At 38.3% G+C, this 144,179-nt stretch overlaps 1 pseudogene; it reads left to right on the forward strand.

The window, feature by feature from the left end:
- The first annotated feature begins 11,822 nt into the window (after positions 1 to 11,822).
- Positions 11,823 to 75,014, forward strand: LOC149202091 (uncharacterized; annotated as a pseudogene).
- The last annotated feature ends 69,165 nt before the right edge of the window (positions 75,015 to 144,179 follow it).

Below are 144,179 nucleotides of genomic sequence, written 5' to 3' on the forward strand. Positions count from 1 at the left end.
ATAAGCGAAGACTATCATAGTTTAAATGTCCAAATCTAGCATGCCATAATAAACTTGATGGAAGTGTACCTTCTTCATGATGAGAAATACATGAGAAATGTTGTGCATGAGCAGAGGTTCCTTGCAGTTTGAGAAGCCGTTCTTCTTCTATTCCCCTCATGACAAGTGAGTGGTCAGATGATTTTCTTACCTCAAGCTTGCCATCAAACATATGAATGGAGTGACCTTGCTGACGGATGTGGACCAAGGACAGCAAGTTTCTCTTGAGCTATGGGAGATATAGAACATGATCCAGAAGAAAGTCTGGAAGACCAGGCAGTTTAAGCCTGATTGTACCAAGCCCTGATGGCTTGATTTTTGACTGATATGCAAAGTATGCTGCTCCATCAACATTGTCAGTGAAATCTTCAAAAAAATCTTTCCTATGAGTCATATGACAGGTTGCTCCTGAATCAAGCAACCAATCATTTTTCGAAGAAGCAAGTGAAGCATTAAACAAATCTTCATTTACTCCAATGTTACATTGTGCCTCAATATAGTGAGCGGATTCAAGTGCTTTACCTTTGTCTGTATCATCAGTTTTAACTTTCTGCTGGTTTCTTTTCTGCTCAATTTTGTCCCATGGTAGCTTGCATGTAGAAGCATCATGTGATCCATTTCGTTTGCAGCGAATGCAATGCAGATCTTCTTTTTCTGCTTGAGAATGTCTGCCCCCCCTGCCTCTGAAGTATCTTCCTCTTCCTCTTCGTCCACCTCTTCCTCTTGTAGAATCTTGAGCAGGATGCTTTTCTTTATGAGCAAGGCAAACGGTCTCTTCAAAAGATTCAGGGACTGTCTTCTTTCCAAAGGCTTTCTCTCTTTCAAAAAACTTTTTCACAAGAGAGTCAAAGGTTATATATTTAAGATTTCCATTTGCTTGTAAAGACTCAAGATAATTGGAGTAAGTAGGATAGAGTGCCTTGAGAAAAGCAATAAGAGGGATATCCAGCTCAACCTTAGTGGATTTGATATCATGCATTATGGATTTTACTTTAGATGCAAGAGCAAGAGGATCATTATTTTTCAGTTCAAGAGTGAAGAGTTTAATCATGAGCTGAACAACTTCAAGTGCAGAATGTGAGTCATAGAGTTCTTTCAGTTTTTGTAAAGCTTCAAAGGCAGTTGAATATGATGAAATATGGCGACTTACTTCTTCTTTTACAGATGCTGCGATTAATGCATAGGCTTTGCGATTCTTGTTTTCCCAAATGACAAGCTCTTTGTCTGATGTAGGCTGCACTGGGTCATTGTCTCCTTCTCCGACACACACTCCTTTCCACAACTCATTGAAGATGAGGGTGTGTTTTATCATCCGGGACCATTCAGGATAGTTCTCTTTGCCAGTGAGAACTATTCCTACCATAGAGATGATTGAATGCATTCTGTAAAAAAAATACTTCTGCTGATAAAAAAAAATTCCTTACGTTACAGCCTTATGCACTATATTTTAAATCCCTCTAATATTTGATAGAAGTATCAGCATTACATATCACTGTAGACCTTTGTTACAAATAAACTATATCAATATACAAATTGTGTATTGAGAAAACAGAGTATTCCTCTATCTCAGTATATGAAAATTTTTAATGAAGCCTGCAGTTTATCACATTGAAGTATCTCCATTGCACTACATCAATCAGGTTTCATAAATGGATGATCATCTTAAAAATGCACATGTATGTGCCCAACACATATACGAATTCAAAAAATGCAACTTATGGAGAGCACCATGCAAGAACACATATATCACAATTAAAATTCACGGTCTTCATTCCACCAATGCGCATATAGAATCAATGCTTCAACCATTCACTGGTATATATTATGACATGCACCTTGCTTCATCTGCACCATGCTTTGAGAATATAGATCAATGCTTAATCAAAGGACCAATGCACATATTTGTATTCGTGGACTGGTATACATGCTCTCTCAAACCCAACGAATCAGATTCGATACCACGGTCTCACACCATGGTCCCGTCTTCGACTTTGGGGTGTTGGAGGAGCAGCCAGAAGAACCAGGAGAGTGCTACAGACGTTGTGTCAAGACCTGCAAAGATAAAATTTACGCAAACGTCTCGCAGGAATTTTTCAGAATACAAAACCCATGCTCGTCTCGAGATTTCATGAACACAAACAACAAGTCCTCCGACAACTTGTAATTGGCTCTAGCACTTATTAATACCACGGTTTCGGGATACCACGGTTCCGCTGCGCACCACGGTCCCACACCATAGTCTCGGGATACCACGGTTCCGCTGCGCACCACGGTCTCACACCACAGTCTCGACTTGACTTAACAAAAGATTCAAAAATTGCAGTTTTGATCAGGGTTTGCAACAGGATACGTATACCTCCAATGCTCCATAGATACCTCTAGAAATGATGATTTGATATGCTTAGAAATCAATGGAGAGTTTTCATGATCCAACAGGACTGTAGTAGATAACTGAATACAAAATCTCAATCAACAAAAATCACTTATGCGTAAACAATTTTTCGATCAATGCATAGTAAAAACGACCAATTCAAAGACACTGAGCACAGCAAACCAGTTGCAATGTTTACCATACGGCCTGACCCATCCATTCGGATTTTCTCAGGCTGAGAGGTGTCTTCAGAACGGCTCCAGTGGACAGAACGACAAAGGTGTTAACCAACGGATGCACAATAGTAGGCAGATGTGTTATGGCAGAATATGGGACAGAGGAGTTACAAGGCACGCCAAAAAAAGGAACCTGGGACCTGTGCTCTGATACCATGTCAGGCTAGGAGTAACTCCAGACTTGGCAGAAAAACTGATTCGTTTATTTCATTAGGTAGCTATTGTTTTATATACATGAATGTGACTGATCAGTTCATCTTCTTGATGACTGTTCACATTCCAAATTCACCCAATCACAGAGGATTAGGTGTCAACATCTACAAAGAAGCAGAAGAAGAAACAAAACTGGTTTACGTACTAAATCAGTGTCACCAGTGGCAGTCACGAAAAACAGGTATGCCCATTGATCCATCCTCTTCTTTTCAGCCTCCTCACTATAATGCTCAGCAATATAATGGAACGTGGTAGAATCAAACACCTTTCCCCAGTTGACCACAACAACCATTCTCTATGCCACCATGGCCAAATCAAACAAATCAAACCAATTGGCCAAAATTTCCTTACTATCCACCATTCTGGAAAAATAACACATATTCATCACAATGGTCACCCTCCACCTCATAGAGTCAAAACTGGTAGTCGAATTGGCAAAGACCCACAAATGAGCCAGCAGGAACAATCTCCCTGTCTCAACCCACACTGCTAACACCATACACATTGCAACAAAACCCCCAGACCAACTTAAGACCACAGCTCCTAGCCCAACCCAACCCGAACCCCAACAACATATCGATTTAATATGTGCAAATTATTGAAGGACCAGAACCAGAAACCGAGTTAAGGGACTGCAATGACCTTCGATTAATATCTGGGCATATAATAGAATCAGAGGGGGATAAAAACGTTCAAATTGAAAATCTATTACCTATAGAACAAACACCATAAGAAGAGAATATGGTTAGACAGAAAACTCATGAACAAGCAAACACCTCTCCTCCACCATTCGTAGAATGACTAATCATACATCACCCAATAGAACATCCTAATTTTGATCTTCTGAGAGAATTGAAAAATTTGTGTATAAAAATACCACTCCTCCAGGCTATTCAAGATATCCCAATTTATACAAAAACCATCAAGAAATTATGTATGAAAAAGCCAAAGAAGAAAATCACAACAAATCCAACTGTCCATGTAGTCGGTACCCTATCTGATTTACTATCAAGAAGAGAAACACCTGTAAAATATGAGGAACCAGGTAACCCTATAGTCACAATGAAAATAAATGGATGCTCCTTCCCCAATTCCTTAGTTGATTTAGGAGCAGTAATCAATATTCTTACAACCACCACTTGTCAAAAGCTTGGCATTACATCATTAGACCCAACCACAAACTTATTGGAGTTAGCTGACTGATCGGTAGTCAGACTAGAAGGCACATTGCATAATGTAATGGTGTTGTAGACTCTTGGGAATACCCTGCAGACTTTCTAATCATCAATCCTAGAAACCAATTGGATAGACACCCCTTAATTCTAGGTAGACCTTGGCTAGCAACTGCGGATGCTTACATTAGCTGTTGAACAGGCAACATGACTATAGCAAGAGGAAGCAATGTAAATAATTTAGCCTTATAACCTCCATCTCAGCCAAGTTTAACAATAATCAAAACTAGAAAACAACCTGTATTATACCTAACTGAAAGCATTAGATCACCACTAACCATAGAAGATGCTCTCGAATTTAAGGATCAAACAGAAGAAAACATTATTAATGCTTACACTAACCAACCAGAAGCTAGATCCCATCTAAAATGTCACATGATTGAAGCAGCATTCGAGAATGAAGTAGAAGAAGATCCCCTAAAAGATCAATCAAAACCAACCACCTTTGTTTATAACAGAAAAACCATAAAAATTGAGCTAGGAAAAACTTTGAATATTAACAAAAGCTTGATTGCTAACCAAGAGCAAAAGTTGGTTCAGCTCCTAAGAAAATATAAAGAAGCCTTTGCATGGGATTACCCAAACATGAAAGGAATTGATCCCCAGTTGTGTACGCACCACATCTATACAGAAAAGGATGCTAGACCCGTTTGCCAACCCCATCAGAGATTAAATCCTCATCTTAAGGATATTGTGAAAGTTGAATTGAAAAAACTTTTAGATGTAAACTTTATCTACCCAATATCTGACAGCAAGTGGGTCTCTCCATTAGTAGTGGTGCCGAAAAAGAATGGAAAGTGGCAGATATGTGTTGACTATAGAGAACTAAATAAAGCAACCCAGAAAGACCACTTTCCCCTTCCATTCATTGACCAGGTCTTGGACACATTGGCAGGGAAGAAATTATTTTCTTTCCTAGATGGCTTCAGTGGATACAATCAGATTCAAATTGCCCCTAAAGATTAGGATAAAAATACCTTTACCTGCCCTTGGGGAACATTTGCTTATAAGGTCTTACCCTTTGGGCTGTGCAATTCACCTGCCACATTTCAGAGGGCTGTACTCAACATTTTTTCAGATTTGATAAATGAAGGGCTCGAAGTGTATATGGATGACTTCACACCTTATGGGGATGAATTTGAGTTAGCATTACAAACATTAGAAAAAGTGCTGTAAAGATACATTGCCACCAGGCTCTGTTTAAGCCATGAAAAGTGTCATATGACGATGACAGAGGGACTCAACTTAGGTCATTATATCTCAACAGCTGGAATATAGTTAGATCCAACTAAAATTCAAATAATTTTGTGAATACCTACCCCTACCACACAAACAAAGGTACGCAGGTTTTTGGGATTTTCTGGTTATTATAGAAGATTTATAAAGAATTTTTCTCAGATTGCTGCACCATTATATGCACTAACAGGAAATATTGATTTCATTTGGACAGATAAATGTGACAGTGCTTTCAAGGATTTAAAAAGGCTTGTACCAATATCCCCAGTGCTAAGGGGCCCAAACTAGGATTTTCCATTCCAGATTTCATCTGATGCTTCAGACACAGCAATTGGAGCAGTTCTTCGACAAGAAGAAGACAAAAATCCATATGAAATATATTATATTAGCAAAAATATATCTCTTGCTGAATTAAACTATACTGTGATTGAAAAATAATTTTTAGCTGTAATATATGTTGTAAATAAATCTAGACATTATATAACTAGATATCCTATAGTTTTATATATAGATCACTCTGCCATTAAATATATAGCAAATAAACCTGTTACAAATGGAAGAGTGACAAGATGGTTGAATCTCCTACAGGAATTTGACATCACAATTAAGGATTGACCTGGAAAAGAGAACCCTGTAGCTGATTTTCTCTCACGAATGCCAAAGCCAGTTGACGCAGTAGCAGTTGAGGATCAATTTCCTGATGAACATTTATTTGTTGTTACTATCAGAACACAATGGTATGCGGATGTTGCAAATTACTTAGTAGTAGGCAAATTACCCAAGCACCTAATGCCTAATGAAAGAAAACAAATAGTGCAACGCAGTACCCGATTCTCTTGGATCGGAGGCTACTTATTCCACACAGGGGCAGATATGCACATTAGAAGATGCATCCCAGAAGATGAAGTGTTTGACATTATGAAAGCATGCCATGATGGTCCGTGCGACGGACAATTTGCAGACCATAGAACTGGTCACAAAGTCTTACAAACAGGCTATTACTGGCCCACTATCTTTAAAGATGCTAAAATTTTTGTTCAAGCCTGTGATAGATGTCAGAGGGCGGGATGCCCTAAACAATCTGATGAGATGCCTCTGAACATGAAATTAGTACTCAAGCCTTTTAAGCGGTGGGAACTAGATTTTATTGGTCCTATTAACCCATCATCGAATCAAAAAACATACATACTGGTTGCAACAGAATATGTTACTAAATGGGTTGAGGTAGAGGCGCTACCAAGAGCCACTGAGGATTCAATGATACATTTTCTTTTCCAATTATTTGTGCGATATGGCCTGCCGAGAGACATAATTACAAGTGGAGGACCGCAATTCGTAGGTAACAAGATTGCTGCAACATTGAGAAATTACCATGTTCTTCACAAAATTACAACTCCATACCACCAACAGGCAAATGGCCAAGTAGAAAGTACTAATAAGGTAATTGAGGCAATACTTACAAAAACAGTTGCATCACACAGACAAGATTAGGCTTCCAGATTTCCAAAAGCATTGTGGGCATACCGCACAACATGGAGAAATACCACGGGATATTCACCTTATCAATTAGTCTTTGGTAAATAATCCATCTTCCCAATCGAATTTGAGATTCAAACATTAAGAGCAACCCAGGAAGTGGGTTTGAATTTAAATCAATGAATTAGATGAAATAAAGCTATCTACTCTTCAACACACTGCACCAATCCAACAAAAGAGAGCGAAATGGCATGATGCCCTTATTAAAAATAAGATCTTCCACGAAGGAGATTGGGCACTCCTATACGATTCAAGGTTCTAGGATTTCCCCGGAAAACTCCAGACCAGATGGTTAGGACCGTATCAGATGCAAAAATTGCATGATAATGGCACCATTACATTGGCAACCATTGATGGATTTGGCTATTCTTTTAAAGTGAATGGTCATCGAGTGTGACTTTATCATAAACTACTTACCAGGTAGTCCTTTTGCCAACAATTATGAGAAGATTCCACCATGAAAATTCTCACTGAAGAGGATAACCCATCCTTAGCATCAATCCAATAAACAACTCTTTTGTTTTTTGAATTTTGTATATAGACTTTTCTTTCTATTTTGATTGTATAAACTGCACTTTTGAATAGATTTTTGTGTTGTTCCATTTAAGGAACAACTATTGTTCCTCTTAAGGAACAACAACCATTCCATTTAAGGAATAACAGTTTTCTCTTTATTTAATTTTTTTTCTATTCCATTTAAGGAACAGCTGTTGTTCCTTCTAAGGAACAACTTCCATTCCATATACAGAAAAAAATTCCCCTATATATATGATTTTCATGTTGTTCCATTTAAGGAACAGTTGTTGTCCCTCTTGAGGAACAACAGTTTTTCGTGTGTTTTCTTTTTTTTGTTCTTCTTAAGGAACAACTGTTATTCCTCTTAAAAAACAACCGCTGTTCCATTTAAGGAACAATAGTTTTGCATGTGTTTTATTTTTGCTGTTCCTCTTAAGGAACAACTATTGTTCCTCTTAAGGAACAATAGCCATTCCATTTAAGGAACAACAATTTTGCGTGTGTTTTCTTATTGCTATTCCATTTAAGGAGCAACTGTTGTGCCTCTTAAGGAACAACAACCATTCCATTTAAGGAACAACAGTTCCACGTGTGTTTTCTTTGTGTTGTTCCATTTAAGGAATAACTATTTTGTGGATTTTTTCTTTTTGCTATTCCATTTAAGGAATAGCTACTGTCCCTCTTAAGGAACAACAACCATTCCATTTAAGGAACAATAGATTTGCGTGTGCTGTTCCTCTTAAGGAACGACAGTCTCGCGTGTTTGTATTTTTGTTGTTCCATTTAAGCAACAACTGCTGCTCCTCTTAAGGAACAGTGGTCATTCCATTTAAGGAACAATAATCTCGCCTGTTTGTATTTTTTTGCTGTTCCATTTAAGGAACAGTAGTCTCGCGTGTATTTTCTTTTTGTTGTTCCATTTAAGGAACAATTGTTGTTCCTCTTAAGGAACAATTGTTGTTCCTCTTAAGGAACAACAATGGTTCCATTTAAAGAACAATAGTTTCGTGTGTTTCTTTATGATGTTCCATTTACATTTGTTTTCATTGTTCTGTTTAAGGAATAGTTGTTGTTCCATTTAAAGGAACAACAATTGTTCCATCTAAGGAACAACAGTTTGATAGGCGAGTGCTTTACGCTGTTCCATTTAAGGAACAATTGTTTTTCCTCCTAAGGAACAATTGCCATTCCTTCTAAGGAACAACAGTTTCATCATTATTTGTTGTTCCCCCGAAGGATCAGCACTTTCGCTTACGCCATTTGTTTTCCACTGTTCCTCTTAAGGAACAGTAGTTTCATGTGCAATTTTCTTATTTGTTTTTGTTTTTCCTCTTAAGGAATAGCAATTTTGTGTGTCGTTTGTCTTTCTGTTGTTCCTCTTAAGGAATAGCAGTGATTCCCTTTAAGGAACAAAACCATTTTTTGTGTGCATTTTTCTATTGTTCCTCCTAAAGAACAACACACTTTTTGACAAGTTTTTCTTGTGAATATTGTTTCACTCTTCATGATCCTTTGAAGGCAAGAATACAAACATATATGCAAGGATACAAAATTTAAAGGTTACTGGAATAAGCAAATCAAAGAGAAATTATCATCTTTAATGAGATTGCTTTAATTAGAAAAGGGAAGGACACAACTATCTCTATCACTTTGCTGTCCTTATTTTCACTATAATTCAAATTGATTGATTACTTGTACCATGCTGGTTCTTCCCTAATTCTCATAATTCTCTTTTCTTATTATCATTGAATAAGAATAAGGGCATATTTTCTTCTATTGATATGTTCAGACTTCTTCCACCATCCTTACTCTTAAGGAGTGTTGAGCCATCATCTATATATAAGTAGGAAGTACTATATAAAAGAAAAGAAAAAAGAAAGAAAGAAAAGTATATATATGTTTACTAACAATTCTATGATTTGTCAGATAGGGGACAGGGGGTCTCATTATGAGCCATCCTACCATGATCATAAGGAAGCAGTGAAGTGGCATTCCCACTATGGCCACCATACCAGGGATATGATCCAATGGACACATCAGAAAAATAAAAGTCCTTGGAATAGGAGGTCTCATCACAAGCCGGCTTGACCACCTTTCACTCCTTCCCAGTGAATGGCATTGTAATCCATTTGGTTACCAATCCAGCACAATGGCCTCCATTTTGACATCTCAAGGCACTTTCCTAAGTATACATAAAGGACCATGGTTCCAAAGGGTGAAAAAGCAAATCTGTCAAGGTTATAAACACCTGTGGGAAACAGAGCTATGCTGATGGTATTGGAGTCATATTTTTCAACATCAATAGTATTATAACCCTTGTCTTATTTCTTTATCTTTATTTCAAAAGAGATTATGTTCCCAATTCCTTTTGAACCTTTATGCATGAAATATCATGTAAAAAGTCAATCATGATGGTTTAAGTGGAATAGTGACTGCATAACATCTTACCTACGTCAGATGTCCTTTCCCCTTTTCAAATCACTCCATGGAATCTCTATATTTATTCATAATTCTCATGCTATACCTCGATTTTAGCAACTTGATATTTTTGTGATCTTGTCATCAATATGTACAGCTTGCCATTTTTACCACTATATGATTGTCATCAGTACGTCGTTCCTTCATTTAACCGGTTTAAAGCAACCTATCATTTTACAAGGGGGCACGGGTGACTTCTAAAGCACTTTTGCAAATGTGGTAGTCTTTTATTTGGTTGTACCGGGCTACATAATATCCCATAATAGCAAGTTTTTAACGGTATCTATGTTAAAAAAGTATTATCTGAATTTAACAATTTGTTGTTCCATTGCCGGCTCTGTGTATTGCTGTGTTACCTGTGAGAAAGCTAACAGTGTGTAGAATTCAGAAAAAAATGGGAGGACGATCAGTACGTAGTGAGCCACAAACATTAGTTATTTCCGATGCCACCCGAGAAATTATAGTACGAGCCGGATGGGTCGCATATTTTACACGACTGCAGCAACCCAATGAAACTGTGGCTATTGAATTTTTACAAAATTTGCAGGATGATCATTCTATAATAAGAGGAAGGCGAATGATAGTAACAGATGCATTAATAATGGATGTGTATGGATTACTAGTAGTCGGACCCATATGGATGCATAAAAAATTGAGGCTACAACGTGCCATTGCCACCTTTCAGGATGAGGGACAGAACTTGATTGTTAAAGGCAAAGGAGTTCAACCTTCATCTCTGGGAGAACCATGGATAGAGATGGCTAGAATCATTCAGAGCTATATCACATGCGACGGAAGAAAAGATGTGGTAAGACCACGCCACCTCAAATTATTAGCAGTTTTAAAACAATAATGTTTTGTAAACTTGCCTGCATATTTGAAATTCTTATTGCATGATGCTGCTCAAAGCATAAAGAAATCTCAGAATATAGAGATTGTTGTAAGTCATCATTGTTTAATTAGGTTGATAGTAAGCTACAACCTAGCCCAGCAACAAACCAATTGGGAAGAATTAGTGTTTACTATAGGGGGGGGTTAGCCTTACCTGCCCCAAAAAGGAAAAGGACTACCAACACAGTAAATAAACCACAAAAACATAGACGATATGCCGAGACAAGTCAAGGAACAACTGAAAACCTTCTGGGTAGCAGAAGCCAACCCTTAGAATTATCTAGCCTTAAAAATGAGCAACCCTTACAACACGTAGGAAGAGACATCCAAGAGTCAGAACTTGAGGAGGAAACAGAACATACTAGTGAAGAGGAGAGGAATGAAACAGAACTTCCCCTAACTCCCAACACAAGTCCACCACAAGATTTACTTCATGATGTTGAACTGGCCCAGATTTTGGCCAATATGAGTGTATATATACAGCCCGAAAGTCTGCTCAACCTCAATGTTGAAGCAGCACAATCAGAAGAAAAATCTACCCACAATAGGAGTATAGCAGAAGAAATAATTGGCGAAGTAGAAACAGGGGTAGAAGTCGCTAACGGGGAGGCAGACCAAATTAGGGATACCCCTCTATAAGAACCTAGTTAGGTCAATTTAAACACAAAAGATGTGGGCCAAACAGAGGAAATAGAAACCAGTCAGGGTAAAGACATAGCCCTTGAAGAACAAAACCCCAATGAGCAACCGAGCTCGGTAAGAGCAGAAACGATTAGTGAAATAGTTGTTCCTCCTAGAAAGAAGAAAATTGAAATTAAGAGGTTGAGAAAGGAACAAGAAAAGTTGCAGAACTTAGTGAAAAGACTCAGGCAAAAGATAAGGACATTAAAAAGAGGGAAAAATTCAAGTCGAACCCCTAAAACAGTGAATGCAACGATTCAAATTGAGTTTCATAGTACAAAGGTTACTGAGACTCAAACTGAGCACATATTCATTCAAATTGATAAGGAACAACGTGCGACTGTTACAGAAGCAACTTCCCAAACAGAGAATGTACATTTTTGTAATGTAGAAATGGAGGCAATACCCTCCAATAGCACAGACACCCAGATAGATATCCAAGCCAAAGATATTTTGATGTGCAATGACCCCTATATAACAAATCTTCAAGAAAATTTGGCACAGGCTCTGTTGACCATAGAAAGGCTTGAGGAAGAGACTGTTCCCCAACAAAGGTACCGGGAATTACAGAGGCAATTGCAGGATATCAATGCGTCAGAAAGCAAAGCCTTCAAGAAATGTCGAAGGGCAGAAGAAAGAACTGAGAAAATAATGATCAGACTGGAGGCAGTCATGCATCAAATGGATACTCTCTATTCCCTATACATGGATGTTTTAGCATGCAGGTCCCCTACCAAGAACTATGCTTTATTTTTGCTAGAAAGGTATTTACAGTTAAAAATTAAGGCTGTCAAGGCAAGGAAACCCATAGAATTGAAAATTGTTGAAGATTTCATAAATCGTTGTAAACACCATGGAGTGAAAGTTCAACGATTACTCTGTGAGTTTTATTTGCATCATTTTGTATTAGAAGAAGAAATGGAGAAGAATCCCAGCCCTTTTGTGGGGGATATACAATTTCAAGTTTTCATTTCATTTGCTGTCAACCAGTTGAAATGGTTCAAATCCCATAATACTTTCTAGAGGCAGGAAAATGGGTTGGACCTTTGGGTTAGGGGTGAACTGAAAAACCCACTACAAATGCTGGCCAAACACAAAGGTTTGATGCAAAAGGAAAGAGTAATCTAGGTATTGGGGCCCATTCACAAAGAAATTTTCCAACAGGGGGTAGAGTATTTTCTCTTTATCAAAGACAACTCCTTGGCAACAGCTAAATTCAGATGGACAGTTTCCAATCATAATGTGTAGGACAAAGAACTATTCAACTATAAAAAACTTTAAATTGGTTGCAGATCATTTTTTTACTTATAGCAACCTCATCTTGAGGGAAGGACCATATTAGCCAGGATGTCGATTTCGTATTCCTATTGTTTGGTATCCTGCAGAAGACTATAAAGCTATATATGAATTACCTGGAGGACAGACAGGACACATTTTTGAAACCTTGGCCAAGAATCATGGGTTTAGGCCACTTCATGACAATCCTTCTCTAGCCTATTCTTTGACTGCTTTGCACACAAACTAAATGGTTTTCATGAGGGCATGAAAAAGGGTAAGCAAGAGAGTATGTTGAATCATGGAAAAGGTATGCATATATTATTTATTTTATTATCCTTTTCTTTAGTTATATCCCTTCTACACCCTAAAGTGTTAATATATAAAAGGATTATGGCAAAAATAAGGAAATTATCTATCATCACGAGTTAGCTAACTGTTATCACGCCTTATGCAGGAAAAGGATGAAATGGAACAACTGTTGTTTCCTAGCCATGAAATAGCGTATAGGCAGCAAGCCAAGGATGGAGTGCGTAGTTATGGATAAGAACAAAGGAGATCACAACATCAGTACACAAACAGAAATTTAACTAAAGATGTAAGATTAGGGATCGTTGTTACTATTTTACCCTTCTTACTGCTTGGCCATTATAAAAGGTAGCAATTGTAAAGAGAATGGAAGGGGGAGGTTATTCAGAAATTACTATTGTATTTTTGCTTTGATCATCGACTCTCGTTGTTGAAACAGAGTGTGAACTGGCTGTAACTATTTTGCAAATGATCAATATATAATACAGTTGTTGTTCCTTCTCTCATACTGAAGTAATCCGGGGGTGTTCACTAGCGGCTAAGGGCCTGGCCCCAGTGGATTCACTTGTTGTTCCTATATCATTCTTTTACAACTTCTGTCATGTGATGGTTTGGTTTGATTTCCATTTATTGTAATCACATTGCTTTGCTATTTCGTATTCTCAGACTTTCTCTGTTTTACATGTTGCAGAAGTATTGATTCAAATTGTTATTCAATTACCTGTTTTAGTATTTCCTTGTTATTATTTCAGATTTAGTCATTTGAGTTTAGCATTCTATTTCCAATCTAGTAATTTAGTTCAGCGTGCTGTCTTGAGATTCTCCACTGTAAAGAGAATTGAATACTACTGTCTACGCTCTTAGACTGAGATCACTACTATTCAAATTAGAAAATACATTTTGAACATTAATCAGTTAAAAGAGAAATGAGTTATTGTTACTGTATTCTTGAATGATACTTGAATGAATGTTTTATTTGGTTTCATTAGCAAGTTAAGCTTTCTTTTAATTGTAATTCGAGTTCACTAAGTTGCATTCATTTACTCTTGTATTTGAAAGCACTGTATTGCAATTTAGAAACATTACTCTTATTTCGTAGCTAAAAGACAAAAACTTATTCAAATAGCAAACATAAAAGTATAACATGAAAATCACTAAAATGTTCTCCATAAGGCAATGTATAATGGTTATTGGTGATAGGAATGCATTTTCCATGGTAAAACAAAGGAGGGATGAGAAAAGTTTCTAAGGAAAGGGTAGTTTTGAGACTCAACATACGCCCATTGCAAGATTATTGCATGTCCCCATGCAATCCAAATTGTGAACTTCCTCCTCCTACTGCATTTGTTCTGATACTTTAGCCAAAACATCCAACTTCCTCTTCTTGCCTTTCTTTGCACCAAATGCCATCCTTGGCTTCCTCATGAGAAATCTGTACTTGAGGTTAATAAGTGCCCTATTTAGCTTCTTATTCTTCCTTTTTAGTTTTCTGTTCTTCTTGTGTCATAAACCTAAGTGTAGCATAGTGTTGTCATGGATAATCTTATCCAACTTATTCTGTTCCTTTAAGGCTTCATTTTCTCTTTGGATGTGCCTATTCAGAACTTCTAGCTCATAGATATCCTATTTAAGGGAGCTAGTTAAAGTTTCTTGTGAGGTGGCAGGCTGCTCTGGATTAGCTGAAGTCCCTAAGTCTAATGATGTACTCTTTTTCTCCAATGACTCTATGTAGTCATAGATTTGTTGTTGGACTGGATCAATGCCAGGAGAAACTCTTCTTGGGCTGCCCTCAAAGTTTTGTGGAGGAGAGTTCTATGGGCTTTGCTCATATGGAATATTATCAGGGGACTAAGATCAAGTTTCTTCCTCTAAATCTATAAATTGGGTATCTTTTGATTTCACTTTCTTCACTTTGCCCCAGAGTCTAGAACTCCTCCTTAAGTTTTGGGAGCCTATGATCTCTTCTTCTGTAACATATTTCCTCTTTCCTTTCTCCTTATCTTTCTTGATCCGTTCTCTGATTTTGGTTAGTCTTTCAAAAAACATTTGTTCATCCTCTTTAGATGATGAAGGTTTAGGAATATCCTTGTGGATTTCTTCAATCTTTTCTTTCATTTGTCTCCTCCGCTTAGTCTACTTTCTGATCTCTATTAATTTCTCAGAGATTGGTTCTTCTTCATCAATTCTTTGTGTTGAAGTTTCAGGGGTGTTTTGAATGGTGAGATTGGTCTTCCTTCTCCTACTTCTTTTAATAGGACTTCCCTCAGACAAATTTGGAGCATCTTGGAAGAAGTTCCTTACCAAAAAGTCCTCCTATGTATCCCCTACACTTCCTAAATGAAATTCAACTAAAATCTTCACTAGTCCATGGTGATATAGAGTGGTTTCTATTGATTCAACTTTCTTCTGAACATTAGTTACCATTCTTCTCAAACTATTCAACAGGAAAAATGGAAGATTGAGGGTTCCATTCTCTAGAAAATTCATTAACAGTCGTATATGATACACATACATAGAACCAAACCTCCCTTCGCATGTAATAAACTTTTTCAGAATTAACAACATGCTACTCCATTTGTTTTTAAGTGCAGAGATTGGAATCCCTTTTCTAAAAACTGAAGTGTCCATACCTAGATTTTTAAGAATGACCTTCCAGGATTCATCATGAAACTCTTTTTTCTTAAACCACCTTTCTCCTAGCCTTGGGAGTTCTGTTGCTTCAGCTATAAAGGATTCAGTAACTTCAAATTTGATGTCATCTATTTCCACTTCCATTCCATAAAATGACCTGGCAAAGGACTTAGTGATTTCCTTATGGTAACCATTGAATTTTTCAATAAAACACAACCAACCAGCCTTCTGTAACATTCCCTTCAGATGCAGATAACCTTCCATGTACTTCACCCACAATTTCTCTTGGAACACCAAAGCGAGTAAAGATGTCCTAAAAAAACTAACTACATATTTTTCGTTAGCAAAAAGTAACGCTTTGGCTTCTACCCATTTGGTGACATAACCAGTGCATACCAATATATACTTTTTTTGCTTAGATGGAGGATTAATTGGTCCAATAAATTCTAAAGCCCATTTTTCAAAGGGTTTGATAAGTACCTGAGTTTGTAATGGAATTTCATTTGAGGGAGGAGGTTTCCCTACCCTTTGGTAGCTGTCACTCCTTCTAACATATTCTTTGGCATCTTTGAAGATGGATGGTCAATAATATACCAAAGCAAGGATTTTATAGGTTGTCCTCTTGTCAGCAAAGTGTCCACCACATGTCTCATCATGACATGCTTTGAGAATATCAGGAATCTCATCTTCCCTGACACACTTTCTAACCATAAGATCTGGCCCTGTTTTATACAATTCGTTAGTGATCCATGAATATCTTGCACTTTCTTGAATAATCTTTCTTTTCTCTCTAGGAAACAAATGTGAAGGTAACTTCCCTGTAACCATGTAATTAGCAACATTTGAAAACCAAGGAGTTTGAGTAGTTACTGCAAAGAGATATTCATCAGGAAACTTATCTTCAACTAGAGAGTCTTCTTTGATATTTTGAATCCTGGACAAGAAATCAGCAATTGTGTTTTGTTTTCTAGGTCTATCTAGCACAGTAATGTCTAATTCTTGCAAAGTAAAAGCCATCTTGTAACTATAACATTAGTAATAGGTTTATTCATCAAATATCTAATTGCAGAGTGATCTGTATGAACAAAGGTTTCATAGCCTGTTATATAGTGTCTAAACTTGTTAATTGCATGAACAACAACTAAGAATTTTTTTTCAGTCACAATATAATTCAACTCAGTGGGAGTCAAATTCTTAATTTTATAGTAAATGGCATAAGGAATCAAATCTTTTTGTCCCAATACAACGCTCAGAGTTATATCTGAAGCATCTGTTGAAATATGGAAAGGAAGTTTCCAATTTGGACCTCTTAAAATAGGTGCTTTAGATATTTTTTCTTTCAAGGTTTCAAATGCTAGTTGGTAATCAGGATTCCACTTGAATTCACAATATTTTGTAAGCAATTTGAAGAGTGGAGATGCTATTTTAGTGAAGTTTTTTGTAAATCTTCTGTAGTATCCTGTAAATCCTAGAAAACTTCTAACATCCTTTTGGCAATTTGGAATTGATAACTTAGAGATGACTTCAACTTTAGATTTGTCAACTTTAATCCCATCTCCTGAAATGTGATGTCCTAAAACAATACCTTCTATAAACATCATAAAGAATTTTTCATGGCTTAGTGAAAGGTTTGTTTCTTTACATATTTTAAGGACTTTTTCCAAATTTTCCAAAGCTTCTTCAAATGAGTTTCCATAGTCTGTAAAATCATCGATATATACCTCTACACAATCATGTATTAGATCAGAAAAAATTCCTAATACTGCTCTTTGGAATGTTGCAGGTGCATTACGTAACCCAAAAGGATGTACTCGGTAGGAAAAAGTTCCCCATGGGCAAGTAAATGTGGTTTTATCCTAATCCTTAGGTGCTACCTGAATTTGATTATAACCACTAAAACCATCCAAGAATGAAAAATATTTCTTACTTGCTAATGTATCTAACACCTGATCTATAAAGGGCAAAGGAAAGTGATCTTTCACGATTTCTTTATTCAATTCTCAGTATTCAATGCACACCCTCCACTGACCATTCTTTTTAGGCACAATTACCAAAGGAGAAACCCATTGGCTATCTAAAATTGGGTAAATGTAGTTTACATTGAGTAATTTTTGGAGCTCTTCTTTCACAATTTCCCTAAGATTTGGATTCATCCTTCTATGAGGTTGTCTGATTGGTATACTATTTTACTCAATATAGATATGATGGATACAGGCCTTAGGATCAATGCCTTTCATGTCGGTGGACTCCCATGCAAATGCAACAGAATGTTTTTGTAATATTTTGGTTAGCTCTTCTCGTTGTAGTTTCTCCAAGTTTTTGTTTATGTTCAATGTCTTACCTAGAAAAATTTCAATTGTAGAGCTACCAAATTCTTCCATAGAATAGAGAGACATCTGCCTAGATGAAAAATATTCAACATTAGATTTTTCTTAGAATTGTGCATGATCATATTCTGAAGATGTTTCAAAATTTTACAGTGTATTCAAAATTTGACTATCTTCACTAATTTATGACATAGTAAAGAGTGGTTGAATATCATCAATCCATTCCTTGTCATCTATTTTTGTCATTGCTTTTGCTGGGGGATTCAAAGTAAATTTCTTTGTTGAATTACCATCATAAATATACATGTCACCAGATCTACAACTAATAAAAGCATTAACTTTGGCCAACCAAGGTCTTCCTAATATGAGTGGGTGTCCTCCTAGATTATTCTTGGGAGTTAAAATCATGAAATCAACAGGATATTCCCAAGAATCTAAGGAGACTGAAATATATTCTAGCACATCATTTGGTTTGATTATTGATCTATCTGTAAGTTGCATTAAGGTAGGTGTGTAAAGAAGGTTAGGAAGTTCAAGTTGCTTTGTAGTTTGTCTACTCATAATGTTTATTGCTGCCCCTAAGTCAATCAATGTATTTGGAATTTCAATCCCATTTATATGTGTCTTAACAAATGGACTTCCTGGATCCACATATTTCTGCATGGCAATCTTTCCCATCATGATGTCTGCTATCTTTCCTACCAGGTGAATTCTTTTTGTTTCTCTTGGTTTTCTTCCTAGACTTTTAATGCTCAACTCCTTTATTGTCTTGGCTAGAATTGGAATTTCTATAATGGCTTGTAACAAAAGAATTTTGACACAAACATTCTTCAATTCATCTAGAAAGTCATAATTGGGCAACAAGATTTGTTTTTCTACCCCTCTATCAATATGTAGTCTCTCAGGAAAAGGAGGTGTAGAAGTAGATGCTGCTTGCTCAATGATAGGAGTTTTGTTTATTGATTCTTTTTTTTTTCTTTTTCAATATTTTGGTTTTGGAGGGATGTTCACTTAAAAATTTTATTGACTTTTAGAGAATATTCTTCAGAAGTGTCTTGTTCTTGAATAACAATAGAAGGTTTTCCCTTTTCTAATATCCTTCTAGGTCTAAGTTGAACATCATTAAGATTTAGAGGAGTAATCATGTAAGTTGAAAATTGTTGTCCTACCATGTAAGCATTCTGAGGGTTTTTATTATTGGGGTTTGGTAATGGTTGGGTAGGTAGCTGATTTGGTTTCTGCTAAAATGGCAGTAAGAGTTGAGGATTTTGACTTTGTTGTGGAAATGGCAATGAAAGTTGAGGGTTTTGATTTGGAAGTTGTGGCTGCTGATTTTGTGGGGGAGGATAATTCTGATAGGATGAAGGGTATTGATAATATTGAGCAAATCTCCCATAAGGATTTTGTACCCCTTGTGTCCACAGTTGAGATTGATACTGAGATTGAGGTTTAGGCCAAGGTTGCTGCCAAGAATTCTAGTTTGGTGGGGGTTGAAGATACGTTAGATTGTTAAATCCTTGACTTTGTGGCCCTTGCCAAGGTCTTCTTGCTACAAAACAAATATATTTTGTAGAATTTGGGACTGTTTCCTCCTGAAAGACAGCCTTAAGACCTGGGATTGAAGGACAACCCTTGGTCTCATGACTTTCTGAACAAATCATACAAGTGTCTACAATTTTTGCATCTAAAGGGCATTCCCTTAGAGTGTGTTTCTTTCTGCATTTTGGACAAAAAATGGCTAAAGCATCCGCCTCTATTTTCTGCTTGTTTTGAATTTTAAAGGTGTCTAGTTGCTCACTAAGGATCCCTAAAATGTCAGTTTTAAACTCATCAAGCATATTGTCAATTTCTACCCTACTTACAAATCTAGTTACAAATTTGTTTGCTCTAACAAGAGAAGGATCTCTCGTCCCTTTTCCTGTTTTAGATTTCCCTCTTGAGAGATGAACACATAGTTCTGCTATGTCAATCAATGGAAGTTGAGAGATATCTCCATTCCCCATCATGTTAAGGATATCCATCCAATCATCTCTAATGACCTTTAACAAAGATCTTTCAAATTTTCTTCATCTAAATTGTTCATCTTTGCTCTTTTCAAATTATAGTTGAATCTCTCATGAAAATCCTCTAAGTTTTCATCCTCTTTTTGCATCATTTTGAACACCTCATCTTTATGATTGGTAGGCATACAATAATCCAAGTATCTATCCAAAAATGCCTGTTTCATGTTATTCCATGTTCTAATGGATTGAGTGACTAACCCCATGAACCATTTCAAAGCAGCCCCTTTTAGTGTTGAGGGAAACAATTTGAGTTTTTAAGAGTCTTCTAGATAATCATAAGTTTTGCACAAAACTTCAAACTCAGACAAGAATGTTTCAGGGTCCTCACTTCTCAACCCATAAAAGTTTGGGAGGACAGATGGTGAGATATTTTTCATTGTTGTATGTGTTTCCTCATCCAGTATAGGGAATCCAAATGAGTTATCTACTTTCCTATTTCCTTTGCCTCCTCCGTTATTACCTCTACCTCCTCCATTGTTTCCTCTACCTCTCCCTCTACCCTTTCCTCCAAACAATGAGAATTCTCCATCTTGTTCTTCTTCTGCCATTAAAGTTTCTTCATAGTTAGTATAGGGCTCAACCTACAAGGTTATTCCCTCCTCCTCTGGTTCTTCTCTTAATGGACCGTGAGAGGGAGTTTCTACTTTTTCTTCCTCACCAGGTATTCCTAGTTCTTCAACTACAATAGACTCTCCTGTGGAGATGAAAAAGGTTATCCCTGTTGTTGGAGTTTCAAATTTTTTCTCTCCTAGGACTATTTTGGTAGATGATGTAGGAGAATCTTCTGATTGAGTTTCTGCCCCTTGAATTCCAGGAATCCTATGGCTGGGAGTATGAGTTTGGGATGGAGGTGTGTCTTTTCTAACTCTTGGTGGAGTAGGTGGTGTTGTAGGAATCGAACTTCTACCCCTAGCTATAAATCTACCCCTAGAGTATCTTTCTCTATGCATGTCATTGTTTTGTTTTATTGTTTCCGTTTTTTTTTTATGAATGTAAGAGATAAGGCTACCTAGTTACACTTCCCTGGCAATGGCGACAAAATGTTTGGTAAATTTAGTGTCCTAAATTTTTCTACGTAAATTATCAATCCGGGTATCGTAAACTGATGAAGTGTAGTGCAATATATGTGCTAGATGACCCTTCTTACTTCAATTTTTTTGAGTTTTATGTTGTTTTGGGGTTTTGATCCTTTAATTCCTAATGATTAACAAAATCTTAAATCTACTTCTGCTAAGAATCCAAAGAAATGAAATGAGGACTAAAAGTGCTTTAAGCCAGATTTAGAAGTAAAGTTTAACCAAGAAAATGAAAATAGAGTTTCTATTTCTGCTCTTATTATTGTTCCAAATCATGAACTAAAAGAACTTAAAAATGAAATTACAACTACTATCTAATCAATTACAAAACCAAATCTAGATGAAACATTAAAACTAAAAGTGAGATTACAACTATCTATGATGGAAGCAAAACTAAAATGAAATACTCAAACTAAAAATGAGATTACAACTACTGTTTAGTCTATTGCAGAATCAAAACTTAATGAAAAACTGAAAATGAAATTGCAACAAAGCTAAATGAAACACTTAAGACTGAAAATGAAATTGCAACTAATCTACTGTGGAAACTAAATGAAGTGGTTAGTTACTTTGCTTCACAATTTTGGGAGAACAACATCCTTGTGATAACATTTTGAAGAATTCTTGTACTTCATTATTATAAGAGAAAATAAATACAAAAATGCAAAAAAAGAATAATTGTTGGGAATAATACTGAGAGGGAGGGGTGAATCAGTATTATCCAATCAGATACTTTTTCATTTTCATACTCAGATTCATATACGCTACTTTAGTTAAGGATATCCGTGTATATATGCAACTGTGTTAAATGCAATTAATGTACATCCAGTAAATTTTTGATTTAGTTAGTTCATCTTCAGTGAATGCATCAGAACATTATGAACAGTAAACAGGTGCAGTAAAATAGAACAGATCATCACACATAAGAAGCACACATGAACACCATGATATAAGGTGGAAACCCAATGTGGGTGAAAACCACCTGTTGCAATTCGTCTCTATCTTCCTTGAATAAGAAAATTCATTTTACAATAGTACTGGTGCAGTCTTATACCAGTACACAGGCTTCTACCTGCAGAAGGCTACAACCTTCTTAGTTCTTGTACTAGCCGATCCATTTACTAGTACGTAGGCACCGGCCTACTGAAGGCTCCAACCTTCACTCATTTTCCAGCTGCTCCTGGAAGGGAGCTACAACCCCCTGGCTCTTGTACTGGCCAATATGTTTACCAGTACGTAGGCGCTGGCCTAATGAACTCTACGATCATCCAGGGACCACGTTTCATACATTTTCATACTGGATCCATAAATACAAAACAATCATCACTGCAATACAATCATCAACTATACTTGCATCATCAATCTATGAATCACCCAATACTGAATCTCCGAAAACCCTGTCAAAAACACAGTCACTAGAACACATAACAGACAACAGAACTCTGCAACAATAACTAGATCCAACTGCCACTTCAAACATAATGCATACGCTACTATGATGAACCAAACCCGAATACATATGCTCTTTTACCAAAGCCAACCCGCGTACAGATCTCCAAATATTTACTCATATCTTTGGAGCTATTCCAGACATCAGTCATACCCAGATCATAACATTCATACAATAAACATGCGTCAATAGATCTAGTCTATCCATAATCAAACCATATAATCATAATCATTCCAAGCTTTAAGATCCCGTTCCATCATTCATCATCCTCCACATGAATGCAACCTTGGTCCAAGCCATAACCAACATTTGGATCTCACACTTCATCAGATATTCATCACTTGCCCACATCCCCTTCTTGGCCTAATGATCCTCTCCTTATATAGGTTTAGGCTTCTCTCAATACCATGGTCCAAAACCATGTTGAACTAATACCTTGGACCCACTACCTGGGGTTGACACTTCGGACCAAATACCATGGACTAATACCAAAATACCATGGACCAAATACCACAGACCAAAACCATGCTTTCCAACCTCTACACGCCTTTCCTTTTGTGAACCTGCATGTGTACATGTACGTGCCTTTTGTTCCACTAACTCGCATGTATACGCACTTTCATCAAGGTTAACCCACGTATACCTCTCTCTTTACCTTTTGCACTATGATCTGTCATCTAAGTGAGTTTCCATAAAGGAAAACACCTGTATCATACCTCTGAGTGAGTTGTCATCAAGGACAACACTTGTATCATAATGCCAACAATCTCCTCCTTTGGACTTGATGGCAACAACCACACCAAGTCACTCTCCCCCTTTGACATTAAGGGCAAAGGGCAGACCAAGATATTTTCTTCCTTGGTACACCTTCTGTTGTCCATACTCCCCTTGAGTACCTGCTGAAATCTCTAATTGAGCTCCCCCTTTGTACATGCCAAGATGTACCAATCCATTCATGCTTCCCCTGAGCACATGCAAGGTCTTTATAACAAAGACCAGCAATCCATTCAATACCAAGATAGTCATTAGCCACTATCATACATCATATATGATCCGCACCATAAGCATCAGCATCCAAACCTGCAATTACCATTCCTTTGATCAAACAGCAAGATGTATCATTTAGCCATATAAGCATCATCACCAAAGACTTCTCATCAAAATGCCAACAATGCATTATTTAAGTATATGCTCCCCCTAAACCTGTGCCATGCCATCATCAAAGAGTGACTGAACCATATCAGACTTTTGTACTACTGCTTTTCTTCAAAACATCATATACGCAACTGTGCAGCGTCTAACTCGCGTATATACGTGTCTTGTCTTCATGAAACAAGCATATGAGATTTAGAACACAAAGGTTCCACATTTTCAACTTCCTCTGAGTCTGTCATGTCTGTGTATACTACTATGCCACATATTTCTAGTTGTACTTCTTTTTTCTTCCATATCTTCAACTGTGATGATGTTTTCTTCTTTTGGTATGGTGCCCAAAATCTTCTCCTACATTCTTTTTCTACGTGTCCCAGCTTGTTACATGCATAACAACTTATATGTTTCATATTCCTTCTGTAGCAATCAATGGCTTTGTGACCAAACATATTGCAAGAAAAAAATATCCCTTGAAGTACTTGGAACATGATGATCTTTTTGTGTGATGGTCTTGAACCATTCTACTTCTGCATCTGGCTGCAACATGTCCAAGATTATGACATACATAACATTCAACATTATTCATCAGAGAAAATAATCGCCTATTACTTCCACTGTTAGGAGCTAAATATTTTATTTAAGGAATTTCTTTCATTTGATGGGGTTGTCTTCTCATCTCCTTATTGATCATTTTATATTTCTCATTAGAGTTCCTTATCTTACTTTGTGAACTAGATTCACCTTCAACAGATTCATGAAAACCAAGACCAGTTTTGATAGCAGGCGACCTTTGACTACTAATAATATCATCCAAGATCTTAGTACTATCTTGAAATCATAATATTTTATCTTTTTCTTCTAATTGAACTTTCAAGATATTTACCTCAACCTGATGTTGTTCTTCCTTTTCAGACATTGCTTCGTCAAAGTTTCTTCAAACTTTCTTCCTTCTTCCACTTGTTGCCTTAGTTTGAGAATCTCATTTTCTTGCTCTTCATTCAGCACCTGCAGCATTTGTCGTACTCTGGAGGCACATTCCAACTGAGATTTTAAGTTGATAATTTCTTCTTTGAGGGCACTCTCCCTTTTGCTAGGTAGATCTTGTTGATCTATGATTTTATCTGATGCTTCATTTGCGTGTCCATCTTCAATTTGAGGTGATTCGGGATATGAATACTTGCTTCCACTCAATAGTAGGCTGCCATTGTTCCTTTGAGTTATCTTCTTCTTTTGACGCACTTTCTTTCCCATTGTTCTACAGATCTCCTTCAAGTGATCAAGCTTCTACCAAAGGACCTGCTCTGAAACCAATTGTTGGGAATAATACTGGGGGGGGTGAATCAGTATTAGTCAATCAAATACTTTTTCATTTTCATACTCAGATTCGTATACGCTACTTTAGTTAAGGATATCCGCGTATATACGCAACTGTGTTTAATGCAACTAGCGTACATCCAGTGAACTTTTGATTTAGCTAGTTCATCTTCAGTGAATGCATCAGAACATTATGAACAGTAAACAGGTGCAGTAAAACAGAACAGATCATCACACATAAGAAGCACACATGAACACCATGATATAAGGTGGAAACCCAATGTGGGTGAAAACCACCTGCTGCAATTCGTCTCTATCTTCCTTGAATAAGAAACTTCTTTTTACAATAGTACTGGTGTAGTCTTATACCAGTACGCAGGCTTCTACCTGCAGAAGGCTACAACCTTCTTAGCTCTTGTACTAGCCGATCCATTTACTAGTACGTAGGCACCGACCTACTAAAGGCTCCAGCCTTCACTCATTTTCCAGCTGCTCCTGGAAGGGAGCTACAACCCCCTGGATCTTGTACTGGCTAATATGTTTACCAGTATGTAGGCGACGACCTACTGAACTCTACGATCATCCAAGGACCACGTTTCATACATTTTCATACTGGATCCATAAATACAAAACAATCATCACTGCAATACAATCATCAACTATACTTGCATCATCAATCTCTGAATCACCCAATACTAAATCTCTGAAAACCCTGTCAACAACACAGTCACCAGAACACATAACAGACAACAGAACTCTGCAACAATAACCAAATCCAACTGCCAATTCAAATATAATTCATATGCTACTATGATGAACGAAACCCGCGTACATACACTCTTTTACCAAAGCCAACCCGTGTACAGATCTGCAAATATTTACTCATAACTTTGGAGCTGTTCCAAACATCAGTCATACCCAGATCATAACATTCATACAATAAACATGCGTCAATAGATCTAGTCTGTCCAAAATCAAACCATATAATGATAATCATTCCAAGCCTTAAGATCCCGTTCCATCATTCATCATCCTCCACATGAATGCAACCTTGGTCCAAGCCATAACCAGCATCTCCATCTCACACTTCATCAGATATTCATCACTTGCCCACATCCCCTTCTTGGCCTAATGATCCTCTCCTTATATAGGTTTAGGCTTCTCTCAATACCATGGTCCAAAACCATGTTGAACCAATACCTTGAACCCACTACCTGGGTTTGACACTTCGGACCAAATACCATGGACTAATACCAAAATACCATGGACCAAAACCATGGTTTCCAACCTGTACGTGCCTTTCCTTCCGTGAACCTACGTGTGTACGTGTACGCGTCTTTTGTTCTGCTAACTCGCACTTATATGCACTTTCATCAAGGTTAACCCGCGTATACCTCTCTCTTTACCTGTTGCACTATGATCTATCATCTGAGTGAGTTGCCATCAAGGACAACACCTGTATCATACCTCTGAGTGAGTTGCCATCAAGGACAACACTTGTATCATAATGCCAACACTCATTACATAAATGAAGTATTCCACCACTTAGTTTAAGATGAACCATCAACTAGAAGGGATTTTTAGAAACATTCACTTACAATATGAGTCACTAAACTAATAAATAAAATGGCAAGACAGAAATGGCACTGATTGGTTTTAACTAAAAACTTAAATATTAATGAACGACAAATGAAATAAATTACTCTACACTACTAAACTCAACTTCAAACTACTGATAACAAACTAGAAAGAAATGAAACACAAGAACTATTTTGTACTGAAATAAGCTATTTTGTGTTAGTAAGAAGATGACAAAAATTGCATTATGAACAAGGTTAGAAAATGATTATAAACATTATCGAAGAAATGATGAATTCACAGTTTAACTATAAAAGACAAAACCAAATGAAATGTAACCTTTGCCAGCGCAGGGGCCCTCTGCAACTGCTCAAGTTATATGTACTTAATCAACACTCCAACAAATTCTTTCAAGTATCCATGAAACACACAGTCTTCATATTAAAAAAAGAGAATGAGTTCTCAAAATTACATAGCGGTAATCTGAACTTAACACATGAGAAAATTTGAACTAGTTCTTCGTTCTTCACACAGGTATTTATAGAGAAATTATACAACTATTTTATGGAGAAAAATAAGCTATAGCAAAAACACGTAGGTAGACAGGCACACAGAATTCTCTTCCTTGGTTGCTGGAGACATAAATCTAAGGTGATGGTTTTTGGTTTCAGTTTTCATAGATGGTTGTTGAAGTCCGTGGGTTCAGGAAACTGTTTCAGATCCCATCACTGAGAAACGTGTACAAAACAAATTCTTGTTTGCCTTAGGTCTCTACGTTTGACTTTTCCTTTGACCAGAGTCTTCCATGTCGACCCGAGCTAGATGAATAGGACATGATCCATGCCATGATTCTTTCCAAGCTTCACATGTAGTTATTTCCTCCTCCTGACACCTGGAACCTATAAAAGCATGGAAGTAGCTGCAGAATAACCGATTAGCTACAGAATAGGCTGTGTTCCATAGCTAAAAGACAAAAACTTATTCAAATAGAAAGTATAAAGGTATAACATGAAAATCACTAAAATGTTCTCCTTAAGGCAATGTATAATGGTTATTGGTGATAGGAATGCATTTTGTATGGAAAAACAAAGAAGGAGGGATGAGAAAAGTTGCTAAGGAAAGGGCAGTTTTGAGACTCAACATATAGTTGTAATCTCACTTTGAGTTTTAATATTTCATCTAGCTTTGGTTTTGTAATTGATTAGATAGTAGTTGCAATTTCATTTTTAAGTTCTTTTAGTTCATGATTTGGGACAATAATAAGAGTAGAAATAGAAACTCTGTTTTCATTTTCTTGATTAAACTTCCAAATCTGGCTTAAAGCACTTTTAGTCCTCATTTCATTTCTTTGGATTCCTAGTAGAAGTAGATTTAAGATTTTGTTAATCATTAGGAATTAAAGGATCAAAACCCTAAAACAACATAAAACTCAAAAACACTGAAGTAAGAAAGGTCATCTAGCACATATAGTGCACTACACTTCATCAATTTATGATACTCGGATTGATAATTTATGGTCAATTTAGTGTCCTAAATTGCTCTACATAAATTATCAATCCGGGTATCATAAAATAATGAAGTGTAGTGCACTATATGTGCTGGATGACCCTTCTTACTTCAGTGTTTTTGAGTTTTATGTTTCTTTGGGGTTTTGATCCTTTAATTTCTAATGATTAACAAAATCTTAAATCTACTTCTGCTAAGAATCCAAAGAAATGAAATGAGGACTAAAAGTGCTTTAAGCCAGATTTGGAAGTAAAGTTTAATTAAGAAAATGGAAACAAAGTTTCTATTTCTGCTCTTATTATTGTTCCAAATCATGAAATAAAAGAACTTAAAAATGAAATTGCAACTACTATCTAATCAATTACAAAACCAGAGCTAGATGAAAGACTTAAGACTGAAAATGAAATTGCAACTAATCTAGTGTAAACTAAATGAAGTTCTTAGTTACCTTGCTTCACAATTTTGGGAGAACAACCTCCTTGTGATAAAGTTTTGAGGAATTCTTTTACTTCATTATTCTAAGAGAAAATAAATACAAAAACGCAGAAAAAGAATCATTACATAAATGAAGTATTCTACCACTTAGTTTAAGATGAACCATCAACTAGAAGGGATTTTTAGAAACATTCACTTACAATATGAGTCACTAAACTAATAATAAAATGGCAAGACAGAAATGGCACTAATCAGTTTTAACTAAAAACTTAAATACTAATGAACAACAAATGAAATAAATTACTCTACACTACTGAACTCAACTTCAAACTACTGATAAGAAACTAGAAAGAAATGAAACAAAACAACTATTCTGTACTAAAAGAAGCTATTCTGAATTAGTAAGAAGATGAAAAAAACTGCATTATGAACAAGGTTAGAAAATGATTATAAACATTATGGAAGAAATGATGAATTCACAGTTTAACTATAAAAGACAAAACCAAATGAAATGTAACCTTTGCCAATGCAGGGGTCCTCTACAACTACTTAGGTTATATGTACTTAATCAACACTCCAACAAACGCTTTCAGGTATCCATGAAACACACAATCTTCATATTAAAAACAGAGAATGAGTTCTCAAAATTACAGAGCGTTAATATGAACTTAACACATGAACAAATTCGAATTGGTTCTGCGTTCTTCACACATGTATTTATAGAGAAATTATACAACTGTTTTATGGAGAAAAATAAGCTACAGCAAAAACACGTAGGCAGACAGGCACATAGAATTCTCTTCCTTGGTTGTTGGAGACATAAATCTAAGGTGATGGCTGTTGGATTCAGTTTGCACAGATGGTTGTTGATGTTCGTGGGTTCAAGAAACTATTTTGGATCCCATCACTGAGAAATGTGTACAAAACATAGTCCTGTTTGCCTTAGGTCTCTATGTTTCACTTTTCCTTTGACCAAAGTCTTCCTTTTCGACCTGGGCTAGATGAATAGGACATGATCCATACCATGATGTTTTCCAAGCTGTCCATGTAGTTATTTCCTCCTGCTAACACCTGCAACCTATAAAAGCATGGAAGTAGATGCGGAACAGCTGATTAGCTGCAGAATAGGCTACGTTCCGTAGCTAAAAGACAAAATCTTATTAAAATAGCAAACATAAAAGTATAACATGAAAACCACTAAAATGTTCTCCTTAAGGCAATGTATAATGGTTATTGGTGATAGGAATGCATTTTCCATGGAAAAATAAAGAAGGAGGGATGAGAAAAGTTGCTAAGGAAAGTGCAGTTTTGAGACTCAACATATAGTTGTATTCTCACTTTCAGTTTTAATATTTCATCTAGATTTTGTTTTGCAATTGGTTAGATAGCAGTTGCAATTTCATTTTTAAGTTCTTTTAGTTCATGATTTGGAACAATAATAAGAGCAAAAATAGAAACTCTGTTTTCATTTTCTTGATTAAACTTTACTTCCAAATCTGGCTTAAAGCATTTTTAGTCCTCATTTCATTTCTTTGGATTCTTAGCATAAGTAAATTTAATATTTTGTTAATCATTAGGAATTAAAGGATCAAAACCCCAAAACAACATAAAACTCAAAAACAATGAAGTAAGAAGGGTCATCTAGCACATATAGTGCACTACACTTCATCAGTTTACGATACCTGGATTGATAATTTATGGTCAATTTAGTGTCCTAAATTGCTCCACATAAATTATCAATCCGGCTAGTATAAACTGATGAAGTGTAGTGCACTATATGTGCTAGATGACCCTTCTTACTTCAGTTTTTTTGATTTTTAAGTTGTTTTGGAGTTATGATCCTTTAATTCCTAATGATTAACAAAATCTTAAATCTACTTCTGCTAAGAATCCAAAGAAATGAAATGAGGACTAAAGGTGCTTTAAGCCAGATTTGGAAGTAAAGTTTAATCAAGAAAATGAAAACAGAGTTTCTATTTTTGCTCTTATTATTGTTCCAAATCATGAACTAAAATAACTTAAAAATGAAATTGCAACTACTATCTAATCAATTACAAAACCAAAGCTAGATGAAAGACTTAAGACTGAAAATGAAATTGCAACTAATCTACTGTGGAAACTAAATGAAGTGCTTAGTTACTCTGCTTCACAATTTTCGGAGAAAAACCTCCCTGTGATAACTTTTTGAGGAATTATTGTACTTCATTATTCTAAGAGAAAATAAATAGAAAAATGTAGAAAAAGACTCATTACATAAATGAAGTATTCCACCACTTAGTTTAAGATGAACCATCAACTAGAAGGGATTTTTAGAAATATTCACTTACAATTTGAGTCACTAAACTAATAATAAAATGGCAAGACAGAAATGGCATTGATCAGTTTTAACTAAAAACTTAAACACTAATGAACAAAAAATGAAATAACTTACTCTACACTACTGAACTCAACTTCAAATTACTGATAAGAAACTAGAAAGAAATGAAAAAAGAGAACTATTATGTATTGTAATAAGCTATTTTGCGTTAGTAAGAATATGACAAAAACTGCCTTATGAAAAAGGTTAGAAAATGATTATAAACATTATGGAAGAAACAATGAATTCACAATTTAACTATAAAAGACAAACCCAAATGAAATGTAACCTTTGCCAGAGCAGGGGCCCTCTAACACTGCTCAGGTTATATGTACTTAATAAACACTCCAACAAACACTTTTAGATATCCATGAAACACACAGTCTTCATATTAAAAACAGAGAATGAGTTCTCAAAATTACAGAGCAGTAATCTGAACTTGACACATGAGCAAATTTGAACTGGTTCTGTGTTCTTCACACAGGTATTTATAGAGAAATTATACAATTGTTTTATGGAGAGAAATAAGATACAACAAAAACACGTAGGCAGACAGGCACATGGAATTCTCTTCCTCAGTTACTGGAAACATAAATCTAAGGTGATGGCTGTTGGATTCAGCTTGCACAGATGGTTGTTGAAATCTATGGGTTCAGGAAACTGTTTCAGATCCCATCACTGAGAAACATGTACAAAATAGGGTCCTGTTTGCCTTAGGTCTCTAGTTTTACTTTTCCTTTGACCAGAGTCTTCCTTGTCGACCTGGGCTAGATGAATAGGACACGATCCATGCCATGATGTTTTCCAAGCTACCCATGCAATTAATTCCTCCTCTTGACACCTGGAACCTGTAAAAGCATGTAAGTAGCTGCAGAATAGCCGATTAGCTGCAGAATAGGCTATGTTTCGTAGCTAAAAGACAATAACTTATTCAAATAGCAAACATAAAAGTATAACATGAAAATAACTAAAATGTTCTCCTTAAGGAAATGTATAATGGTTATTGGTGATAGGAATGCAATTTCCATGGAAAAACAAAGAAGGAGGGATGAGAAAAGTTGCTAAGGAAAGGGCAGTTTTGAGACTCAACACCTCCTTCCACAGTTTCCCAAACATCAACTCCAAGAGATTTAGATGGGCTTTGGTTCTTATTTTACAATATACCAAGTTTCTTCCATTAAACATTGGTGGTCTAATAGATCTCATGCCTTCGTGATTATTCATATTGAAAGGTCTTCCTTCAAGCAATCAAGATTCTTCTGAAGGAACTTCTCTAATACCAATTGTTGGAAATAATACTAGGGGGGGGGGGTGAATCAGTATTATCAGTTCAATAATTTTCATTTACCGAATAGATTTATATATGCTACTTCTATAAAGTGAACTAACGTGTACACAATACTGTGATTAGAGAAACTAGCGTATACCCAGAGAACTTATGATTTAGTCAATTTATCATGTGTTGATCTTTAATTAGTGCATCAGTAACTTATTAAATAGTGTAGTAAAAATAGAATAAACCATCACACATAAGCAACACATATGAACACCAAGATTTAAGGTGGAAACCCAATGCGGGGAAAAACAACCTACTGCTGTCATCTCTATCTTCTTTTAATAACAAGAAAATATGTTTACAATCTTGTAATGGTGCAGTCTCAGACCAGTACACAAACACCCACTTGCATAAGGCTACAACCTTCTCTCATTTTCCAGCTTCTACTGGAAGGGAGCTGCAACCCCCTATCTCTTGTACTATCCAATGTGTTTACTAGTACGTAGGTGCCAACCTACAGAAGGCTACGACCTTATCTCTTCTTCTAGGGACCATGTTTCATAAGTTTTGAGACTGGATGATTCTGGAACACAACAATACACATGAAGGCCTCATTTCATCAAATTTTCATATTAGACCCATCAAAAATTTCAAATTGCATCAACCAATAATCAGTTAATCTGAACAGTCAGATCATATCACCAAAACAATGTGTTGAACCCAGAAACCTGCATCATCATTCAGAACCAGTTGCAACCTCAAAAATCATACATTAGAATGTATACGCTACTTTACTAAACCCAACATGCGTGTATATGCTACTTCTTTAATCAAACCTATGTATACCTTCAAAACTACTGAAACATAAAACTTTTGAATCAAGTCTGTACCAACTAGCAATATATTGAACATCTACTGTCAATTTACAGAGATTTACATAGGCAGTAGAAGAGATCACCCTTCTCACTTATATAATCAATCAATCGGATATCAAACTCCTTATGCATTTAGTTTTACATTCAGATCTAAGAAGACTTCATTGAGAGACAACAATAAAATAATAGAACTAATAAGATAGATCAATCAGATTTGAAGAATAGGATTTTCTTTTGTATACACTACTACGAAAAGTAGAACCTGCGTGTACACAGGATTTTACTAAGATGAAACACCGTGTAGATCTGCAAATACTTACTTATAAATTCGTTGATATTCCAGACTTCATACAAACCCATATCATGATATTTAAAGAATAGAACAAGTATACATAATTAGATCTAGCCCAACCAATATCAGATCATTCAATGATAGTCATTTCAGGTCTCATGATCCTGATCCAACATTGAATTCAACGTGCACAAAATAGTTTAGATCAAATCACAAACATAGCCCTTGCAACATAAAATATACTTCAGATAGAAGTATTCCTTAGAAACCCTTTCACTTGCACAGACTGGCCTTATGATCTTCTCCTCCTTATATAGTTTTAGGCTTTTCTCAATACCTTGGACCAAAATCACTTAGGACCCATGCTATTCTTCGACGAGATCAAATAGTCATTACTCTGCTCAATATTGTGAGCTAATACCATGGTATTGACCCTTGGTATTGTCTCCTCTTGAGTTTCCTTAATTTTCCAACATGTACGCGCTTTTCTTCTTGTAAAAATGCGTGCATACGTATACGCGCTTTTTGTTCTGTGAACCAGTGTGTATATTCCGTTTTGACTAAGTGGACCTGCGTATATATCTTAAACTTATTTTCACCATTCTTTACCTTCAAATTCTTCATTCTAATTAGTAGACTTTAATTCCATCTTTCTGTTCTTCTGTACCAATGCCCTGTTACATTTGAATGGACCTGTTACACTATGGGTTGCCTTTCATCAAAACTGAATTGACCTGTAAGTGAGTTTCCATCAAGGAAAACACTTGTATCATAATGCCAACATTAGTGTCTTACTATCTCTTTGTTTCACTGCCTTCTGTGTCTTACTACCTAGTGTTCTTGCGCTCTGTTAATGACCATGCTACTGAACAAACATTGAGAAACACTCTTGTTGTCTCACGGAGTGGAATCAAAATAGATACTTTAACATTTGTTCATCTGGGCCATTGATCCGGGCCTTTTTTACATCACAATCGCAACACAGGAGAAGGTCTTCTTAACAATGATTCATAGTAATTTCCTAATTTTTTGAATGTGACGGTTTATAGAACACATCACATAAAACATTGCATCCAAGAAGGGTTCTCGCAAATCGCAATCACAAGTCGGAAAGGATTTCTGGGAGCAGGAGCTTTGACTGTGTGCTCGCCAATTGCGATATCGGAATCAGCGGGAGAAGGGTTATTACAATCAGTGGAGAGGAGGAATATCGCAATTGGAGGGTAGAACACTATCGCAATTGGAGGGGATGTGGTGATATGTGATATCGATGGAGGGTTTTGTGATATGAGATATCGACGGAGAACTTAATATTGCAATCGGTGAGTGGAGGACTTGGATACGATAATCGGTGGGAAGGGATATTGCGATATACAATATCGCAATTGCAATCAGGAAGGGGGATGGGTGGAGATATATGAAAAGGAAAAAGGGAAGGGTCGATAGCGATATGATTTTTGGGTCCAACCTTATAAAAGGGCTGTGTCATATATAAATTATTTCAAAGGGGAATGGGTCATAGCTAGAGTTCGAAGTGTGGCTAGAGTTGAAAATAGGAAACACGGCTAGAGTTGGAAATGGGTCTGAGGATGAAATGGGATGAGAATATGGGAATATGGGAATTTCTCCAAAATAAATAGAATAGATCTTTCCTTCCTTCTTAATCTTCAAATGTAAAACATAACAACCTCTTTCAGAAAAAGCAACAGATAAATGTGAAGATCAGTGGTGGAAAACCTTAACTAATAAAACTAAAATTTATTTTTAGTGGCTGTTATGGATAACATTGGATCCAATGGGGATGTTGTTCCCTTATGGTGTAGCAAAGAACCAACAAAATAGTTTCCTAACCATTGGGTTGATCCCATTATGAAGATTACATTTAAACCCACTTCACCAAACTAAAAAGAAAACTGCAAATTGTAACCTAAAGTTGAAGGAAATACTTGCCCAATAAGTTTATTTATGTCCTACTCTAACATCTGAAAATTCACCTGCTTAATTCAAGTAATATAAAATCTCTAGCATAACCAGTCTAACAACAGATTCAACTCTTGGGTTGCTTGAATGTGTTTGAACAAAATCAGTAGTGGATCATATATTGGCAACTCAGAAATAAAACTGAATCCATCACTTGAGCTGATAAATGGAAGATACTTCACCTTCACTGATGACTGGAATAGACTTGTGGTAGAACTCATATTGAAAATATTCAAGCTACTGATCTGCAAGCAGTGGAGTCACCATGAAACTTTGATCTTCAGAATTATTTAAGAGTGGAGTTGCCAGGGTAATATCACAACCTTCGGAACTTCTGATTTCCTGTTACCCTCAAGAATAAAAAAGAAGAGACTCAAAGAGAATCCTGGAAAAGGAGTTTTTTGGCTCCTGACAGACCCACCAAAATGTTATCACTGGGCTGGAGCAGGTTGGACTATGTCAACTATTTCAAAACAACTTTTGATTGGAAGTTTCCCCTTCCAATATGAGAGGAATCTCTCAATAATTTTTTTTAAATACAAATGACTAAATTTGGTTTTCTATGTGATTTTCTAGGTGAAAGAGTGTGAGGACTGTTGGGCATGGAATCCCCCCACAACATGTTTTAGGTCTCAAAGCCAAAATTTTGAGTAATATTATTGTAAAACCCAGTGAATTGCGGGCGTGGAATGTATCTTAGAGTCATAGGGCCAGTCTTCCTAAGTTTGAATGTAATGTTGGCCTACCCATGGTTCGCGGACCATGGGGTTGTATAAATAAGAGCGAGGCTCTAAGTTGTAAGAAGAATGAGATCATAATAGAATAGAATGAATAGAATGAGATAGAAGTACAAAGCAAGTGTCTAAGTGTATCTTGGGTCGTAGTAGTAGGAAGAGGCTCTACAATTGAGTGCACAGAGGCCTAGTAGAGTCCACAGCTGAGTGCGCGGACCCCTGCAGCTGAGTGCATAGGGTAGAGTCGAGTCTGTAACTGAGGAGGAATAATAATAAAGAGAAGTTTTATCTAAATCCCGTGTATGTGTTTTTGTGTTATTACATGGTTGATATCATTTGCAATTATACTGTTTATTTACTGTGCGCATTTGTATGAATGGTGAATATTGTTAAGTATAATGGAAAGAATATAGATAAGCTAAGTTAATCAAATAATATCGGGTTACTAATAAGGATTTGGGTAATAACACTATTCGGTCCCCGAGCAGTGTTGTGCGAAGACAACACCACAGGTTGCGAGGTAATGATAAGTTGTTAAATTGGAAACTAGGGCCAAACTTCATGTGGGTCATCTTATTCATGGCTAATAATATTTTTAATAGATTCCTCTCATCAAGAGGTGTAGAATTGATCTAAAGATCATCCGATTCCGATAAATATTTATGGAGATATGAATTTATTTTGACTATGGAATTATTATCAAGTCAACCTACAACTCATGTAGGCTCAGAAGACCAACAGTCGCATCTATTCAAACATCATCAGTTGTGTATAAATAAAAGAGGACTTTTCCTCATTTGCACTCACTCATCTCATCACATCTCTCTCTCTCCTGCGCTGAAAAGAGGGTCTTCTCTACTGCGCATAAAATAGTCTCTCTCTCACACATGTGGAAGGAAGCTACTGAAACTGAAGCTGCAACTGCAAATCCAAAGTTTGACCAGAATGGTAGGTTCATCTGAACCTCCTCTGAAGGCTACAACTTTTGATGGTGGAATCAAGTCGATCTGATGGTCGGTTTGCAAGATATCGATTGCCCTAGTTTGAAGGAAGCTATTGAAACTGAAGCTACAAATGTAGATCCAAAGTTTGACCAGCGTGGACCATCAAACCTTCTCTTCTGAACTGCGTTGTAGGTTCATCTGAACCTCCTCTAAAGGTTGCAACTTTTGGTGGTGGAATCAAGTGGATCTGACGGTTGATTTGTGAGATATCGACTGTTGGAAATAATACTGAGAGGGGGGGGGGTGAATCAGTATTATCAGATCAATAAAACTTTTTCAGTTCTCAGAAATATATACGCTACTTCAGTTAAGTGAACCAGTGTGTACACGCTACTGTGTCTAAAGAAAACAGCGTATAACCAGAAAACTTATAATTCAGTTAGTTTATCTTCAGTTAAGTGCATCAGGTCATTATTCACCATATTAAGAGTAAACAGATGCAGTATAACAGAACAGATCATCACACAAAAGCCACACACATGAACACCATGATATAAGGTGGAAACCCAATGTGGGTGAAAACCACCTGCTGCAAGTCGTCTCTATCTTTCTTTAATAAGAACTTCAGTTTACAATATTTTGTACTGGTGCAACCTTATACCAGTACGCAGGCTACAACCTGCAGAAGGCTTCAACCTTCTCTCGTTCTCCAAACTTCCTTGGAAGGGAGCTCCAACCCCCTTTGCTCTTGTACTAGCTAAGATACTAGTACGTAGGTGCTGGCCTACAATCTTCTTTCCTTCAGGTACCACTTTTCATCAATTTTCAGACTGGATACTCCTGAAGCACAACATTACAATCTGAAGACCATGATTCATTCATAAATCATTGAAGCATAAAACAACCAATACTAGCATCATCAATCTTTGAATCACTGAACCACTGAAACCCTGTCAAACCCAGTCACCAGAACACTAAGCAGACTACAAACTCTGCAATAACAGTCAGACCCAACTGCAACCCAAAAATCAAGCTCCAAAAGATATACGCTACTACAATGAAGGCAACCCGCGTATACACGCGATTTTACTGAAGACAACCTGCGTACAGATCTAAAAATAATTTTTCATAACTTGCAGTTGTACCAGACATCAGTTATACCCAGAACATAATATTGCGTCAGTCATGCGGATCTAGAAATACGCATAATCAACTATATAAAGATAGTTCATTTCAAACCATTTGATCCCGATCTCTCCTTAGATCTTGTTCTTCATCAACCGATGAGATCTCTCCTTAGCTCAGATCAAGAAATACATCATCAACCAATAACCTGCATACTGGATCTAATACTTCATCAGATATTCAAGACATTTCAGATACTATTGCCTAATGATTTCCTTCTCCTTATATAGCCTTAGGCCTTGTTCAATACCAAGAGCCAAAACCATAGAAATCCAATACCATCATCTTCAAAACTAGGGATCAACACGTCTGTCGAGACACCAAGGTCAAAAACCATAGGCACAACTTCCAAGGAATAACCGTCGTGGACCAAAGATAAGTTTTCCATATACACGCGCTTTTACTGAAGCCAACCAGTGTGTACACGCGACTTGGTATATAGCGAACCTGTGTATACGCGACTTGGTATATAGTGAACCTGCTTGTATACGCGACTTGGTATATAGTGAACCAGCGTGTATATATTTTTCTTCATACTTGTAGACTGATCATCAATTCCTTGCTGCTATCCTTCTGCACTATGATTTGTTATCAGTGTGATTTGCCATCAAGGACAACACTTGTCTCATAATGCCAACAATCTCCCCCTTTGGACTTGATGGCAACAATACCAAATCAAATCACTCTCCCCCTTTGTCATCAAGGGCAAAGGGCTGTGCTCCCCCTGAGTACATGCTGATATCTTTGCTTGGCCGTGCTGAAACATGCTTCCTCTGACTGTAGGCAAGATCTGCAAAAGATGTTCTTCAAAGGAACCAAGACTTATACACCGGGACCTTCCTATTACCAAAAGACTCAATACATACATCCATACTCCCAACCAAGAGGGGATACATCAGAAACAACCAATTATATTACATCATTCATCCCAGGCATAGTGGGGAAACCAACATAGGCCGTTACATGACCTTGACACCATAAAAGAGATATCACAGAAGAGATACATGACATAGAGACAACAAATCTAGACCAAGACTTATGAAAGTCACAAGCAGCATCTGATACACCTCTTTTAGATCAACATCCAAGATTTCCTTCTGAGCTCCTTCTCCTGAAACCAACAATAGTTGTGTACTAGAACCAAAAGCATCTAAATGCCAACAATGCTTTATGAGACTTTAATCTGCTCCCCCTGAACCTGTGCCTGAAGAATTCTGGCATACCCATCTCAGACCTTCTCTGACCAGAGTCTGCCCTTGCTGTTCAGAACTCCATATACACGACTTCTCCTGCAGAAAACGGCGTATACACGCGGATATGCTTTCTGCAACACGCGTACACCATACACGCGACTTTCCCAGTATAAATCGGCATATATACGCGGATATCCCTTACGTAACTTGCGTATACCAAATTTTCTGTAGAACAGACAAGCTTCAACAGCAGGATGAAGCATCAACTACTCCCAACTTTTGTCTGAGATATTCAAAAGTTTCCCTGGGTAGTGGTTTTGTGAGAATATCAGCAACTTGTTCCTTAGAAGGAACATACTCCAACTTGACCTTCTTCTCAAGCACTTGTTCCCGAAGAAAATGGTACTTGATTGGTATGTGCTTGGTCTTTGAGTGCATGACTGGATTCTTTGAAATGCTGATTGCACTTGTATTATCACATAAGATAGAGACTGGTGAAGTGCAAGTGATTTGAAAATCCTGCAAGGTCTGCATCATCCAAAGAAGTTGTGTGCAACAAGATGCCGCAGCCACATATTCTGCTTCAGCTGTAGATAAGGCAATCGAACTCTGTTTCTTGCTGAACCAAGATACTAATCTGGAGCCCATAAAGAATGCACCACCACTTGTGCTCTTCCTGTCATCCACGCTTCCGGCCCAATCTGCATCTGTATAAGCATGAAGTGTGAGATCTGTATCTCTAGGATACCATAATCCATAATTTTGTGTCCCTTGAAGATATTTGAAGATTGTCTTCACTGCCTGAAGATGAGTCTCCTTTGGATTTGCCTGAAATCTCCCAACTATTCCGACTGCATGCATGATGTCTGGTCGGGTACCTGTCAAATAAAGTAAACTCCCAATCATGGATCTATAAGTTGGTTGATGAACTGCTGCTGATTCATCATTTTCACTGAGGCTGCATCCTGTAACCATGGGTGTACATACTGGCTTTGAATCTTCCATGCCATACTTCTTCAAGATCTGCTTGAGGTACTTGGTTTGAGACAAGAAGATGCCTCCTTCATTTTGTTGGATTTGCAATCCAAGAAAGTATGTCAATTCTCCAAGTAGTGACATTTCGAATTCTTTCTGCATAACCAAGGCAAAGTTTTGACTCATAGTCTCTTCATTGCTTCCAAAGATAATATCATCTACATAAACAACAAGTATTAGCAATTTGTTATTTTCAATTTTTATATAGAGATTGCTATCTGTTGATCCTTTTGAAAAGCCTTGTTGGTGAAGATATTTGTCCAATCGATAGTACCAAGCCCTTGGAGCTTGTTTGAGACCATAGAGAGCCTTTTTTAATTTGCATACAAGGTTTGGATCATTCCCAAGAATGAAACCATCTGGCTGCTCAATATATACTTCTTCTTCTAAGTCTCCATTCAGAAAGGCTGATTTCACGTCCATTTGAAATACCTTGAAGTTTTGAAAGCTTGAGAGAGCAAGGAACATTCAGATGGCCTCAAGTCTTGCTACAGGAGCAAAGGTCTCTTCAAAATCTATCCCTTCTTGCTGCGCATACCCTTTACAAACAAGTCTGGCCTTGTTTCTAATTACTTCTCCATTTTCATTCAATTTATTCTTGAAGACCCATTTTGTCCCTATGACATTCTTATCTTTTGGTCTAGGAACCAGTTCCCAAGTGTTGTTCTTTTCGATCTGCTCAAGTTCTTCATCCATTGCTTTGACCCAACATTCATCTTTGCATGCCTCTTTCACATTTTGTGGTTCAGTGGAAGAGAGTAATGCCAAATAGCTTGAAGCTTCTGCAATTCTTCTTCTTGTTTGTATTCCTGCTTCTTTCTGCCCCACAATCTGAGATTCTGGATGATTCTTTTGAACATATCTGGATGGAGTCTTCTCTTCTATTCTTGCCTGCTCCTCTGGTTCTTCTTGAGGTTCTTCTTCTTCATCATTCTGCCTTTGAGTGTAGCCTTCATCTTCTTCAATGTCTTCATGATGAACTTGCCTAGGAATATATCCCTTCTCATCAACCACTACATCAATGTTGTCAACAATTCTGCCAAGTCTTTTATTGTAGCACTTGTATGCTTTTCTATATGGAGAATAACCAAGAAGAATGCCTTCATCTGCTCTTGGTTCAAGTTTTCCAAGTTGCTCATCAGTATTCTTAATATAACATTTGCTCCCAAATATTTTGAAGTGCTTCACCAAAGGAGTCTCACCACTCCAGAGCTCATGAGGTGTTTGAGTGCTGTTTACTCGGACATTTGTTTTGTTAAGAATAATAACCGCAGCATGTGTAGCTTCACCCCAGAAAGTTGCGGGAGTACCTGATTCATCAAGCATAGCACGAGCCATTTGTTGGATTGTTCTGTTCATTCTTTCCACCACCCCATTTTGCTGAGGAGTTCTAGCTATAGAGAATTCTCTTCTTATCCCATGTTCTTCACAGAAATCGAAAAATTCGTTTGAGGTAAACTCCCCACCTCTGTCAGATCTGAGGCACTTAATTTTGTGTCCTGATTCATTTTCAACCAAGGCTTTGAAGGATTTGAATTTTTCGAATGCTTCATCTTTGTGCTTCATAAGTCCTAACCAGACAAACCTGGAGAAATCGTCAATGAATAATATCAAGTATTCTTCTCCTCGAGGTGTTCTTTTTCTGAATGGACCACATGTATCTGTATGTACTAGTTCAAGAGGCATGCTAGCTGATCCTTCCTTCTCTGGAAAGTTAGTTCTGGTTTGCTTTCCAAACTGACAAGATTTGCATATAGTGTTGTCTGGAATTTTGATATCTGGAAGACCATGAACTGCCTGATATTTGCATGCTTTCCTTATTTGTGAAAAGCTTAGATGCCCCAACCTCCTATGCCATAGCCAGTGTTCATCATCCTTGCTCAAATAGCATTGTTGTGGTCTTTCTTCAAATATGTATAGATTATTTGGAGTCCTTCTTCCTTTGATCACTGTTTTACCTGTATCAAGATCACGAACACAACATCCATTTGATCTAAATATTACCTCTGTTCCTTGATCGCACATCTGACTGACACTCAGAAGATTATGCTTCAATCCATCAACATACAAAACATTTCCAGCTTTGACCTTCTCTTTCAATGGAGCAACACCTTTTCCTTTTATGGCTGCAGAGATATCGTTTCCAAAAGAAACTTTCTTCCCCTTTTCTAATGCGGTATATGACTCAAGATTTTCTTTGTCCCCTGTCATATGCTTCGAACATCCACTGTCAATGTACCATAGACTTTCTTGACCTTCTGCATAAAAGGCTATCCCACATCTTTCTGGTTGTGGTTCCTTTATTCTCCATGTTCTGACATTTGAGGTTTGTTCCTTCTGATTTGTCTTCCGAAACCTGCTCCTGCATTCAGAATCTTCATGACCAAAGTTATTAAAAATAGAGCATTCAACTTCATTTTCAAGAATTGAAAAGTTGTTATAAGTCCTTTTTATGGTTCCACTCATTCTCCCTTGCTTTTGAGCTTCTCTAGTCATGATTGTCTTGTAGGCAACACATTGAGCTGCTTTGTGACCGAAGTTATGGCAAGAAAAGCATTGGCCATTAAAGAAACTTCTGCGATAATCAGATCTATCATCCAACCGATTGTAGCTTCTATTCACATTCATTCTTGGAGCAAGTTGGGAAGATTTTACCTGTGGCTGATTGTAGCTTCTATTTGTCCTTAAGGCAGTTTGTCCCCGAATTTCTTGATGGTCTTTATTTGTTCTTGAGGTAAACTGTCCCTGATTCACCTGATGACTTTTATTTGGCCTTTGCTCGCTTCTCCTTGCTGCATCAAGATAACTTTTAGAGGTAGAGGCTTGAGATGTTTCTCCATTATATCCCAGACCTGTCTTGATCAGAGGAGATCGCTGCACATTGATAATCTCATCCAAGGTTTCAGATCCTTTGACAAATTTGAGATTAATCGCTTTTGTTTTCTCAATCTCCTTTCTAAGACAAACAATCTCACATTCCAATTTTTCAAGATGTTTTTCCTTTTCAGTCAGTTGACATTGTAGAGAATCAATAATAGCACTTTTCTCTTCTAAGCAAACTTTGAGATTATTCATTTCTTCATAAAATCCTTCTACATCTATAGCATCCATGTAATCATCATCTTCAAAAGCCATTAGAAGTTTATATCTATAACCTTGTTCATCTTCGTCACTATTTGAAAGACCATCACTATCTTCATGAGTGTAATAGCTTTTCTTCTGTTCATTCTGTTTCTTGTTCCATTTAACAGGTTCCTTTCCCTTGTCATTCTTATCTTTGTGAGGACATTTGGCAGCATAATGACCTACTCTTCCACAAGCAAAGCATTTAAAAGGTAACTTACCTCTGAATCTTCCAGAACCCCTTTGAAGATTTCTGACAAAATTTGATTCTTCTTCCTCTTCTTCTGGGACGTGGCTTGCTTCATAATAATCTTCTTTGCCTGATGCCTTGAAAGCAGCTTCTCTTCTGTCTGATGGAACTCCCTTTCTCATTTCATAAGCAGTTAGAATTCCATGTAGCTGAGACATAGTAAGAATTCGTAGATTTTCCTTTTCTTCTATTGCAGATACTTTAGATTCAAACTTGGGGGACAATGATCTTAGAACCTTTTCAACCACTATAGCCTCTTTTATTTCTTCACCCAAATTTTTCATACAATTAACGATCTCATCTACCCGAAGAAAATAGTTAGCCACACTTTCATCATTATACATGTTGAGAGTCTCATACTGAATCCTGAGAGTTTGAAGTTTAGCACGCTTTACCTGTTCATCTCCTTCATAGCTCGTGACAATTTTTTCCCATATCTCTTTTGCGGATTTGTAGTGCATTACCTTCATGAATTCCGTTTGGGATATACATCCTAATAGGGTACTGACTGCTTTCGCATTTGTTTCATACTTCTTTTTCTCAGCTGCATCTGTAGGAGTAGCTGAAGGAAAAGCGTAGCCTGTTTCTACGATGTCCCAAACTTCTGTACCAAGAGATTGAAGATAGGCAGTAACTCTTACCTTCCAATAATTGAAGTTTGTCCCATCAAAAACCGGTGGCCTGATTGATGCTTCTCTCTCGTAGTTGCTCATGATGAACGATCTACCTTCAAGCGATCAAGCTTCTCTGAAGGACCTGCTCTGATCCCAATTGTTGGAAATAATACTGAGAGGGGGGGGTGAATCAGTATGATCAGATCAATAAAACTTTTTCAGTGCTCAGAAACATATACGCTACTTCAGTTAAGTGAACCAGTGTGTACACGCTACTGTGTCTAAAGAAAACAACGTATAACCAGGAAACTTATAATTCAGTTAGTTTATCTTCAGTTAAGTGCATCAGGTCATTATTCACCATATTAAGAGTAAACAGATGCAGTATAACAGAACAGATCATCACACAAAAGCCACACACATGAACACCATGATATAAGGTGGAAACCCAATGTGGGTGAAAACCACCTGCTGCAAGTCGTCTCTATCTTTCTTTAATAAGAACTTCAGTTTACAATCTTTTGTACTGGTGCAGCCTTATACCAGTACGCAGGCTACAACCTGCAGAAGGCTTCAACCTTCTCTCGTTCTCCAAACTTCCTTGGAAGGGAGCTCCAACCCCCTTTGCTCTTGTACTAGCTAAGATACTAGTACGTAGGTGCTGGCCTACAATCTTCTTTCCTTCAGGTACCACTTTTCATCAATTTTCAGACTGGATACTCCTGAAGCACAACATTACAATCTGAAGACCATGATTCATTCACAAATCATTGAAGCATAAAACAACCAATACTAGCATCATCAATCTTTGAATCACTGAACCACTGAAACCCTGTCAAACCCAGTCACCAGAACACTAAGCAGACTACAGAACTCTGCAATAACAGTCAGACCCAGCTGCAACCCAAAAATCAAGCTCCAAAAGATATACGCTACTACAATGAAGGCAACCCGCGTATACACGCGATTTTACCGAAGACAACCTGCGTACAGATCTAAAAATAATTTTTCATAACTTGCAGCTGTACCAGACATCAGTTATACCCAGAACATAATATTGCGTCAGTCATGCGGATCTAGAAATATGCATAATCAACTATATAAAGATAGTTCATTTCAAACCATTTGATCCCGATCTCTCCTTAGATCTTGTTCTTCATCAACCGATGAGATCTCTCCTTAGCTCAGATCAAGCAATACATCATCAACCAATAACCTGCATACTGGATCTAATACTTCATCAGATATTCAAGACATTTCAGATACTATTGCCTAATGATTTCCTTCTCCTTATATAGCCTTAGGCCTTGTTCAATACCAAGAGCCAAAACCATAGAAATCCAATACCATCATCTTCAAAACTAGGGATCAACACGTCCGTCGAGACACCAAGGTCAAAAACCATAGGCACAACTTCCAAGGAATAACCGCCGTGGACCAAAGATAAGTTTTCCATATACACGCGCTTTTACTGAAGCCAACTAGCGTGTACACGCGACTTGGTATATAACGAACCTGCGTATACGCGACTTGGTATATAGTGAACTTGCTTGTATACGCGACTTGGTATATAGTGAACCAGTGTGTATATATTTTTCTTCATACTTGTAGACTGATCATCAATTCCTTGCTACTATCCTTCTGCACTATGATTTGTTATCAGTGTGATTTTCCATCAAGGACAACACTTGTCTCATAATGCCAACATCGACTACCCTAGTTTTGATGATGAAGCCGCTAATGCTGATGCTGCTGATCTAGGGTTTACTACTGCTGATATAAATCCGATTTATTGTACTATTTCTCTCTACTGAATTATTGAAGATAAAAGAAGATTTGATCAAAGGGTTTCCCCACACATTGTGGGGTTTGTCCCTAGCTAGCTGCCACATCTTGTGTCAATGTCCTGGCTTGTTTTCTGTCGATCGTTTAATGTTCTATCTGCACTTTACTTTATGTACATGTGATTTCTAATCTATGGAATATAATAAGAAAAAGAAGTAAATTGTTATAAGCATAGAAAATACCATAACTTAACATGGTATCAGAGCTAAGGTGAAGACAAAGCCTGAGCAAGAGCAATCACTGAAGAGAAGATTGGAAAGGCTATCCAAAAAGAACTATGGGGTCCTCAACACTCTTTCCTGTCGAAGACAAGCTCCATGAGAAATCTGACTATCACAGATGGAAGATGTCTATCGTTATAACCGTAGAAGATTAAGGAATGTTGGACCATGTAATAGGAAATATTGTTGAGCCTCCATCAAATGCACCTCCTGCTGCCAGGAACAAATGGAAGAACAGAGAAGTTAAAGTGAAGAATATGATCAGGGACTCTATTGAAAAATGCTTGGTAGCCTACATCTCCGATCTGAACACCTCCAAGGAGATATATGATAGACTGGCGAGTTTATTTAAAGTAAATGATGCAAATCAAATTTTGTTTCTTAGAAATAAGCTGAAGGAAATTAAGAAGGGTAAAGATGAGAGTATGCAAGCATACTTCTTAAGGATCACCGAAATCAGGAAAGATCTCCTATCTATTGGGGAGGCTATTACTGACAGTGAAATGGCACTCACGACTCTTGGAGGATTACCATCCGAATGACATGTGTTTAGGAATACTCTTTTGAACAATAATGTAATTCTTGGCTTCGAGGAATTAATGGCTAGATGCATTCAAGAAGAAACAAGGGTAGAAGAGTAAGAAGTGTCCTGATAGAAAGGACTCACACCAGGACGATGATCAAAATCCTTTTGATGGCAATCAAAGGAATGAAAAAATCAATAGCAAAGGTAAGAGGAGAGTTGGGAATCAAGGAAGAGAACAACCATTCAAGAAGGCTAGAAATTCTAGGATGTATTAAATGCACTTGACCTCAAAAAGAACCTGGTGTCCATCTCGACAATGGAAGACAAAGGTTACAAGGTAACCTTAAGCGATGGCAAGGTATGCATATGGAAAAATAATGTTAAAGATGCCTTTTCTCTTGGGTTTCATGTTGATTTGTTATATTAGGTCGATGGAAGTCCGCTAGGTGTCATGTATTATGACATATCTCTTTAGTCTGAACTTTGGCATCAGAGGTTTGCCCACCTTCATTATAATGCTCTACTCGGTGTAAGACAAATGGTGACAGGGATGCCCGAATTCCAAGTAGAGAAAGAAGGTGTATGTCCAGGATGTGCCAAAGGAAAGCTCAAAAGGAGAACATTCCCCTCAAGCCAAAGCAAGACCTCCGATATATTACAGTTGGTTCACTCAGGCATATCTGAGGCTGGCATTAAGAGGGAGACTACTACACCACATACTCTTGAGCAGAATGGTGTGGGAGAAAGGAAGAACTATATGATTGTGGAAGATGTCTCTATGGGTAGATGATGTAACAATTCCTGATGTGGAGGAACCCATGGATCCTATTTATCCACCTGAGCCTTCCTCTTCTAGGAATAGGCCTTCATGGCTTAGGGGGATACTTGATGATGCTAAATTACATGATGCACCCCGAGGAAACTTCCGCGAAAGTAAGAAACCTAATAGGTATCAGGGATACGTGACCATCATGAGCACGATCATACAAAATCAGCCTTCATCATTCTCATATGCCATCAAGCATCAGGTATGGAAGGATGCTATGACCAAAGAATATGAGTCTATTATGGAGAATGATGTCTGGGAAGTAGTTCCCAGACCCCAAGATAAGACAATTATCACTTCTAAATGGATTTACAAGAAAAGCATGCAGTAGATGGAAGTACAGAAAAGTATAAGGCTCATTTTGTTTCTTTTGGTTTCTCCCAGAAGGAAGGTATAGCTATGATGTAATATTTGCACCTGTTTCCAGATATACGACCATCCACTCGATCATGGCCCTTGCAGCTTCACCAGGATGGAACCTACATCAGATGGATTTCAAGATTGCATTCTTGCATGGTTCGATCAAAGAAGAGGTCTACATGGAGCAACCCGAAGGATTTGAGATTTATGATCGAAAATCTCATGTATGCAGGTTGAAGAAGGCTCTCTATGGGCTGAAGCAAGCACCCTAAGCATGGAATGAGAGGATCGATAACTACTTGATGAAGCTGGGATTCACTAGGAGTGAAGTCGATCCTAACCTTTACTTTAAGGTTGAAGATGACAAGCTTCTCATACTGGTGATGTATGTGGATGACCTCTTTCTAACAGGTGCAGACCCTCTCATTCACAAATGTATGAGGGAGTTGGCTTATGAATTTGAAATGAAGGACCTAGGACTTGAAGTGTGGCAGAAGCCAAGGGAAAATTTCCTATCTCAAGGCAAATGTGTGGTGAAGATTCTGAAAAGATTTGGTATGGTGGAATGCAAGCTTGTGACTACCTCGAGGATCTTAACTTTCAAAAGTTATATGGTAGTGATGTCAGACCAGATTTGGGAAATGCCTCTGAGTTTCAAAAACTCATTCGCATTGATGTTCTTGGTGAACCTCTGTCCAAACATATGTTTTTTAGTTAGCATTGTGAGCTCATATTTGGTTGAGCCTCACTAGATTGGTGCCAAGAATCTTATGAGTTGCCTTCAGGGCACACTCTCTCATGTATTAAGATACACTACCAGAGATGTGAGACTACTTGGATACACTGATGTTGATTGTAACAGGATTGATGTGTTCTCCTGTGAGGCCTGGATTGATGTGTTCTCCATGGCGATTGTAGCAGGATTGATGTGTTCTCTTGTGAGGCCTAGATTGATGTTTTCTCCATGGCGATTGTAGCAGGATTGATGTGTTCTCTTGTGAGGCCTGGATTGATGTGTTCTCTGTGGCGATTGTAGTAGGATTGATGTGTTCTCCTGTGAGGATGGGATTGATTAAGTTATCCTGTCAAGGCATCCTACCCATGCAATCTTGGACTCATGGGAAGTACCTCTCATCTGATTAATGAGCAGGGAAATGAAGTTAGGGACCATAGTAGTACCGATGGATGCATTGTTGTATCTACCGTACTCCCTACACTAGGATGACCTCCATTGATATGGGATTAATGATACTAGTCTGGGACCAGTGGTAGGAGTTGTACCATACTATGACGGTGACTTCGGGTCGGTTGAGACTGGTATGGGACTAGTGGTACATACTCTGAGACTGACTTTGTGGTACATAATATGGCGCTGACTTCAGGTCAGTTGAGACTGGTTTGGGACCAGTGGTACACTCTCTGAGACTGTGATACTGGTCTGCGACCAGTGGTAGGAGTGGTACCTACTATGAAGCTGACTTTGGGTCGGTTGAGACTGGTCTGGGACCAGTGGTACGCACTCTGAGACTGACTTTGAGTCAATGGAGGATGATACTAGTCTGGGACTAGTGGAGTTTTACTCACTATGACGCTGACTTCAGGTTGGTTGAGACTGGTCTTGGACCGGTGGTACATACTCTGAGACTGAATTTGAGTCAGTATGATACATCCTAGATCATTTCTTCTTCTTCATAATTCAGACAAAAGCAGAGCAGAACAAAACAAAGCAGAGCATAGTAGAATAGAGCAGAGCAGTACAGATCAGTACATGGTAGATCAAGACAAAGTAGAACAAGCACAATAGAGCAGAGTAGGGCAAGGTTCAGGCTGTACAGGGCAGTGCATTTTATGGATGAATAGTAGCGATCGACAGAAAGATTGCAAATGAAGTTCTCCCTAGTTGAGAGGGAGTGTTAAATTGGTAACTAGGGCCAAACTTCATGTGGGTCATCTTATTCATGGCTAATAATATTTTTATTAGATTCCTCTCATCGAGAGGTGTAGGATTGATCTAAAGATCATCCGATTCCGATAAATATTTATGGAGATACAAATTTATTTTGATTATGGAATTATTATCAAGCCGACCTACAACTCATGTAGGCTCAGAAGCTCAACAGTGGCATCTATTCAAACATCATCAATTGTGTATAAATACAAGAGGAATTTTCCTCATTTGCACTCACTCATCTGATCACATCTCTCTCTCTCTCCTGCGCAGAAAAGAAGGTCTTCTCTACTGCGCAGAAAAGAGTCTCTCTCTCAACAATGTAAACTTTGAAACGAGAACTCTGGCAAAAAAACCCCGAAAAAACATCAAAAACAGTGCTAAAAACGAAAAGTGTGTATACTGGAATGATGATTTTATTTTTTAGGGGTCAATTTCGAACATGTTTTAAAAATGGCAGTGACTACGAAATTTTCGTGCAAAATATAGCTTCAAAACGAAAAAGTGATGATACTGGAACGATGACTTTTTTTAGGGTCAATTTTCAAACTTTTTAAAAAATGCTAGTAAAACCAATTTTTTATGTGCCAAACAAAGTTGTTTATGAGGAAAAAAAACATTAATGTTTTTGGTAAAATATCATTTTTCTTTCCTAAGTATAAATTCAACATGTTCTAAACAATAACATGCTAGATACAAAAGAAATTGAATTTTTTTCAACTATAAAATTAAAAAACTATGAAATTATGAACAAATTACATCACTAAATGAATTCAAAGCCATTATTTGTATATTGAATAAAAAATGCATTATATCTCTAATTTAATATTGCATTGTAGATATTTTAAACAATAAAAATTATCATAATTAAGACATATAATCCAACAACATAAAAATGCCTCATAACTTCTCATTTAACACCATATGGAAATCATTAATTTTATTTCAAGATACAATGCATACATCAGTTATATAAACTGTCTTAAAGAATTATTCAAAATTACTCATATTTTCTTGCACACCATCAAAATTCACATCTTCAGATGAATGACTGGATGCTGACAAAGATGTTCCATATTCTTCTCTTTCGCATGTCAACAATTTCTTCCAACACATCAAAAGTAGGCTCTGGCATGTATGATTTCTTAATACATTCAATTGGTGATGGCAAGCTCCCAACTTCCTTCCTCCTTAGTGTGACTAAAAAACGATTGAACGTCTGATCAGTATGGTCATGAGTGTGCCCAACAAGAAGGAAACCAACCTTTACCTTTTGAAAAATTCTCAATTCAACAAGCATGTTTAGATATCCAAAAACAACTTGATTTTTGTTTTCATGGCAAGTGTTGTCCAATTGTAGATACAAAACTTCAAGAAGATTACCAGACCAATGAGAAATCACATCATGAATTATGGTTATGATCAGATTTTCATCATTATGAATATTTGGAGCTATGAAGTACACCCTTGGCAACATTTTCCCATTGAAGACCATACAACCGACCGAGTGAAATTGAATAAAATTTTCCTCCTGTAAATTTTTGGGTGTGCGAACAAAATGTTGTAAAAGTGTTTTCTTCTAGTCCATACCATCAATTATCAAACCCAAATATTTATTTGGAATATCATAACACTTCTTTAGATGCTTTTACAACTTATTCCTTTTGTTTGTTTGTTGTTCGCGATGCTCCTGAAGTTCTCTAACAATTAAATCTACACAACATAAAAGAAAGTCATTAAGAAATATTTTTTCATAGTTGATGACTATACAATTTTAAAAGTTAAAGTTATGAATGCTTACCTGTTTCTGACCCTTCGCATTTGTCCCTTTTTTATTTAAGAGAAGCACATGTACTACAACTCCCCATCCTTGTCTTCTTAGGAATACAGACATTGTTGAATTCTTTCTTCCATACCTTCAAAAAATATTGATATGTAATAAACTGGCCATGTCCCTCAGCACCTTCTGCATATTCTTTGTATATGTTGTAGATTTCTCATCTTGAAAAATTATCTGGAATATGTATTGTCTCTCTATTTGGCATACACTCTCCATGCTTTGAAAAAAATATTTCATCCATGACATTGCAGTATTTGATAATGGCCCAAACTGTCTTTTATGACGTACTTCTGAATAAAATGTGGGATCCTTTTCCAAATTTTCTTGAATTCTCGAGAGACGAAAATCCCGAATAAAATGAAACATTTTGAAAGATTTTCTACAGATCAATAAAGTCCTAATATGATAATCATAACCTGACAATGTAGATTGCATGCACCCAACTAAATATAAATTTTTCATGCTTTTATTCATTGACAAATATCTCTTCCTGCTCTCTAATGCAAATTTGAAATCCATATGTTTCAAGCAATCTTTTCGGAAACATTCACTTGAAATGAGAGCATTGATAGAACTTCTTCTCGTCAGATATTCTGCTCTACCCCTTGTATAACTAGAATAACTTGCATTGATATGAAAAGGTCTGCTCCTACTCCTTGATACAATATTTATTGGCAACATATCCATCATTGGATCATCATTTGTATAAGGATTTTCATCATCATTAAGAGGAATGTTATCCACACTATGATTAGCTGTGCTTTTCAAATATTGACTTGGAGGATATTCTTCATCTTCCCCTTCTTTACTGCTACTATCATATTCCTTAGAATTAGGACTAAGAGGACACTGTGACACTCCATTATTTTGAAATTCATCATCACGCTCTTCATGATTGTTGTTCTCATAGTCCATAGAATTAGGACTATGTCGAAAATGTGACTGTTTAATTATTGAAGATGCTACATCCTGTCCTTTGTCACTGCTACCTTTATACTAATTAGAATTAGAACTAAGTGGACACTGCGACACTCCATTCTTTTGAAATTCACCATCATGCTCTTCATCACTGTTGCTCTCATAGTCCTTAGAATTAGGACTAAGTGGACACCATGACACTCCAATCTTTTGACATTCATCATCCCGCTCTTCATCACTGTTGCTCTCATAGTCCTTAGAATTAGGACTAACTGGACACCGTGACACTCCATACTTTTGAAATTCATCATCATGCTCTTCATCACTACTGCTCTCATATTCCTTAGAATTAGGACTAAGTGGACAATGTGACACTCCATTCTTTTGAACTTCACCATCATGCTATTCAAAATTGATGCTCTCATAGTCCTCAGAATTGGGACTAAGTGGACACCATGACACTCCATTCTTTTGAACTTCACCATCATGCTCTTCAAAAATGCTGCTCTCATAGTCCTCAGAATTAGGACTAAGTGGAAACCATGACACTCCATTATTTTGAACTTCACCGTCATGCTCTTCAAAACGACTGCTCTCATAGTCCTCAAAATTAGGACTAAGTGGACACCGTGACACTCCATTCTTTTGAACTTCACCATCATGCTCTTCATCACTGTTGCTCTCATAGTCCTTAGAATTAGGACTAAGTGGACACTGTGACAATCCATTTTTTTGAAATTTGTCATCAAGCTCATCATCACTGTTGCTTTCATAGTCCTTAGAATTAGGACTAAGTGGAATCTGTGACTATTTATTTATTTGAAATTCTCCATCCCCTCTTTCATCAGTGCTGATCTCATAGTCCTTAGGATTAGGACTAAGTGGAAGAATTGACTTTCTATTCATAGTGGAAGAATTCCTGCTATATGCATCAATATGAATAAATTTGTTACACGATGAAGATGTTGATGGTGTATAAATAAAAAATTCACTATCAGAACAATCCATCCCTTTCAAATAGAAGATGTTGAATGATACAAATGGAGAGTCTCCTAAAGATATTATATAGCTTAGAGAATGAAATTTTCCCTCCAAAAAGTTTCGCGAAAATATTTCCCTCCAAAAGTTTTGCGAAAATATTTCCCTCCAAAACGTTTTGCGAAAATATTTTCCTCCAAAAACTTTTGCAAAAATATTTCTTTCCAAAAAGTTTCTTAGATTTATTTCCCTTCATTATTTTATCCTACAATTTATTGAAAAATGTAAACTAAATTTTTTTATGAAATAAATCATTAAAATTAAAATTGTAAACTACAACTTCTACATTAATTATTTTAATAGTTAAAGTATATAATATTTACTAAACAATTGAATGTTTTTTTTTTTAATTTTATAATATATTCTAAAACAAATTAATCCCACATTCACCCCGTCTACAATTTATTGAAAAATGTAAACTAAATTTTTTTATGAAATAAATCATTAAAATTAAAATTGTAAACTACAACTTCTACATTAATTATTTTAATAGTTAAAGTATATAATATTTATTAAACAATTGAATGTTTTTTAATTTATATAATATATTCTAAAACAAATTAATCCTACATTCACCCCGTTTTAAAACAATTCTACGATATTCGCTTTATCATATTTTAAAACAAATTATCCCACATTAATCGTATGGTAAAACATCTCCGTAATTTCACTTATATACTAAATTCCATTATCACTATTACTCACATCACATCAAGGTTTTCTGAAGTTCGTTGAAAGACTTGTGAATTTATGGAGTAGCTACATTGCTATCAACAACATATTCAACGAAGAATTCTCGCAATTGAAAGGCAAGTTAAATTTTTTTCCTTGAAATTTGTATGGTTAAATTAGTTTAATGAAGAAGAATTTTTTTTTTTTTTAAATTAATACTTTTTCTGAGCCAAAATAACAATTACATCCATCATGAGCATGGTGGGCCCAACAAAACTCAATTGCCAAACCGCCATGGGTGGGCCGTCATGGTGTCGCGGGGTGGGCGGGTGGGCAGGGTGTGAGGGTGGATGGGGCAGGTGTGGGGGGTGAGTGGGGTGGTAGGGGGTGTGGGGGCGGGTGGGGCTGCGGCGCCCACCCTGGCAACCCACCTACCCGCTGCGGGGATTGGGTGATTCTCAGAATCGCCCAACCCCTATGGCGGGTGGGTTGGCTGCTGGGGTGGGCGCTGCAGCCCCAGCCGCCCCCACACCCCCTATTACCTCAGCCACCCCCCACACCCTCACCCCCTCCCCTCACACTCCGCCCCCCCTTCACTCCTTCCCTCTCCCCCCACATCTCACCCTCTCAACGCCACCGCCACCCCCACCCACACGCACCCCCACTCGCCCACACCTCGCCTCCACCTCCAACCGCCCTCGCACCCGACCCCTCACCCACACCCTCACACCCATCCCTTTCCCCCCCCGCACACCCACCCTCCCCCCCTCCGCCGCCTTACACACCTCTGCCCCTACCACCCCCTCACACACCGCCCACACCCACTCTACCCCACTCCAACCCCGCCCACCCTTCCACGCACCCTCCCCCGCCCCCTCACCCGTCCTCGCCCACCTCGCCCACCCACCCTCCCCACGCATGCCTACCCCCTCACACGCCCTCCTTGCCCATGCCCTCCCATGCTCGCCCCTTCACCCGTCCTCGCCCACGCCGCCCGCCCTCCCCCATGCCCGCCCCCTCACCTCCCCTCGCCCACCCCCTCACCCGCCCTCGCCCACCCCCTCACCCACCCTCCCTGCCCACCCTCCCCGTCACCCATCCTCCCCCGCCCTTTCCCACCTTGCCCGCCCCACCTGCCCTCCCCCACCCACGCCCACCCCCTCACCCGCCCTCATAACCCAAACGCCCGCCCGCTTGCCCACCCTCCCCACTCGCCTGTCCCCTCACCCGCCCTCACCTGCACCCACCCGTGCCACCGACCCCACCCACCCTCACACCCATCTTGCTCGCCCACCCCCTCACTCGCCCTCATAACCAACATGCTCGCCCGCTCGCCCACCCTCCCCACTCACCTGCCCCCTCACCTGCCCTCACCTGCACCCACCCGTGCCATCGACCCCACCCACCCTCACACCCATCTTGCCCGCCCACCCTGACCTCGCCCTCCCTCACCTGCCCGCCCTGACCCCGCTCTCCCTTGCCCACCCACCCTCACTCGCCTACCCACCCTCCCTGCCTCGCCTACGCACCCTCCCTACCCTCATCCGCCATCCCTGCACTCACCCGCGGCAACCCGGCGGCCCGCCCACTCGCCCGTGCAGTGGTTGGGTGATTCCCACCCCTGCGCACCCCCTCCCCACTGACGCCCGACCTCCCCGCACCCGGCCTCCCCAACCTACCCCACCCTCTCAGCCGCCATCACCCACCTAGCCCGCCCCCTCACCCGTCCACACCCTCCCCCTCACTCCCCCTCCCCGCCCACGCTTGCTCCCTCACCTGCCCTCCCTCACCCTGCCCGCCCCACCTACCCTCCCCGCCCACGCCCACCCACGCCTACCCCCTCATCTGCCCTCACCCACCCTGGCCACCCCTGTCCACCCCATCCACTCCACCCGCCCGTGCTCACCCCGCCCCCTCACCCGCCCTCCCCGCCCATGCCCACCCTCTCACCCGCCCACGCCCGCCCCCTCACCCGCCCTCACACCCCACTCGTGCCCACCCTCCCCACTTGCCCGCGCCACCCACCCTTGCCTGCGCCCGCCTGTGCCACCGACCCCACCCGCCCACCCACCATGACCCTGCCCTCCCTCGCCCGGCTGCCTCGACCTCGCCCTCGCGCGCTTGCCCACCCTCCCTACCTCGCCTGCGCGCCCTCCCTACCCTCACCCGCCCTCCCTGCACTCACCCGCGGCACCCCGGTGGCCTGCCAATCCACCTGTGTGGTGGTTGGACGATTCAGGGAATCGCCCAACTACCGCGCGGGCGGGCGAGCCACTGGGGTGGTGCAGCCCCGCCCCGCCCAACCACCACACGGGCGAGCAGTGGGCCGTCGGGGTGGTGCGGCCCCACCCTGCCCACCCGCCCTCACCTGCCCCACCCTCACTCGCCTACCCACCCTCACCCGCCTGGCCCTGCCTACCCACCCGCACTAGGCCCACGGCTCGCCTGCCGACAGCCACCCCGCCCACACCCGCCCTGTCCACCTCACCAGCCCCGCCTACTTGCCCTGTTGTCACCTGCCCTGCTTGCCCTGCCGACCAGCCCGCCCCGCTCACCCCGCCCACGCCTGTCCTCACCCGCCCTTCCCCGCCCCACCCAGCCACCCTCGCCTGCTCACCCTCACCTGCCCTCACCCTCTCTCACCCGCTCTCACTCGCCCTGCTCTCGCCTGCCCTCACCCAGCTACCCTCGCCCGCCCTCCTTCACCCGGTAGCCCAACCTCACCCACTCTCACCCGCCTCGCTATGCTCGCCCGCCTTGACCCGCGCTACCCTGCCTGCCCACCCTGACCCAGCCTGGCCCGCCCGCCCATCCTCACCCAGCCCGGCCCGCCCGCCCATCCTCACCCGGCCCATGGCCCACCCCCCACAGCCACTCCACCCACACCCGCCCTATCCACCTCACCAGCCTAGCCCACCCGCCCACCCTTCCCTCCCTCGCCCACCCAGCCCAACTACCCACCAGCCCTCGCCCGCCTCACTGCGCCCTCACCCGCCTCGCCCTCGCCTACCCCGTCCTCGCCCACCCTCACCCGCCCCACCTTCGCCCACCCTCACCTAGCCCGCCCACCCTCACTTGGCGCGCGGCTCGCCAGCCCATAGCCACCCCGCCTGCCCCACCCGACCCGACCCGCCCACCCCACCTACCCTCACCTGGCCACCCTCACCCACTCACCCTACCCACACTTGCCCTCACCCGCCCCTACCCGCACCCCCCCCCCCCCCCCCCCCCCCACCCGTCACAGCCTGCGTGCGGGGTGGCGGACGATTTTTTTAGTGTTAATATTTTTTTAATTTCACTTATCTGATTATACAAATAAAAAAATTATGATATATTTTCGTTGTTAATTTAAGTTAATATGTTTTCGTTATTTACTGATTTATGTGTTTCTATTTTTCATGAAAATGGCATCAAAGAAGATTTCTGTGAATCTTTCTGGACCAAAGACTCTTAAAGGTGCATCTTCAAAAAACATTGGTGAACGAACTCCACCTAAGGTTATGGCTACAAATCTTTCAAGTGCTTCAAATGATAAGAAAATGATTTCAGACTGGAAGAATTCAAAAGAGGTGAAATTTCCATCAAGAGTGTGGTATGTGAAGGAAAGAGAAAGGAAAAATGTGAATATATATCTATATATTGATATACTGAATGATAATGGAATTTATGTGGTGATGGGAAGAGTCATAGATATGTGTTCGGTACCGGACACTGAAGTTGTTTACATAGTTACAAAAGCTTCCAAGTCACATGAAAAGATTAAATACCAACTATCATGTTCATTGTATGACACGAGAGAGGTATCTACAAAGTTGTGTAACCAAATCGTAAAAGAGATTAAACAAAACATTGTAAGTATTGTTGTTTATATTTGTATTTGCGTTCTTGAAAGTTCTTGCTATATTTTTTTAACTTTGTTTTTATTGACATATGATATTTTGTTTGGCAGAATTTTGTTGAAAGTTGTTCAATTATTTTGGGAGGCATTCATTTCATAGAGCATGATATCATGAAAGTTGTCAGCATTTTTTACTCAGTATTAGAAGAAGATATGGAAAATAAGCAAAATGTAGTAATTGATGATGCTACAAAACTACATCCAAAGAATAAAAAAAAGGCCTCTGGTGGATAAATATAGCAAGGGTAAACAAGTTACTTCCAAGGACGATGAAGTTGAAACTGACAATGAAACATATGTTGCCATTACTAAAGATAACATTGGAACTGAGAAGAGCCGTAAAAGACCAAAAGTAACAATACCCAAGAATAAATCTATTGAGAATGTTATGACGAAGAAAAGTAAAGTTGAAGATTTTGAAGTAGTCACTACCAGTAGTCAAGAAGCTAGTGAAACTTCAAAAGAAAGCACAAAAATCATTACATCAGGAGTTGATTTAGAGGATGGCATTATCAAAACAAAACAAAATTCCATTCGACAAAAATTGATAAAGAGAAATTTAATTGATGGTGGTCGTACATTTCAGCTTAATGTCAAACAAACCTATAAGGAAAGTGAAGGACAATGTCAATATCAAGTCAGAAAGCGACATCATCTGCATGTTCAAAACTTGAAGACATTGATGAGGTATAGTCCATATGCTCATGTGGTTAGTTATGTGCTTCTTGTTGATCCACTTCAAGTTCCCGACAAAGAAGCATTTGATAAGTCAAAATGTTTTGAATAAAATTATTATGTGCTTGGGGGGAACCATTATGTAGAAACTCAAAGACAATTGATGGAGGAATATCCTAATAACCCACATTTTGAAACAATTAAATGTCTCATTTATGCTGGTTTATCAGATACAGAAGCAAAGTTAGTGGCATGGGATCATAATTCAGATAATGAATATAGGATGTCTATAACTTTCATCCAAAGGGTTAGATTTATTCATAGTAAATTTGAAGAAAAATGTGGTGGAGATAGGATAAATGTTACTGCAGATTTCCGAAAGGAATGTTGTATGGAAATAGGCTTTCCAATTGAAGAGAAAACCAATTCAAAAGGTGGAAAAGGCAAAAACATTAGTGATTTATTTAGAGGTGTTGATAACATTTTCCAATTGGCATTTAGAACTGGAGATGTTTGGAAGTTGATTGATGAGATTTTTAGCATGTGGGAAGACATTGGCATTAAAATCCAGAGGGTCAAAAAGTCTAAGCCATTAATATGTAGCAGCAGTAAATCGTCTCCTGAAATGAAGCAGCTTCCAGACGATATGAGTATCACACCTTGGAGAGCAATGCAAGGAGTGAAAGATGAAAAAAATTTCAAAACAATATTATCTCGTGTGAGGTCAGGGGAATTATCATTGGAGGAAATGTCTGAAGAATTTTAAAAGTAAGTTGAATTATTTTTATTTATTTCTAGATTATAATTTTCTTTTAAATAAAACATGTTGTTCTTGGTAGTATTTGTTATACATATCATTATATTAACTTTTTGTTACTTTATCTATGCAGTCACAAAGTCTACATGAAAATTCAAGAACAAATGGTTAGATTGTTGAATGAAGATAGTTGGGATGATGTTGTACGCAACTATCCAGATTCAATTTCTACATCAACATTAAAAGATTTTTATCTTGCATTTAAAAAGGTATCTTGATTTATACATTCATTTTTATTCATCTGTGTACTATTTTTAATTTATAACTTACACATATATTTGTTTATTTCATAAAAGATGATGAAGGATGATAATGGAGCACCAGATAATTTCAAAACCTTTATTGAAAAAATAAAGATCAAAAGACTGAGGAAGGAACGTATTAAGAATGTTGAACTTGATCCAACTCTTAATCATTTCATTTGGAATGGGCTAGACACACTATTCAATATCAAGTAATACAAGGTGACTGTGAAGACATTTCTAAACTCATACCTAAAAGGGATTATGCCCTAGTTATTGTAAATATTCCCCATGGTTTCAATATTCGAAACATTGACTATGATAGTGACCCTTATACTTATCAAGCTCTTATTAAAGTGGTTGTGGGATTTGTAGAAGTCACGTCATCACCATTATGGAGATTTGTGACATTTCATTCAGACACACAATTGGCAATGATATTGTCAAGCTTCAAGGGGAAAACAAATTCAAGGATGCAGTTTACATGGTAAGACGTTTAAAATGTATATTTGATCAATGTTGAAAAATTCATTTATGTACAAGTGAATTGAACTTTTACTATTTCTTGTTACAAGCAAAAGTCAAATCTTCTTAACCATGCTGATCAACAATTTATAAATGATTGTGAGTTCATTCATATTGATAGTTGGGAAAAAGATGATAGCCATATGTCTATGATTTTTAATCGGGTAAACAGAAAGAGTCATAGCCAAATATTGACTTATGATGCTATTGTGAGAAAACTAACATATGAAGAAAAAGAAGCAAAAAGAGAAATAGTTAACATTTATCAAAAACCACAATTATTGATTAACTATCTTATAGACATATGTTCAAATGAAGGAGATTGGGTTCTGGATTTATTTTCTGGCTCAGGTAAGTTTTATTATATGGAATTGAATTTCAATATGTTATTTTTTAATTAATATGGCATTGTACTAATTTAGTTCATTATTTCTTTTGTGCTTGATAATTAGGTACAACACTAGCATGTTTCCTTCAAAAGGGAAGAAATTGCATTGCAATTGAAAAAAATCCAATACACTACAATTTCATTCAGCAAAGAATTAATGCTCTTCAATTTCTTCCAGATGTAATGCAAGAAATTGGGTTGAAGAAAGGGGACTTTAGTGAATCACGTGTGGCAAAAAAGGAAAATGAACCCCAACCACCATTACATGGAATGTTTGGAAAGACATACATTAGGAGATTCACAAACATCAAAGATCCATTAGAAGAGGAGAATGAGCAAAAGGAAGTAGAAAATACTGTGGAAGAAGACAATTATGAAGCTCTAGAGGACGAAGAGTTTGGATTACATGACATTATTGATTAAATTTAAGTTATGCTTGGAAATCAAGCTCATTTTTTGTAACTATTAAGTAGTTATACTTATAATGTTTTGACTTTGACATTTTTATGAGAAGAATAAACACTCAATTAAGGTTGTTATGCGTTCAATATTTGTAATATGTGATTTTCGCATTAATTTTTAAGTTAATCATTATTTTTTGAAAAACAAATGATTATTATTATTTTTTTGACATGAAATTCGTAAAAAAAAAAACTATTATTTAACCATTTTTAGTTAAAATTTTCGTATAAAAATTGTGATTTTGACATGTCAATTCTAGCAAAAATTATCAGAACGTGTAGTTTTTTAGTTATATTTATGTTAAAAATGGTTATTTTTATGTCCATTGTTAAAAAATATTATTTTTAGAAACAATTATTTCATGTGGATTGAAAAATTAATTAAGGATGTATAAATATGTAGAATTTCAAAAATTCAAAATATCGACCTTCTAATTTAAAAATGCAAAACAATAAAAATCTCACTACAAAAAAATTAAAATTAAAATAAAAAGAAGAAAATATGAAGAAAACGACCACTTCAAAAATTATTAAATTTACAAAATAATTATTTACATTTCATACATTAGAAAATTTAAAGTCAAAAAATAGGTCTTTTAAAAAAAGGGTCTGATGCAGAATTACCACTTTTTTAAATCAGCATGAAAATCACTACCATTCTAAAATGCAATGTACATAAAAAAAATTAAAGTGCCAAAACTATGCTCTAAAAAAACATGTGTGGTTTGCATCACCCCTTTTCAAAATCAGGTCACTTTTTTTCTATCTCTATGAAACGGGTAACAGTATCAGTTCCCGTTTGAAGGTTTACATTGTTTCTCACACATGTGGAAGGAAGCTGTTGAAACTGAAGTTGCAATTGCAGATCCAAATTTTGACCAGCATGGACCATCAAACCTCATATTTCGAACTACATTGTAGGTTCATCTGAACCTTCTCTGAAGGCTGCAACTTTTGGTGGTGGAATCAAGTCGATCCGATGGTCGGTTTGCAAGATATCGATTGCCCTAGTTTGAAGGAAGCTGTTGAAACTGAAGCCGTGACTGTAGATCCAAAGTTTGACCAACGTGGACCATAAAACCTCCTCTTCTGAACTGCACTGTAGATTCATTTGAACCTCCTTTGAAGGCTGCAACTTTTGGTGGTGGAATCAAGCCGATCTGACGATCAGTTTGTGAGATATCGACTGCCCTAGTTTTGATGATGAAGCCACTAATGCTGATATTGTTGATCTAGGGTTTGCTACTGCTGATATAAATTAGATTTATTGTACTATTTCTCTCTGCTGAATTATTGAAGATAAAATAAGATTTGATCAAAGGGTTTCCCCACACATTGTGGGGTTTGTCCCTGGCTAGCCACCACATCTTGTGTCTCTTGTCTTGGCTTGTTTTCTGTCGATCGTTTAATGTTCTATCTGCACTTTACTTGATGTACATGTGATTGCTAATCTATGGAATATAGTAAGAAAAAGAAGTGAATTTTTATAAGCATAGAACATACCATAACTTAACATAAGTGTGCGTAGTGACGTGCACGCAGGTTCAAAACCACGAACCACTTGGAACCCATCAGACATCCCTAGGGTGCATAAACTTGGTTCTAGCACCTTCCCATACTACTTTGGGTGAAACCTCAGTCCACGTTCCACAGACCATTGCCGAAAGGGCCAGTATTACTGGGATTTTTTTGGCAAATTCACCTCTGAACCTAGGTCAGGCCCCAACAAGCCAAAAAATGGTTCTATTGCCGAGACCAGGATCTGCATAAGGGATGTCTGATGTCATGTCAATGGAATCCAATAAAGAAAGAAATTGAAGGGTGGTTAGACAGAAATATTCACAAGTTCGCGGTGCGGGAAAATAGGAATCCACGAGTATCAAAGAAATAGTGGGTGGAGCACTAATTATATATGAAAATCCATGAAATTTTCTTTGCATCCTTTCCCTCTGAGTTGTATGAGTGGATTGCGAAGCTAGCAGACAGTTAGGAAAGGTGTAGGCTTAACAAACCAATTGTGTGGACTCCAGAATTAGTGCACAGACTAGAAGCATCGGAAGATAAGATTGTGCACGCTATAGAACATTGGCTTGATCAAATTATAGGAGGATTTATCACTGAGTTCGCGGTATACATGACAGTCAGTTACAACGAGGAAGAATGACACTTCCTCAAAGGACCGCAAGGTAAGTACATTAAATCCTTGAACATTTGGATTAAGATGCTATTGTTTGAAAAGAGTGTTATGTGAATAAATTGATGTTTCGTGCTACGTGAAGTGGGAAGATTTATAGAAACGAAGGTAGCGCAGGGATAGAAAATAGCCCCTTGATTTCGCCATGGCGAGAAAGTGAGGAAGAGCTCTCAAATGTTTCTCCAAGAAGTGTGATCAGTCTGATAAGGTAGTGAATTCCATGCATACCACCTCCACCTACACCACCACCAGCTTCACCAGCTTCACCTCCATCTCCGCCCACACCACCTCCGCCACCACCACAGTTCAATATGTCGAGCGCGATAAAATTACCGGTATTCAGAGGAGTAGGGAACAAAGATCCAGACCACTTTTGGTTCGTGGTAAGGGCCGTATGGGAAGCACAAGGAGTCATGGATGACAATATAAAGAAGGCAATGTTGGTAAGCGCGTTTCAGGATCACGCATTAACATGGTACATTAAGCATTCTAATGACCATCTAAACGCGGGAATTGCAGATATCTAGGCTGCGTTGAATAGGGAATTTAGCAGGCTAAAGTCGAAGACACAATTGATTATTGGGTTTAAGGAAATCGCGATGCTTCCAGGTTATTATCACTCAGATGTCTTCCCTAGAATTTATCAAAGAAGGAATAGTCCGAGTTAACCACAAACCTAATCATTTAGACTCGGGTTCTAGATAACCTAAGTCTAGAGAGGGCTCTCTCTTTATAATTTAACTTTGTTTTGAGTAGGATTTCAGGTTAGTTATTAGTGCTCATGATGTTTTGTTTTGATTGGGTGGTAGAATTAAGAAAACAGATGGGTAGAACAGGTACTTAGGCCATTGGGCTATGGAGTCAATCAAAGAGTGGCTTAACTGGATTAGATCAATCACTAAAGTAAGAGTTCATAGGGCAGGCTAGCATAACAAAAAGCAAATCTGCAGGTTCAAATGGATGAGGTAGTCCTAACCAGGGAAAAGGGCAATGAAGAATCCTTAACCGGGATTAAGATGAAGAAAAGAAGGATGATCAGTAGCAAAGGGCAACTAAGAATCCTTTACTATGGACCAAAGGGGGGGGGGGACTATGGAAGTAAGGGAGCAATTAAGAATTCCCAGACCAAGATAGTTTAGCAGAAAACATATAGAAAGTAAATAGTTAAAACAGAGAGCATTTAAGCTAATTCTGAGATATCATTCCTTGTTTACTTTTTAGATTTCATAAGAGAAACATGTGAATATTTATAACATGAAAAGAAAACAATATTTAAACATGAAGAGATAATACTTATTTGGTTCCAACTGTGCACAAGAATCTAGTGAAATGTCCTTAGCTTTATTTCATGATCCAGCAAAACCAGTCCAGTCTTGAATACAATAGCTCCTTAGCTCAATATAAAATGTCTACAGAAATGTATTTTAATCCACCCTAATTACTTCAAAATATGAATTATTTATACAAAAAATGTTACAAAATATCTCATAACAATATGAGAATTATTCTAGGAAACCAAAAATATCTTTAGCATGAAGATAGAGACTGATGTAGAATTGCCTTCTTGCCTTCCCTTTTATTGTGACTGTGCTGGCTATTGTAATCCGGATTTGGCTCTTTCAGTTGCTTTATAGTCATGTGCTAGAATCACTTTTTGTCTTCAATCTACTGATACTCTTTACATTCTATACTTTGACTTTGTTTAATCTATTTTACCTAGCTACCATATAGATTTATTGCAGTATCTTTATAGTAAATCTGTTAGTTTCATCGACCATTCACTTTCAGGCAATTTCATCCTTATCATCTTTCTATATATTTCGTCAGCTTTGGTGTATTTGGCAAAGTTTTGTCTATTGGCGAACAAGTGATTTACCTCATGCTCTATGAAAAACAAATTTTCCAAACTATCATATAGTACCTTTCCAGTGGGCAGAGCTTTTACCCCTGAAGTACTAACTTGGTTGCTGGACAACTTGTTTAGTCTTTTAATGTAATCCTTCTAAGTCATCAGCTTGTCATGGATTACCATAGGACTGGGGAGTCTTTTTTCCCTTAAAATACCATACTTCGTCATAAATCTGTCAATATCAACTTGGATGCTTTGGCACCTTTTCTCTAGATTGAGCATCAGGTTCCTTTTGGTGAGAATCTTCTTAATTTCTATAATGGTCCTTGTTCTATCTTCAATGCCCAGTTCATCTAGCTGATACCTGTTTTTACTGTTCAAAAGTTCTATCAACTGGTTGGCCCATTCTGGTTTGTCTCCTAGCCCTTCTCTTTCTTTATGAATCGTTGCGGTGGCCACCTTCACCAATTCAATTTGCTCAAAATTTACTTGAATAGATGGCCGAACATCATTGACAGAGTCAATGATGTTGGCCCAGAGTATTTCTTTCATATCTCCTAGTAGTTGTTGCAATGTCAAGTCCTTTTCAAGGACTTTTATTCCTTCTCCCATTCTTTGATTCTTCTGAAATTCTTCTTTCTGTTGTATCTCTGCAAGTTTGCAATCAGTCTCCAAACTTGACACTTTTTGTCTAAGCTTCTTAAGCTCAGTAGCCTGGATGCTCATTTCCTCCATGGCTTTTACTAATTCAGCTGTCTTTTCTGTGGATGTCCCTACGCTTGAAGATGTACCTATGACTGGCATAGCTGTAGCTGGTGGAACTGTTGGTGCTAAAGAAGTAGCCAATATGGAGGGTACTACTGTTTAGACTGTAGGAATTACAGTCTGTGGAGTGGTGGCCAACTCACTTTGTTTAGATTGTATCAAGTTATCCAACTCTTTTTATGTTTCTTTTAGTTGTTCATTTAGCTTAAGGACTAAGTCGATAAGATCTTCCTCCTTCTGAGTTTCAAATACTTCAACTATCTAAGGATGATGCAGAGGAGGAATTTTGAGCTGCTTTTTCAGTGCAGCTATGTCATCATTTTTCTTTTTAATAAGCTTTTGTACAACTTCAAATCCTTGGGATCATGCCCTAGTTCTATTACTAAGTCCTCTAAGGACTTCTTTCTATTATCCTTGGCCTGTGAAGAGGCCTTCTCTAACTAGAATTGCGCTGATATATTATTCAACAAATTTTGGAGTTGGTGAGCTACAATTACCTTGCTGGTCAAGGTGGAGTAAACGATTTCCCCAGTCTGCTTGTGTAATTCTATTTGGTCAATAGGATGGATATCCTTTTCCAATACTTTAAAGTCTATTTTCAAGTAATTTGCAATTGACCTGGGCTACTGTGTAGTTGTCTTCATGAAAGTCATATGCATTTTACCCTCTTTCACATCAAAGGCTGACATTAGCCTTGTCTGGTTAGTAGGAGCAATTTTTAGGTAATGTGCATAGCTTTGGGCCTTCAATCTTTCATTCCTGGCCTTTATTTCTTTGTATTTTTCTCTAATATCTTGGCTCTGGCCAGTTGGAGCTCTGAATGAGGATACTTCCACGCTCTATTGTCTCTCTAGAATTTGAGCCTGTGAAGTGGAAGGTTCTTGTGTACCTCCAGAGGGAGTGGTTTGCCTACTTTCTACTCTTTTTGTACCTGTGGTTCCAGCTGTTTCTTCGGTAAACTGTTGCTCTAAAAATGGATTCAACCTTTGCCTCTTGACATAAGTCTGGCAACAAGTCTACTAGAAGGAGTGGCCTCCTCTCTATCTCTCTTAGGATTCCTCTCCTCATTTGGAGGAGTCTGTAAAATAGGTGGATTACTCATGATACGTTCTGGCTGAGAAAGTTCTTCTGATATCTCTGGCTTCTCTGATTCCTCTTGCTATTGAGGTCTTTCTTTTGTTGTTTTCCCACTGTGTTCCTATGATTACCTTCGAGATTGAGATTCTCTTGGAACCTGTACAAATGAATCTTCATCAAGTCTTCTTTCTAAATCAATCAATACATTATTGACAACAACTTCTATGCTATCTCGGTCTACCAAATTGTTTTCCACCCATTCTAGCTGATTTGCATATTGTTCAATTTCAGGAATTCTATGGTGGATATAAGGAGATAATTTGTTCTTTTGTCTCTTATTGCAAATGAACTCTAAAGGGTCATATCTCCAGATAAAACTTTGTTTTAGTTTCAGCCTTTGGAGGATTTCTTTTGCTTCCTTTCCTACTTCCCTACTGTTACATATGAAGGGGCCAAGTTGATATTTTATCCTAAGTTGAGCTTTCTTCTTGGCCTTCACAAAATGCACCTCATCTGAATTAATCATTTTCCTGTAGTACTCCAGAGCAAACAATCTCATGGGGAGGTATTTTGGAAATTTGTAGGGAGCCAACTCACATCCATATATTCTGATTTCAGTGTGGTTTTGGTATAAGTACCAATCTCCCACTCTATATTGTTTGGACAACTGTAGGACCCTCTTGATATCTGCACTGATTCTGGGGGGAGAAATTCCTAATAACAAAGAGTTTTATGAAATCAGTATAAGAATATGAAGAGTCATACAGGTGGATTAATGAATTCCAGAAGACCACTGATCTAGGGTTACCTCTGGTATCAAGATTTTGGAGTGTGAATGGGAATTTATTAGCTTAATAGTACAGGAAAAGATGATATAAGACTGAAGAATATTTGAACGCTCTTTCATTGTCCATCCTCATGAATTGATCATGAATCTAATCAGCAATGAACTTAGCATAGTCAAACATGATGGCAGGGGGCTATCCAGGAGTGTAAATGGACATAAAGGCTATAATAATTTCATCAACAAATTCACTTGTAGTATGGCCTATCAAATTGGATATCATTTCTATGATGTCTTGGCTAAGAATAGAGAATATGTTAGGCATATATGGTGTAGGATCCTTTGGAATGTGTTGCTCTTCTGTGATGAAGGTCTGGAATAACTAAGCATGTTTGATGGAGGTAAGTGTGGGGAATCTATTAAGGAAATCTCCAACAGAAAGACGGGTCATGTTTTGGCCTGGTTGTAACTGCAGCATTTTGTTTATGGACTCAGTAGTGATGGTAAATAATACAGAAATGTTAGAAGTCATTATTGCGCTTTGGCTAGGGCTATAGTTCATATGAAAATAGTGAATAATCTCTGGGAAGATATGAACTCTGGAGAATTGGTATTTGGGCAAACCTGACTCCCAAAGGCCTATTTTATCTGCATGGTTCAGGTAATGGTCTTTGTACCTGCAATATAGTTTCAAAGGGGATTCTTGGGCAAAGGTATCTTTAATTTGAAAATCTTTATCTTCCAATGGGAGATGGTCTAAATGCCTGTGGGGAGTAGAAATTGGTAGGACGTTTAATGAAATTAGAGCAACCATCCTTGGTTCTTGTGGATTCAAGGATGAGGGTGAAGGGTTTTTAGTAAAATTGGGGAAAACTGGTCTAATTTAGAGTATTTTGAGTCACTAGGCAACTGTCTTACTGAATTACTTAGTAACTTAAAGCAATTGAGTAAAGGTTCGGGAATAAAATAGGGTTTCTCAATGAATTTGGGTAAATACCTGGTTTCGGCTCTGATCGGTTTGGTGGGCGACTGTGCATGATTTGAAGTAAGTGCACGTGACTGAAAGGTGGTCTGGAGTTTCAGCAGCTTCAGCAGGTTGGCAGGTGGACGTGGGTTGATGGTTGTACATGCTCTAGTGCTTGCATGGAGGTCTGAGCGGTCTTTTTCACGATAAAACTAAAAAAAATGAGCTTTTTAGTTTTATTCACAAAGTCAACTATTTTGGCCGGTACACAGGGAAAGGTACATTTGGCGTTAAGCAAGGGATGAGACGTTTTGTCTTCTAGCGGGAGGTGGTAAGCAGGTTCATATCACACGTCTTTTGGGCTAGAGCGATTTTTGGGGTAGGCAACCCGATGCCATTCATTAGGCGCCACGTAGCAGCAGGGTGGATAGTGAAACCACCCATATCGGGCAGGTAAAGATCGGCCTTCGGAGGCCGCCTGATATGATCGTCGACTGTTGGATCAAAAGGGACTAGATTGTACGATGATCGAGGTGGGGATTTGATATCATGTTTAATGGAGGGGCTTGGTGAAGGTTTAAGCGTGGCAGGATTAATTAATTGTGGATTATGGAGGTTTAATGACATCGGGGGTGATTTCATTGGTGGGGATAGATTATTATTAACCACTGATTAATTAATTAATCTTTTATTTGGCGGAGGGTTTTGGTTATTAATTAGCCACTAATCAACTTAATTAACCCATTAATTATTTATTAATAAAGTTTATGTTTCAAACTTCAGGGATGGGATATTAAAATTAAAAGGATTTAATAAATACATATGGGAGGGGGTATTTTTGAGAAATATATAAATAAAATTAAAAGTTAATATGAAATGGAGGTGGAATAAATGAACTGCGCTAAGCATAATGTGTTTTTGTAATTTTACTTTTTACATAGAAAATTATAGCTTAGGCTAAGTTCATTTTTGTGGGTTTTCTTAAGAAAAGGGATTTTCTTGGGGGTGATCACTTTTCTAAGGTTTTATCATTAGGGAAAAATGGTTTTTTAGGGAAAATGAGTGAATTATGCAGGGGGTGAATGCTTGTGAGGGTAATTTTAGTACTTAGGACCTATAAGTTATTGGGCCGAGGGTTCAGTCCCTCCAAAAGTCAGAGAAATGCTCTGAGCCCCTTTAACTTAAGGTTTTAGGTACTTTAAGATTTTCCTTGGGAATTATTTAAGTGAAAAGTGTAATGAATGAGGGAGGTTAATCAATTTACTTTGTGTACTTTGGTAAATGCTCAATTATCATCCATACTTTAGAAATTTGATGATGAAGGTAAATGATATGATCAATCATCACAATTCTGCAACCATTCAACTACTTACCCAACTACTCATCCTACCATTTTTCTACTCTTTATTAGGGTGCACTTAAGCTGGCAAACCCTTGTTGGCTTATTGGGGGTAGACCCAGGTTTGAAAGTGTTTTAGCCAAACAAATCCTGCGCTACTGGCCCTTTCAGCAACAATACATGGAGTGCAGACTGAAGTCTCACCCGAGGTACTATGGGAGGGTCATGGAACCAGGTTTCCGCACCCTACGGATGTCTTGATGAGGTCCAGAGGGGTCGCGAGCTGATATGCACACTCGCGCTATGCTGTACAACTATCTGGCCCTCGTGTAGCTCTGCGATGAGGCACTTCCTAGATTCCTTATTATTATTGTGGCTATTATAGATCTGATTTAATTCTTAGAGTCTTAATCAAGCATTCAATAGTTATAACTAGCGTGCACAACCATAAATCTTAAAGATATGCATAAAACCATAACATAAGAACAAACATACAGATCTGTGATTAGATGCACAATAATTCATGAACACTTATCTTATATTAATCTTTTGTTTCAGTACAATCCAATTCCACCCTGCGCACTCAGCTGCGGGGGTTCACGCACATAGCTGCGGACTCTACCAGGCCTCTGAGCACACAGCTGCAGAGCCTGCTCTAACTAATACCAACCAAGACTCGAACTTATAGACTCAGAGCAATCTTGCCTTTACAAACCCATACACTTTATATCTTAATCAAAAGCTAAGCTACCTTCTACCCTTAGAGCCTCACTCTATTTATACATTTCCATGGTCCGTGGACCATGAGCAGGCCAACTCGCTTTCTATTATTTTACATTATTTTCAGGCAGACAACCCTTTGACTTTACCCATTACAATTCACGCTTCGCGCAGTTCACGGAACTTTTACAATATCAATACCCAAAATTGTGGGCTTTAAGCGCCAAAACCGTTATGCAGGGGATCCACTGCCCAACAGCCCCCCAACACAATCATCGTGACTCATCCCGAGTCACTCGGTTGGTGCGTTGATCTTCGCTCAGAGTTCATCCAGCATCCTTGATGGGACTCAGAAATGTCATATTTTCATCCACCTTTTTCTTCACTATTCCTTACATTTCATCATCCCATTAAACTTTTATCATATCATTTTCATACATACATTTGGGTTTCACCTTCTTATTTTCCATTTTATACATTTTTGTATTACAAGTGAATTTATGATTAAATATTAGAAAATATACATATTTTTATATATATCTCAAGAATATGTGAGTTTTGAGATGTGTAGGAAATATGTGAAGAATTAATATCTCCTCCACCATATTAAGGAGATAATTATGCATGCCTATTTCTAAGGAGAAAATCATGGAGGATTTGGTTAGCATATCTTATCCAAGATATGTGAGAGATTTATGGAGGATTCAAAGGGATCATATTTTGTAATAATGGGAAAGTAGTTAAAAATGCTTGAGAGATTTGTGGGATCATATCTTGTAATAATGGGAAATTAGTTGAGAATGCTTGAGAGAATATTGGATATGTAATTATGAGATGGTTATCTTCCTCATGTATATAAGAGAGTGCTCTCTCTTCATTTTGATAATAATGAATAATGGAGAATGTTGTTTGTCATTCAAACTCTTCACATGTTGTATTGCTTTCCTGCTTTCCTAGTTAGTGTTTCAATGATTTTCTAGATTAATTTGATTTCAGTAATTTAGATTAGATTAGATTAGTTCCACTTCAGTCCTGCATATATAGTGCACGTGTCTCGTAAGTTTACGAACCTCGGATTTATAAATTAAATAGTTGGGCAAGTACTACAACATAATTAAACGAACATAGTTTCACCCAACATTTTGGCGCCGTTGCTAGGGAGGCACGATGGATTGAAGTTTAGTTTTATTTTTCATGCAATTGTTTTTAGACATGTTCCTAACTCCGAGGTGTTAAGGCAGTAAGACGCGGGGAACAGCCTACGAATTGCATTCGAGATACCGTAATGGGCTCGACCTCTTATGGATCAGGGCATGTAGGGTGTGTTTACATTTATGCAAGTGTGAATTTCAATTTCTGCAGGTGTGTTTGATTTTCGCAACTATGAAGAGCGTTTGATGAATTTATGGTTCATGGTTATAATTGAAGAATTCAATTACTAAATTAATGAGCAGTCCTTGTAAGAGGATTTAATTGAGTATTGAATTCAAGATTATTTCTATGGTCCTTTTGTTTTTAATTCAATTTTTTTTAGCGTGCTGATTTTTTTGTTTTTAGAATCTCTTTCAACATGGTTTTATAATGAGTGTCAGCTTTGAACTACTCACTCAGATCCTTGTAGACGTCAGAATCTCCTCTTCCCTGGAAAAGGAGATCTTGACAAGAATTGACAGTTCAACTAATCCCCCAGAAATAAACGAAGATTCAACAGCTGAAGAATCCTGCGTATCTGATGGCGAACAATCATTCGAACAGGAGATCGAGGAAGAAGAACAACAGATCGAAGAAGAAGAATAGGGGTTACAACATGATCTGAGTGAGAGAAACTCTGCTTATCAAAGCTTTATCGAACAATGGTTCCAGGTAAGTACTAGATTAGATTCATCTTTTTATTTTTTAGTTGATTTGTAGTTACAACAACTAGACTCATCCACTCTTGAATATTTTCATTTTTCATTTGAAAAATTGCTACTAGATATATTGTTATTATTGCTACGTGAATGGCTTCATTGGAAGTTTAATTACACGTAACTAATTTGTAAATTCTAATTAGTATAGAGTAGCTAGGCTTTCATTTTCAATGTTTGCTTTCATTTTCAATTTTACTTTTACCCAAAATAAGTATGCTCTCCTCTACGCTTAGTACGATCGCGAGGATCAGAAAATAGGGATGATTTAGACTAATTTCAAGAATAAATAAATGTTTTGCAATATTCTTGATCAAAAACATCTTTCAATATGCAAATCATTGTGTCCATTTGTTAAAAAATAAAAAAATAAAAACAAAATAAAACACTGTGAGGGGCATCAAGCCCACTGCTTTGAATCCCCGTGACCACTGTGCCGAGAACCTAACCGGGGCCACTCACAGTTCAACGTTGGACAACACCCCTCGAGCCATCGGACTGGCTACTTTGCACATACAAGCATTGCAGCCGGCATTCCCAGCCTCTCACTCAGCCAACTCGTGGGCCGATCGATCCTCTTCGCACCAAGCCCAACTCAACTCTGTCTCCACTGTGCACAAAACCGTGGCCCGATTCACTATATCGAGTTCACTTAAAAATCCACAGACATCAATCCCTTCGAAATCCCCACGGTCAAATCGTGGCAGGTATCTCTCGTCGTGAAAAAAAAAAAATCATTCCACTCTCAGTATAGCAGCTCCCACAATCTGACCCGACCCACAGCAAAATGTTTCCCTCCGTGGATTCGTCATCGATCCAGCCTCTCCAAAGTCTTCTTGCATTAGCGATGCTTTTTCCCTTCCTTGCGCTTTTAGGAGAAGTTTTTATATGGGGCGTACTGTCTCCATTTGATGTGTTTGGTAGTCAGCCTCATCTATTGTTGGTGGGAACTGGCTTTGCCTTTGGATATTTAGTGGGACGATTGATTTTGGCACATTTGTGTGATGAACCAAAGGGCTTAAAAATTGGAATGTGCATGTTGTTACTATTCCTTCCTTTCGCAATTGCAAATGCTCTTTCTGCAAAAAATTTCGGCGGAACTCTCCTCATTGATGGGCGGTTGCTGCTTCTTGGATTCTGTGTTTTTACAGTTATTCTATACATGCACTTTGCCATTGAAAATCTAATTGTAGTACATGCAATTTGGTATTCGTGGATCTGAATCGTGACGAAAGCCTGATTGTTGAGCTACTGGATCTAAAGCATGATGTTGCAGATAACCAAAGTGCATTATGGTTCCTTCAGGACCTTGCTAATGAACAGGATTCTGCTGAAAATCTTGTGGTAGAAAGTGTGAGTACCGTTGCTCCATCTGATGCCCCTTTCCTTGATCCATCAACTGTTGTCACGACTGTAGTTGGGAAAATGGCAGTTTGAAAAGGTATGCAAGGGAGGGAGGCATGGAATATAGTAAGGATTTATTTGGCAAACATCCGTCTGAAAGGAGTTGGCACTGATGTACTTATCACTGCATATGAACCTTTAACGATCAGTGCACTGAGTGAGAGTGCTGCAACTGTTGGACCAGGAGCTCCAGTTCCTGCAGTAGCAACTGGTTGCATGCCTGTTGTGGAGGCCTTCAAACTGTGCCTTGCGACATTCAAAATTCACAATTGGAGGCTTTTTGGACCTTGAATGGGTCGCTCTAGGAATTTAATTTTTGGTGTCTGATGTCTTTATTTTCTGCAGTTGTCTTTAATCTCCTGAGGTTTAACTCAAACAGACAACAAACAACAGGTTGGCACGGTGTTTGTCCTGCACTGTTTTTATATACCCGGAAATACAATTTCATCATTATTAACATTATTTATTTAATGGGAAGATGTTGCGTAACGTTTATGAATTCAACATAAGTTTCATAAATTCAATATTGTGAACACTCAATCTTGGGGTTTGTGACAACTTGCACTCTCTATGGGTTTGTTGCTAAAGCTATTCAAGCATCTTATTAAAATAAAAATAAAAAAAATCGACATAAATAATAAATTAGAAACTTTTGTTATTTATTCAAACAAATGATATACAAAACAATAAAATAAAATAAAATAAAATAAAATAAAAAATAAAAATAAAATAAAATTGCCCTCATTCATAAACCACTACTTGTTCCCTAACAAATACAACGCCTTTTCAAATGTTTTCAATCAATTTTCCTGCAAACCAATAAAAACATTTTGAAAAAGTATTGCACAATCAATGAGTACATTGCATGGGGACATGCAATATTTCTAGTTGGGGGGAAATAAAAGTATGTTGGATTTTTTGTGAATTTGTGGGCAAACGTTAGGATGCATATACTAACAAGTGAAATGAGATTGGTGTTATGTGTAGGACAACGAGAAGCTTATGCAGAAAGCTCAACATTACGATGCGACACCTTTTTCATCCACAATTAGAGTTATTTCAGAAAATAATTAAAAAATGGACATTTTATAAATTCTTGAAAATGAGCTAATTTGTTTTTGAGTCACTTCATACAGGAATGATCGATGGAGATGGCACACAAAGGTGACAATTTTTATGCAGGAATGGTGCTAAGTTTTTCAGAGTGAAGACAATCTAATGCAAAAGTGATTTTTCGAAATCACAATGAAACATGCATCATTGGACGCTTGAAGGAACTAATTCTTCACTGCACATATCATGACATTTTCCACTACACAAAAATCCTTTTGCGTCATGATTACTCCCCTTTTTCCTTCCAAACGCCTAGACCATCCTTGTGTTGCAGCCCATCTTCCATTTCCTTATCTTTCACGACTTCATGCACGCCTATTTTTTTGAAACGCATACATCCCTTTATCCTTTTTAGTTTATTTTTGCCTTCTAGTTTTCCTTTTTAATAAAACTCATTCCCTTTCCATGATTACATTGCCTTGTTTTCCTTGCCATGCTAATCCACACTGCTTGTTCGTGAGTTCTTTCCATTTATAGTGATACCAAATCTTTTTGTACAAACTCGCATTGACTGATGTGGGATTCCTTAAGGCCCACCTTTCAACAAGTCTTGCCCCATCGATATTAACACCTTATCTGGGAAATAGACTAGAGTTCCTTTTGATTACCTAGAGTCTTGCATGCCTTAATGACAAGTTCTCTCGTTGGCGATCATGGGAATACATCAATGTCCCTTGATCTTCAGATCTTGCAAGTGGCTCGACCTCGACACTTCCATTCGCACTTCGCAAGATGTACTTCGGTACCTTGGCACTCATTGACATCAATGGTGAGTTGCCTCGCATTGGTTAATGGCATACATCAATGGCCAGTAATCCAATGATTTCTATTCATGCTCGACATCGACACATTCATTCGCATGTTTAGAATTGTACCATCGAGTTTGTAGTGGGTGAAGACTATACACTTTTTCACGACTCCCTCAACAGTTACAACAGTCATTATGATCTATGAGAGTACCACAGTTCCACTTTTAGCATTTATCTTTTCCATGATTCAGCATCAACAGTTCAGATTCCTTCATTTCCCAGGATCCAGTTACAACAACATCAGTCACATTTTCCTGATCCAACAGCAGCAGCAGTTACATTCCTATTGCATCATTCATCGTTCTTTGGTAAGTAGAGGTATGTTGTTTTCTAATCTTTAATCATGCAATTCCTTATATGCTAACTTGAATATTTTGGAAAATTCCCTCACCATGCTACATTTCCTTTCATGAGCCATGTCAAGTTGCATGAGGACATGCAACCAATTCAGTTGAGGGGGGGGAGAACTATATTCACTTCCATGATTCCATTTCTTCACCACTATCACTCCATTTACCATTCACCAACATTTATTTTCCAATGATACTTTGTTGCACTTTGCTTCATACGCAATATTGGCATGCTTCATTAATATTACAAAAGGGCTTTCTTATGCAAATTATGATTTCCAGTGAGTGTTTACATTATTATTGAAGAAAAGAGAATAGAAAATGAAATGAATGTTGTTAACACAAGAACCAACATTCTTTGTATTCATGGTTGTCACATAAGAACCAACCATAAGAAAATGTAAATTGTTACTCATGTCTTTCACATATCCTGGAAACATTCATTATTAAAATACATCATCACGTAAAGCCAAATTTCAAAATTCCAAATGTTCTTAAAGAGACCCATGCATGGTTGCATGGGGACATGCAACAAGTTTAGTTGGGGAGGATGTTGGGACTCAGAAATGTCATATTTTCATCCACCTTTTTCTTCACTATTCCTTACATTTCATCATCCCATTAAACTTTTATCATATCATTTTCATACATACATTTGGGTTTCACCTTCTTATTTTCCATTTTATTCATTTTTGTATTACAAGTGAATTTATGATTAAATATTAGAAAATATACATATTTTTATATATATCTCAAGAATATGTGTGTTTTGTGACGTGTAGGAAATATGTGAAGAATTAATATCTCCTCCACCATATTAAGGAGATAATTATGCAAGCCTATTCCTAAGGAGAAAATCATGGAGGATTTGGTTGGCATATCTTATCCAAGATATGTGAGAGATTTATGGAGGATTCAAAGGGATCATATTTTGTAATAATGGGAAAGTAGTAAAAAATGCTTGAGAGATTTGTGGGATCATATCTTGTAATAATGGGAAATTAATTGAGAATGCTTGAGAGAATATTGGATATGTAATTATGAGATGGTTATCTTCCTCATGTATATAAGAGAGTTCTCTCTCTTCATTTTGATAGTAATGAATAATGGAGAATGTTGTTTGTCATTCAAACTCTTCACATGTTGTATTGCTTTCCTGCTTTCCTAGTTAGTGTTTCAATGCTTTTCTAGATTAATTTTATTTCAGTAATTTAGATTAGATTAGATTAGTTCCACTTTAGTCCTGCATATATAGTGCATGTGTCTCGTAAGTTTATGAACCTCGGATTGATAAATTAAATAGTTTGGCAAGTACTACAACAGAATTAAAAAATAATATTTTCACCCAACAATCCTCCACGTTGTGCCGACATCTGCCACACATTCTTTCGCTGTCTGTTGTATCAATTGTGCACGAATCTCTGATGCATTGTCAGAGGCACCTTCTTGCCTTAGTGCATATGTGTCCTGCAGCTGAGTCAGCTTCCCCTCAATCGTAGCCATGATCATAAACGCTTCCTCAATCCAAGGCTGGATGTGTGTTTTAAGCCCGGCTTCTTTTTGGCATGCGGCGTCCACCTATTCCTTCAGGGCTTGGGCCTCCCTTATCTTGGCCAAGCGCTGAGTGACGGTGACCGTTTATGTAGTCCCCTGGATATTGTCATAAGCTTGTTGTAACTCCCATGCTTCTATCTCTACTTGCTGCAGTGTTGGGTCTTCTTGCAGGGATGTGAGCGTAAGAAGGGACTGATCCAAAAATCCCGTGCAATCCTGTACAACACGCTCTATCACTTCCAACCCTGCTTGAATTGCATTATGGAACTACTCTCTGACTTCCGGTGGTGTAGGGGGCTGCGCTTTCAGCCTTAGCTCCGTGATCTACAAGTTCAACTCCAACTGAGCTTTTGCGGCCTCCTCTTGGGCCCTACAGAATCTTTCCACCATAAGATGAATCTTTTTGGCTGCTGGGAGTTTCGCTGGCACAGCTAGCTCGGGTACACTACTACAAACCTCCTCCACGGCCTGTTCTAATCCTTGGTTGTGTGCAACCAATTAGTCATGCTATAGACTGATTTTTTCCAGGTTTCCCTTTTGCTCCATTAAAACCTAGAGGGTGCGGCCTTCCCTGGCACGGATATTAGCGGTTACCCCATCCTGTAGCTAGTATAGGGTCTCTCTAGGGAGGGAGGCCAAATTCAACCCCCAACTCCTCATGTCACCTTCGGTTTCTTCTAGGACAGCTCCTGCTGGTAACACTAATGTGTTCATCATCTACTTATCTGCAGAGGTACCTTCCACTAGGGTCGGCATCCTCTATCCTAGGGGTCACACCTGTAATGCCTAAAATTTCACTCTGAGTGCCCCCAACACAGTTGTCTACTCCTTCATCAACTCCTCCAGAGAACCCTTAGTGACATCATGTACTAGTTCGCTTCTGGCAAGAAAATCTCCTTCCAAGGTCTTTGCTATCTTTGTCTTTTTGCATGCTGGTGGCTGCTCCTGGACGTATGGCCTCTTAAGTTGGGTCGATGTTGTGGTCAGGTCCATGCGTTCCTGTGTCTCCACTCCCCCCTGTATGTCCATCTCCATGGAAACTTCCTGATCCTCCATGATCTCTTTGGCGGGTGTAGTGGTGGTTTTTATTGTTGCCTTGGTCATCTCCTGTTACATGGTCACTTTTTGTTCCTGGAACGATCTTTCTACCAACTTTGTGATGTGCAACTTGATTTCCTTCTTCCGCTTCTATGGTGCAACCTTTTCTAATTCAGCCAAGTCCAGGGCGCGCCACTCCTGAGGCCATGCTGCCATCGCCTCAAAAATTACATCATTTGTTGCAATGAACGTAAGCTTTACCCATGTTCGACTTGGATGCTTTCACGCACGGATATACAGATTATGCATATTGGCCTTGAACTTAGTCGCACTGTTAGATAATTATATATTACGGAGCAATGGAACACATAAAATATTTCAGAAATATAAACACAGAAAACGAATAAAACAAGAGAGACACAGATATACGTGGTTCACTCAGTTTCGGCTACGTCCACCTTGTCCTTCCTTTCTATTATCCATCAAAATGAAGAGACACAACCTACAACAGATCCACTGTAATATCCTCTGTTTTCTCTCACAGTCTCACCTCTCTGTTTCTCGCTCACAGAATACACATCGATTTCACAGCCTCAAATACAATGCCCTCATACAAAGAGAGGGGTTGCCTTCTAGGGCAAAAAACCCTAAACTAAACATAAGTTCTACCATTAGATCATCCAAGTAATGAACGACCCAGATTGACTAGAAATTACTATACTTTTACAAGGCAATTTTACATTTATTTTTGGCTTTGGGGGCGCTGCCCCCGAGCCCTCGCCGGGGGACCGCTAGCCCCCGGACCCCCCAACTGGGGGGGATTGGACCTCCCGGACCCCCATAGGGGGGACAAGTCCCCCCCCCCCACCCCCCCGCATGGAGGGGTGTACAAAACTTCCTGGGGTATACATCTGGCTAAAACAAAGACCTCTGAACAATCATGCTCCACACACAACACGCGCTTTGTAAACTGTTGTATACTATCGGGGATAACTGGGTTTGTGGTTGATCCATGTCCGAATACTTGCCTCCATAAATATCCAAAACACCTTGATATCACGAACCCTCATGGCGTCTTTTGTAGCCGAGAGCGAGTTATACCTCATGGCTTCAAGTAGGTTCTTCTCAATGTTGGGAAACTGGTTGCCCTTCAGTAGCTCCCCTGCAACTAGCAGGATCGATAGGAGCAACCATGCATAGTGGAAAGTCTTACCCTACTCCTGGGCTTCCCTACAATTCGTCAAAAATTTGTCACAGAGAAACTGCGCCCAGTTGAACTGAACCCCTTCTGCACACTACTCCGCGAGCGCAATGATAGATGTTAGCACCTCGTCTGTGCGACATTTCCTCATGAGCTTGCTGGCCAGTAACTGGGTGGCGATGCGCACCCCTTAGTCTTTGATACTTGCTATTACATACCCTCGCTTCCGCTTCTCTATCTTATATTTAGCCTTCATGGCTTCTACGAGACCCACGTCGCTACTCGTTCCTACTATGGCTGCAGGATCGTTTCCTTTAGTAGGAAGTTGGGAAATTCTGTGTATTAAATCGGCTGTGATGGGAATCGGTTCTTCTAGCTAGAGATACCCATCATGTACTATACATAGTAGTTGTCGGATAACAAAAATTGTGATGGTCGTGCAGTGATAGTGGGGTATCCACCTCAAATTGAGTAATCCAACCTTCTCCACACCTCATAACCACTTCTGCTGCAGTAATTTTTCCGTGGCCAATTGGGGGAACTTCTCACTGTTCACGAGGTCCCAATATTCAAACTTGATATTCGGTACCCGGCCCGGTGGCAGACCGTCGAACCTATTTCATCCGGAAGAGGCGGGGTATGGAGCATGTTCTTCATTGCCTCCAAATCCTTCGGTATCTTGGCTACCCCTTTTCCCGGGGAGATGTATGGTAGTAGCATTATCCCCAAAGGTACTTGGGAAAATTTTCCTCTTCCTCATCCTTTGCTTCAATCTGAGTGATCATGGCTTGTAAATCTTCCTCTTCCTCCTCGAGTTCAGTGGTGATAGCATTTCCCTTTTCGGCCATTGACAATTTACTGAATTGCAGTGATACCTGGACTGGCCCCATAGTATGCTCGTCTATCTGGGGTCGCGGTGTGAATTGAGACTTTGAAACCTCTAGGGTAGCAGCCACTTCTCCAGGCTCCTCCTGAGTCAGACGGGACTCCTCCGCGAATCTCATTCTAATTCTAACAGCTGACATGGTTTCTATCTTGGATTCGCTCAGGTACTTAGTCATGGGTGGCAAGGTAGCTTGGTGCTTGCTGCTCTGTACTGGCTCGACTCTCAAATATCCAAGTGTTGTTGTGAGGCTACCCCAAGGGGTTTTATAGTAACGTTTGAATTTGAATTCGACCATTCCCTCCACTTCTGAGTCATTAATATCTTCTTGGCAGCAGATCTTCCCATATCTAGCTCTAAATTCTGGTCGTAATGGCCTGCAACCTGCTCCTTTCTATCGTAAGTTAGACTTCTTGTCATGAATAGTGACATCAACAGTCACCTCCCAGCCTACCCACGTGGCAGTGCAACCTCTTATGCGTGATCGCGATCCTGGTGACCTACTGGCCCTGCACGGAACCTCCTATCTGCACAGCTCTCCTGCAGACTTTTTTATAGTCCCGCACCTTCTTTCAACTTCTTGGAGCACTGAGACTATGCTTTCCATAGATAGTCAGGTGGTTGCACCCCAGGTGTAAGACTTCAACTTCCCTGCTAGCTCGAGCTACGGGCACCCTTCACCTACCCTTGTGTCCATTAATGCATCTCGTATTTCTTTGTATGGTGTGCCTCCCTGTTTGGTAAAGCGCAGTTGTAGCCATGATAGGAAGGTCGTAACTGTTTTTGTAGTAGTAGGGATGGTCAGGCCTGGTATCATGCTTAGTTTCACGTGGCTCGCTTGTGTGACTCCAGTTTCTAATTGGCTGATTCCTTCGCCTAATATTACACTTTTCCTTCGTAGTCGTGCCCATTCTTCATCAAGTTCATGAAGTTTCAAACTCCCTCGTTGAATTTATTTCTGTAACTGTTGTATTCCTTTACCCAGGTCCTCGCATCCCATTTGAATTGCGGGGGTTGTGGTCTCGAGAATTCTTTCCAGCCTCCTGGTTTCATCTTTTTTATCAATGATAGAGTTACCTTCGCATTCCTATTTTTGCTTATGGTCCTATAAGCCCATTGAGCCACTGGTACGCGCAGATTCTAATGGGTTCATTTTATCTGGCGAACTCTGTTCCCAGTCCTGCATGTTTTTTTGAACACTTTTTTGTGAACTGCTAATGGAGTGCGGCGCCTTCCTTGCTACCACGTCTCGTTCTGATTTGTGATTCTTAGTTGGGAAGGTGGTTGCACAACATATGTCTGCATCCCTTGCCTTAGGTAGGTGCTCAAACCGCTTCATCCTTGCTATCCCAATTGCGGTCAACGTTGGGGACCTCCAAACCGTACATGCACCCACTTTCTACATTTGCTCCAGTTCCCCCTAATCTTCTGATGCGTACTCCACCCTTGTATAGTTGTCGTGCGCAGTGCCCATTTTCGTTCACAGTGCTGCTTTTGTTTCGGTATTGCAATTTCACACCGCTCTACAAATTCCTTCACGTCCATTGCAACTCAATATTTTGGTAGTTACCTTGCTTCAGTCGTCATGCGTCATAGTTATCTATACATCATATTAAAATTAAATGTTGTTACTTCATGCAATCGGTTCTACCATCACACTATTTCTTCATCTAACTTTGAAGTATAGGAACTGTCGCGCACACATGAAATTATCCCATCTTCAGTCAGGTTTACCCGATCCTGGTTTTTGCGCTGTTATCTGATAAATGCAATCCAGCTCATCGTTGCTATCATCCTGGCACATAGGTTCAGTGTAGCACACTCCTTCGGCAGGATCCAACAGGACTACTACACGTAGGGACTATTTCTCAAAAATCATTTTCCACTTCTTTAGGTTGATGACCCCATTCATGTCTGTGTCCCAATCGATCTCTAATAGTGCAGGGTAAGGGTTACTATCATCCACAATCTCTATTACTTCAAAATCAGTCTGTGTGCTCGCACCTTCGATATCCATTGTTACCCTTTGCAATCTTCCCATAGGCATGATCTTTTGTTGGTTCGCCATCCGTAATTGAATAGGAGACCACTGTAGAGCAGGCTTGTCCATGCATTCCCATGTTTGTTTAGGTAACACATTCACATCTAAACCTAAGTCTAAGATCACCTGATCCATTTCATATTCGCCAATCTGCACCGTCAATCTCATTTCCCTCCCAGTGTGCAGTGCATGCCTTCCCAATTTTCTAACTACGCACGGTTCATGTGGTCCTACACACATAGCAATCAGCTCTTGCAGTCCCTTAACTACCTTATTGTCACGTACTAGCTTCATGCATGTCTTTAAAAAGGTAGTAAGCATAGAAGCATCCATTCTTGTTTCTGGTTGATCCTTACTACCTGAAGCAGAGACCTCTGCGAAGCTCTTCTTGGCTTCCATAAATGTTTCTCTTGCACATTCCAAGTCAAACTCAGGTTCCTTTGTAGGAGCCTTGCATACCCAGGTATCTTCTTCAGGCTGCTTCCCTTTGTCTTCCCTTGTGGTTGCGCCACTTCTGAGCATCATATTCACGTTGGGGTCTTCTTCATGTGGTTCAGACCTCATCATTTGGATATTTTGAGTTGGAGTAGGCTGTATTACCCCTTTCTCACGCATTTGTGCAATCAATGTTGGACAATCTACCATTTCATGATCAAACTGCTCATAGTACGGATAAGATATTCTCATCGGCTTGGTACAATCACGAGCATAGTGCTCCGGTCCTCCACAATTATAATAGATCAGTTTTCTGCACCCTCGTCCAAGTCCCATTCCTCCTCACCCTCATCCACATCCTTGGAATCCATCGCGTGCCATTGCTGTCGCTGGATCGAAACCTTACGTTTCTATCTGCATTTGATAGGCTGGGGTCCTATCCATCATTAGCTCATAGCTCTGACACATCCACTCATCGTGCCCCATTGATCTATAGAAATTACAATACAGTTGCTATGGAGTCTGGGTATACTTATGCAACACGTGAAAGTTGTTTGTCGGTGCTTTCCTCCCACTTGACAAATCGTGCACTAGAGTGTGGGCGCCGCACTCAGCCCTGATTATGCTTTCGGTCTCAATGGCATCAGTCCCCTCCTGACAAATAGTTCGCGAATACATGATAGTGATCCTTGTCGTGACCCTGGCCTTTACATTTTATACACCACACTTCTTCACGTGCCTCTGGCCGGGGCATCCTATCCTACTTCAAACTTTGCATCTCTAAGCATAGGGTTTGTAGTTGCATGTTGATTTGTTGGATTCCCAACCTCGGGTCCTGTATCGGTGTTTCGTGCAACCTCATCGCCATTTCAAAGGCCTTCGCCTGGGTTGAGAGCTTCTATTGCGATAGTGTCATCCTCAAGTGTGGTGTCAAAGATGCCACAAACCACATGAGTGTTGTGCATCTGCCAACGTCATATTAGCCTCACAGATCGTACTTTTCATCCTTTGATCTAGATCCCGAGGGGTTTCGCCTGGATGCATCGAGATATCCTTAGATCTGATGATCGATTACATTTATGATTTCGGCTAGCTAAATTATTTGTTCAATGCAATCTGGATCTTCGCTATTACAGCATTCGGGTGATCATTCGAGTGCTTGATATACCATGTTAGCGCGCGATCCTGCATTGCACTTTCCAATGTGGCCTTCTTACTATTATCATTCGTAACTACATGCGCTTCCCACACTGCTCTTACCATGAACCAAAACTGATCTGGATCTTCACTCCCTACTCCTCTGAATACAAGCCACTTGATTGGTCTTGCCATGCTAAACTATTGGTTCGGTGGAGGCGGTGTGGGCAAAGTCAGAGATGAAGAAGGTGATGGAAGTGGTGGCATTAGAAGGGATGATATCTACGGGGTTTGATTTTCTTGTACCATGAACTCATGAAGCTTCTGATCCAACCAATCTTCAATTTCCTTCTTCATAGGGTTCCAATGTTCTGACATCGGACATCCCTTAGGTAGATCCTGGTCCCAACAACAAAACCATTTGTTGGCTTATTGGGGCCTGACCCAGGTTTGGAAGTGTTTTAGCCAAACAAATCCCACACTACTTGCCCTTTTGGCAAGAATCCGCAGAGCGCGAACTAAAGTCTCACCGGAGGTAGTATGGGAGGGTGCTGGAACTAGGTTTTTGCACCATGGGGATGTCTTAATGAGGTCCGGGGGGGTCACGAACCGATCTGCACACTCGCGCTATGTTGCACAGCTGTTTGGTCCTCGTGTAGCTCTACGACGAGGCACTTCCTAGATCCCTTATTATTATTGTGGTTATTATAGATCTGATTTAATATTTAGAGTCTTAATCAAGCATTCAATAGTTATAACCAGCGCACGCAACCATAAATCTTAAATATATGCATAAAAACATAACATAAGAACAAACATACAGATCTACTATTAGATGCACAATAATTCAGGAACACTTATCTTATATTAATATTCTGTTTCAGTACAATCCAATTCTGACCTATGCACTCAGCCGCAGGGGTCCACGCACATGGCTGCGGACTCTACCAGGCCTCTGTGCACATAGCTACAGAGCCTACTCTAACTACTACCAACCACAACTTGGACTTACAGACTCAGAGCAATCTTTCCTTTACAAACCCATACACTTTAGATCTTAATCAAAAGCTAAGCTACCTTCTAACCTCAGAGCCTCGCTCTATTTATACATTTCCATGGTTCGCGGACCATGGGCAGGCTGACTCGCTTTCTATTATTTTACATTATTTTAGGGCGGGCAACCCTTTGACTTGACCCATTAAAATTTTCACTCCGCACACTTCGCGGAACTTTTACAATATCAATACCTAAAATTGCGGGCTTTAAGCCCCAAAACCGTTACACATGGGATCCACTGCCCAACAACCCTTATCAAACCTTTTATTTTTTCTTTTTACAAAAGTAATCTATCTAAGTCTAACCTTATTACTTCCAAGGGCTTAGATTAAACAATTGAACTCCTTTTATTAACTCTATCTATCTACTTATCTGCCAAGATTACATTGTTTGGTCAGATTTTATTTCTCTATCTATAAGCATGAAATTGAAAGCATGAAATAGCCAAGTTTTAACATTTTTACTATCCATGGATTGTGGCAAAGGTAACAAGCTACACACAATCTTATTATTCCACATCAAAGTAAATGATAGTGGCATTTTGACTTGCACACTTTCATGGTATTTTTCTTTTTTCTTGGGGTTCATTTTTTCATCTTTTTGACCTTTTTCATTCTTTTTGTCCTTTGATTTTTCTTTTAGGACATACCCTCTTTACATTTTTTTATTTTTTATTTTATTTTTTGAATATGGAAAACATTTGCAGCAACCAAAGGTATGTACATATTACAGATTTGACCTCATCCATTCAAAAATTATGACTCCTATTGGTATAGGAACATAATAATGGCTCCACTTGGGGATGGCATTTCCTGGTGAAATGTCAAGAACTAGTAGATCAATGGCCTTCTGAATTACTATGATTTTACTCTGCAACTTTTTCCCTTTTACTTTGCTGCTTTATTGATATTTATGACAGTGAAACTTTTGAAGCTTAGGGCCTTCTCTTCAGGCTTCAACTCCAAAATTACCATCCAATCAACACTAAACTTTGTGAAAAATAAAATATGTACAAGTGATTAGTGAAATCAGTGATTGGGATCTATATAGTGCTTAATCATTCGACCATTAACTGGTCCTCCTACTTCTGCACCATCCAATTCTTTGAGGAAATAAGCATTATTACCTCTAAAAGCATAAATGATGTAAGGGCCTTTCCATAGGAAGTCAAACTTCCCATGTTTACCTTTTTCCTCCCTTCTTGAGTCCCATTTCAAAACTTTATCTCCTAGATAGAAATCTTCTGCCTTAGTCCTTTTGTCAAAAGCTTTCTTGATTCTCTCCTGCACAACTTGGGATCTGATATACACTTCTTCCCTGGTTTGTTGCAAGTGAATTTTCTGGTTGATCCTTCTTTGAATATCGTTTGGTCCAACCTATGCTTCTTGGAGCAATTTCATCACTGGTGTTCCCAAGGAAGAAGGGAAAACAACCTCCATTCCATAGAATAGCTGATAAGGACTGGTACCAATGGATTTCTTTGTGGTCAGCCTATCTGCCCACAAGGCATTTGCTAGTTTCTTATTCCAGGTTTTCTTGTTATCTTCCAACAATTTTTTGATGATATTCACCAAACTTTTGTTGGAAGACTCTGTTATTCCATTTCCTTGGGGATAGTAGGTTGTGGAGTGACCCGGGGTTACGTTTGCAGAAATCAATCATCCTCTTTGATTTAAATTTGTTGCATTATCTATGATGATTTTGGTGGGGCAACCGAATCTGGACAGAATGTTGGCCTCAAGGAAACCTATTATGGTAGTATCAGTAGCTTGTCTTTAGGGTATGGCTTCTATCCATTTTGTAAAATAATCTGTGGCAGTCAAGATCCATCTATGTTTGGCAGAGGAAGGGGGATGAATTTCACTAATGAAGTTAAGACCCCACTGTTGAAATGGTGTTTCAGTAGATATAGGTTTCATAGGTAATGGTAGTAGTTTTCTTTTTCCTTCTAAAATCTGACATTTGTGGCATGAGGTTACAAATTTCTTTACATCAGAAAACAGAGTGGGCTAGTAAAATCTAGCTCTTAAGATCTTATCAATTGTTGTCTTCCAGTAAATATGTCCCCCACAGTCACCTGCATGAAACTCTTGTAATATTTTGTTAGATTCTTCCTTTAACAAACAATTAAGAAGGATGCCTTCATGATTTTTCCAAAATAAATCATTGTCAATTATGAAAAACTTCAAAGATTTCATTTTTAAGAACCTACTTTTAGTTCTAGACAACTCAGGAGGAGCTTGAAGATTTTGTAGAACATATATAATGTCAACATACCATGGTGAATCTGTAAAGGCCTGGCTGATCTGTGGAGTCGCCATCTCCTCTTTGTTATCCAATTCTGCAATGAAATTTATGTCTAGGGCCTGACAGTTCGATTCAGCCATGAGCTTGGCTAAACCTTGGCCTTTGATCAATTTTGTAGGTTTAATTTCTAAGTCATATTCTAATATGGTAGTTATCCGCTTCCCCCTCTTTCCATCTAGTCCATCCTGTGTTAGAATGTCTTTGACTACAACATTGGGAACATAAGCTACTATATGAGAATACAAGATATAAACTATGAAATCTTTAATATCTTTAACTAGAGCAAAAGCTTTCTTTTCCATTATATTATATTTTAAAGGTGCATCTCTTAGGGCTTTACTAAAGAAGGCTATTGGTTGTTCAAAACCCTGATCATTTTTCTGCAATAGGACTACAACAATTGTATGTTCTGAGGTGAAAGAAAAATTGATGAAATCCCTATCAAACATTGGATTGATGAGAATTGGTGTTTGTGTTAAGGCTCGCTTTATATCTTCAAAATACCTTTTATCCTCTAGAGTCCATTTAATAGTTGAATATTTCTTTAACATGTTGTTTAGTAATATAATTAGTTCAGCTAAGTTAGAGATAAACCTTCTCAAAAAGTTTATTTTACCTAAAAATGCTTGTAGTTCTTTGATGTTTCTAGGATGTGGTATCTGCAAAATGGCTTCAATTCTCGTTGGGTCGATCCGGATACCATCTTTGGATATTATGTGGCCTAGTAATTTTCCCTCTTCCAACCCAAATAAATATTTTTTAGGGTTTAGAGAAATTCCATACTTCCTACACTTGGTGAAGACCTGCTTGAGATTATCCAAGTGTTGCTGATCTGATTTAGAGGATACTGTGATATCATCTAGGTATATTACCAAGAATTCATGGATTTCCTTAGCAAATTCTATGTCCATTGCTCTTTGAAAGGTGGCCTGTTGGGTCCCTATAATACTAGTGATTACCCCATTACTATTGTAGTTATACCCCTTATTAATATTGTTGTGCCCCTATTGCCCCCATATTGTTATTACTGTGCCCCATAGAATTCCTCTATTGTTATTTTTGTGGCTTTATATTATTATTGTTAGGTCGGCTGGATTATATTGTGACTCCTTAGACTCCTATATATAGAAAGGAGGTTTTGTCATTTGAATCATCCAAGAATTGTTCATTTATGTAATGTAAAGGAGGTTGCCCCCTCGAAGAGTCTGAATTCTAAGGCGTTGATCTATCTTTTCTATCTTTTCTTGAGCTGGGTTCATAACATTTGGTATCAGAGCTTTGGATTCTAGGGTTTCGCTGCTCCAAACAGGTCATCGTTGAATTTTTGCTATAAATTTTTTTCTACGACGTTTCAGAAGTTTAAAAAAAAAACCCATTTGAGAAAAAATCGCGCTAAACCTCTGGTCAGAATTTTAGAGCTTTTTGCACTGTATTTGCGGAGATATGATCTGAGGAAGTTGGTCTTTTTGAAGACTCCTGAATTACATTCCAAACAGGTGACCTGGGGAAAATCGTCATAACTTTCTCTCTGGGGATCAGATTGAAATTTCGTAAAAAGGTACAGAAATAGGACGGACTTTAGTTTCTTGTATGCATTTTTCAAATCCAAAGGTTGAAACAGTGACTCGTGGTACGTCGTAGAAGTTCGCTCTACTGAAGTAGTCTATAATCAAGTCACTGTGGGAGATTTCACATAACTCTTCCTTGGAGAATCCAATTTGGGTCAGACTTGTGGCATTGGAAAGAGGACGCAGAAGGCTACCACAGGTCACAATTTCAGAGTTGGAGGATCGAAAATTACAGAGATACATCAGATTCAATATCAGGCTTCTACAAAGTGAAAAAAGGTGTGTAGTTTTTTTTTAAATTTTTGCATAAGCTTGGTTTGAAGGAATTCAAAGGGCATAGTAAAGAATTATTATTGGTTACTGATGCCCCGAGAAAAGAAAATGCAAAAACCTAGTAAGGAACCTGAAAGCTCTAGCATGACTCATGAAGAAGAGGAAGAAATGCTACATGATATATCAAAATTACAAGAACAAGTGCAACAAATGTCACGCTCACAAAAGCTAATAGAAGCTAAGATAAATGGCATGTAATCTAAGATAAAGGGCGTGGAAGCTAAGATGGATGATTGGAAGACAGATTTGAAGATAGGCATGGAAGAATTGAAGATAGATTTGAACACAAACTTGAAGACAGGCATGACAGATATGAAGACAGATTTGACAAATTTTCTACAAGAAATACTTACTAATGGTGAAAAGGTAGTAAAGGGAACTCATGATGCGAACAAAAGAAATGTTAATCATGATATCATAGACTCTAATGTTGGATCGAAGCCCCACCATATTCCAAAAATCGATATGAGGAAGTTTGATGGCAAGGATCCTGCAACATGGATATTACAGATGGAGCAATTTTTCGATCTCAATAATGTGCAAAACACACAAAAGGTACGTATGGCGACTTTATATTTGGAACCAAATCAGTTTGTATGGTATCAATGGCTTTGCTCTCGTAAACAATTTATCACTTGGGAAATTTTTACGGAAGAATTGATAGCACATTATGAGGATACAAAAAGTAACACTTTTTTTAGCCAATTGATAAGTCTCAAACAAAAGGGTTCAATAATGGAGCACATTGAGGAGTTCCAAAAATTGAACATAAGGGTAAAAGATATTCCAGAGGAGCATAGGATTGATGTGTTCATAGGGTCTTTAAAGGATAATATCCAACATGATGTTCACCTTTGGGAACCTGATTCATTAGAGAAGGCATTCAGATTAGCAAGAAAAATGGAAAGCAAAATTATGGCAACCAGGAAGCATACAACTCACAACTATAAAGAGGGAAGTGTTGTTGCCCCTAGTCTTCCACAACCTATAAGGTTGAAACCAAAACAATTGGAAGAAAAAATAGAAAAAGGGCTGTTTTACAGTTGTGATAGCAAATACACTAAAGGTTATAAGTGTGCTGAGAAGAAATTATTCTACATAGATTGTGAAGAGGAAGAAGAAAAGGAGCAAGAAAGGTCAAAGGAAGAGAATATACTCCAGGAGCAAAGTCTAGATGAAGAACAAATAAATCCGAACATATCTTGTAATGCATTGGTGGGAATTACCACTCCTCAAACCATCAAGATAGAAGGACAAATCAAGAAGATTAAGGTAAGAGTGTTGATTGATTCAGGAAGCACCCACAATTTTATTCATTATAGGGTAGCAAAAGAATTGAATTGCTTCCTATATCCAGCACCAGAGTGTCAAGTGATGATTGCAAATGGAGGAACAATAAATTGCTCTGGAAAGTGCCATAATATCAAGCTATCCATGGGAGAATATGTATTGACTAGCTCAATCCTTCCCATTCCAATGGGAGGTGCTGATGTTGTACTAGGAGTCCAATGGTTACAATCCTTGGGTACAATAGCTTTGAATTTTCAAGAACTTTTCATCAAATTTTCCACGGAAGGAAAGGAAGTTGACTTAAGGGGTATTGTAGGGAAACCAGGAAAGATAATCAACTCTAATGGTATGACAAAGCTTCTAAAAAAGGAGCAAAGAGGTGTAATTGCACAATTATGTTTGCTAGATGTTTCCACATCGGAATCATCTATTTCTCTAGATCTCCAAAAAGTCCTGGACAATCATTCCAAGGTATTTGAGACTCCCAAAGGTCTCCCACCTATGTGTGATCATGATCATGCTATTCATTTTATTCCAAGAAGTGTTCCTCCAAACATCAGGCCGTACAGATATCCCTATGTCCAAAAGAGTGAAAGTGAACGTATGGTTGCAGAAATGCTAGAGGCTGGTATAATTCAACCGAGTCAAAGTTCTTTCTCTGCTCCAGTTGTATTGGTGCACAAGAAGGATGGATCATGGCACACGTGTCCGGATTATAGGGAGCTCAACAAGCTCACTATTAAAGATAAGTTCCCCATTCCTGTCATTGATGAATTACTGGATGAATTGCATGGATCAATTTACTTCACCAAGTTGGATCTTCGTTCAGGATATAATCAAATCAGAATGAAGATTGAAGACATTCTGAAAACAGCATTTAGAACTCATGAGGGTCATTATGAATTTTTGGTCATGCCTTTTAGCCTTACCAATGCACCTTCAACATTTCAAGGTTTGATGAGTTCAATTTTCAAACCATTCCTTAGAAAATTTGTGTTAGTATTTTTTGATGATATACTAATCTACAGCAAGTCTTGGAAGGATCATGTTCAACATGTTGACAGGGTGCTACAACTATTGGAGGAGAAACAATTATATGCAAAAAGATCCAAATGTTTCTTTGGAGTCCAGGAGGTGGAATATTTGGGTCATATTGTATCTCATGAAGGAGTTAAGGTAGACCCTAGCAAAATTAAAGCCATTAAGGAATGGAAAATCCCCACATCCATAAAGCATTTGCGAGGATTTCTTGGGTTGAAAGGGTATTATTGCAAGTTTGTTAAGAATTATGGGAGAATAGCAGCACCTCTAACAACATTATTGAAGAAATATGCATTCTCATGGACTCCGGAAGCAACAAAGGCCTTTGAACATATGAAAGAGGCAATGTGCCAAGCACTGGTCTTAGCTACACCGGACTTCACAAAAAACTTTATTGTGGAATGTGATGCTTCAGGAAATGGAATTGGTGTTGTTCTAATGCAAGATGAAAGACCCATTGGTTTTGAAAGTCATCTAATCAAGGGAAATTTTTTAAGCACAACTATTTATGAGAAGGAAATGTTGGAAATACTCCATGCACTTAAGAAATGGCGACCCTACCTAATGGGAAGACACTTCAAGGTAAAAACGGATCATGATAGCCTTAAATATTTTTTAGAACAAAGATTATCCTCTGAAGAGCAACAAAAGTGGGTCACAAAGATGTTGGGTTATGACTTTGAAATCATCTACAAAAAAGGGAAGCAAAATGTGGTGGCGGATGCACTCTCAAGAAAGGATGAGGATGTGGAAGCATTTTTGTGCGCCATTTCTATTATCCAATCTGATTGGATAAACGAAGCAAGGGAGGAATGGAAGAATGACGAAGAAGTGTGGGCACTTATTCGAAAGCTACACAAGATTCCAGTACGTCTGATACATTTAGCTGGCAAAATGATTCGTTATGGTACAAAGATCGCTTATACCTCTGTAAGAATTCCCAGCTAAAACAAAAGATTCTTATGGAATTGCACACTTCTCCCTTAGGAGGGCACTCAGGATTTCTAAAAACTTACCACAGGGTTAAGAAGGAATTTTTTTGGGATGGCCTTAAATCATATATTCAAAATTTTATGGCGGAATGTTTGGTTTGCCAACAAAATAAAGTGGAAACAATTAAGACACCAGGTTTATTACAACCTTTATCCATTCCAAGCCAACGTTGGGAGGAGGTTTCAATGGATTTTATCACAGGTTTACCCAAGTCTGAGGGAAAGAGTGTCATCATGGTGGTAGTTGACAGACTTACCAAGTATGCACACTTTTGTGCATTATCACATCCATTTAAAGCCAGTACAGTTTCTACTGCATTTATGGAAACAATTCAAAAGCTACATGGAAACCCAAAGATTATTGTAAGTGACATAGATCCCATTTTCACTGGAAATTTTTGGACATAATTATTTTCTTGTCTTGGTACTCAGTTAGCTCATAGCTCATCTTATCATCCTCAATCTGATGGGCAAACTGAGATAGTAAATAAATGTTTGGAAGGATATCTTCGTTGCTTTGTATCTGATAAACAGACACAATGGGTCAAATGGTTGCCTCTGGCTGAATGGTGGTATTGTAGGAATTTACAGGGTAAGTTCCTCAGACAGAGCACCAAAGGACACTGTTGGGCCTTAGTTTTGGTCTTATTTTTTCTCTAATAAACTTACTAATCCATCTATTTCCCATCCATTTTCCCTTCATTTATCCCATTTTTATGTATATTTGATATCCATTCAGGTATTTAATTTTAATTTCTCAATTTCTAAAGTTTTTATGAAAGTTTGGTTTTTAGTGCAAAATTGGCAGATTCAGAAATTCTTGTAATAGCTCTATGGTTGATATGGTTGCAGGAAACTTGGGCACGAATTGAATGCATGGATGGACAACTTGGGAACTAGGACTAAGCCAGCTATGCTTATTTCGAACAGAACAAGCTTTATTAGGCCCATTTGGTGCTATTCAATCATGACTAGTCATTCAGAAATCCCATAGAAATAGGGTAGTTTTGAGATTCTATAGGATTGGTCATATTTCTTGGGATGGGAGTAATGAATTCGACTTATATAGGTGGATGAGAGTAGATGGGTTTGTTTGAGTGAATATAGATCAGTTTGTTTCACGAGACTTCTTATTTAAAGCCAAAACTTTGATGGCTTATGTATTGACTTATTATACTTTTATGCTGTGATACCTTTGGATTGAAGAGTTAATTTGAAGACTTGTGTTATTATTATTTTTCTGTTCAATGCTATGGATGTGTGACTGAATTTAAGCTTCTGATATCACCTCTCAAGTGTGCAAGGCAAGGGTGGAGGGCCCCCATTCCAAGCTAAGTACACTTCCTTGTTAACTAGTTTTATTTTCTTGTAATCTGGTTATTGTAGAACTGGTGTTTCAAAGCTTTATTTCAGATTGCTTTATGGTTAATGCATAGTGATTGATTTCATTAGTTCTTAGCTTATTCATCACTTTATCAAGTTGGAAAAACAAGTGTTCAAGTTGAGCATCCCTTCTACTAAAATGATGAATTAAAACTAGTTTCCTTTGTTTGCGTGCAAGTAGTTTCTTATTGAGATTTTGATATTGAGATGAATGAATTATGATGGAACACCTTATGTGTCTCTTAAGTTAAGAGCTTATTTCATTAATAATTTATCCATCTTAAGTTATTGGTTTTAATCTCTGATTCATTAAGTGGTAATTGAGGTAAAAGTGGACTTCTTGAGTCAAGAACCATTTCAATGTTTTTCCTCTTTTTAAACTAATTGAATTAAAGTTATAGGATGTATTACTTTCAGCTTTTGAATAACTTATCTTTCAAGGTTTGATTACATCTGATCTTCACATATAGTGAACTTGCCTCAAAGCATAAACAACCCAGATTGATAAGAAATAATTGTGTTAATTTAGGTACACAAATTAGCTCAATAGACACCTCTCACAAACAGATCACAGATCAATACACCAATATTTTGACGTGGTTAAAACCCTCAAAGAGGGAAACAGTCCACGGCTTGAGCCAACGCGGCCACTTCAGGAAATTTATTAATAAAAGAATGAAAATTTACATATGCTTCTCTCATAGACGGATTACCCTACAAATGACCCTCCATGCTCTTTAAATAGAGATCATGGACCAATCGGGTGTTAAGCCATGGATCAAGTGTCAGTAATACCGAGGAGAGAATGAACCATCGGATCACTACATATCGTGACCATCGGATTGTAAGTTACAAAATGTGCATAGTAGAGAAACACACTTTACCTAACTCTATACCTAACTCTATACTAGACCAGTTGTACTTAACTATTTCCTATGTGTCGAAATATCCTAACATCCCCCCTTAAGAACAACTTGGGATAGGATTGAAGGATTTACAAATATGACACAATAGGAGAAGGAAGGAGGCACTAGAGCCTATCCCCCCTTAGTGACAACTTCCTGAACTCCAACCATAAATCAAAGTTTAGTGAGCTTCGCCTTTGTGAGAGCCTTTGTAAAGATGTCTGCAACTTGATCATCTGTTGAACAATATTGCACTTCAAGAACATGGTCGTGAATGAGCTTTCCAATGAAGTGCATGTGAAGTTCAATGTGTTTGCTGTGCTGATGTTGGACTGGATCTTTGCATAGCTGAATGGCACTTTGATTATCACACCAAAGTGTAGTCGGATGTTGCTGCTGAAAGCCAAACTCTGACAGGATCTGACGAAGCCACAAGGCTTCCTTACTAGCTTCTACGGCACCACGATATTCTGCTTCTGCTGAAGAAAGAGAAATGGCACCTTGTTTCTTGCAAGCCCATGTAATAGGTCCTGAACCAAGAGTGAACACATAACCTGCAGTAGACTTCCGATCATCAAGGTCACTAGCCCAATCGGAATCAGTGAAACCAACCAATAGAGGAGCTGCTTCGGCACTGTAATGAATCCCAAGCTGAACTGTACCTCGAACATAACAAAGTATTCTTTTAGCTGCTTTCCAATGGCTTTCACGTGGGTTTTGCATAAACCGAGCAACAAGGCCAACGACAAAGGAAAGGTCAGGACGAGTATGGGTTAGATACAAAAGTTTTCCTACAAGTTGACGGTATAAGGTAGCATCAACTTCAGGAGAAGTACAAGTGACTGAAAGTTTGACTCCAGACTGAAAGGGAGAAGGGGCTGGCTTACAGTCTTCCATGTGAAAGTGGCATAGAATATCACAGGCATACTTGGACTGAGAAACAGAAATACCTTCCTTGGATTGCAAGACTTGAAGACCGAGAAAATAATGTAAGTGTCCTAAGTCTGTCATTTCAAACTTCCTTTTAAGGCTAGACTTCACATGGTTTATATGGTTGGGATCACTACCAGTCAGGATAAGATCATCAACATAAAGAAAAAGAATGATAAGAGACTTTCCCACTTTCTTGGTGTAGACAGTATTGTCAGAATGACACCTAGAGAAGCCAGATTCTAAAAGAAAGTTATCCATTTTGGCATACCAAGCTCGAGGAGCTTGCTTGAGACCATAAAGGGATTTCTTAATCCGACATACAAGGCTGGAGTCTGTTTGTATAAAGCCAATAGGTTGTTCCATATATATTTCTTCATGCAAGTCCCCATGCAAGAAGGTGGACTTAACATCCATCTGATGGACTTCCCATTTGAAAGAGGCAGCAAGGGAAAGAACAAGGCGGATAGAGTTCATTTTGGCAACAGGGGAGAAGGTTTCAGTATAGTCAATGCCTTCAACTTGTGAAAAACCCTTAGCAACAAGACGAGCTTTATGTTTATCAACTTTCCCATCTGGTCCATACTCGGTTCTGTAAATCCATTTGCATCTAACAAGTTTTCATCCCTTTGGTAGAGGAACAAGATCCCATGTATCATTTGCAAATAATGAATGATATTCTTCATTCATAGCTGCTTCCCAATCTGGATGGCCTGAAGCTTCTGCAAAGGTGTCAGGATCATAATCCATTGAAGCTTAAGCCAGTAAAGAAGAACCTCTCTCGAAATGAGAACGTGTACGTCGCTGATCTGTAGGATCACCAGAAAGATCACCTGCTGCATCCCGAGTATCACGGACCCATTTTGGAAACTGAGGAGCTGAAGGAGGATCCTGAGAAGGTGGGGGAGGATTTTCATCCTCGCTTTCATCATCTGAAGAAGAAATATTTTCAAAAGTAGAAGAGATAGGGAGAGGTGGCACATCCGCCGAACTAGGCTTGCAGGCCGATATATTTTCATCAAACTTTACATCTCTTCTAATGATAACATTTTTGGACTTAAGTGGAATAAGTCTATATCCTTTGACATCTTCAGAATATCCAACAAAAATACATTTTTCACTCTTTGGTTCTAAAGCTTTATGTTTCTCATCTGGAATATGGGCCCATGCTTCACTTCCAAAAACACGAAAGTGACTTACATCTAGTTTGTTTGAGCTCCATGCTTCTTCTGGAGTGATATTATTTAAAACCTTAGTAGGAGTGCGATTTATTATGTAATTTTCACAATTAATTGCTTTTGCCCAATAATTAAGACTAAGTCCTTTAGATTGAAGCATACAATTAGCCATTTCCTTTAAGGTGTGTTCTTCCTTTCAGCTACACCATTTTGTTGTGGAGTATATGGAACAGTATGTTGCATTTGAATTCCATTCTCAGTGAAAAAGTTGATGAATGTGTTTTTAACATATTCTTCGCCATTATCAGATCTTAGCTTAAGAATTTGATGTCCAGATTGTTTTTCAACAAAGGCCTTAAAGGCCAAGAACATGTTAAATACTTCACTCTTGAGTTTTAAGAAGTATACCCAAGTGCGTCTGGAGAAATCATCAATGAAAGTTAAGAAATACTTGTAGCCAGAGAATGAAGCAACTGGAAGTGGACCACATAAATCACTATGCACGAGCTGTAAAGGGGCTGAGGCGTGCCAAGAGGCACGGTTTTCAAAACTGTCCCGATGATGTTTTCCGAGTACACATCCGAAACAAACAACATCTCTGCAAGATACCATTGGAAGACCTGCCACCATATTTTCTTTACATAGATTCTGAAGAGAGAGATAGTTTAAGTGACCAAATCACTCATGCCAAAGTTTGCTCACTTCATCATTATGAGCAACAAATGCTGAGGGAAGATTTAATGACCCAAAGTTGTGAAACTTATACAACCTTGTAGAATCATCAGCAATGCCAGTAGCTAAAATCTGTCTAGGACCTCTTAGGTCCTTAATTACAACATCGTTAGGTGAAAATTCAAGGATTTTACCTTCACCTGAGTGGGTTATCTGATATACAGATAGAAGGTTGCAGGATAAAGTTAGAACACATAATACATCATTAAACTGACCATTGTCTAGATGAACAGTTCCAGTCCCTACAACACTAAGAGATCTATCATCACCAACATATATATTTTTCGTGTTACAATCATCTAAAGAAGAAAACATGGATTTGTTTTTGGCCATGTGATAAGAAGCTCCAGAATCAATGAGCCACTCATGAGAATGAGAAGAAGAAGATACATTTAGTGCATAGCTAGACCAAGATGCTTGACAACCACATGCAGAAAGTGCCATTCCTAAAGATGAAGTTGACGTTGAAGATTGCTCCAAATGGATGTTATGCTTCTTCATTGTTGCTTCCAAGGCTTCCATCTTCTTAAAGCATTTGGATTCTAAGTGGCCATCTCGATTACAAAAGTTGCAATGTCTATCAGTATTCTTCCCTTTGTTTTTATTTGTCTTATCATTTTGTTGAAATGATTTTTCATTTTGAGGCTGAAATTGCTTAGGATGCTTGTTTGGTTTAGGACCATTCTTTTTAGGATACAACTTCTTAGGATTCTTTGGATTTGGTTGCTGCTGGGCGGGTAACGCTTTCTTAGAAGAGTTTCCAAGATGAAGAAGATCAAGGTGTAAGAGTTTTTCTTATTCTCTTATTAAAGAATCACAAAAGGAATCAAAGGAAGGGGACTTGTAGGTTTGTCCTTGAGAAATGAAGACTTCTCTTGTAGAATGGAAGGTGGAAACAAACACAGAATAGGTTGGTCCCAACTTAGCAAGAATGGAGTAGATAAGGCTACTATCTTCTTTCTTAACCTTAACACCTTCCAAGAGAAGTCTAAGGGTCTTGAACTTGGACAAAAAATCTTCAATGCAAGAAAAATTATTGGGGTCCAATGTAAGCAATTCATTTTCAAGTTTATGGGATTTAAGTTCATTTTTAATTCCAAATACTTTAGTAATTTGTTGCAGTGCTTCATCAGGAGTATCAAGTTCTGCAATATGGAATCTAAGATCTGGAGAAATAGACATCCCTATCAACCCACGTGCTTGGTCTTGCCTATTTTCCCATTTAGATGCCTTGTATTCATCTTTCAGTTTGGTCTCTTGGCCTGTGGCTATTCTGTAAAGACCTTTACTTCTAAGTAAATCCACAATGTAGGACCACCACTAGAAATAGTTGGTGCTGTCAAGAATAACTTGGCATGAACTTTCCATTTAAAAAAAAAAAACTGAAGCTATAGATGCTAGAACTAAGTGTTTCAATGGAAAGATCTCGAAAAATTAGGTTGTTAAAAAAAAAACGGTTCTGAAAACGGCTTCCGGATGAAGAAGTTAAGGCTTTTTGAAAAAAATTTGATGAAGTCGCCGATGAAGTGCGGGAATGTGCGGAAATAAAAAAATCTGCCACCACAAAATGGAGACTTGAACCCAAGACCTCTACTCTCATAAATTCGCTTTGCACCAAGTGAGCTATACAAAAAGTTTGAGAGAGAGAGAGAGGGGGGGGGGTTGATGCATTGGGTTGCGTGCTTTCTTTGAGAAAGCTCTTTTTCCCTACAAAACAAAAAACACAAAACCCAACACGGACATACAAAAAAACGAACCTTGCGGCTCGAAGTTAGATTTAGCTGAAAACTAAATATTTTCAAAAACGAACCTTGTGGCTCGAAGTTAGCTTTAGCCGGAAACTAAATATTTTCCTCAATGTTTCTGATTTTCCGAGATCACACTAAGGCACAGCGGAAAAGAGCATACGCATGAGAAAAATCCTTCCTTTTTGTTTCTGATTTGCCCAGATCGCACAAAGTTGCAGGGCAAAGAGCATACGCAAAAATGAAAGGTATAGATCTGGTAATAAAAAAAGGCTAAATAAACTGAAAACCGAAATAAACGGAGAGAAAATAACTGTAAACTGCAAATAAACACTGTATACCTCCAGATCTTAAAAATGACGTAGCTAGGGCTACCGGAAACCTTTTCGCGTGAAATGAAAGGGGTTCCTCAATGGAACAGATGCTCCCAACACAACAGAGCATTCCTCTCGGCCCGAAATAAGTCAGAAACAGTAGATCTAGGAAACGGTAGTCGGATGTAGTTCTACCGGCTTCAGATTTGGATCACCAACAGACGCGGCCCTCAAAAAGCTCTGATACCATGTAGGAATTTATAGGGTAAGTTCCTCAGATAGAACACCAAAGGACACCACTCACAAATAGATCACAGATCAATACACCAGTATTTTGACGTGGTTAAAACCCTCAAAGAGGGAAACAGTCCACAGCCTGAGCCAACACGGCCACTTCAGGAAATTTATTAATAAAAGAATGAAAATTTACATATGCTTCTCTCATAGATAGATTACCCTACAAATGACCCTCCATGCTCTTTAAATAGAGATCATAGAACAATCGGGTGTTAAGCCATGGATCAAGTGTCGGTAATACCGAGGAGAGAATGAACCATCAGATCACTACATATCGTGACTGTCAGATTGTAAGCTACAAAATGTACATAGTAAAGAAACACACTTTACCTAACTCTATACCTAACTCTATACTAGACCAAGTTGTACTTAACTATTTCCTATGTGTCGGAATATCCTAATAGGTATAACACTTCCTTCCATACAGCAACAAAAATGACCCCATTTATGGCACTTTATGGGTATCAACCACCATCCATCACATCATATTTAAGAGAAAATTCTAATGTTAAGGCAGTGGAACATCACATCGAACATCAACAACAAGTCCTCCAACTCTTAAAGGATAACCTCGTGTTGGCATAGAATAGAATGAAACAACAGGGAGATCAACATCGCAGTGAAAGAAGTTTTGATGTAGGTGATTGGGTATTCCTACGGCTACAACCATATAAGCAAATGTCCCTCAAGCAAGCTAAGAAGGATAATAAATTATCACCAAAGTATTATGGTCCATACAAGGTGTTGCAAAAGATTGGTACTATGGCATACAAATTGGAGCTTCCTGCAGCTTCTCGATTGCACCCAATTTTCCATGTTTCATGTTTAAAGAAGTTTATAGGCGACAAGCTCCCAGTTCAAACAATATTTCCAGAACTTGACGAGGAAGGAAAAATTATATTGGAACCGGAAGCAGTCATAGAAACAAGAACTCGACAGCTACCAAATCGATCAATTTCAGAGTCTCTTATCAAGTGGAAGAACTTATCCGCTGAAGATTCCACATGGGAGGATAAGAATTTTATGCAGAAGTATCCAGAACTACTCAAGCGTTGAGGACAACACTTTTTTGAAGGCGAGGGGCATGTTGGGTCCCTATAATACTAGTGATTACCCCATTACTATTGTAGTTATACCCCTTATTAATATTGTTGTGCCCCTATTGCCCCCATATTGTTATTACTGTGCCCCATAGAATTCCTCTATTGTTATTTTTGTGGCTTTATATTATTATTGTTAGGTCGGCTGGATTATATTGTGACTCCTTAGACTCCTATATATAGAAAGGAGGTTTTGTCATTTGAATCATCCAAGAATTGTTCATTTATGTAATGTAAAGGAGTTTACCCCCTCGAAGAGGCTGAATTCTAAGGCGTTGATCTATCTTTTCTATCTTTTCTTGAGCTGGGTTCATAACATGACCCCTACGTTTTTTAACCCAAAAGGCATTTTCACATACATGAAAGTGCCCCATGGAGTAATAAATACATTTTTTGCCTGATCATCTAGGTGGACTAGGATCTAGTTATAACCAGAAAACCCATCTAGTAGTGAGATTTTGGTTGAACCTACTACCCTCTATAATATGTGATCCATTTTAGGAAGAGGGTAGTTATCTTTGAGTGAAACTTTATTCAAATTCCTAAGGTCAACACACAGTCTTATTTCGCTAGTTTTCTTTCTTGTAGGTACCAAATTAGAAACCCAATCTGAGAATGTAATTAGTGCAATGATTTTAGCTTCGTACATTATTTTGATCTCTTCTTCAATAGAAGGCAATAGAATGGGGTTAATCCTTCTAAGCTTCTGTCTAAAAGGCTTTTGGTTTTCTTTTAAGGGAATGGTGTGTTGTATTATGCTGGTATCATAGGACTTAAGGTCCTCATAATTCCAAGCAAAAACATCCTGGAATTCCTTTAGTAGTTCTATGTATTTCACTTTCTCATTGGGAGTTAAGGACTTTGAAAATTTTATCATTTTGGGGTCTTCTTCAGAGCCTATGTTACATTCCTCAATGTCTGATTTTAAAGGTTCCATTTTCGGATTTTTAGGGACATCGTTTGAATCAAATAAGTCCTCCAAAGGAGTTAATCCTTTGGGCAAAAAATTGTCTTTAAGATTGATGACCTCAGATTCTTCATCGATTGCTTCATCAATTTCCATTTGTTTTAGGTTTCGAATATCTGATTTTGTAAACTTTATGGGATGGAAATTATCTATCTTTTCATCTTCTACTTCGTTAATTTCTACTTAATCAATGTAATCAAAATATAATGTTATGTCTGTGTATATGTTTCTATTTACGAATTCATCATCTAAAGTTAGAAAACTGTTAATTTGTTAATCATTATTGAACATTGCTAGTTCTTTAAGTTATCGAGAATATCAAGTCTATGCCTAACCTTACCAGTGTACTGATGGTTGTGCTGAAATGGCAACTTGCAAGTACTAGCAAACATCGCTAAACTGTGAGCTTGCATATTGTTTTTTCTTGGAATAACAACAAGCTTGGTTTCTAGAAAAGTATTTAGTATTTCTACAACTGTTCCTCTATAAAATCCTAACCTAGGATCCGTAGTCATATAAACAACGTTAATTTGTTTTATTACCAACTCTGAATCTCCCATAATAGAGACTCTTATGGCTCCTAACCTTTTCACCAATTTTAGACCTAACAGAAGTGCTTCATATTCGGCCATGTTGTTTGTACATTTAAAGTTCAATCTGTAGGCATGACCCTTTGAATGATCATTTTCTATGTTGTAAATCCATACTCTTGCCCCTGCACCTAGCTTGTTTACTGACCCATCAAATTCAAGATGTCATAGAATTTCATGTTCATAATTCTTATTGTCTGGGGGAATAAAATCTTCTTTGACTAAATTATCTAGGTCATCTTTATTATCTAAACTATCATGAATTTGGACACTTTGATTTTCTTCTGTTACTATAATTTCTTTTGGTTTTGCCATGATGTTGTTTGAAGTATTATCTTGGTTATATTTAGCATTGTAAAGAATAAAAGAATCAATATCAGAATGCATTGAATATATAAGAAAGTTTTGAGGCCTCTCCTAGGTACTCACTACATACTTCATCAGAGTCTCTCTATAAAATTTCTTAGGATGTCCAAAGACTGATATGGTAGCATACGACATGTCAAGTTGTAGAGATCCCTGGAGTTTAGCACCCCAAGATCTAGACAATAGCATACCATACTTAGTTGGTATATCAGCAACTAGTATGTCCATAAGAATGGTCTTAGTAGGGTACTGCACTAGGGAAACACACAGGTCTTTTGTAAGTCCTAGGCACTTAACTTGGCTTGAATCAAATTAAAACAGGTCTTTGTAGGGTCTAGCGATATCCAAGTTTAGCTTCTCCATAACGGATTTAGGCATAAGATTGTGTGAAGCCCCGAAGTCTAGCATGGCATTATGTAGGATTTTATCGTGGATGTTAAGGCTAATGTAGAAGGGTGGTATCTGTCCTTCCACTGGTTTTCCATTAACGTCAGGACCGAAAATTAACTCAGGTTGATCATCAAATAGGTTAATAGAGTCTTCACTTTCAATGAAGTTTAAAGATTTGCTTATTTGAGATCTGTAAGTTTCAAGTTTAACCAGTTATGTTAAAGGGACTGAGATTTTAAGTTTGGCCACCTTTGCTACCAAATTTAAAGGAAGAGGGGATTTATCTGTTTGAACATTTGAAATCTTAGCAACAGGGTTCAGAGTAGTTTGTTATTATTTTTTAGTGTTTGGAGTCTTTTTAATTGTATTTTCTAATATAGTTTCCGGAGATTGTTCTACTGTTTCCTTGAGGGGAACTAAAGTGGAAGGTTGCTCATTAGAAGGTTGGTTGTTGGTTACATCTTCAATGGTGGAACTAGGAGGGTTCTGATTTGATCTAGAAAGGATTTGTAGAGTTTTTGTAACTGGAGGATTCTGGTTTGCAGCTCTCACTTTCTTAGGCTGATTAGCTACTGCTTTCTTGTTTTGGTCTAGAACATCAGTGTTCTTTTTGCTCCTCAAATTGTATTTTTTATGCACTTCGAAGATAGAAGAATCATACCCTTGCTTGTAGTCGAAAGATTCTCTAGTTTGGGTATGTAACTGTTGAAGCATGTATAATTCTTGATCATCCTGAGTCAGAAAGGCAGTTTCTTCATCATCTAACCCCATTAAGTTTATCTGGGTGTCTAGCTCAAGGTCTTCTTGATGGTAAGTTTCAGCATAATTCTCTTGGAAAGGAGGTCTAATGTTCTGATCAGGCCCATTTTTACCAATATTTTGGTTCTGGTTTTTCCTGAAGTTTGGATTCCTTACTGGAGGTGCTTATTGGTTATCCCAGTGAGGTTTCCTTTCAATGACTTTTATCCTATCCATCAATCTTCCATTCCTTTGGCTAAAGCATCCATTTTTTGATCAAAGGGTGAGGTTTCATCTTTCAAGGGTGTTCTTCTTTCGTTTCTAACCCTGGCTCTTTTGGCTAGCAGATTAGCTTCTATGCTAACTGTAACACTTTGCATATCTTCTAGTGTAGGGGGATTCCTTTCTCTAAGTTGAAAATCCATGTTAGTGTCGAACCTATCTGGAAACTTAATCAGGGCTAAGCCAGGTGGAGGTCTAAGGTCAAGTGGTATTACATTATATACATTGTTAAACCTAGTACAGTAGTCCTAAATTGTTTCATTTGGTCCCCTCTTGAGGTTTTCATATTCAGAAAGAATTTGAAGAGGGTTATTTTTCTTCTCCCACCTATGTAAAAATTGATGGTAAAAAACTTCTAAACTATCTATACTATTAGGGGGAAAATATCTAAACCATGTTCTCACATCTCAAATTAGAGTTTTGGCAAAAATTCTCATTTGGACATCTCCTATGTCAGTTTCACGTAGTTCAAAATAATCTGACATTTTCTTTGTGTGATGTTGTTCTATGTAAGATCCAGTGCCATCGAATAAGACAATTTCACTCTGATAATTTGCTGGTAAGGCACCTTGAGGAGTAGGCATCACAAGAGGGGCATATCTGAGTGCCATAGCTCTAAGTAGGACAGGATTGAAAACAGGAGCTGGGGTAACAGGAGGATTTGGAAAAACAGAATGGGTATTTGATGGGTAGTGATAGGTTGATGGGGAAGCGAAGATATGAACGGAGATGCGGAATGAACTTCAGAAGTGTGGATAAATGATGGTGAGCTAAAAGAAGTTGAAGCTATTTCAGAAAGTTCAGGGATTCTATCAGTAGTAAGGGATTATTGAGAGGAATTCAGAAGGTACTGATCAATTGACAAGTTTTTCCTTTGGACATCAAGTTCTGCTGTAAATTCTGGATCTAGAACTGTGTCCTAAAGTTCACTCTTAGACTTGGTTCTAAATAAGGAATGGTCAAAATACTCGTCAAAAGGGAGGTTTTCTATGAATAACCACTCACTAGGGTAGGAATTGGATCTAAATAAAGGTCTTGGGCTTACTAAACTTTCTTGCCTTCTGATTATTCTCGGAATAAGGTTGGGATTGTCAAATACAGGGGGAGGATTTCGATCAAGGTTGGCCCTGGTATAGTGAGTTCTCCCTGAAGCCAGATTTTGAGCTTTTTCTAATTATTTTCTTTTTATGAATTTTTGAAATAACTTCTAATAAACCCTTTAAGAGGCTTAAAAATAAAAATTTGAATTTCTCAAAGGTTTATTAAGATTGGGGGTTTGAGTCCCCAGTATGGTCGCCACTATGTTATCACTCAGATGTCTTCCCTAGAAGTTATCAAAGAAGGAATAGTCTGAGGTAACCACAAACCTAATCTTTTAGACTCGGGTTCTAGCCAACGTAAGTCCAGAGAGGGCTCTCTCTTTATAATTTAACTTTGTTTTGAGTAGGATTTCAGGCTAGTTATTAGTGCTCATGATGTTTTGTTTTGATTGTGTGGTATAATTAATAAAAAAGATGGGTAGAAAAAGTATTTAGGCCATTGGGCTATGGAGTCAATCAAAGAGTGGCTTAACTGGATCAGATCAATTACTAAAGTAAGTGTTATAGACATTTTTGGGCACTGCAACCCCAAGCATAAAATGTCCATAAACCAAGGGCTCCTAAGTCCCTAAAAGTGTTGTTCCAACCCCTAAAGGAACAAGGTCAACTGATTACAGCTTCTCCCAGAAGTTCTCCATGAAAATCTACTCAGAACTGGTCAAAAGAGGATCATTTCACCTGCTCCATAGGCAAAGTGCGTTGCATCTCACCTAAGTACACTTAGTGGGTGCGTTTCATTTCAAAAAGCCCTTCTATGGGGTGCGATGGGCAAGAAGATACAAATGGTAGTGTCAATCCGCGAGGTGGAAAAGCATGGAATCTTCCAGAAACTTCTCCTGTGACACTTGCCATTCTGAATTCGACCAAGGATGAGTAACAGATCATCAATCTCCAAGTGGAAGTAAGAACTATCAGAGGGAAGACACTAATCAAATCACAAGCTCACTCATCTCCCTTACAAATATCTATATATGGATCCCTCATCCCAGAGATCCAGAGGCTGGAATTTTGCATCTTGTAAGGAATTGTTGTTGGTTTCTTGAGGCAACATCATAGTGTTGGGCGATCCAAGCTTTGCATGAGGTGAAGAAGGTCTTACTTGCTGAGAGGATGATGCTAGGTCAGAACAACTGGTTGTAACTCTCTTGGCTCTTTCTTGATTATCAATAAAGCTATTCAAGTTTTCCTCCATACTCTTGTGTCATTTATGTTTCGTGCATTTGTATGGTAAATTTACATCTGATCCTAGATTGTTTATGATAATAGATCCATGTTCTTGTATAGTGTTATGCTACTTTGATTCTACAGGTACTCTATGAAGCTGGGTGTACAAGGAAGCAAGTAGCAAAGGACTATCAGAAGAGAGAGGAATTGAACTAGGAACCAAGCGCAAGACAGAGGTTGGTCTCCTTTATTCTTCTCTCATCTATATTTCATAAAGGAAAACGAAAGTAGCTTTACTTTGTTTATTTCTAAGGTAGCTACAACACCTTAGTGGGATTAGAAGTTCTGCATAGACACTTTTCCCTGTAACAAAATGGCGACTCCACTGGGGAGTGACTAGGTTGTTTGTTTATCTACATTTTTATTTACTTTATAAACTTAGAGACGGAGCCTGAAGTTGAGCCAGGTAGCTTTCGAACTGCATTTGCTATGCAAATGCAAAGTAGATAAATGCTGCTTCAGTCAATCTCTGGGTTTTTTTTATGAATTAAACAACTGATTTACAAACTCTCTAATTGCCCTTGTGGTGGCTCTAGTAACCTCCTTAGATCTACCCCTGTTGTTGATTTACTGATTACCACTTGCTCGGCCAAAATCCTTGAACTGAACTACAAACTGTGACCCAGAACCTAAGCAAAGTCTCGTCTCTGGCCCAACGCAGTCTCTGTTCTGTGATTCTGAAATTCAGCACACTTCCCGAGTGTAGTAGGTGCGCTGCATTTCAAATTCACTGTGTTATAGGTGCGCTGATCAGACTAGGCATTGTTCCTAAATGTTGGTTTCTGTTCACTCTTTTCAGATCTATTCAAGAATTTTGCTGCCTATAGTTAGTATACCTCTGTTTGAAACCCCTTTCCTTGCTGCTATTCAGCCTCCATTGTGCAAAGAACTGTAAATGTTTTTGTGTATTTGTTGAGTCATTTTTAGTTCTCCTTTGCAAAAAGTAACGTAATTGTACTGTCGTTTCTTGATTTGAAAGTGTCGCAAGTGTCATTTTCAGTCATAGAAGAGAGCATAATTGCTCTTGATAGTAGATTACCCTGTTACTATTGTATTTGATCTGAATTAGTAGTTTTTCTAGTGTCGAAAGCAAGTCTTCATTTCCAAATCGCAAAGTGTTGTCATTGTCTTCACTTTTTATTTTGAAAAGAAACTTGTTAGTAATTGTCGCTTGAAAAGTAATTCAGATTTGCGCATTAGCTTTCTTTTTATCATTCACATATTAAGAAGGCTGAAAACAAATACATGCATGTGCATTTGCATTTAGACTATTTGATTGGTTTTATTTAGGATAGTGCATATAGTGTGTGCTCTTTGCTCTTTGTTGAAAGAATTCTGTTTTTCTTTCCTTAGTAGCTAGGATTTTCATTGCACAAAGAAGATAAAAGATTGTTTATCATCTTAGATTGCATTTTAGGAATTGTACATCTACATCACGCGGTGAACCTGAAAGGAAAATTTCTTAAGCAAGATCAATTATAAAATAAATTTAATGAATCTAACAACGCTTTGGAACCTAACGCACAACATCTAGAAGTCTAGGCTAGAGACTATTCCGGCGTCGTAAAGCCTGGTAACTGTTGTTCTCACTGTTGGTTGGGTGATTCCTCCACTTTGAGACGATAAGTGCCAGTACGGACTTGCGCTCCCACGTACTGTCGAGTATATTTTGGGAGACCGCAATAGGCTTAATCCTTTATCCATAGGAAGCCGTGTCTGCCACCCTATTGATCGCAATTCATTGAACACAACATTCGAGAAGATTGACTACCGTACCGTAAAAAGTATTATGTAGTTTTGCAATTGGTTTGGTAATCCCTTTGCCTGGACTTCCAGAGCAGTCCCTTTCGTTCTTTTTCAGACTCCTTAACGGAAAAGGTCCATCTGAGCACTTGTCACTTCAGGCTCAATAAAAATCGAAGGCGACTAGAGTCATCTTTTGTTTTTTCTCGACTCTTTAAAATTTAAAAACAAGTTGTGTCAAAGCGTCTAAAATTTATTTTAAACGGAATAATCACCACCTTTCCTACGTTGGTCTTAGGTTGAGAGAATGGAGTCCACCAACCAAGGAGTTCCCCTTGGAGGAAATCCTAGTCCCTTCTCCTCTTGGGGAGATGTTGGTACACCCCATATGGCCACATTGTCGCTTCCAGGATTGATAATCGGCTTGCCCATATGGCTCTTCTCAACCTTTGTCGTTAAGAACACCGCAATTCCTGAACAATCGAGTCAGCAACTAGACGATTCCAGAGTTACCCCAAACCCTCTACTTCCTCCAATTCTTCCTCTCCTCCTTCCTCTTCGCTTGATGAGGCTGGTAAAGCCAAAAATCAAGTACCAGAGAAGAAGAAGGAAAAGAAGAAGAAAGAGAAGAAGAAGAAGGAGCCAAACGTGAAAAGGGGCAACCAGGCGTCGTCTAGCAAAAATCCACACACTACACCGACCAGGCCTAAATCGCCATGTGTCATTTGCAAAGGGGACCACTATCATAGAGATTTTCCTTGCATCCCCCGGATTTTAAGGGACTGGTCTCCTCGTTTTCACAACCCAGTGTCGTCAACCTCTGATGATCATGTTGAAAACACACCGTCGACTGGTGAAAGTGAAGCCCGAGGGCAAAAAGGAAAATATAGATTTCCTTGTAAATTGTGTGAAGGCGATCATGCCATCCACCGTTGTCCCTTCTTAGACGAGGCTAAAAGAGTTTTGGACGATCGTCCGGTTTCACCATTACGACTTCCTCCTGGATATAAAAAACTCTTGCCGAGTCTGTCACTAGTTGAAAAACCGGCTGACCCGCCTAGGTGGTCGGCGGAAGCATCTATCATTGAAGACAAACCATCTGATCCCATACCAGATGAAAGTCAAAAGGTCGAGACGGCAGTTGACCCGGTCTTGCCTTTAGAGGTTCCATCTTCAGATGATATAGTCACTGAAGAGAACAAGGATGACACCGTCCAAATTCTTTTCGTAAGCACAGACTCCGATGAACATGGGGGAAATTTACCCATTCCTTTACCGCAGGAAGGAAGTTCGTGAGAGTCGTACTCAGCCATCTATTCGGTCCCACCTCCAAGCAACCTAGTTGTTTCCTTTGACTGGAATCAACTAGGCAGACCCCGTTTACCGGCTAGTGTACCATTCCGAATCATTGCTCAAATATATAGAATGGTTATGGCTGGTACCATCATAGATGAAGGGGCTTCTGTGAGTATCCTTTCCTCGACTGCTTGGAAAGCACCTGGTTTGCCATCGCTTTTGCCTGAGATGAGAAATCTAACAGGCTTTGACAAAGCAACCAGTCGACCGTTAGGGACCCTTCCCAATGTGCCCATAACATTGAGAGGGAAAACCGTTCATATGAACGTAATGGTAGTCCAAGGGCCCCTGGATTATAATCTACTCCTTGGACGAGACTATATTTATTGCATGGGAGCCATTGTCTCATCACTCTTTAGAGTAATGTGTTTTCCACACGAAGTAAGAGTGGTCAAGCTCGTAGACCAGCTTTCATTTCCCGGATCACACATAGAAAATAGTCATATACCATCCCTGAATGGTCTTTTCACACAAGGAATGTCTCATCAATCCCTAGTCCGTCGACCTGATGAGCGCAAATGATTCGGGGGACATGACTGAAACCCAAGGGGCATGCACCCTGGTCTGCTTCGGCAGGAAAACTTCGGGTATAGGGTAGGTTTCTGCGAGAGATATATGACTAGTCTGTACTCTCGTCCGTGATTGGAAAATGGGGTTAGACTGGAATAAGATTCCCTCGTCAAAGTTATGTGAGTGGAGGCATCTGCACTGCTCGCCTTTGTCTATTTCGGTAGACATCACCGAAGAAGTGTTTTGTTTGCGGTGTGAATAGAACAATCTTTGGTAACCTGAAAGAGGTAGACCTTTCCTGATAAAACAAATGTTTTGTCGGTAGAATAAAGGGTGACCTTGAAGCTTTATTTTATACCTGGGGGCATGCAAGTGAAGAGCGACCATTTATTTTTTTAAATTTGTAGGTCCTCTAACCCTTTAAACTCGTAGGATTGGTCATTTCCTAACTTGCATAAAGAAAGGATGTGGGGCAAAACTCTAAAAATTGTCGTTTTCATATATGAGACATTCTTATTATACGACTGGATTAATCGAGCAGTTTTAACGCGGACTTCATGCTTGTTAAAAAATAAACATAAGCAATGAGAAAATGTTTCCCCCAGCATTTAAGCTCAATAAAAAATGAACCAATTCCCGATAAATAACCATCGTGAATGTAGTACTTCAGCCTCTAAAGCCTTGGTCGTGTTCCCATCATCACCTCCACTCTGTATCGGCCAATCATTCACCTCCATTTGATTGTTTACCCCTTTTGAGGAACAACTGCAAAGAGTGATCCCGCTAGCCATCCTTGTAACACTGTCGTGATTGGAAAATTCCAAACCTTACCTGGAATCAGCTGCTACCCAATTTTATCACTCGTTCCTCAAAGACGAGTCTCCTTTAAGCTCTTTTTAACTGACTCGTAAAATATGAAAAGATTGCCGAGCCATTGGCCTCTCCAGCTCGTTAAAGGGACCGAAAGTGCTATCCCTCCTTTAGATTTTAATCTTTTTGGACCTGAGGGATTATTACACAAAAAGATCGAGCGCTTGTTTTGTTTGGCTCGTTAAAAGTATCGAAAATTCATCCCTTCTATATTGTTTTACACTTTTTTGGACTTAAGGGATTAGATGACGAAAAAGGATTTTGGAGTTTCCTTTACGTCCCTTTTCAGACTCTCTAAAATTGAAAAGGACTAAGTTATCTTTGTCGTTAAACTCGTTAAAACTTAATAGCGACGAACTTGCCCATAGAAGACAAGAACGAGTTTCACTATCGCTAGGCTCATTAAAACATAGCGATGGGTTTGTCCGAAGGGCGAATTATAGAACAAGCATATGTTATCCTCCTCAAGCTTGAAAAAAATAAAGAGGTACTGGTGAGCAATGACTGGGGAAAAATTCGGAAGAAAACTTGAAGAAACTTTGTTGGTAGCAAGTCACTCTTGAACATGACACTTTCACTCCGCATCCAAGTCGGGTTGGGTTGTTTCATTCACCGGTCACATCACCATGGTCCCATCACACCATCCACATTTGGGGTTAATGCTACCAATCCATCACGTCAGTTTCGCTGATATGTTCAAGAGAAGTCACTCAGAGAATTCACCTGTGTCTCACCCGCTGCAATACATTTACGCTCCATTCTTTCATGACCGCCACCCTGAAACTTATATCACCAAATCGTTTTCACCTCCATTAAAATCATTTGCTATGTTCCGTGTCATTGATGTGGGATTCATTAAGGCCCTCCTATGACGGGTTGCTTCTTGTCGACATCAGCTCATTATCCAAGAAGTCGATCTAGGGACACCCCTTTCAGTACTTTGAAGCTTGCATGCCTCAATGGCAAGTTTCTCACTTCCGACGACAAGTCTACATCAATGGCCTTCGACCGAAAGATTTTGCGTGGTGTTCGATGCCAAGTCCTTTATAAACACCATGTGAATTGTACTGCAATACCTTGAGGGTCATTATCATTATCGGTGATTCCTCTCGTGCCTGTTAACAGCTTACATCATTGGCTGGTAATCAGACGATGTCTTTCCATGTTCGACTCCAGAACATCTCTCACATGGATCGACTTGTACTTTGAGTGAATATCGAACGAGATTGAAGACCCCGAATCTAGTTTCATCCATCCAGGCTGCGATATATATTCAGGGAAATAAAGACATCAAATGTACATCATTGCTGCACAGATAATCATCCAATCAAAGGGATGATGGCTCTACCAGAATCATCAGTCTACACTCAGACGATTGTCTGTCCTATGTACATGAAAATGAATTTATAAAGCTGAGCATGGGAATGCCCGCCTCAGCTAGATCATGAAAATATTATGAAGATATTGTATTGTATTATATCTTATTACAGGTCTCCTCCCAGCTTGAAAGAACTTCGGACCCTCGTGATAAAGCATTTCACCCGACATCAAAAAATATTAACGACCTCATGCTTTAGGGGGCAACTGTTATAGACATTTTTGGGCACTACAACCCCAAGCATAAAATGTCCATAAACCAAGGGCTCCTAAGTCCCTAAAAGTGTTGTTCCAACCCCTAAAGGAACAAGTTCAATTGATTACAGCTTCTCCCAGAAGTTCTCCATGAAAAACTACTCAGAACTGGTCAAAAGAGGATCATTTCACCTGCTCCATAGGCAAAGTGCGTTGCATCTCACCTAAGTACACTCAGTGGGTGCATTGTATTTCAAAAATCTGTTCTATGGGGTGCAATGGGCGAGAAGAGACAAATAGTAGTGTCAATCCGCGAGGTGGAAAAACATGGAATCTTCCAAAAACTTCTCCTGTGACACTTGCCATTCTGAATTCAAGCAAGGATGAGTAAGAGATCATCAATCTCCAAGTGGAAGAAAGAACTATCAGAGGGAATACACTAATCAAATCACAAGCTGACTCATCTCCCTTACAAATATCTATATATGGACCCCTCATCCCAGAGATCCAGAGGCTGGAATTTTGCATCTTGTAAGGAATTGTTGTTGGTTTCTTGAGGCAACATCATAGTGTTGGGTGATCTAAGCTTTGCATGAGGTGAAGAAGGGCTTACTTGCTGAGAGGATGATGTTGGGTCAAAACAACTGGTTGTAACTCTCTTGCCTCTTTCTTGATTATCAATAAAGCTATTCAAGTTTTCCTCCATACTCTTGTGTCATTTATGTTTCATGCATTTGTACGGTCAATTTACATATGATCCTAGATTGTTTATGATAATAGATCCATGTTCTTGTATAGTGTTATGCTACTTTGATTCTACAGGTACTCTGTGAAGCTGGGTGTACAAGGAAGCAAGTAGCAAAGGACTATCAGAAGAGAGAGGAATCGAACTAGGAACCAAGCGCAAGACATAGGTTGGTCTCCTTTATTCTTCTCTCATCTATATTTCATAAAGGAAAATGAAAGTAGCTTTACTTTGTTTGTTTCTAAGGTAGCTACCACACCTTAGTGGGATTAGCAGTTCTGCATAGACACTTTTCCCTGTAACAGTAAGAGTTCACAGGGCAGGCTAGCACAACAAAAAGCAAATCTGTAGGTTCAAATGGATGAGGTAGTCCTAACCAGGGCAAAGGGCAATGAAGAATCCTTAACCAGGTTTAAGATGAAGAAAAGAAGGATGATCAGCAGAAAAGGGAAACTAAGAATCCTTTACTATGGAGCAAAGGTGGGGGGGGGGGGGTGGGACGATGGAAGTAAGGGAGCAATTTAGAATTCCCAGACCAAGATAGTTTAGAAGAAAACATATAGAAAGTAAATAGTTAAAATATAGAGCATTTAAGCTAATTTTGAGATATCATTCCTTATTTACTTTTCAGATTTCATAAGAGACACATGTGGATATTTATAACATGAAAAGAAAACAAAATTTAAATATAAAGAGATAATACTTATTTGGTTCCAACTGTGCACAAGAATCCAGTGAAATGTCCTTAGCTTTATTTCATGATCTAGTAAAACCAGTCTAGTCTTGAATACAATAGCTCCTTAGCTTAATATAAAATGTATACAGAAATGTATTTTAATCCACCCTAATTACTTCAAAATATGAACTATTTATACAAAAAATGTTACAAAATATCTCATAACAATATGAGAGTTATTCTAGGAAACCAAAAATATCTTCAGCATGAAGATAGAGACAGATGGAGAACTGCCTTCTTGCTGTCCCTTTTATTGTGACTATGTTGGCTGTTGTAATTCGGATTTGGTTCTTTTAGTTGCTTTATAGTTGTGTGCTGGAATCACTTTCTGTCTTCAATCTACTGATACTCTTTACCTGCTATACTTTGACTATGTTTAATTTGTCTTACCTGGCTACCATATAGATTTACTGCAGTAACTTTATAGTAAATCTGTTAGCTTCATCCACCATTCACTTTTAGGTAATTTCATCCTTATCATCTTTCTATATATTTCATCAGCTTTGATGTATTTTGAAAAATTTGGTTTGTTGACGAACAAGTGCTTTACCTCATGTTATATGAAAAACAGGTTTTTTGAACTATCATATAGTACCTTTCTAGTGGGCAGAGCTTTTAGCCCTGAAGTACTAGATTGGCTGCTGGCCAACTTGTTTTGTCTTTCAATGTAATCCTCTTGAGTCATCAATGTGTCATGGATTACCATAGGACTGGGGAGTCCTTTTTCCTTTAAAATACCATACTTTGTCATAAATTTGTCAATATCAACTTGGATGCTTTGGCACCTTTTATCTAGATTCAGCATAAGGTTCCTTTTGGTGAGAATCTTCTTAATTTATATAATGGTCCCTGTTCTATCTTTAATGGCCAGTTCATCTAGCTGATACCTATTTTTACTGTTCAAAAGTTCTATCAACTAGTTGGCCTCTTCTGGTTTGTCTCCCAGCTCTTCTCTTGTTTTATGAATCGCTTCGGTGGCCACTTTCACCAATTCAGTTTGCTAAAAAATTACTTGAATAGATGGCCAAGCATCATTGATTGTGTCAATGATGTTGGCCCATAGTATTTCTTTCATATCTCCTAGTGGTTGTTGCAATGTCAAGTCCTTTTCAAGGACTTTTATTCTTTCTCCCATTCTTTGATTCTTCTGAACTTCTCCCTTTTGTTGTATCTGTGCAAGTTCGCAATTAGTCTCCAAACTTGACACTTTTTCTCTAATCTTCTTAAGCTCAGTAGCCTGGATGCTCATTTCCTCCATGGCTTTTACCAATTCAGCTATCTTTTTTCTGGATGTCCCTGTGCTTGAAGATGTACCTGTGACTGACATAACTATAGCTGGTGGAACTATTGGTTCTAAAGAATCAGCCAATGTGGAGGGTATTGCTGTTTAGACTGTAAGAATTACATTCTATTGGCCAACTCACTCTTTTTAGACTGTATCAAGTTATCCAACTCTTTTTCCATTTCTTTCAGTTGTTCATTAAACTTAAGGACTAAGCGCATAAGCTCTTCCTCCTTCTGAGTTTCGAATACTTCAGATGTCTGAGGATGATGCAAAGGAGGAATTTTGAGTTGCTTTTTTAGTGTAGCTATGTCATAATTTTTCTTTTTAATAAGATTTTCTGCAGCTTTCACATCCTTGGGATCATGTCCCAGTTCTAATACTAAGTCCTCTAAGGCCTTTATTCTGGCATCCTTGGCCTGTGAAGAAGCCTTCTCTAACTCGAATTGTGCTGATATATTATTCAGCAAATTTTGGAGTTGGTGAGCTATAATTGCCTTGCAGGTCAAGGTGGAGTAGACCATTTCCCCAGTCTGCTTGTGTAATTCTATTTGGTTAATAGGATGGATATCCTTTGCCAATACTTCAAAGTCTATTTTCAAGTAATCTATAATTGACCTGGGCTACTGTGTAGTTGGCTTCATGAAATTCATCTGCATTTTACCCTCTTTCACATCAAAGGCTAACATTAGCCTTGTCTGATTAGTAGGAGCCATTTTTAGGTAATGTGCATAGCTTTGGGCCTTCAATCTTTCATTCCTGGCCTTTATTTCTTTGTATTTCTCTCTAATATCTTGGCTCTGGCTAGTTGGAGCTCTGAATGAGGATGCATCCATGCTCTTTTGTCTCTCTAGAATTTGAGCTTGTGAAGTGGAAGGTTCTTGTGTACCTCCAGAGGGAGTGGTCAGCTAGCTTTCTACTCTTTCTGTACTTGCGATAATAGCTATTTCTTCAGTAAACTCTTGTTTTGAAAATGGATTAAACCTTTACCTCTTGATGTAAGTCTGGGAAATAGGTCTACTAGAAGGAGTGGCCTCCTCTCTATCTCTCTTAGGATTCTTCTCCTCATTTAGAGGAGTCTATAAAATAGGTGGATTACTCATGATATGTTATGGCTGAGCAAGTTCTTCTGATATCTCTGGCTGCTTTGACTCCTCTTTCTCTTGAGGTCTTTCTTTTGTTGTTTTCCCACTGTGTTCCTGTGATTTCCTTTGAGATTGAGATTCTCCTGGAACTTGTACAAATGAATCTTCATCAAGTCTTCTTTCTAAATCAATCAATACATTATTGACAACAACTTCTGTGATATCTCGGTCTACCAAAGTGTTTTCCACCCATTCTAGCTGATTTGCATACTATTCAATTTCAGGAATTCTATGGTGGATATAAGGAGATAATTTGTTCTTTTGTATCCTATCGCAAATGAATTCTAAAGGGTCATATCTCTAGATAAAACTTTGTTTTAGTTTCAGCCTTTGGAGGATTTATTCTGCCTCCTTTCATGCTTCCCTACTGTTACATATGAAGGGGCCAAGCTTATCTTTTATCCTAAGTTGAGCTTTCTTCTTGGCCTTCACAAAATGCACCTCATCTGAATTAATCATTTGCCTATAGTACTCCAGAGCAAACAATCTCATGGGGAGGTATTTTGGAAATTTGTAGGGAGCCAACTCGCATCCATATATTCTGATTTCAGTGTGGTTTTGTTATAAATACCAATCTCCCACTCTATATTGTTTGGATAACTGTAGGACCCTCCTGATATCTGCACTGATTCTGGGGGGAGGACTTCCTGATAACATAGTTGCCACTGGGTGTACAAAGAGATATATGAAATCAGTATAAGAATATGATGAGTCATACAGGTAGATTAATGAAGTCCAAAATACCACTGATCTAGGGTTGTCTCTGGTATTAAGCTTTTGGAGTGTGAATGGGAATTTATCAGCTTGATAGTACAGGAAAAGATGATATAATACTAAATAATATTTGAATACCCTTTCATTGTCCATCCTCATGAATTGATCATGCATCTTATCAGCAATGAACTTAGCATAGTCAAACATGATGGCAGGGGGCTGTCCAGGAGTGTAAATGGACATAAAGGCTATAATAATTTCATCAACAAATTCACTTGTAGTCTGGCCTAACACACTGGATATCATTTCTATGATGTCTCGGCCAAGACTAGAGAATATGGTAGACATATATGGTGGAGGATCCTTTGGAATGTATTTCTCTTCCCTGATGAAGGTCTGGAATAACTGAGCATGTTTGATGGAGGTGAGTGTGGGGAATCTGTTAAGCAAATATCCAACAGAAAGAGGGGTCAAGTTTTGGCTTGGTTGTAACTGCATCATTTCTTTTATGGACTCAACAGTGATGGTAAGTAATACAGAAAGGTCAGGACTCATTACTGCTCTTTGGCTAGGGCTATAGTTCATATGGAAATAGTGAATAATCTTTGGGAAGATATGAACTCTGGGGAATTGGTATTTGGGAAAAACTGACTCCCAAAGGCCTATTTTGTCTACATGGTTTAGGTATTGGTCTCTGTACCTGTAGTATAGTTTCAAAGGGGATTCTTGGACAGAGGTATCTTTAATTTGAAAATCTTTATCTGCCAATGGGAGATGGTTTAAATCCCTGTGGGGAGTAGAAATTGGTAGGACGTTTAATGCAATTGGAGCAACCATCCTTGGTTCTTGTGGATTCAAGGATGGGGGCGAAGGGTATTCAGTGAAATTGGGAAAACTAATCTAATTAAGAGTATTTGGAGTCACTGGGCAACTGTCTTACTAAATTACTTAGTAACTTAAAGCAATTGAGTAAAGGTTCGGGAATAAAATAGGGTTTCTTAGTGAATTTGGGTAAATACCTGGTTTTGGCTCTGAACAGTTTGGTGGGTGACTGTGCACGGTTTGTAGGAAGCGCACGTGACTGAAAGGTGGTTTGGAGTTTTAGCAGCTTCAAAAGGTTGGCAGTTGGATGTGGGTTAACAGTTGTACGTGCTCTAGTGCTTGCATGGAGGTCTGAGCGGTATTTTTCATGATAAAACTAAAAACAATGATTTTTTAGTTTTATATACAAAGTCAACTATTTTGGCAGGCACACGGGGAAATGTACATTTGGCGTTAAGCGGGGGATGAGACGTTTTTTGGTCGAGCAGGAGGTGGTAAGCGGGTTCATATCACACTGCTTTTGGGCTTGAACGGTTTTGGGGGGAGGTCGCTCGTTTGCATTCATCGGGCGCCACGTAGCAGCGGGGTGAATAGTGAAACCACCCATATCGGGCGGGTAAAGGTCGGCCTTCGAAGGCCACCTGATATGATCATCGATCGTTGGATCAAAAGGGACCAAATCATATAGTGATCGAGGTGAGGATTTGGTATGACATTTAATGGAGGGGCCCGGCGGAGGTTTAAGCGTGGCAGGTTTAATTAATTGTAGATTATGGAGGTTTAATGACATCGGGGGTGATTTCATTGGCAGGGATAGATTATTAATTAATCACTAATTGATTAATTAATATCTTTTATTCGGCGGAGGGTTTTGGTTATTAATTAGTCGCTGATTAACTTAATTAACCCATTAATTATTTATTAATAAAGTTTATGTTTTGAACTTCGGGGACAGGATATTAAAATTAAAAAGATTTAATAAATACATAAGGGAGGGGGTATTTTTGGGAAATATATAAATAAAATTAAAAGCTAATATGAAATGGAGGCGGAATAAATGAAGTGCGCTAAGCATAATGTGTTTTTGTAATTTTTCCTTTTACATAGAACATTATAACTTAGGTTTTGCTTGGGGGGTGATCACTTTTCTAAGGTTTTATCTTTAGGGAAAAAGGGGTTTTTAGGGAAAATGAGTGAATTATGGAGGGGGTGAATGCTTGTGAGGGGACTTTTAGTACTTAGTACCTATAATTTATTGGGCCAAGGGTCTGGTCCCTCCAGAAGTCAGAGAAATGCTCTGAACCCCTTTAACTTAATGTTTTAGGTACTTTAAGATTTTTCTTGGGAATTAGTTAAGTGAAAATGTAATGAATGAGGGAGGTTAATCAATTTACTTTGTATACTTCGGTAAATTCTCAATTTTCATCCATACTTTAGAAATTTGATGATGAAGATAAATGATATGATCAATCATCACAATTCTGCAACCATTGAACTACTTACCCAACTACTCATCCTACCATTTTTCTACTCTTTATTATGGTGCACTTAAGATAGCAAACCCTTATCAAACCTTTTCTTTTTTCTCTTTACAAAAGTAATCTATCTATGTCTAACCTTATTACATCCAAGGGCTCAGATTAAACAGTTGAGCTCCTTTTATTAACTCTACCGATCTACTTATCTGCCAAGATTACATTGTTTGGTCAGATTTTATTTCTCTATCTATAAGCATCAAATAGCCAAGTTTTAACATTTTGACTATCCATGGATTGTGGCAAAGGTAACAAGTTGCACACAATCTTATTATCCTACATTAAAGAAAATGGTAGTGGCATTTTGACTTGCACACTTTCATGGTCTTTTTCTTTTTCCTTGGGGTTCATTTTCTCATCTTTTTGACCTTTTTCATTCTTTTTGTCCTTTGATTTTTCTTTTAGGACATACCATCTTTACTTTTTTTAATTTTTTTGATTTTTTGAATATGAAAAACATTTGTAGAAAGAAAAGGTATGTACATATTATAGACTTTACCTCAACTATTAAAAAATTATGATTCCTATTGGTATAGGAACATAACACAGGCAAAACCCCATGGGATCTGGATCAGAGATTGAAGAGTATAATTCGCGAAGCCAACATGACCTTGATAGATAGACAACATTGCGCATGGTTTGTAGCATCACTAACACCGCATCTAAGGATGAAATTGTTGTGGCAGAAGTTATCCACCCAACCCGAAGCTTTGGAGATTGCAATGAGACTACATAAGACACCAATACAAGATCCTGGTCGTGGAGTCCAACAAATCCATGCGCAACTGAAAAATTTGTGTCTGGAAATGCAGAGTTTGAAACAGGAAAGGACAACTTGACCAGAGGCGTGCGAGTAGGTATGGTGCATAAAATGCAAAGGCCAGGGGCATGACAAGGACCATTGTTCAGTCTTCGCGAATTACTTGGTGATAGGAGGGCCAAAGACATTAAGACCAGAGACACAAGCAGGACCGAGTGTGATGCCTACATTATGGTTTGTGATTTGTCAGATAGGAAGAAAACATGCTATAGATAATTGCCATCTATTACAGAAGTACACGTAGACGTCCCAACAATTGTTCTATAATTTCTACAGGTTGGTAGGCCATGATGAGCGCACCTGCAAGCATTAAGAATTGATGATGGATTAGACTCCTCCCTATAGAGTGTAAACCAAAACACAAGCCCTCGATCCAAATGTAGGGATGGCATGCGTTGGATTTCAGGGACGTGGACGAGGTCAAGATGGAATGGGACCAGGAAGGGGTCACAGACAGCTAATTTGTTACAATTGCGGAGGGCCAGTCATTATGCCCGTGACTATATAAATTCAACGAGAGTGTCATGTTTATATTGTATTCAGTTTGATCATGACATAGACGACTGCCCTACACTAATAGCAAGGCTACACAATAAAGGGATACTCCAACCTCCCCCGACTTAGAATTTGCAAATGACGAGGTCTAAGTTGCACGAAGAGAACCCGAATGTAAATATCATGCTCAGAAGCGATATCATGATAGGAGATGACAAAGGTAAGTAGCCTGAAGAAAGTGTGTGTGTTCGTAAGGCTCCTACAAAGAAACCTGAATTTTATTTGGAGCGTGCGAAGGAGACATTCATGGAAGCTAAGAAGAGCTTCACGGAATCCTCCACTTCAGGTAGTAAGGGCCAACTAGAGCTGGAGATGGATTCTTCAATGATCACTACCTTTCTAGGGACATGTATGAAACTATTACGTGACAGCAAGGCTGTGAAAGGACTGCATGAACTTATCACTAGGTGCATTGGGTCAGGAGAACCTCGCGTAGTCCGGAAGCTCAGGAAACATACATCACGAACAGGAAGGGAAATGTGATTAACTACGCAAATCGGGGAGTATGAAATGGATCAAGTAATTCTGGATCTAGGATCGGACACAAATATGCTGCCAAAGCAGACATGGGAGTGCATGGGTAGGCCCACGTTACAATGGTCCCTATTCAATTATGGATGGCGAACCAGCAGAATATCCTACCGATGGGAAGATTGCAGAGGATAACAGTAGACAACAAAGGTACGAGCGTGCTTGCAAATTTCAAGGTGATAGAGATTGTCGATGACAACAATCCCTATTTCATGCTACTAGGAATAGATTGGGCCACTGATATGAATAGAGTGATAAATCTAAAGAAGCGCAAAATGATTTTTGAGAAAAAGTCACTATGCATAGTGGTGCCTTTAGACCCTCTGGAAGGAGCGTGCTACACAGAGCTAGTGCATAACAATGAGAGTGATGACGAGCTAGACTGTATGTACAAGATAACTACTAGGGAACAAGATTGGCTGAATCCTACAGTAGATGGCTGGATTTCGTGGGAGCGCGAAATCTCCTGCACATCAGATTCAGATGAGGAGATAGAACGATGGCAAAACCGGTTACATGAGGTAACCACGCTCAATTGAAACATGATGGTAATATCACCACATTGTGTGACAATATAGATAAAGGATCTACCTATGTACGATGGGTTGATAGTGGTGGATGAATTCTTGAACAAATTTGAGAGTGAAGTACCAAAACAACAACAGTTCGATGCTCTAAAATGGGCATTGGGCACTATGCTGGCAAGATGGTTGGGTACGCATCAGGGAAGCTTTGAGGACTGGCATGGATGCAAAAGAATGATGCACCCACGATTTGGGAAACCGCAGATGCAGCTAGCAGACAACTAGGACAGACACGATGATCCACATACACACTATTATGCCCCTATACCAATAGGTGTCATATATCATGATTGACTTAATGAACTATGAAATATGTTCATACCTTTACTTGTTGCAAAGGTTTTCCATATTTGTAGAAAATCAAAAAATTTAAAAAATGTAAAGAGGGTATACCCTAAAAGAAAAGTCAAAGGGTGAAAAGAATAAAAGATGGTCAAAAAATGAAAGAAAATTAACCCCAAGAAAATGAAAGGCCAATGAAAGTGTGCAAGTCTAAATGCCACTACTTTTTCACTTTGTATAATAAAAAATTGTGTGCAACTTGTCACTTATGCCACAATTTATGAATAGTCAAACAATTTAAACTTGGCTAGTTCATATTTCAATTTCATGTTGTAGAAATAGAGAATAGAGATCTGACCAAACAGTGTAATCTTGGTAAATAAGTAGATAGGTAGAGTGAAAAAAGGAGCTCAACAGTTTAATCTGAGCCCTTGGATGTAATAAGTGTTGACTTAGATAGGCATTACCATGTAAAATAAAAGAAAGTTTGATAAGGGTTTGCCAGTCTAAGTGCACCCAAATAAAGAAGTAAAAATGCTAGGATAAAGTAGGTAGGGTAAGTAAATGATGGTTGCAGAATAACATGTGGTGAATGATAAGTTTAAATGTGTAAATCTTTTACTTTCATCACAAGGCAAAGGCATATATCACATGGAAGGCACATCAAGCAAACAAAGTCAAAGTAATTAACTCCCCTATTCATTTTCCCTAAATTTTTGCTAATTTCCCCTAAATAGCAAGGTATCTATCAAATTAGAGGGGCTCAGAGAATTTCTCTGACTTCTGTAGGGACCGGACCCTTGGCCCAATAATTTATAAAGCCTAAGTACTTAAGACCATTCATTAATCATCATACCCCTTCATAAAAATCATTCATTCCCTTGATAAGTTTTTTCCTTAGTAAAATCCTATTTTACATAGGAAAACTAAAATATTTCCACAAAAACCCTCTTTTCACCTTAGCCTAAATTTAAATATACACTTCAATGTTTTATACTTGGTGCTTTTATCCATTTCATTGTCATATTGACGATTAACATATTAATATATAAATCCCTATAAAACTTACCCGATCCCGTATTATTGTAACTATATTAAAAAACCCCGAAATATTAATATCTCGCCCCTTTGGTTAAAATATAACCATAATCCATTGTAAATAGGGATTAATTAGTTAATCCATAACTAATTAACAACCCTGATCCCCACCATATTAAAAAAGGAATTAATTAACCCTCACAGTTAATTAATAGCCTCCCCATCCAATCCCGTCGCCCCCAATATGATTAATTAGTCCTTAAATATATCGATCCCACCTTCATTAAATCCCCATCACTTCACATCCTCGACAATTTTCAGATCAAGTCCCCAAGATTTGATGGCTGTTATCCATATCGCATGACCCTTTGCAACTGCACGTTAGCATGCAATTGCAAGGCAGTTTTGTATACAGTGCCTCCGCCATGTGTCAAGCAGTCTATGGAATCACTGGCTCGAGGCCAAATACCACCCCTTTCCCATAAGCAATGTGATATAAACCACTTACCACCTCCAAACTAAATGACAAAACATCATGTCATTTGCCACTCACATCACCCATCCAAATCCCAAAACCCACCAAACCTTGACTTTGTGTATAAAACAAAACAAGTCATTTTCATTGTTTTATTCTGTGAACCTGTACGCCCATGCAAACAATACGTCGAGGTCAACCAGTTTGAGTTTTCAGTCGCCAACCTGCTCCAAACTTCACAATTGACTCTACCCAGAGCTATCGAGTTATGCCTAGTGCATGCATTCTATTGCCTGTTTCCCAAAAGCAGGTATTTACCAATTCCCCAACAAGAAAACCTTGAAAATACTTGTTTTCACCGCAAATTGATTAACAAACCAAAATTCACCATAATTTTGCTATTGAATTTGTAAATTCAAGTAACCGAACCTGCTATTTCATCATTTCCACCTAAAGAACCTCAGTTTCCCTCCTAAAACCCACAAGAACTAGTATGGAAACTTCGGTGGCCCTAAATGTTGCTCCCATTACCACTCCTCATCATGATTTAGATTATTTCCCTCTGGCAGATAAAGATTTCCAAATAAAAGACCTAACCACTAATAAAGACCACCTCCAAGTGTTCTGCCAATGTCAAGATAACCACTTGAATGGTTACGATTGCATGGGACTATGGGAATCCAATCTCTCGATGTACCTTTTCCCCTCTATCCATGTTTTCCCTTATATAATCCATTAGTGCCATGCAAAATATGACCCCATTCATAGAGCAGTCATGTCTCCCAACCAAACATTCATTTTTACAATAACTATTGAATCAATCAATGAGATGCTGCAATTTCACCCTAGATAGACCCTTACCCCCATTTCCATTGGAAATTTACTTGAAAAATCAACTCAATTATCCCAAGCTGAGCTCACTCGCCTTTGCCAGACTTTCATATTACCACAGTATCAAACTAAAGATCCCCCTCCTTATATGTCAATTTTCTTCACAGATATAGGCAAAATCATAGTTGATATGATATCAACAGTCATGGGATTCAACACTAGTGAATATGTGGATGAATTGACCCTAGTAATGATGTCTATATTTACCCCAGGACAACCTCCCGCTATCAAATATGATTATGCCTCTTATATTGCTGATAAAATTCATGACCAATTCATGAGACTGGAGAATGAAAGGGTTTTCAAGTTTTCCACCTTCATATATCACCTCATCCTCTACTATCAATTAGACCAATTCCCATTTTTTGTCAAGAAACTTGATACCAAGGGTAATCCAAGGTCTGTCATCTTTTGGACTTCCATCTTCCATAAAACTTGTACTTGCCCTTATTCCTATAATGAGTTCATTGATCAGTTTGTCCACCCAATGACCACCTTGCTGACAGGGAATTCCCCTCCCAGGATTAATGATGACATCAAAAGGATTCTTTAGCTCTCTAAATAGTACAAAGTGGGTGATTGGTATTTATACCAAAATCACACAGAAATCAGGGTATATGGGTGTGAGATTTCCCCATTCAAGCTACCTAAATACGTTCCAATGAAACTGTTTGCATTGGAATACTATAGACAGATGATACGCTCAGATTTGACACATTTTACTAAGGCAAAGAAGAAATCCCAACTTAGAATCAGGGATCACTTAGGCCCAATTGTCTGCAACAATAGAGAAGCATGGAGAGAGGCATAATGAATTCTATAAGATGATCTAAAATTAAACAAAAGTTTTAGTTGGACTCCATATGACCCTCGTAGTTTTATCTGTGATAGAAGGATGAAAAACGGATTATCACCCTACTTGCATCACAAAATTCCAGAAATTAAGGAATTTTCTAATATGGATGAATGGAGGGAAGGAATCCTAGTATAAACAGATAATGAACAGGTCAATATAGAAAATGTAATGAAGGATCTTGAAAAAACACTTGACCTGGATTCTTTTGGATAGGTACATTTTGAGACTTCTCAAAAGACAACATCAGGAATCAGTGCCTCAATAGCTGATACCTCACAAAGGCACTCACAAGAGACCAATACACCACCAGCAGAAACATCACATGGAAAGGAAAAAGAAACTAGCACTCAAGCAACAGAACAATCAACCATGTCTAAGCAGCCTAAAACTTCTCAGGGGCAGGCTAAAAAACAGGCACACCCATCTCAAGTCAACATGGGATAGACCCCAATTTTGCAGACTTCTCTGAATGAAGAAAAGAACAAAAAGAGAGATAGGGAAGTAGCTACCCCTGCCAGTGGCCCATCAGACTAGCCTAGTGCTAAGAGGCATAGGCTAAATCCTCATTCAGAAGAGGAATTTTTTGAAGAAACTACTGATAGTCAAAGAAAATAATGTGTAGACAGTCATCAAACTTATCCAGTAGGTGGGACGCCTTCTAGCTCACAGAGACAGGAGCTAGAGAGACAAAAAAGTGTTGAAGTGTCATCCTTCAGGCCCCTAGGAAATGACAACCTGGATATTAAAAAGAAATTCAAAGAAATAAAGGCTAAGAATGAGCCATTGAGGATCCAGGTCTATAATCAATATTTAAAAATGGCACCCACCAATCAGAATAGGTTGATGTTAGCCTATGACATCAAGGAGGGAAAAATGCAAATGAGATTCTTCAAGCCCAAAGTACAGCAGCCTCAAACAATTACAGATTACCTTCAAACAGATTTTGAGGTCATGGTAAAGGAAATTCATCCCCTGGACCAGATTGAGTTACACAAACGGACACGGGAAATGGTGTATTCAACATTGACTAGTAAAGCCATGATGGCCCAAAGATTAGAAAATTCTTTAAATAATACAATTTCCCAACTACAGTTGGAAAAATCCTCCTCACAGGCTAAAGATAACAGAATTAAATATTTGGAGGAGTTGGTGATTGGATTGGGTCATAACCCAAAGGATGTAAAGGTAGAAGAAGCCTTAATAAAGAAAAAGATGAAGACATAGCTGCCTTGAAAAAGCAGCTAAAATGGCCAGCATCAAGACATCCACAAATTGTAGAAGTTTTCCAAAAGAAATATGAAGAAGAGCTTATGGACTTAGTCCTAAAGCTTAATGAACAGTTGAAGGGGACTGAGCAAGAGTTAGAAAAATCACTAAAGAGCAAGCAGGGAGAGTCGATCTCTCACCCTCCAAATGTGATACCAGTGGTTTCCACTCAGTCCCCTCAACACTTGGAACAGCTCTAGCACCAAATGTTCCCATGGTCACAACAGAAGTAATTACAGGAATAGCCATTGCAGAAACAACTCAAGAAGGTACTTCAGGTTTAAGCACAAAATAATTAATAAAGTCAATGGAGGAGATGAAGCTCCAAGTCTCAGAATTGCAGAAGGTAAAAGAACAATTTGTTACCTTAGAACAAAAATATGATCTTTCCAAAATTAATTTTGCTGAAAAGGTGAGGGAGAATAAAGGATTAGCTCAGTAGGTGAAATCACTAGAGAAGGACCTCACCTTTGACAAGCCCTTAGCAGATATTAGGAAAATTCTTTGGACCAACATCACTCAGTCAATAAATGATGCTTGGCCATCAATACAAATAATTTTTGAACAAATTGATTTGGTAAAAGTAGCTCTCGAAGAAATCCAAAGAACTAAGGAAGAATTAGGAAGAAAGCCTGAGGAAGCCACCATGCTAATAAATTTTTTGAATAGAAAAAATAAGTACCAGCTAGAAGAGTTGGGCATTGAAGACAGAACAGGGACTATTCTAGAAGTCAAGAAGGTATTGACCAAAAGGTCTCTCATGTAGAATTTGGAAAGGAGATGCCAGAATATACAAGAAGAAATTAATGATTTTATGGAGAAATTTGGCATTTTACAGAGCGAAGGACTTCCTAGTCCTTTAGTTATTAATGATGAATTGATGAGACACATAGACTATGTTGACAATTTGGCTCAATATGCAGACAACCAGGCCAACTCATCAGCTAGTGCATCTGCACCAAAGGCACTACCTACTGGCAGAGTTCTCTATGACAATCTAGAGAAACTTTTCTATGTTGAGCATGAAATAAAACATCTGTTTCCAGTTCAACCTAATTTTGTCAAATAAACCGAGGCTGGTGAGATCTTCAGGAAACATCAAAGAACCAGAATACCATAGGAAAAATGGTGGACCGATATGACAGAAATTTTGTGATTTATCCTTGGTAAAAAAGTAAATTTTCATTTTTTACCATAGTCAATGGTGGTAATAGAAGGTAAACAAGGATCAAACAGGGAAAGAGTATCAGAACATGTCAAAGAGTATCAGTAAGAGGATGAAAAGCAGAACAACCAGTACAGAATTACAAAGAAGACAGAAAGATGCCCAATCATAGGGCCTGCCTCTAGCTCATTCACAAAAATAGGGACAGCAAGCCATCAATTTACCTTTATCTTCTACATTCGAGACCATCTGTCTCTACTTTCATGTAACATATAATTAGTCATCCTAGAATATATCTCTCTTTGTTATGAGATATTTTATTGTAAATTTTTGTATAAATACTCCCTCATTCGGAGTATTGAGGGTGGATTCTTAGACATTTATGTAAGACTGATTATTTTGGAAAAGAAGTATTGTTGGACAATTTTTGTATGGTTGGCTGGATGAAGGAATAATACAAAGGACTTTTCATAGGATTCATGTGTCAAACACCGAACAAATAAGTATCTATATCTCATGTGTTATTGTTTTCTTGTTTAATATTTCAACTGTGTTCCATATTTGAATATTAAAACGAAAAAGTGTAATTCAGAAAGTGCTTAAGTGCAATCTGTCTTTAAAATTGTTTTTATTCTAAATGTTTTCTTCTAAACTATCATAGGTAAGGAATTCTTAATTGCTTCTGCTTCTTAGTTTATCATTTTGGTCATTTAATAAGAAATTCTTAATTGCTTTTTATTAATGATAATTCAAGTTCCCTCCTCTTAAAAACATGTCGAAGGATTCTTAATTTCCCTTCATCCCTTTTAAGTCCATCCCATCCTTTCCAGTTACCATTTGTTCCCTGTTTAGCTATCTTGCTTGTGAAGCCTTCCTTTTATTAAGAAACCAAATCCAATTAAGCCATCCCCAGTTGACTCAATAGCCTAATGGCCTAAAATCCTCAGTTTTACCCATCTGCTCCTGAATTCCACCACCAAACACAATCAAAACCCCCAAGCTTTCATAACTAGCCTAATATCTATCTAAACAAAGCTAAATCTTAAAGAGAGAGCCCTCTCTGAGTACAGATTGGCTAGATTATGTACTTAAAAGTTGATTTGTGGTTACCTCAGACCCCTTTCCCTCTTCTTACAACTTCAGGGAAAATCTGAGTGATAATATAGTGGTGACTCCACTGGGGAAACCAATTCCTCAGTCAAATAAATCTTTAAGAAAGTTTAAATCTCATATCTAAAGCCTCTTAAAGAAATCATAAAAGTTGTTTGTTGATACCAATTAAGAAAAAACAAAACCTAAAAACCTGGCTTCAGAAAGGAGTCGTTATGCTAGAGCTAATCCTGATCCCAATCCACCACAAGTGTTTGAAAATCCTAATCTGATCCCCAGAATTCTTAAGAGACAGGAAAGTCAAGAAAGTTCTGCTAGTTTTAGGCCCACCTATAAATCAAGATCCTATCCTGTTAGGTGGATTTATCTTGAAGACGAACCCTTTGATGAACATTTTGAAACCTCTCTATTTAGGACATCTTCTGATTCCGAACTAATTGACTTAGTCCCAGACCCAGTGTTCATCGAATACTTACAATGTGAAGCTATCACTTTGTCAACTGATAGACATTTACAAAACTCTATACAATCTGATTTTACCACTGAAGGAACACCCAATACCTCTATAATCACTACTGCCTCTACAAATTCATCTCCATTTCCTCATACATCTCAACCTCAAACCACTCCACAACTAACCATCCCTTCTACCCCTCCATCCACAACTCAGACACCTATCATTATCCCAACCCTAGCTATTGTTTCATCACTACCTACTACAATGGAAAACAGATATGCTCCCTTGGTATTACCAGCCAACTTAGGTGCCATGCCCCAAGATTACCAAAGTAAAATCACCCCATTTGATGGTACTGGTACCTACACAGCCCAACAACATACCAAAAATATGACTAACTACTTTTAAATATACGAAATAGATGTTGATGATGTACGAATGAGAATATTTGTTCAGAGTCTAACCGGGGAAGTCAGAACCTGGTTTAGAGCCCTAGTTGCAAACAGTATAGACACCTTACAAACTCTTTATAGACAATTCTTGAACTGATGGGAGAAAAAGAAAGATCCTCTTCAAATTTTATCAAAGTATGAAAACCTAAAGAGAGGAGGACAAGAAACTGTGCAGGATTACTGCACTAGGTTCAACAATGTCTATAAAGCCATCCCTCAAAATCTTAGACCTCCACCTGATTTATCCTTAATTAAATTCCCTGATGAATTTGATTCCGACATGGCCTTCCAGCTTAGAGAAAGAGCTCCTTGCACTTTGGAAGATATGCAAAGCATAGCTGTTAGTGTTGAAGCCAACCTGATGTCTAAAAGAGCCAAGGTTAGAAGTGAAAGGAGAATACCATTGAAAGAAGAGTCCTCACCCTTTGAACAGAAACTAGATGTCATAATTAAAGGGACAGATAGGATAGAGGATAAAGTGGAAATAATTGAAAGGAAAGCTCCTTGGGATGGTCAGCCAACCAACACAGGGAGAAATCCTAATTTCAGAAAAAACCAAAACTAGAACACTAGGAAGACTGTTCCAGACCAAAACATTAGGCCCCCTTTCTAGGAAAATTATGCAGAAGGCTCAAACTCTGAAGAACCTGAAGAGGAAACTCAAATAAATCTAATGGGACTTAGTAATGAAGGAGAGGTTTTATTGACCCAAGAGGATCAAGAGGCTCACATCCTTAAACAATTCCAAACTCATTCAGGTGAATCATTCGACTTTAGGGAGGGATACGACACAACCATCTATGAAGTACATAAGCAGTACAACCTAAGGAGTAGAAGAATTGATGTTCCTGAAGCCAACAAACAGAGAACTCCAAAACAACCTATAAAGGGTAAGACAGTCACTACACCTGTACATATTCTTTTAGATCAGACGCTAATCCTTCTAATCCAATAATTGAAGATGTCTCTAAGAATCAACCAAATAATAAATAAGCCTTCACCTCTCTTCCTTCTAAGGGGAATGTGGAAGAACCACCAAAAGTTGATTATGGAGAAACTGCTAATTTTAATTCCACTCCTGAAAAGGAGAAAAACATATAAAACCCAGAAAACAGAGAGAATCCTACTATTCGAAACCCAAAAGTCCAAACTGTAAAACCTTTCAATTTGGAAACTAAAGTAGGCAAGCTAAAGATTGTTGTTGCATTGTCGGAATTAGCGAAACATGAAGCCTACCGAAGTCAAATCAACAGATAACTCAAAATTACTGGAACTAAAGATTCAGTTAATGTTTTTGATGACCAGCTTGAACTAATCTTTGGCCTAGAAGTGAATGGAAAACCATTAGAAGGAGGAATCCCTCCCTTCTATGTGAGCCTAAATATACATGATAAAATCCTTCACAATGCCATGTTCGATTCTAGGGCATCTCACAACCTAATTCCCAATTCTGTAATGGAAAAACTAGACCTTATAAAGATCTCTTTTCTTTTGATTCTTGTCAGGTAAGGTGTTTAGGATTGATAAAAGATTTGTGTGTCTCATTGGTTCAATACCCTGCAAAAACAATTTTAATGGATATAGTAGTAGCAGATATACCACCAAAATATGGCATGTTATTGTCCAGATCCTTGGGTGCTAAGCTTCAGGGATCTGTTCAATTGGACATGTCCTATGCTACTATCTCGGTTTTCAGCCAACCTAAGAAATTATACAGAGAAACATTGATGAAATATGTAGTAAGTAGTCAGGAAAAACTGCAAAATTTCCCCATCTACTCAATACACTCTGATATGGACTCATTTTTTCTTTATAATGCTAAAACCACTCATTCCAATGCTCTAGAATTTTTAGTAGCAGAACCAAAAGAAATTAAAAAAGAACAACCAAATGTTCAGCTCCAAGAAATATCAGATACCCAAGGGAAATCAGATGAAAATGAAAAACCAGATCTCACTATTAAACAAATTCCCACCACCCCTGACACCAACTATGAGCATGAAATTCTTTGGCATTTATAATTTGATGGCTTAGTCAATAAATTAGGAGCAGGAGTAGGAGATTGGGTATACAATCTAGAAAATGGCCATGCTAAAGGCCATGCCTACAGATTAAATTTTAAGTGCACCAATAATATCGCAGAGTATGAAGCTCTCTTGTTGGGTCTTAAATTGGTCAAAAGATTAGGAGAAATTAGAGTATCTTTCATAGGAGATTTTGAATTAATCATTAAGCATATCAAAAAAAAATATTTAACAAGGGATCCTAGATTAGGATACTACAGAGGAACAGTCATAGAGATTCTTAATACTTTTCTGGAAACTTAGCTTGCTACAATCCCTAGAAAATACAATTTGCAAGCCCACAGTCTGGCAATGTTTGCTAGCACCTGCAAATTACCTTTCGAAACCAATCATCAGCTTACTGTTGAGATTAGACACGGACTAGCTATCCCTGATAATCTGAGGAACTAGCACGTTTTCGATAGTGATAAGAAGATTAATAACTTTTTAACTTTAGATGAAGATTTTTCTAATAGTTACATAGATGTTGATACAATCATTAATTCAAATCAGATAGATGAGGTAGAAATAAACATTTCAGAAGAGAATTCAATTCAAATGCTTCATCCCACAAAATTCACTAAAAAATAAGTTCAATACCTTAAACAAATGGACCTTGATGAGATAATTGAAGATGAAATAGAGGTTATTGATCTAAAAGACAATCATCTGCCTAAAGGATTAACTCCTCTTGAATACCTCTTTGATTCCAATGACATTCCCAAAAAACCAAAGATGGAACCATTAAAAGTAGACATTGAAGAATATAACTTAGGGACAGAGGAAAATCCAAAAAGGATAAAACTATCAAAATATCTACCCCCTGATCAGAAGATAAAATACGTTGAACTCATGAGAGAATTCCATGATGTCTTTGCCTGGAGTTATGAGGATTTGAAATCATATGACACCTCTATAATTCAGCATACTATACCTCTAAAAGAAAATCAGAAGCCATTTAAACAAAAACTTAGAAGAATCAACCCTGTATTATTACCATTGATCGAAAAAGAAATTAAATGTATGTATGAAGCAGGGATAATTTCCCCTATTAGATTTTTAGAGTGGGTGTCTAATCTAATACCTACTAGGAAGAAAGCTGGGGAAATAAGATTATGTGGTGATCTGAGAAATGAAAATAAGGTTTTTCTAAAAGATAATTACCCTTTACCTAAGATGGATCATATTTTGCAAAGGGTAGTAGGTTCTTCTAGAATTTCACTTGTAGATGGGTTCTCAGGGTATAACCAGATTTTGGTTCATCCTGATGACCAAGAGAAAACTACTTTTACAACACCATGGGGCACTTTTATGTACATCAAAATACCATTTGGACTCAAAAATGCAGGAGCAAATTTCCAAAGAGCAATGGACATTTCCTTTGCCAAAAAGATTCATGATTTTCTTGTTATATATCTGGATGATATAAGTGTTTTTTCTAAATCATATCAGCAGCATTTGGACCATCTCAGACAAATATTTCTAAAATGTAGAAAATATGGTATTTCTTTGAATCCAAAGAAGTCCTTGTTTCGCCTGGAGGAAGGTAAACTCTTGGGTCACATCATTTCCAAAGATGGCATTCGAATTGACCCTGCCAGAATAGAAGCTATTCTACAGATACCTCACCCAAGAAGTATCAAAGAACTTCAAGCTTTCCTAGGGAAGATCAATTTTTTGAGAAGATTCATTTCTAACTTAGCAGAACTCATTAGATTACTAAATAATATGCTTAAGAAGGATTCAAGTATAAAATGGACAATAGAGGCCAAGCAATCATTTGAAGAAATTAAAATGGCCTTAACCAGAACACCGATCCTCACCAGTTCTCAATTCGATAGAGACTTCATCATTTTTTTATTTTGCATCAGAACACACCATAGTAGTTTTTTTATTACAAAAGGATGATCAGGGATGTGAAAAACCCATAGCCTTTTTTATTAAAGCACTTAGAGATGCATCACTAAAATACAAAATAATGGAGAAACAAGTTTTTTTATTGGTAAAAGCCATTAAGGACTTCAGAGTCTATATATTATACTCTCATGTGATAGCCTATGTACCTAATGTAGTTGTCAAAGACATCCTGACTGAAGATGGAATTGAGGGCAAGAGAGGTAAATGGATTTCTACCATCTTAGAGTATGATATAGAGATAAAACCTACAAAATTGATAAAAGGATAGGGATTGGCCAAACTTATGGCTGAAACTAATTGTCAAGCCCTGGATATAAATGAACTAGATGACAAACAGGAGATGGCGACTCCACAAATCAACCAGGCCTTTTCAGAATCACCTTGGCATGCTTATGTAATTTATGTTTTACAAAACCTGCAGGCTCCTCCATGGTTATCCAGAACAAAAAATAGGTTTTTAAAAATGAAAGCTTCAAAGTTTTGTATCATAGATAATACTCTTTTTTGGAAAAATCATGAAGGAATTTTATTGAATTGTTTGTTAAAAGATGAAGCTAACAAGGCACTCCAAGAATTTCATGCAGGAGACTGTGGTGGACACCTCTATTGGAAGTCAATTGCAAATAAGATCCTAAGGGTTGGATTCTATTGGCCAACCTTGTTCGCAAATGTGAAGAAATTTGTCACTTCGTGCCATAAATGTCAAATTTTTGAAGGCAAGAAAAGGTTGTTACCTTTACCCCTGAAATCCATTTCCACTGAGAAACCTTTCCAACAATGGGGTCTTGACTTCATTGGAGAAATCCATCCATCCTCTTCGGGCCAACATATGTTAATACTCACTACCATTGACTATTTTACCAAATGGATAGAGGTCATTCCCTCTAGAGAGGCCAATGACACAGTGATCATAGGATTCCTAGAGACTAATATATTGTCTAGGTTTGGCTACCCTACTAAAATCATAACTGATAATGCTACAGCTTTCAAATCGAAAAAGATGATCAGTTTCTGTAACAAGTATCATATTACCTTAGGTCATTCCACAACCTATTACCCTCAAGGAAATGGATTCGCTGAATCTTCCAACAAAAGCCTCATTAATATCATCAAAAAACTGTTGTAGGAGAAACAGAAGACTTGGCACAAGAAACTGATAAATGCACTATGGGTAGATAGGCTCACAACCAAAAAATCCATTGGCACCAGTCCTTATGAGTTAGTATATGGCATGGAGGTTGTATTTCCTTCACCATTAGGAGTTCATGTTATGAAAATACTCCAAGAAACTCAAGTGGAACGTAATGATATACAAAGAAGGATAAACCAAACCATCAATTTACAACAAAACAGAGAGGAGGTGTACCAAAGATCCCAAGTGTTGCAGGAGAAGCTCAAGAAGATATTTGATAAAAGAACCAAGGATGATGATTTCTACCTTGGAGTTAATGTGTTAAGATGGGATTCTAGGAGGAGGATAAGGGAAAGCATGGGAAGTTTCACTTCCTATGGAAGGGACCATATATCATCTATGCTCTCCAAGGAAACAATACACATTTTCTAAAAAATTTGGATGACACAGAAGCAGAAGAAGGACTAGTCAATGGTCGGATGTTGAAACATTACTTTGATCCTACTTATTAATGTTACCCTGATTGTTAACATGTACATACTATATCCTTTGTACTGTCACAGTTTTGATTGGACAGTAACTTGTTGGAGTTGAAGCCCGAAGAGAAGGCCCTAAGCTTCAGCAGTATCACTGTCATACATACAATAAAGGCAGCAAGCAGAAGAAGATTGCAGAGTGCAGTCAAAGTCATTCAGAGGCCATCTGATCTACTGTTCTTGACTTTCCACCAGGAAAAGCCATCCCCAAGTGGAGCCACTATTATGCCCCTATACCAATAGGTGTCATATATCATGATTGACTTAATGAACTATGAAATATGTTCATATCTTTACTTGTTGCAAAGGTTTTCCATATTTGTAGAAAATCAAAAAATTTAAATAATGTAAAGAGGGTATACCCTAAAAGAAAAATCAAAGGGTGAAAATAATAAAAGATGATCAAAAAATGAAAGAAAGTGAACCCCAACAAAAGGAAAGGCCAAGGAAAATGTGCAAGTCTAAATGCCACTACTTTTTCACTTTGTATAGTAAACAATTGTGTGCAACTTGTCACTTATGCCACAATTTATGAATATTCAAACAATTTAAACTTGGCTAGTTCATATTTCAATTTCATGTTGTAGAAATAGAGAATAGAGATCTGACCAAATAGTGTAATCTTGGCAGATAAGTAGATAGGTAGAGTGAAAAAAGGAGCTCAACAATTTAATCTGAGCCCTTATATGTAATAAGTGTAGACTTAGATAGGCATTACCATGTAAAAGAAAAGAAAGTTTGATAAGGGTTTGCTAGTCTAAGTGCACCCAAATAAAGAAGTAAAAATGCTAGGATAAAGTAGGTAGGGTAAGTAGATTATGGTTGCAGAATAACATGTGGTGGATGATAAGTTTAAATGCGTAAATATTTTACTTTCATCACAAGGCAAAGACATATATCACATGGAAGGCACATTAAGTAAACAAAGTCAAAGTAATTAACTCCCCTATTCACTTTCCCTAAATTTTCACTAATTTCCCCTAAGTAGCAAGGTATCTATCAAATTAGAGGGGCTCAGAGCATTTCTCTAACTTCTGGAGGGACTGGACCTCGGCCCAATAATTTATAAAGCCTAAGTACTTAAGACCATTCATTAATCATCATACCCCTTCATAAAAATCATTCATTCCCTTGAAAAGTTTTTTCCTAAGTAAAATCCTATTTTACTTAAGAAAACTAAAATAATTCCACAAAACCCTCTTTTCACCTTAGCCTAAGTTTAAATATACACTTAAATATTTTATACTTAGCGCTTTTTTCCATTTCATTTTCATATTGACTATTAACATATTAATATATAAATCCCCTATAAAACTTACCCGATCCCGTATTATTGTAACTATATTAAAAAACCCCAAAATATTAATATCCCGCCCCTTTGGTTAAAATATAACCATAATCCATTGTAAATAGGGATTAATTAGTTAATCCGTAACTAATTAACAGCCCTGACCCCCACCACATTAAAAAATGAATTAATTAACCCTCACGGTTAATTAACAGCCTCCCCGTCCAATCCCGTCACCCCCAATATGATTAATTAGTCCTTAAATATATCGGGCCCACCTTCATTAAATTCCCATCACTTCATATCCCCGACAGTCGTTTGATCAAGTCCCCAAGTTCTGACGGCTGTTATGCATATCGCACAACCCTTTGCGATCGCATGTTAGCATGCAATCACAAAGCGGTTTTGTATGCAGTGCCTCTGTCATGCGTCAAGCAGTCTATGGAATCGCTGGCTCGAGGCCAAATACCGCCCCTTTCCCATAAGCGGTGTGATATAAACCGCTTACTGCCTCCAAATTAAACGACAAAACATCATGTTATTTGCCACTAACGTCACCCATCCAAATCCCAAAACCCGCCAAACCTTGACTTTGTGTATAAAACAAAACAAGTCATTTTCATTGTTTTACTCTGTGAACCTATACTCCCATGCAAGCAATACATCGAGGTCAACCAGCTTGAGTTTTCAGCCGCTAACCTGCTCCAAACTTCATAGCTGACGTTGTCCAGAGCCATACAGTTATGCCCAGTACCTGCATTCTGATGTCCATTCCCCAAAAGCAGGTATTTACCAATTCCCCAACAAGAAAACCCTGCAAATACTTGTTTTCACTGCAAATTGATTAAAAAACCAGATTTGCCATAATTCTGCTATTGCATTTGTAAATTCAAGTACCCGAACCTGCTATTTCATCATTTCCACCTAAGGAACCTCAGGTTCCCCCTGAACCCCACAAGAACTAGTATGGAAACTTCGGTGGTCCTAAATGTTTCTCCCATTACCACTCCTCAATGTGATTTAGACTATTTGCCTCTGGCAGATAAAGATTTCCAAATAAAAGACCTAACCACTGATAAAGACCACCTCAAAGTGTTCTACCAATGTCGAGATAACCACTTGAATGGCTATGATGCCATGGGACTATGGGAATCCAATCTCTCGATGTACTTTCTCCCCTCTGTCCATGTTTTCCCTAATATAATCCATCAGTGCCATGCAAACTATGACCCCATTCGTAGAGCAGTCATGTCTCCCAACCAAACAGTCCTTTTCACAATAACTGCTGAATCAATCAATGAGATGCTGCAATTTCACCCTAGACATACCCTTACCCCCATTTCCATTGGAAATTTACTTGAAGAATCAACTCAATTATCCCAAGCTAAGATCACTCGCCTCTACCATACTTTCATATTACCACAGTATCAAAATAAAGATCCCCCTCCTTATATGTTAGTTTTCTTCATAGATATAGGCAAAATCATAGTTGATATGATATCAATAGTCATGGGATTCAACACTAGTGAATATTTTGATGAATTGACCCTAGTAATGATGTCTATCTTTTCCCTAGGACAACCTCCTACTATCAAATATGATTATGCCTCATATATTGCTGATAAAATTCATGACCAATTCATGAGACTGGAGAATGAAAGGGTTTTCAAGTTTTCCACCTTCATATATCACGTCATCCTCTACTATCAATCAAACCAATTCCTATTTTCTATCAAGAAACTTGATACCAAGGGTAATCCAAGGTCTGTCATCTTTTGGACTTCCATCTTCCATAAAACTTTTACTTGCCCTTATTCCTATAATGAGTTCATTGATTAGTTTGTCCACCCTGTGATCACCTTGCTAACAGGGAATTCCCCTCCCAGGATTAGTGATGACATCAAAAGGGTTCTTCAGCTCTCTAAATAGTACAAAGTGGGTGATTGGTATTTATACCAAAATCACACAGAAATCAGGGTATATGGGTGTGAGCTTTCCCTATTCAAGCTACTTAAATATGTTCCAATGAGACTGTTTGCATTGGAATACTATAGACAGATGATACACTTAGATTTCACACATTTTACTAAGGCAAACAAGAAATCCCAACTCAGAATCAGGGATCACTTAGGCCCAATTGTCTGCAACACTAGAGAAGCATGGAGAGAGGCAGAACGAATTCTAGAAGATGATCTAAAATTAAACAAATGTTTTAGTTGGACTCCATATGACCCTCACAGTTTTATCTGTGATAAAAGGATGAAAAATAGATTATCACCCTACTTGCATCACAGAATTCCAGAAATTAAGCAATTTGCTAATATCGATGAATGGAGGGAAGGAACCCTAGTATAAACAGATAGTGAACAGGTCAATATAGAAAATTTAATGAAGGATCTTGAAAAAACACTTGACCTGGATTCTTTTGGACAAGTACATTTTGAGACTTCTCAAAAGACAACATCAGGAATCAGTGCCTCAATTGTTGATACCTCACAAAGGCACTCACAAGAGACTAGTACACCACTAGCAGAAACATCACAGGGAAAGGAAAAAGAAACCAACACTCAAGCAACAGAACAATCAACCATGTCCAAGTAGCCTGAAACTTTTCAGGGGTAGGCTCAAAAATAGGCACACCCATCTCAAGTCAACATGGGAGAGCCCCCAATTTTGCGAACTCCTATGAATGAGGAAAAGAACAAAAAGAGACATAGGGAAGTAACTACCCCTACCAGTGGCCCATCAGACTGGCCTGATGCTAAGAGGAAAAGGCTAAATCCTCATTCAGAACATGAATTTTTTGAAGAAACTACTGATAGTCAAAGCAAGGAAGTTGTAGACAGTCATCAAACTTTCCCAGCAGGTGGGACACCTTCTATCTCACAGAGACAGGAGCTGGAGAGACAACAAAGTGCTGAAGTGTCATCCTTCAAGCCCCAAAGAAATAACAACCTGGTTATTAAAAATAAATTCAAAGAAATAAAGGCTAAGAATGAGCCATTGAGGATCCAGGTCTACAATCAGTATTTAAAAATGGTACCCACCAATCAGAATAAGTTGATGTCAACCTATGACATCAAGGAGGGAAAAATGCAAATGAGCTTCTTCAAGCCCAAAGTACAACAGCCTCAAACAATTGCAGATTACCTTCAAACAGATTTTGAGGTCATGGAAAAGGACATTCATCCCCTGGACCAGATTGAGTTACACAAACAGATAGGGGAAATGGTGTATTCAACATTGACTAGTAAAGCCATGATGGCCCAAAGATTAGAAAATTCTTTAAATAATACAACTACCCAACTATAGCTGGAAAAATCCTCCTCATAGGCTAAAGATAACAGAATTAAATCTTTGGAGGAGTTGGTAATTGGATTGGGTCATAACCCAAAGGATGTAAAGGAAACAAAAGCCTTAATAAAGAAAAAGATGAAGACATAGTTGCCTTGAGAAAGCAGCTAAAATTGCCACTATCAAGACATCCACACAGTACAGAAGTTGTCCAAAATAAATCTGAAGAAGAGCTTATGGACTTAGTCCTAAAGCTTAATGAACAATTGAAGGAGATTGAGCAAGAGTTAGAAAAATCACTAAAGAGCAAGCAAGGAGAGTCGACCTCTTAGCCTCCAAATGTGATACCAGTGGTTTCCACTGTAGTCCCCTCAACACTTGGAACAACTTTGGCACCAAATGTCCCTGTGGTCACAACAGAAGTAATTACAGGAACATCCACAACAGAAACAGCTCAGGCAGGTACTTCAAGTTTAAGCACAAAATAATTAACAAAGTCAATGGAGGAGATGAAGCTCCAAGTGTCAGAATTGCAAAAGGTAAAAGAACAATTTGTTACCTTAGAACAAAAATATGATATTTCCAAAATTAATTTTGTTGAAAAGGTGAGGGAGAATAAAGGATTAGCTTAGCAGGTGAAATCACTATTGAAGGACCTCACCTTTGACAAGCCCTTAGCAGATATTAGGAAAATTCTTTGGAAAAAAATCACTCAATTAATAAATGATGCTTGGCCATCAATACAAATAATTTTTGAACAAATTGATTTGGTCAAAGTAGCTCTCGAAGAAATCCAGAGAACTAAGGAAGAATTAGGAAGAAAGCCTGAGGAAGCCACCATGCTAATAAATTTTTTGAATAGCAAAAATAAGTACCAACTAGAAGAGTTGGGCATTGAAGACAGAATAGGGACTATTCTAGAAGTCAAGAAGGTATTGACCAAAAGGTCTCTCATGCAGAATTTGGAAAGGAGATGCCAGAATATACAAGAAGAAATTAATGATTTTATGGAGAAATTTGGCATTTTGCAGAGCAAAGGACTTCCCAGTCCTTTAGTTATTAATGATAAATTGATGAGACACATAGACTATGTTGACAAGTTGGCTCAATATGTAGACAACCAGGCCAGCTCATCAGCTAGTGCATCTGCACCAAAGGCACTACCTATAGGCAGAGTTCTCTATGACAGTCTAGAGAACCTTTTCTATGTTGAGCATGAAATAAAACATCTGTTTCCAGTTCAGCCTAATTTTGTCAAATACACCGAGGCTGATGAGATCTTCAGGAAACTTCAAAGGACCAGAATACCACAGGAAAAATGGTGGACAGATATGACAGAAATTTTGTGATTTATCCTTGGTAAAAAAGTAAATTTTCATTATTTACCATAGTCAATGGTGGTAATAGAAGGTAAACAAGGATCAAACAAGTAAAGAGTATTAGAAAAGGTCAAAGAGTATCAATAAGAGGATGAAAAGTAGAACAACCAGCTCAGAATTACAAAGAACATAGCAAGATGCCCAATCATAGGGCCTACCTCCAGCTCATTCACAAAAATAGGGATAGCAAGCCATCAGTTTACCTTTATCTTCTACATTTTAGACCATTTGTCTCTACTTTCACGTAACATATAGTTATTTATCCTAGCATATATCTCTCTTTGTTATGAGATATTTTATTGTAAATTTTTGTATAAATAATCCCTCATTCAGAGTATTGAGGGTGGATTCTTAGACATTTCTGTAAGACTGATTATTTTGGAAATGTACTGTTGGACAATTTTTGTATGGCTGGCCAGATGAAGGAATAATACAAAGGAATTTTCACAGAATTCATGTGTCAAACACCGGACAAATAAGTATCTATATCTCATGTGTTATTGTTTTCTTGTTTAATATTTCAATTGTGTTCCATATCTGAATATTAAAACAAAAAAGTGTAATTCAGAAAGTGCTTAAGTGCAATTTGTCTTTAAAATCATTTTTATTCTAAATGTTTTCTTCTAAACTATCATAGGTAAGGAATTCTTAATTGCTCCTGCTTCTTAGTTTATCATTTTGGTCATTTTATAAGAAATTCTTAATTGCTTTTTATTAATGATCATTCAAGTTCCCTCCTCTTAAAACATGTTGAAGGATTCTTAATTTCCCTTCATCCCTTTTAAGTCCATCCCATCCTTTCAAGTTACCATTTGTTCTCTGTTTAGCTATCTTGCCCTGTGAAGCCATCCTTGTATTAAGAAACCAAATCCAGTTAAGCCATCCCCAGTTGAATCCATAGTCCAATGGCCTGAAATCCTCAGTTTTACCCATCTACTCCTGAATTCCACCACCAAACATAATCAAAACCCCCAAGCTTTCATAACTAGCCTAATATCTATCTAAACAAAGCTAAATATTAAAGAGAGATCCCTCTCTGAGTATAGCTTGGCTAGATTCTGTAC

This window comes from Pinus tabuliformis, chromosome 2_1 (assembly GCF_031772625.1).
Source record: "Pinus tabuliformis cultivar Carrire ecotype Pingquan chromosome 2_1, CPIR1, whole genome shotgun sequence".
Lineage (NCBI taxonomy): Eukaryota > Viridiplantae > Streptophyta > Pinopsida > Pinales > Pinaceae > Pinus > Pinus tabuliformis.